General features: G+C 38.6%; 5 protein-coding genes across 6 annotated transcripts; all 5 read right to left on the bottom strand.

Moving 5' to 3' along the window:
* Positions 1 to 15,532: 15,532 nt before the first annotated feature.
* On the bottom strand, positions 15,533 to 21,010 carry LOC106921485 (rap1 GTPase-GDP dissociation stimulator 1). The gene is made up of 5 exons (XM_014993213.2): positions 20,057 to 21,010; positions 17,817 to 17,924; positions 17,020 to 17,142; positions 16,780 to 16,905; positions 15,533 to 16,431 (listed from the first exon to the last, which is right to left on the bottom strand). Exons 1-5 carry the CDS (start codon positions 20,148 to 20,150, stop codon positions 15,959 to 15,961), a joined length of 924 nt encoding a protein of 307 aa, XP_014848699.1. The 5' UTR covers positions 20,151 to 21,010; the 3' UTR covers positions 15,533 to 15,958.
* A 151-nt stretch (positions 21,011 to 21,161) lies between these two features.
* Positions 21,162 to 26,308, bottom strand: LOC106921486 (uncharacterized). The gene is made up of 5 exons (XM_014993214.2): positions 26,175 to 26,308; positions 24,497 to 25,128; positions 24,149 to 24,349; positions 23,619 to 23,748; positions 21,162 to 23,537 (listed from the first exon to the last, which is right to left on the bottom strand). The coding sequence occupies exons 2-5, from the start codon at positions 24,885 to 24,887 to the stop codon at positions 23,066 to 23,068; spliced, it is 1,194 nt and encodes a 397-aa protein (XP_014848700.1). The 5' UTR covers positions 24,888 to 25,128; positions 26,175 to 26,308; the 3' UTR covers positions 21,162 to 23,065.
* A 2,647-nt stretch (positions 26,309 to 28,955) lies between these two features.
* kif19 (kinesin family member 19) lies at positions 28,956 to 36,952 on the bottom strand. The gene is made up of 13 exons (XM_088001051.1): positions 36,381 to 36,952; positions 34,168 to 34,314; positions 33,656 to 33,778; positions 33,405 to 33,561; positions 33,112 to 33,286; positions 32,549 to 32,747; positions 32,195 to 32,465; positions 31,398 to 31,522; positions 31,136 to 31,299; positions 30,942 to 31,041; positions 30,293 to 30,416; positions 29,064 to 29,452; positions 28,956 to 28,964 (listed from the first exon to the last, which is right to left on the bottom strand). The coding sequence occupies exons 1-13, from the start codon at positions 36,768 to 36,770 to the stop codon at positions 28,956 to 28,958; spliced, it is 2,373 nt and encodes a 790-aa protein (XP_087857177.1). The 5' UTR covers positions 36,771 to 36,952.
* A 31,598-nt stretch (positions 36,953 to 68,550) lies between these two features.
* Positions 68,551 to 125,488, bottom strand: ttyh2 (tweety family member 2). Of its 2 annotated transcripts, XM_014993216.2 has the most exons (15): positions 123,536 to 125,488; positions 104,628 to 104,800; positions 98,534 to 98,645; positions 91,450 to 91,670; positions 87,447 to 87,542; positions 80,715 to 80,787; positions 77,524 to 77,593; positions 77,366 to 77,421; positions 74,323 to 74,415; positions 74,109 to 74,201; positions 73,568 to 73,710; positions 73,187 to 73,372; positions 73,012 to 73,090; positions 71,911 to 71,937; positions 68,551 to 70,417 (listed from the first exon to the last, which is right to left on the bottom strand). In XM_014993216.2, the coding sequence occupies exons 1-15, from the start codon at positions 123,662 to 123,664 to the stop codon at positions 70,337 to 70,339; spliced, it is 1,632 nt and encodes a 543-aa protein (XP_014848702.1). In that variant the 5' UTR covers positions 123,665 to 125,488; the 3' UTR covers positions 68,551 to 70,336. The 2 variants fall into 2 exon arrangements, with proteins under 2 accessions (XP_014848702.1, XP_014848703.1); XM_014993217.2 differs by lacking the exon at positions 71,911 to 71,937.
* rpl38 (ribosomal protein L38) lies at positions 84,101 to 128,756 on the bottom strand (the record flags this gene model as incomplete). Its single annotated transcript, XM_088001050.1, is given in 6 exon segments — positions 84,101 to 84,154; positions 125,495 to 125,564; positions 126,957 to 127,079; positions 127,897 to 127,957; positions 128,484 to 128,510; positions 128,706 to 128,756. Coding segments are annotated over 5 exon segments (288 nt in total), but the record flags the coding sequence as incomplete, so codon positions are not given.
* Positions 128,757 to 144,179: the final 15,423 nt, after the last annotated feature.

Here is a 144,179-nt window from a genome sequence, read left to right as displayed (position 1 = left end):
CGCAAACATCGGGAGAGTTCCAAGGTTACATCTACTGCTCATGGGGAAAAAAACCCCACCAAGTATCAACTCCTGAAAACCGCCTAAAAACATTTTTATGGTCCACAGGATGTCTGGGAAATATCCTGTGAACTGTCAAAGTAAAAGGGCAACTTTTAGAAAGTTGCCCATTTATCACGACTAACATAGCACCTCAGAAAAAGATAAGATCGTACTGAAAGTCAAACATGATGATGGTATTGTGATATTCAGAATAGTTTTCCTTCCTCAGAGCCTTGATGATTCGCTAATCAAACCATGAATTGTGCTTTTCAGTAGAAAATCCAAAAGAAGGAAGGCGTTCTTTTTTTCTAAAGTCCATTTTGATTATGCAGCACGATATTGATCCCAAACACTCAAACAATTCCCCTTGAAGTGGTTTAAAAAAAAAAAAAAAAAGGTTTTTATGGCCTAGTCAAAGTCTGGACTTGAATCTAAATGAGATTCTGGTTGTAGAGTGTTCATCCTAGAAATCCCTTGAGGGTTGTTGTATTCGAAAAAGAAGAATGTGTCAAAATTGTCACCTACTGCTAACAGTTGATAGTTTAATAGCTTTGACATATTTATATTTGGTTTCTAGATATTTTGAGCTATTTTTTTCTGACTAGAAGTAATATTAATCTTTTGAAGTGGCAAAGCCAGAGTCCTGACTTGAATCTGTGGAGAGCTCAAGTTCGGCTCAACGTTAAAGACAAATCGTCATACCAGTAGAATAGCAAGGGTTAAATTCCTATTAATGCAAATAATGTTTATAAGTTTCTTTTTGACATGGGCAGAAATAAATTTTGCCATGTAATTTTTGTAAATATCAGTATTTAAAGAATATTTAAAGAATTATATGCAGGTCAATCATTTTTTGGGGAAAAAAAAAACATTAGCTGATCAACAAAATGTTTCCCTGAAATTTTGCTGTGTCACTTTGACATCAGCTATAGAGCAGCTATAGAGCAAGCTGCTTCAGTATAGAGCAGCTTGCTAACAACAACTCTCTTCTTGTCATCCCAAACCATACCTGGCAGTAAACTGTGGCACTCTCATCATGTCATAGCAGCTAACAGAAAGAAAAGTAAACCTCCCTGTAACATAAAAGCTGCTTAACTTCACCCACCAGGGGAGCGGCAGCCCTTCTGGCTGCTGCCAAGTTGCTCGGGGTTGGAGCTGCTGACCTTCAGTAAGCTGGAATAAACATCCATAGATGCACAAGCAAAGTCACATGAGGCAGAATGACTTCGTTTTTCCCGTTTGCCATCTGAGTATTTATAGACTTTTAGCATCTGCTTGTGTTCGCTGTTGCCGCCTCGTGAAAGACTTGGAGCCACCTGACGAGAATGTCGGTCAGTCACACTCCAGCAGCGACAGACTGATAATCACTTGCCAATTAACTGGTGTGCAGGCCAAGAGAGTCTTGGGATATCAACCATCTGCAAGACCTGTGACTCCTGCCTTGACTCCTTCATTACGGAGTTGAGGAGGCAAGAGGTCAGATAACCCTGTCCTGCAAGGGTCAAGGACGCAGCGACTACAAGTTGAATGTAAAACAAGAGACAGCTATAGGCAATCTTTGATACTCCGGAAGTTGTTTTGTTTTTTCATTGAAAAAAAAGTAACGGCTTAGTGAAATGAGTTATACATGACATAATATGATCTACTCCTTACTAGGTTGTAAGATTATTGAACTTCAAGTACATAAAAACATGATATAATTCCCCAATGCCATTTTTTTCAAGTTAGTACCTGTAGAAGAGCCTTCATATTGTTCCTTTTAAGATTGCTTTGCCTTGATCGGTGGGTTTTAAATTGTGACGTTGTAATCATTCCCTTCATGTTCATTTTTGGTCTAAAAGGCCTTCCATATTCAGTTCAAATCTGTTCACGCTGATTTCAAGCTGTTCAAACAAACAGCGTGAAATCCGTTTGTTTTTATACACTTGTGCTTTTGAGTTTTAGAACCAGGTAAAGAGGAGATCATATTTATTATGTCCTGATGTCTAAAATTGATTAAATGAGAGAGGAAGTACTTTGTTTTGAGAGCGGCCAAATAATTAAGAATGTTTTAGCAATCCTCCCACCTCTTTTGGAGAAAAGGTAAGAAGAATAACTAATGGGTATATGAAAAATTGAATTGACAAAACACTCGTAACCTAAATCCATTCATAAGACAAATTAATATAGTTTTGTTTTCCCATTATTTCTAAGCGGTAAAGCCTATTCATTTGTAGTGAAAGGAAGCAAGGCTTTACAAAAAGCAAAATAAATAACTTTTAATTTTGAGGGAGGTGACAAAACTGACACAAAAGTAAAAGGAGAGCAAAAGGAAGCATATTCACCAGGCAGGTGAAAAGGAAAAGTGATGGAGAGCGGAAGAGGCTTATTAAAATGGGAGTAGCGAGGCGACGCCGATCGTTTTTATGCCAGAGTTGCCAGGGACCAATCCCCCTGTTTTGGCTGGCAGATGGGTCCTGTCTTGGCGCCGCCTGAAAGATGGCGCTCAACGCCGACACCTTCCCTGGGAACACACACAGACAGAGACAGAGACACGTACACAAACACGGCGTTCTCCTGCAATTTCACTTCTTCACTTGCCATCGCAGCCACGGTGCTGACAGATTGAGAGCAAAGACGCGGGCAGGTAATCAACTCAGACACCTGAGAGCGACCCGAGGATCCCTGCAGGTGGAAAGAACCGCTGGCTACACTGCAAGACCCCAATTAGATCTAAATAAAGGACCCATTAAAGAACCAATTAAGGAGACATTATGAAACAAGTCACTTATGTTAGGTCTTAATGAACAAAAATGACAAACGCACAGTAAATCTAACGCCTGAGCAATACGGATTTTGGACAGCACTTTAGCTGAAGAAGTTGTGATTTCGGAGCGTGTTGGTGCGCTCCGTGTTTCATCGTGAAAAGTCTTACTTAAAGGTCTGCCCATGCCCACACTGACGTTAAAAACTGAACTCCAGGCAGACTAAAATGTGTTTCGTAGACTACAGTCTGAAATCACTGAGTTGCAACTGTGATTGCTTTTTTTTTTCTTATTTTACTTCTAACGACTGATGCGGCCTCACATGCAGCTTTCCGAATCCTAGAGTGTGTATGTGAGAGTTTGAGAGAAAGACTGAGTCAGAAAGCCAGAGATGGGTGGAGACGAGTTCTTCTGTCTGGTCCATCAGGACCAATCGATACAATCCTGCAGAAATGCTGTCGCAACAGACAGAATCACTCCCACCATGCAGAGAATACACAAGCATGCAGTGAAGCTAGGTCTCTCAGTGTTTAAACCGTTGACTGTGTATTTTGATGTGGTGTGAGTTCAGTTGTCAAGTAATCATAGACATAGACAAGTTTGCCACTGTTCTTCGTGCCCAAAATAGATGGAAAAAATTCCAACCTCCCACGTTACTATACTGAATATTTTTATGTAACAAACCTTCACAGGTGTTTTGAAAACGTAAATTAAAAAATAAATAAATAAAAAATAAAGCCAGTGCTGGTATGTTGTAAACTGCATGCTGTCTGACTGTGGGCAACAATTTCTGTTTTTTTTGGAAAGACAAGGTTTTCTCCCTGGATTTCCAAATTTATCCCTCAACTAGTAATGGAAACTGATAACTTTGTTTTGTGAAGGCCAAAATTATCTAGGTGTTGGTCTCATTTGACCAGAACTTCGTCTTCCATGTTTTCTGTACGTCCAACGTAGGGTGTGGCAAAATGGCGCGCATGACGTCTTTATGTATTCTTTAAACATTGACTTTGTTTATACCACTTCTCTGTAAGCCCTGATGGGTCATTCCAACAAGTGGTCAGCGATAAAAATTTTCAATAAAAAAATAAAGAAATAAAAACCCTAAGGTCCTCGCAGTACAGATGTGTTTGCCAAGTTGACTTTATCTGCTTTGATCACTTCCGCAGGCAGTCGGTTGCCTTTTGTTCCTGCTACACAAAGTGGCATATTGGCTGACACTCAATAATAGATATCATTTTCTGTGGGTCACATTCATCTTCACCGATACCGTGTGGAGAAAAAAAATGACAGAGGATGAAAGAAGCATGTAGAGGCACATAAATGGTCAATAAGTAACAAATGGAGAGAACAACGAGGCGGAGGAACAAAACCCCAGGTCATCAGAAGAAGCAAACACTGAAGCAGGACTCAAAAAGACAACCTGGAAATGATGTAAAAACCGAAGAGATAAATCTTATCTCCAGAAGCTGGCCGGGTTCTCTGGGATGGAACAGTGAAGTAGAGGATGGTATGTGATGTGATTAAAAGAATCGCGTTGGTCCCATGAGAGCTAACAGCTATCTCTGCTCATACAGGCCTCACCCAGGACATGTTATCTCACCTTTCTCCCAGACTTAATCTCTCAAGACTGTGTTGTAGCAGCTGGCTTCAGCGTCGCTGTGCGACTGCTGGCCTGAGAGCTGCGGAAACGATACGGCGGCGGGGGACAGATGTTGAGACCAAAATGGCCGTCAGAGCCGACACACCCTGCAAACTTCACGGGAAGACAGGTCTAATTTCACACGAGTGCTCTCACCTGTGTTTGCTCGTGTTAAATACAAATATGGCCAGTCACCGAAACCCCTCAGTAGGATCATGATAGCAGACAGGAAAAACTCAGACTATTTGCAATCTACCTGCAACTGAACCACCCACTGGTTTTGAGATACATAGGGGTAGAGTTTTATTATTATTATTATTATTATTATTATTAAAATTTAATTTCAATTAATTAATTACAGATGCTGCAATTAACTCAGTTATTAAACATATATTTTAAAAAAAATCAACAGCTTTAACATTGATTCATCTGAGTTGTTCCTTGGTGTTCATGACACTGTTTATTCACCGATGTTCTCCGACAAACCACTCAGGTTTTCACATAACAGCTGAATCTACACAACCGAGTCTCTGTGTGGATTCAGCTGAATCTCTGATACCGCTGGTGCAAAAATGATCCTTTATATTTTTTTTCAAAAGTAAATCCTTTGAAAACTGTATTTACCTTCTTCCTGGAAACGACACACTGCTTTGAGTGTTGGTTTGCTATAGGAAGTCTATTTACAATTTTGTGAAGTTTGGGGTTAAAAATCTGAAAAAAATAAAAATAAAAAATTCAAGAGGTGTCAATACTTTTTAATGCCGGTCTTGATGCATTCCAGCGTCATAAAATCTACATTCTGATTCCAACCATCACACAGCACAGGATGCGCAAGCCGTTCGCTCAGCCACACAAACATCGTCATCGGTGGATGCACACGCTGCAACAAGGTCACTTTGGGCGTCAGTGTGTCCAGCGGTGTTGAATATTTGGACTAGAAACTGCGCTCGGTGCCACGTCAAACAATGCCCTGCACCAAACAGTTGTCAACAGGATTTGGTGGGTTTGCAGATATTTTTTTATTCGCTCACACATTCGCCGTCGGAAGAGCCAAGTCTGTCGGCTGAGGACAAACTGGAGAAGAGACCAGCAGCGCATCGCCTTTGTTTATCTGTTGATGCAAAAGAAAGAGCCCTTTTTCCTTTTGTTTTTTTTTTTTTTGTTTTTTGTTTTTTAATTTGGAAAGTTTAGTACTTCCTGTTGAGAATAGATATGTATAGTTCTGATAAGAATGGGAGGAGAGAATATCGGAAAGGTTACAGAAAACAAAGTGATTTTTCTTTTCTTTTTATTTAACATTGAAAACCACACCGTAACGCAACAAGTCTCGTATAGTGACAGTGTCTGCTTGATCCCTTTTGCTGACCATCAATCTCCACTGACACATTATTAACTATGATAGCTCTGCAGGGTGCGTCTTTACAGAGAACGGCTCCTTGCTTGTTTACACAAGAACACTGACAAGCGCTGAGATGCGTACAGATGTGCGGCTCCCTTGTAACTGTTGTGTTTTTCAAGTCTCATGCAGCCATCTGTCATGCTTCGATGAGGGAAATACATGTGCAGCGCCACATCTCTGTTGGACTTCCTCGATCTAAATGCGAGGAGGCCTCGAAGGGATGAGGAGGCAGAACCAAAGCTGTAAAACGTCACCGGGTTGTATAGCCTAGGGACACAAACATGACAGCTAAAAATCTGAAAATGGAAGTGCCATGGTAAGTTAAACTGAAATGAGCAAGTAAAAGACGTACATTTAAAGAAAGTGCATCACATTTTGTTTCATTAGCGCAAGAAAAACATAACTGTAGTATTCTAAGTTACCTGCTTATTCCTTTAAGTAAATGTAAACTGTAAACCGGCAAGTAGTCCAGTGTGTGATATTTGGTATTCCCCTCTTCCAAGTCATCCATATCGTCCTTATCTTTCGCATTTTTACAAATTTTCTGGCAAGTTCAGTGCCTTGTACTTTTAGACTGGAAGTCTCAATCCTTCACAGAGCGATGACCAGCTTGGGGTTACGATTCCTGCATTGGAGTTAAGTTTTCTGCGCACTTCCTCGGCACATTGTGGGAAAACCTGGAATTGGCCACAACCGTCCAACTGCCAGACAGAAAACTTCTCCATAGACCTACAGCCATGTAGATGCAGTCCAACACTTCCTCCCAATGTATGTATTTTTTGAGGGATGCAAATGGAAAATAATAATAAAAGAAATCACAACTCCTCAGACGACAACTTCTTTATGTTGTCTTTACATATTTCATTTCAAAAATTAAAAAAATATGTTCTAACGATTATAGGCCCAACCACATTCTGAGTTCTTAAATTCACTTTATAAAGCTTGGCTCTGCTAATGAGCACTTGATAAGAGGTGATTTTTTTTTTTAATTCCTACACAAGGTGTTCTCCCCATAAATTTGGCAGCGAGGGGCCGCTCTTCATTTGCAGCTTGACGGCTCCGTTTCAGAGGGGCATCCCCGTCGGCCAGCCACGATGGCTGCGGAGAGGCAGCGGAGTGACTGACGACTTGGAGACTGTCTGTCAGACAGAGTGATGGCTCGGAGACACCCGGTGACAGATCAGGCGAGACGAGGGTGAAAAACAGAGAAGGAGAAGGAGGAGGAGAAGGGAATCCTGGCAGCTTTGTCTTTCAGGCTGGGTAGGTATGGGAAATGGGGACAGCAGTAAAAAAACAAAACAAAAAACAAAAAAACTTGTACACTCAAGTGGTGAATGTGTTTTTGTTTTTTTTGAAAATCAACAGGCAACTATACTTGTTGACGGCGTTTTTCGAGATGGATGAAACACACAAATTGTGCTCCATGATGCTTCATTAAGCTTTTCATCCGTTGCAATGCTGCTCAACAACATCAGCGATGGTCTGCAGTCAGTGTGAAAGCTCTCACGCAGGGTCATAATGAACATCCTAATCAGCCAAGTAAGTAATCAGCAAGTATCTTAATTAGGTTTGAAGAGCAGTGCTTCAATCAGTCAAGCCTCAACCTGCCCCATTCTGCAGGAGAGGATGTGCGACAACAACTCTTGTAAGCATTTACACAAAGTGGCGCGAAGCAGCCATCGTCACAAAGAGATCACAAGTTTGTGGGATCTATACTTCTGTTTCAAAGCATGACACCTTTTAAATTAGTGGAAATGAGCTTCAGTGGTGTTCGTCGTTTGCTTATAACCTTGATCTCAACTACACACCAGTGGAGATTAAGTCTAATATCTTTGGAAGCTGCACAGAAACTCATGCTTGCAAACCTCATTGAATTGAGCTAATTGTGTCAAGAGAAGTAGGAGGAAAAGCAATATTATTGACAACACTGTATTACAGGTGAATGGCAAAAAGTTATATGTAAAAAGGCAATTTATTTCGGTATTTTAACTGAAATTTGACTATAACAAAGCCAGTAGTGATTTACAGAAAAAGAAATTACAGTCATTTGCTCGATTTTGTTATTGACAGATACCAGGAATGGCATATGTTAATGTGGAAGACTTAAATCTAGTCATGAAGATTACTAACTCATTGGTAAACATGTCAGATAAGATGTACTTTTTCTGTGAAAAGGAGATGAAGGTCATTACTAGCTTTAAAAAATATAGGTAAAAAAAAAAAAAAAACATCTTCACATGCCTTCTCATATCTACAGGCAACAATTGTCCTTTTTGTATTGGATGTTCCGTCTACAGTACACTTCTAGTACATGTGTAAAACCTTTGGCATCTCCTGTTGCAGACTGGCAGCCAAAGGAACGTGCACATCTATTTTATCGATTACAAAATACACTTCTTGTTGCTTTAACACCAAACCATGCTCCCAACAAGATGCGCTGCAACTCCAAATGCAAGTGTTTTTTTTTAACAATTATTACCAGCAAGCCAAACTCAGTCAAAGTGCTATCATCTAGCCACATAGAGACCAGGATTAAATACTTTGTACCATATGTTAATTCTCAAGACAAAGCTGATCCCACTTAAAAGTGAGGCCACAATATAGATTTTGTATGCCGATTGTCAATCCAATTAATTGCCTTATTACTGCTGTGTTCCAAAACTGTCTGGCTACAAGGTTGAGCCTTATCCCCAGCTAAGTTTGCACCTTGCTCTGTGGAAATCTGAATTCATTTACATATCCTCTGTAACAGAGCAGTCAATCATCCCAGTGCTAAGCAAAGTGCTCCTCAAGGGGTCAAACGTGGTTTACGCTCTGAGGGTTTGCCTCTTCTCGGCAATCCAGGACAAGGAGCAGAAGTGAGACGCATTAGGTTAAACCTATTACGGGTTCCTATTTTTTTTTTTTTTTGCTTCGTCTTTGTGTTAAAATGAATTGGCTCATTTTAACACAAAGGGTTGTTTAAAATGTTAGTATTTATGTTGTCTTAGTTTATACAAAGGACAAAGTTTGTTTGTCTTTTTTTTCCATAAAAAAGTACTCCCATATTCTGTTACTGTGTTCATTTGTCTCTCTTTCCAGGTGGAGAAATTGCAACCATTAAATTTGTGTGCTCAGGTTTTTTTTCCCTTTTCCATAAAATGTAGTACTTTGTGTTTCTGTGCTGGCAGTGTCTCATACCTCTATGGGGGTCAATAACACAGCCATTAATGCCAATAACCATCTAACGTAGTTGTTTGCCTTTTCCATAGAAAATACTGCCTCTATTAGTAATGTGTACTCTGGTTTATTAAATATCATTTCACAGGGAACTGAGTCACACTTACCTCTCCAAGCGGCTCATAAAGTCTGCATCTTGTTGCCGACTGAAAGCATTGTTAGCTCAACAGGTTGGGACACTTCCAAAAATGTTTAGGCATGAGAAAAATTCCAGTCACAAATAATGGGCTTTGTGACCCAAAACTTCTCAATGGGAACTTTGATAATATGGGTGTGTTGTCTCTTGCTTTCACACTCCATCTCTTTCACATTTAAAACTGAGAGATGAGGTAAGAAGAGTTTTGATTGGTGCTCTGTCCATCTGCATACCGCTGTCCCCTCCTCTAATTGACTTCCTGGTGTTTCCTCCCACAGTGATAATCTCCAATCAGCCATCTGCTGTGTCATCTCACCGCACCACTACTCTGCCCTTCCCTCCTCCCCCTCTACATCTCGCCCCTCCCCTCCCCTCCACCCCTGCTGGAAATGCCAATATGTTCCATTTTCTCAAAACAGCCATTTAGCAAAGTTTAAAAAAAACAAACAAAAAACAATTTGCCCTGGCCTGTCCTGCCTTACATAGTTTTTATGTCACAACATTAATGGGGAGGTGTGCTTTGTGGAAAGGCCCTCCTGTGATGGACATAATACACCAGGACAGATGGCGTCCCCTCCCTCCGACCCCACCACTGCACACACAAGCATAAGCATGCACAGACGCACGCCTGAAGCACAGCCTGAGCATTTGGTCCTGATTGTTATTGCCTGTTCCAGTACTAGCCTTATTCTGTCGCTCAGAGCAGCAAGAGCGAGCTACATCTGTGCTGCGTTCACTTGTGATCTGGCTCCGGAAATAGAATTGTATTTTAAAAAGGACATTCTGCTCAACCTTTGAATAAAAAATAAATAATAATAATAAAAAAAGTCTTTTGTGTCTGGCTTTCATTTGTTTGCATTGACATTTTGTGTCATAAGTAGGTGCGCCTTCATGTCATGGTAGGGCAACAAGTGTGAATTCTTGCAAGTCACTGTTCTACAAGACAAGCCAGTCAAGTCTTTTAAGTTCTAAACTTTTAATTTGAAATCTTAAGCATGTAATCGAATTACTTTCAAAAGCTGTACGCCAGAATAAACAGCAGAAACTACATTTTAAAAGTGTTGGAAAACGTGTGCTAATGTTGTTTTGTGCAATATTAGCTAAAACAAAGAACACCATCACGACACCATGAAGAGCAGGATCAAAATGCACAGAGGAAAAAAAAAGTGATAGAAAATGTAAACCATTTCCTCAACAAAAATAACAATAATAATAAAAAAAAACTAATAAAATTGAAGTCCAGGGATATATTCACAAGGACCAAGAAGAGACATGCTGGAGTGTAACAACATGGTTTGACAGAGTCAGACAGAGATATCAGAGATATATAATCTGGAGGATTGATTAAGGAACAATAAACAGGTGGCTGATTAGAAACTGGGTGCAGCTGTGAGGGAAGGCAATGATCTGAAATTGAGGAAGTTCAAGAAATGGCTAAACAGGCAATGTGGAAAACAAGAAACCGTAATGTGAACGGACCATCATAAGAAATTAATTAAAATTAAGATTCAAACCAAAATTGTGATGAGAACACAGAAGCAACTGTGAAGCAAGTAAATGGAAAATAGACACAATCTGATGTTTTGCTTGATGGATCATGAGAGAAAGTAGTTTTTAAAATTGTGTTCATCTTTGCAAATTACCAAGGTAACCCTAATCCTTGTCTGCATTGTTGGCTCCGTGTCTCTTGTCTTTTTCTTGACCAAACTCCACAGGGCTTTTACTCCGTGAAGAGCCAGCAGTGGCCTTTGGTGGTCGTCACTGAAATGAAATGTTTACAGATGTGTACAATGTGTACAATTCTGTGTAGAATGGATTTATTGAATATGTCAGTTTCACTTTTTTCTTTTTCCATCTTCCATGATGTTCCGATTTCTTGTGTTGCACGTGGATTTGAATAATTGTTTTTCATGCCAAAAGTTCTTGCAAGCCCATATTTATTTCTCATCTTAAAGACAAGGCAAAGACAGCACATGTCCATGTCAAGCCATCAACAACTCTAATCTTTATCTAAATGTCTGCAAATATCTTGAAGATATTTACGTTTGTATGCAGAAAAAACATTAATAAAAATGTGTTCATTATTATTACTCTGCGATCAAAAGCTATCTTTTGCAAAGAGTTCATTGTGTATTATACCAATGAAAATAAATCATACCAAGTAAACATCAGCACAAGCTTGAGACATGTTAATTAAATCACAGATATTCATTTAAATTTGGCTCCATGAACATCGAGCGCATCCCAGGCTAATGATGTGTAAATTGTAATTGTTGATGATCCAACTTTGAAACTAATTCTTCACCTCCTTTTATGACTTTTTATTATCAAATGCCCAGAAGGCCTTCCTTTTAAAATCAGTACTCGTCTCTTTATAGTGACCTAATATTGGTTTTATCATGTTGCAGTGCAGACAAAACTGGAGGAAGATTGTGAAATGCAGATTCTTTAACAGTAAAGAAAAAAAAAACTTACACTTTACACTTCAGGATGGCAAGACTTGGAATGCAGGAACGTTTATGGACATGAAAACTGGGATGTTGATGGGAGGAGCGAGTAAAGAACAATGAGAACCAATGACCTTACGCAGCAGAAGCAACAACAACAGAAAAACACAAACATAAATGACACCCAAACCTCAAAAACCAAAGGATCATAACAGATTTAATAAAAATTAAAAAAAAAAAAAAAAAAAAAAAAAAGGTAATGTATTCTGTCTGTAGTGTGGTAACAAAAAAATGACTTACGGGTTCCGTCAATGACGTGTTGGATAAAAATGCTTGCTCAGTGGCATTATGAGGCTGACTGTTGACATCACGGTTCCCTCAAAGGTTAGGACTCTTCTCAGAAGCTCTCTGGGGCACAACTGTCCTCGATAAGTTGCAAAACACGAGCAGTTGTGGATTTGTCTAAAATTTCACTTGTACGCGATAGAGAAATTGATTTGTTTACTCTAATTCTGAACCTCTAAGATGCCAATGACCTGTCACAGAGGCCCATAAGTGACACTTGGGCTTGCTACGAGGTTTGACAATGAACTGTTATTTTAAAAACAAGCCTTGAGCAAGAATCCGTCACAGTGATGGCCTCATTTAGTTAAAAATGTAGGCCTCTGCGACATGTTCTGTGATGATTTACTTTGATACATGTCTGCAAAGGCCTTTTGTGGAACTGCTACTGTTACATTTTGTTTTTTTTGTATTACTTTTCAGTAGAACTGAAATATTTTCCTTAAGAGTCCTGCAAGTTAGGAGTAGCTAAGGCTACGGTATCAAAGTGACAAAAGCTGTAATTAGAGGCTTAATGAGATTATAATGCAATAATGCGGAGTTGCTCAAAACAAAGGGATTAAAGTTTAAATGACACATTTGAAAAGACAAGCAATAAAACACTCTCCAGCCATGTTTTATGGGTTTGAGGCATAGACTACAAACTATGTCATGCATTATTAATAGGTTTAATATTAAACATAATATATGCATGCTTCCTGCATTTCCTCTCTTTAGATTAGATGTGGAGCCACTGATTAAACACTCTGAGTGTCTGGCAGGTCATGTGTTTGTGCCGGGTTTAGGGGAACAAAAATCTGTTTAATCTTTGCATCAAGGAGTCCGACTCACTTGGATAGAAATACAAAACCTTCATACTCCTCATACTGCTAATGGAACCATCTGGAGGGTAACTGTACTCCACCTTTGAAATCTTAGGTTTCATCATGAGTTCTTGATTTAAATGGAGGCTTTCCAACTGTTCAATATTTTCAGCAGAAATCTTTTAGCTCCTCGGGTGCGTGCAGCTCCCACCAGACTGCAAATTACACCTTCTTCTTCTTGCGCTTGCGTGGGCTGTAATTCCCTTTCGACAATGTTGTCGGATGCAACCTCTTTGACTACAGGCTGGTTGGACTGCATTGCAACCTTTGCTTGATTCAGGTTCTAAGATAAATCACTTCTCTAGAAACTCGGTAAAGATTTCACGTTAAGTTTGATGTCCATCTCCGAAAGAAATGTGCACCAAACAAAGTTGAAAATTTTACTGAGAACAGTTTTAAACAGTCACTGATTGCCATAGTTACCCACCATTAACTGGTTGTTTTGACGTTGGTTAACATGTTGTCAGCTTAGCTAGCCTAGGCTACTACAACTGTTCAAAACTGAGTGATAAAATAAGTTATGCTAAGTAAACCAACACAAAGTACTGCGTAATTACAAAGTGGCAGGAGGAGCTAGCATGGCTTACAATTAATTTCTCACACAAAAAAAATGAAAATTGTGGTGTAAGGCAGTGTTTTTCAACCTTTTTTGAGCCAAGGTACACTGTTTTAATTGAAAAAATCTTGAGACACACCACCAACCAAAAATGTAAACAGATACTCTGTAGTCGCCTATATTATATATAGTCATTCTTATCAAAGTGTCTTGAATAGGAATCAAATAAACACAAAAATGTATTTTTATCACATTTTACATTTCTTATTTCAAATTGCACGTTACATGTCCACTTCAAAAATACACCTGAACAGGGCCACAACAATGTGATCTTAAATTTAAAGAAGTTGTAGAAAACTTCAGTGTTTTACAAACTAATCCACAAGCATTCTTATAGCTGGAATACAGAAAATAATTCTTATTCTGAAAGAAGCAATAATATTTGGGAAAGATTTCACTGTTACAATATGAAGATTTGCATGTACAAAATGTCAATATCTGTATATTTACCCATCTAGTGTGAAACCTGTGCATATTTGGATGAAAACAGCTGATTTCCTGGCAGAAATTGAAGAAAGACAATTCTTCAATTGAGGAAGTTGAGGAAGAGCTGTTGAGCTCTTCCTCAACAGCTCTCAGTCTCTCTCTGGTTTTAGTTTTTATAGTAGCCAGGCTTGAGAAGCTCACTTCACACAGACATGTTGTGGGAAATGGACCCATGTTCTTTCCAACTACTGCTGAGCTTCACTGTCTTTTCCATCACCGTCGTCACAGTCTTGCTAGATACGGCGCTCTCACCGCTACCTGTAACATCACTAATTCTCTTGTTTTAATGTAAAATGCTCTGTACCTACTGCCATCTAGTGGTAAGAAAATTACATGATTACGCCGCTAGCCACTAATAACCATGGTTTTGTTCACACCGAGCTTAAGTGCAGCGGCTTTATTTCTCTCCTGTAGTGCCAGACCGACAGTCCTCAACTTAAAAGCTGCATCATATGAGTTTGAAAACATTTCTCCATCGTGCCTGCTGCTAGCATGTGGTTGTTCTAAATGAAAATCAACGCGTTCTTTAATTTATAATTTTGACTTCTAATGATTCACTTCCTGCTAGAGAGCCCCCTGTTGGTTGAAGAAAAATACACAGAAAAACCGCACCGGGGTACATTCCGCATGGTTCAAAATTTAGGAAAAAAGTAGCAGCTTATAGTCCGGAAAATACGGTACCATAGGTGAAATTGAATAATTTCCACGGCACACCTGACGATCACTCACGGCACACTAGTGTGCCGCGGAACAGTGGTTGAAAAACACTGGTGTAAGGTATTCAGCTACCTGTTGATTTTAGAAATCACTTAGTCAGTCAATATAAAGACCCTTTTTTTGTAATTTAATCTCAGACGAAAATCCATGTGTTCTTTGAAGCCTTCAAAGTTTTGTTGGAGAATAAAATTCTAGTATAAAATATTAATGTACTTGTCTTCAGCATATTTTTTGAAAGTCCTCATTTTTTGTTGATGATGCTGGTTTCTTTTCTAAAATGAGGCACAACAAGGACCAGCTGTATTGAAACAGCACATACACCTCTCTACCTGTAAATAATTCCACATTCTCATTTTATCTGACATCAAATATTTAACTGGTTCCCGGAGTAATAAAGTTGGGATTGATTATAGGACGCATCCCTGTGTTTGGATGCCTGAGGCGGGATGAAACCAATAAGGGAAGTAATTAGATGAAAGCAAGTGGGAGAGACTTGAAAGGCTAAAGCTTGAAATTTGTACTTGAGACATTTATTTTGTAAAGGGATTTACTATTTATCACAAGATTTCTTATGTTTGAACGGAACCAGTTAAGTACTGGATGTTGTATTAGACTGGGTCAGACATCAAAACATGCTGTCTATCAGTGGTAAATCATCAAAGTTATATGCGCGGATGCAATAGACTTTCTATCACGTCAATTTCCGGTTCATGTGTGCCATCTAGTGGTCAATTTTAATACACAACCTAGTCCCAAGAAACCTGAAAGGGCACAGACAAATCCCTATACAGCTCTGGAAAAATTGAGACCACTTAAAATGATCAGTTTCTCTGATTTTTTTTCTTTTCTTTTATTCTACGAACTACTGACATGTCTCAGAAATTCCAAGCAAAAATTTAGTATTTATTTTCAGAAAATGAGAAATGGTCAAAATAACGAAAAATAAGCAGTGGTTTCAGACCTCTAATAATGCAAAGAAAACAAGTTCATATTTATCTAGAAACAATACTAACTCAAAGAGTTCAGAAATCAATATTTGGTGGCATAACCATGAGGTCTCTCTCTCTACGTACATAACTCATGGTTCTCCCACTGGGATTTTTTTTTTTTTTTTTTACAAAATGTTGTTCCCACCCTCCATGTTTAGTTATGAAGCTCCTTTTGTTTATTTATTTTTTTTTCAAACAGTACAACAGTCAACATAGGTTTGGTGCTGCTCTCAACGGTGACTCATCCAGGGTAGGATAGATGGATGGACGGTTCAGTGTTTTATAGTCCATTTTGTAAGGCCACCATATTTACAAGCTGTCACAGGAAGGTGTGGAACACACGAGTCTTCAGACTCTTTGTCCGAGGAATGTTCCTGGTCGAGAACTTGATCACCTTGAACATATTTGAACAGCTGCCCAATCTGAAGAACGGGAACCAGTGCACAGCCCGTTTGTTCCCATGGAGATTCCAGAAGGAGGAGGAGCAACGCTGGAAGTCCTCGATGCTGACCATGTACTGGCCGGGCCCCCACTGAGAGACCCGGACTAGCGTCACAGAAGAGGCGAAGCCACAGGTGTGAGGAGACACGCCATGAAACACGCACTCCCCCGGCCTCACGGGCACTCCTCTTTCCCAGATCATACCTGCCTCCTCTGGTACTGCCATGCCGCCGAGGTTACAGAGAGCCATGAGGCAGACCTCCTCCAGAGCCTCCTTATCAGGGAAACGGAGCAAGATGGCAACAAGGCGTGGCACCGCACCTCGGCGAAGCAGCAATTCTTGCTGCTTAGCTTAGAAGGACAAAAAAAATAAAATAAAATAGCAATAATCACAATTCCCATTAATTCAACATAATGGCAAAAGTTTGTTGGTCATGAGGAAACAAAAAACTGCGGATGGATGGATGGATGTGCAGATTCACCTTTTGCTATAAACATTTCTGTTTTTTGGCATTCACTTTTACTGGCTGAATTAGGTTAAATTTGCTATAACTAAAACGTAGCATCTGAATTCATGACAAATTACATTTTGACAGCAGCTTGAAATATTGGTAGAAATGGTCTCTTGCGTTCACAAAACACTGATATAAAACTAAAACCACATAATTGTAGGTTATTTTATTATTTCACTTGACTTACAGCTGTCATAAGACATGCGTGAGATGGCTCTTGCTGCATAAATGAGCAGCTCTTCGTTTGTGCTGGTCAGAACTGACAGCAGGGCTGTAACCAAGCCTGCGTCCCCAAAACCTTTACGAACCACAGCTGAGGACACAAGAAGACTCAGTAAATAAGACTTGTGGTAAAAGCTTCAGCGCTGGAGTAACAAAGTTCAGTAATAAATAATGAAAAGTGTCTATATCTGTGTGAGTAACCTACATTCCTTGGCAAGCTCAGCCACCAGTTTTACAGTCAACAAAGTCAGAGGCCCTCTGCTTCTCAGAGACAGAGCCAGGATTGGCAGGATCCCGCTGATCACAACCTGCTCAGCAGCGCCTTTCTCTGGACGGACACACACACACACACACACACACACACACACACACACACACACACACACACACACACACACACACACACACACACACACACACACACACACACACACAAATGCATTCAGTACCATAACATCCGTGTATATGATTCAACTAATAAACATGGTAGAATAAATTCTGAAAAAGAGAATAAAAAAAATAACAATGTTTTTTTTTTTTAAAACAGAACACAAATTGATCTCTGGTTGCTGTATTCTTCTAGTCTTTAAATGACATTGACTTGAATTACATCTCTAACTGTGAGATCTACAAGGATATGGTCTCTGCATTCTGTTGCCCCCGAGCTGCAAAACATGAATACGGCTTAACTTCACCTACAGACCAGGATCTGACCTGAACTGATCCGCTCGAATGCTGTCAGTCTCTATTAGTGACCAGTGTTGTTTTGGTCTGAGTTTTACTCTTTCCATGGCAGCTAGATCTATTTGCCAGGATATTCTGTTTTGCACTTATAATGAATAATATATTTAAAACTAATTGCATTGGAGGAGTCTGCATTTTGCATTCCCTAAAAAAACAAAAAACAAAAAAACAACAGAAAAACAAACAAATAAAATAAAACACAATACAATTCCACTTACTATCTACTTGTCTGATGTAATCTCTAAAATCTCAACTTACTTTTCTCCCTAATGTTTGCCAGCACTGTGATCAAATGAGGTTTGAGTTCATCTTCAATCAGCTCCACACCTAGAACTCTGATTGCACCCAGTGCATTGTTCAAATTATCTGCAGAGACAGTGTGTAGTACAGAAATTAGGACTCATGCAAATGACCCACAAATAATAACAATAACAAATTAAAAAAAACAAGCTGAGTGGAAGCAATCATTTAAACTATCAAGGTGCTCATTGTGACACACATAGGGCAAAACACCAGAGATGCCTAAAGTGGTTTAGAAGAACACTTTTAAACACTTGCAAAGGCATCCATAACACTTAAAACTTTCCACATTTTGTAGCATTAAATTCAAAAGCTTTAATATGATTACCAGGACAGGGCCATCCATCTAAACTGACAGGCCTGAAAAGAGAGCGTTAACCACCAAACAGCCAAAATGCAGCTAAAAAGCAGAGATCCCCAGCTTAGACTGAGAACTATTAGCCAGTCTGACTTTTACAACATTAGATATATATTTTAAGGTTCAAACAGTAACAATTTGTCTTTTTTTTTATGTTTGAAAAGCACAAAGAATGAATTATCTAGGATTTGTCTTCCTGTTCATTAAATGCATCGAAACAGAAACTATCACATTTTTCATTCTAACTTAACAAAACTCATGTCCTGAGATTAATGAAGCCAGATGTCGGATTTGGATTTGAAGCATTAATGGGAATGTAACCCATCGATAGAAAATAAAGAGCTTGGAGAGCTTAATTTTAAACCAGAATGTAACCATGAGAAGGCCCATGTTTTCACTGCTTTCCTGCCCCACTTTGCTTCTGCTGATCCTAGGAGGCCAAAGTGTTCACAAGAAAAACTCTACCGGCATCAGCTGCATTTAAAATGGTATTTCTCTTTAAGGAAAAGAAAGTTTGGTTATTTTGCTGTGTGAGTGACATTTTTCATGGTTAAAATTGTGACTCCCACATGCAATGATCTGCAATCTGCTGCTTTAGAACAGTAATTTATTCTCCTGTTTGTAGACCACAATGTGTGTGTGATCTGCTCCAGAAATGCAAAGATTGGGCTAAAAGCTCCTCCATCTCAGAGATGCAGACATGAAAATCTGGCGGTACAAACACTTTACATTTCTATCATTGTTGCTGTACCTGAAAACAACTAATATTGGCAAAAACAGAGAAAAACTCCTTCGTAGTTGCTTCTTCTAGTGAGTTCTGTGTGAATTACCCAGGACGACGTGATTTAATAAAACATTAACTTGTCTTAAATCTGAAGATATAATTACATTTGCACAGCTGTGCTCAAAATGTGCAGATGCAATAGAGACACTCCGCTTTCTATTCTATATCAAAACACGAAAACAAAATAATCACAAAAGTGAGGGAAATGACATGTAGTTGTTAAAATGAAGGTATCAATTCTCTTTTATGAACTCAAACATTGACAAAGGAATTGCCTTTCCTGTGAAACAGACAACTAATGGTTTTGAGGTTTGCTCCGCCTTTGTTTTGCATGAAGTTGACCAACTTCTGATGCCTGTGAACCGGTATTCCAGCCCAGGACAATTGGACTACATCCCCGAATTCCTCTGGATTTCTTGTTTTGTTTATCTTGGCATGTCTGATGTTTTCCCATGTGTTTTCCGTTGAGGTCTGGAAATCTTGCTGGATAGGAGCCAAAGTGAACCACACTGGTGTTTAGGGGCGTAATGACAAAATGTCATTGATGACTTAAGTGTAAGACAATGGGACCTCTTCAGGTATTTTTATGTATCCAAACTGATCCATGATCTCTGGTATGCAACACATAGTGCTGAAACCAGTATGAGAAACACCCTGAACTAGAACACTTTGAGTTTAGTGTTTGGGGATAGTTGATTATTTACTGAGACTTTGCCTTGCTATTCTTCCAAACATCAGGGTGATAGTTCTCTGTTTTATTCCACATTTTGTTGATTTCGGTTTCCATTTGCAAAACAAAAACACATTTTAGACAACTATGCAGAACGGATGACCTCACTCATTTAACTCCACACTGCCGTTACTTTAAACACACCCCCATGCTCGCCTAGTAGTCACACATTAAAATGTCCAGCTGTGATCATGTGAGGCACATTATAAAGTCGTATTACATAGTATGTTACAGCCAAATACACAAGTCAGAGCTAACAACAAGACTCAACATGCAGCAAAGTGGACGTAATAAAAACATTGCATTCCAACGTGTGTTCCACTCACCGTTTGGTGTGTAGGGTTGCAGCCGGCTGGATATGTGTTTATTCCTGTGAGCCCGAGCTTGTTTATAGGAAAGTGGCACATTAGGGTGCCCCATGTTTCTCCGTCCTGCCGTCTCTGAAGTCCTGGTGACGAAACTTTCTCACACTGACATATTGTGACTGTTTGTCTGAGTTTCCTTCCACCACTATCCCTTGGAGTAATTGCTTGTTGCTTTGAGGACACTCACAAGAACCTAAGCTTAACTTTTATCTCACAGGTACACTCCATACTGTCTTCCAGTGTTTTCCAGCCCAAATATATATATATATATATATTTTTGTTGTTGTTGTTTGGTGCCTGCCCTGCCTCTTCCCTGCATGCTCCAGCTGGCTCTCTCTGTTCCCTGTCAGGATTAATACAGAGCAAATCCTCACTAAACCTGCGCTCTCATGCAGCCTCTGCGAGTGTGTGCACTGTTAAGGTATTAGCACTTGGCTGACTCTGCCGAGTTTATTCCTACCGCCCCGCAAGCTCACATAATGCCTTTCGGCTTCTAGAACATTTGAGCCAAAAACAACACGGACAGACGGGGATCCGGCATGTTTTTCTACACAGGTGGATTGTTGGGTGGAACATTTCCAGATTAGCAGTCTTTCAACTGCTCGATAAATGCTTTGATGTAATATCTCCTTGACCTCGTTCTCGAATTCGTCATCACAAGACGGTTTCTAAAATGTTCTAATTCATATTTAGTGACTTTTTTTTTCATAAGAAGAACCATTCATTATGAGTTTATGGGGAATATTTTTGCAACACTCAGAATTTTTAAATCTGCAACCTGCAGAGTCAGATTGGTGGATAGAGGGTGAATAGACAGTTGATGGATGATTGGATGACAGGCAAATTGAATGACAGATGAGCAAATGGAAGGATTGCTAGAGGAAATAGTCAGAGGTATAGATGGATCGATCACAATGGGATAGGAAAAAAAAGGTAAAATATTTTTCTGTATTTATCTATACCTGGAAAATAGTAAAAGTCCAAAGGTTGTTCAAGCATAAGCTTAGATAAAAAAAATAATAATAATAATAAAAAAAAGGTAGTTAAGATTAAAAAAAGCATGGTAGCAAATAAAGTTGTTTTTATTCAGAGCTGAAAAATGATACATAGCACCACTGAGAAACTAATAATCTAGACAATAAATAACGATGTAGAGCAAACATATAAATCTTTTTATCTCTGGCAATTTCCAAGCCAGCATACACATTCAGATGAGACGTACTAAAATCATAACATAACAGAAACATTTTACTCACTTAAACTCACCAAAGAGAAAATAACTCACTTACATGTGTGACTGCTCTGAAATTGGCTTACTGGCTTTAAATAATATGCTACTACTATGTAAAAACAGTTAAACCAAGACAACCAATCATACAACTACAGTAGGTTTTTCCAGATCCTACCTTGCATGGTTTGAATCTTTGGATTATTTACAGAACTGTGAAAGAGTGATTTCTTCTTCTTCTGTTCACTCTTTATATACCTGAATAATAAAAAAAAAAGAAATATGTGCTATTACAACCAGCTTTCCCAGAGTTTTGCACAATACCCAGAGGAAGTGACAGGTGAAGAACAAGAGTCACCAACTCTGTTTTAACTAAGACTAAACAAATTAATTTCTATCCCAAACAAAAGTTCAGTGGTTTAACTGGTCAATCAAAAAAGGTGAAAAAAAAAAAGAAATAAAAGCCCTTGATTGGCTCTGACCAGTAATCAGCTGCTCAGATACAATTCCTTCTTTTTTATTAAATGCCAATTTTTTAATCTCTAAATGCATCAACTAACAGCGTGCTAGTAAAAATCAGATAAATGTTAAAGGTCGTTTAACATTTAATAAATGTTAATAAATAGGGATGAGGCAACTTGTTTAGTTTATTTCAAATTAAAAATTTATATTTAGTTATTTCATAATCAGTGTTTAATATGTACAGTTGTTGAATGAAGACAAATTAGGTGAATTTATACTAGTGAAAGTTCTTACCCCCCCCAAAAAAAGAAAAAAAAAACTAAATCAGCAGCTCCAACCTCACAGGAAACCGTAACAGCCTGAACAATGCTTCCCTACAAACATTCATACAATCAAAGTCTAAGAGGAAAATCTCATTAATGGTACACAAAGCCAATCAGTGACTGGATCAGCCACTTATTACCGTCTTTGACGAAGCTGCTACATACCTAGTTACTAATACACAGCTTTCCACTCATGTCTCATGAGATTAACTGATCATGTAACTTTCTACTAACATTTAAGGCTGCTACACAGGTGCATCTGAAGAAGCTCAATGAAAAGTTTGCTTATTTCAGGTGGATTTTAAGTACGCATTTACGTAAATATCACAAACAATAAACTATAAAATGTAGTCTCTGAGAATTAGGTGAACGAAAAATAAAAACGACTTTAAAAACATAAGAAGTTGTGTTAAGGCCTACAAAATCATGGAGAAAAGTATCTCGCCCGACGCTTGCATGGCAGACACAAAACAAAGCCTTTGAATCCTTGTTTTCCAAGGCAGTGTCCTAATTTTCCAACACAAATAATTTTGGTTTTCAGTAATCATCAAAAATAACAGAAATAAATGTTTGAAATGCACCACTGCGTGTAAAGAGTTTTTACATAAGTGTCTATTTTTGATATGATGAAATAAATGAACTTTCCAGCGATTAATGACACACCTGTATATCTACGCTTTTTACTCAACCACTGCAAACTAACTAATCCTACTATGTCAAAATCAATCTACTCTCCAGTGATTTTCAGATATTCTACTAATAAGCAGAATAAAGCCATGGAGAAAGTTGAAAAAAATGGGAGTAATGTCTACAAGCCTCGATATGTCATCTGAAAAGAGTTTAAGTGTCATCAGGGTGTGACTGAGCACTTGGTTTTCTTCATTGGAGGTTAAGTGGCTTAGTCTAGCTGGTGTTTTGTCCTAGATCAGCAGTGTGAATTGGCGATTTCAGCAGGTGTCAAACAGTTCCAGCTGCAGTCATACCGCTGGAGACCGTTTCATAACCCACAGAGACCAGGGTGAGGACGTTACTCTGAACATTATCCGGCTTGCTCTGCTCTGCGTGGGACACGACCGCTTCGGAGATCCCAGACTCCGTCCTCATCTTCTTCCTGTTTCTGGCTCGTCCCTTGCTTTTTAAAAGGATCTTCCCCTGCTCCTTCATCCCCCCACAAATCTTGTGGGATCTCTCGTTGTCGGACGAGCGCAGTTTGCGCTGGCGCCTGCGAATGCGACGGGACGGCAGACCCGAGTCGACGGGGTCCGACGCCGCCACGCCAGACAGGATGCGGATCTGCTGATCGATGACCATGACGACCATGTCTAACGCAACGTCCAACATTCCGAGACCGAGGCCATGAGTGACGTTGTCAAACGCGCCACTGTTTACTGGGTCCTTGAAGCATTTTCTCATGTCCTCGAGATGGTTCCTGTGGGAAAGAGGCGAAGCGTTACACTGACACGACTCTCATAGTCACGCTAATTTTGATTGATCGTAAGCACATCCATACTTTGTTTCAATAATTTTGGACCAGTGTTGAACTGTGTTCATCTCAGGGATGAGTTGTTTGGCCATGTTACTGTAGTCAATGTAATCATGGGAAAAATCTTTCATATCTTCACACAGAGCTCTGGTGTCACCTGAAAACAAAAACAAACAAAAAAGTCATTTTAACATCCAACTTGTCAAATAAACTTTTTCACGTGTCACATTATAACCACAGACTTCAATCTAAATAACTGGAACTTTATGTAGCGAGTGCCAGGCGTGCATTTGCATTCAGCTTTCCTGGATCGACACGGAATAAAACCGTCTTTAGCTACAGAAACAGTTTCTCGTATTTTTGAAGTATGTCTCCACTAGCTTTTCACATCCAGAGACTGGAGTTTTTGCCCCTAAATCTTTGCAAAATTTGCTCAAGCTCACTCAGACCAGACGAAGAGCATCTCTGAACACTTCTTTTATTTATTTATTTTTTTTAGATTTGCTACATATCCTTAGTTTGTATACGCTGCTCTTTATTAAAAGTGCATCCGTCACCTTCAGTGAGTTTGGAGAAGGAGGAGGATACCGCGGTGGTTGTGCTGGGCATGAGGCCAAGGACATTCAGTGACTCCAGAAGTGTTTTCTTGCTGGCTGGGCCTCTGCTGACCCGAGTGTACGCTGCCAGAGACCGCAGGGACATCTTCTCTGGGGCCTGCAGGCGTCTTTTAATTTCATCATACGAGATGAGATATTTTCCTGAGGATGAAGTCAGACAGAATGAGGCAAATCAGCGCAGCGACGTTGGTAATTTGAAAACCAAATTTATGCAAACTGCAATACATAGATCCTGAATAAACTTAGCAAAGAGAAGGCAGACCAAAACTTTCACTGGTGGTCACTTACGAGCTTTGGATCCTTTCATGTTGGGATCCAGGAGAGAAGACACTTCTGCAAAGGGCATCTCGGCATTAGACTCAGAGTTTGTGTTTGCCGACACCTCCTGGTGTTGGGGGATCTCTTCCCCTTGGTGCTGGGCTGTAGCCTGCATCTGTGGCTGAACATGAGGCTGAGTGCTGTGCATTTCCAAATGGTTCTGATCTAACTGAGCCTGACCTTGTGCCTGCTGAGGGAGGACTAATGCATTTTCAGATAAACTTTGCATGCCCATGCCACTTTGAGATATGTTGTTGCCCTGCTCTGGGGACACCTGAAAGATGCTCATAACTGGCTTTACAACTGTGAAAACCATGTTTGCTTGGGGATCCAGACCCACCATCCTGGAAGCGGGGTCCATATTTTCACAAAAATCTTTCTTTTCAAGCAGAAGGAGTAAAATACGAGGGTATAAGTACTAGCTCAGGTTTATCTTGAAGTCCTGGATACATAATCTTACTACCGTTTTAATACTGATAATAGCTAAAGAAAAAAAGGGGGAACAGTTCTTTTTGTTTTTATCAAGAAAACACCTCTTGTTTACAATATATATTTTTATTGACACTTGGAACTACTCCTGTCACCACAGCAGAAGATTTATTCTGAAAGAGAAAATAAAACCTGATTAGAAATTGAGTTTTAAAAAAATCTGTATTAAGGAGTGGACTGAACTGATAGTCATTGTGCAAATCTAAAGTAAATGTTTAGAAAAAAATAATGACCGGATAAAGCACTGAGCATATTACATCTTTCTACCAGCTTTGCACATCGAGAAACGTAACATTTTTGCCATTTGTTCTTTGTACAATAGGTCATACTCAGTCTAGATGAAGGGTCTGTAAACATCCCTTTTCACAGATATGTATTGTTTTATAACGTAGCAGTGTTTTAAACTTCTTCACAACAATAATATTTATAAATGCATTAAACCACATATACAGTGTAGTTTGCTCATCAAAAAACATTGAAACAAGTTTTGATGTGATACATAAGGAAACGTCCATCTCAAAATGGGAAAACCTTACAAATCCACTTAATAACTTATTTAAATTAGTTTGTGACAATTTCTCTTTTTTTTATTAGTACATGTGAAACTACAGAGCTACAGGCGAAGCGTCACGACAAATAAATCGCACTTTCAGTGCCTGCCGAATAGCTCAACTCCTCAATGAACAGACCGAACAAACAAAAACTGGCGAAAACTGTATGTTTTGGGCTTAAGAATGAAATTCTCTACAAATGTTTATAGATTTTTTTTTTTCAACGTGGGTTAAACTTGAAAATAACAAACTAATAAAATCCATAGAATCGTATAATTTCGCGTTTAAAGGTAGCTTAATTGTTTTATATGACTATTTAACGTTTAAGTAAACCATAATTTAATGATTTAGCCATGCTGACTATGCAGCAAAGCTCTAAACTTTTAAGCTAACCACTCTGCAAATGTTAGTAAAACCGCCGCATTCAATGTTCCAAACAGCCATCATGGCTGCCAGCCGCTACTGTTGCTGTTTTAGTATGTTTCGGTCGCTGTCAAACGTCAAAGGAAAATGACCAACATCGGCAGAGAAAACTACGGTCCGTGTTGACTTCCAGATACGCATGCATCCTAATTTAAGTTGTGACTGATGACGATGGCGCTACTCACTGAACTGGCGTCTGTTTTTTCCCCCTAAGAGGCCACTGATCCTAGAACGGTCCGAGTTGAAGTCAGCGACATTTTCTCTTCTTCTCCACTGTTGCTTCAGCGGGTTGCAAATCAGCCATACGTGCACCATCATTCGAGACGGGAATCTAAGCTCTGATTGGTCAACTGACCGATCGATCAAGCTGTAAGCGTTTTTTATTGGACTAGAAAAACGTTGGCAGATGAGACCAGGCGGTAATTCTAAAATGCACTTTTAGACAAAAATTTAATATTTTGGAGTCATTTTGAAAACTAAATCTGCCTTTCTCATTTTTTATAAAACCTATCAGTCTTAAAAAACGGAAATTTGTTATAAGCTAATATTGCTTTCAATTTCATTTCGTGTGTGTATTTCGTTTCTATTGTTACAGGGATACATATTTCCAACAACATACCAAATGAGGCATCAGACGGAAAATTCTTAAGTTAAAATACATCGGTGTGAATGCCTTAAAATTAAACGCTGCTCTTCTAATAATGCGACTCTGCCATCTACTGGACATTTTAGAACATAGCAGTGAGATATACAAATTTACACAATTTCACTCTTATTCTTCTGAAATGTGACCAGGTTCATAGGTCTGCCTATGCTTAACTCAGCTTTGTAATCAGAAGCTTACAAAGCTGTGACATAATCATCTCGTCTTCCCAAATTGTTAAATGGCAAAACTCACATATCCATCATTCCTACAAAATACCAATTAAGCCAACAGGCAGTGGATCAAAAATACACAATTCAGTCAATTTTATTTAGGTACAAATAAAAAAATGTACAAAAAAAAAAAAAAAAAGAACAGAAAGGAACAAATATGAAAACTGTCAATATTGTAAAAGAAAAAGGCATTTGTTAAACAGTTAATTAAAAGCTGAACCAACTAATCTGGAAAACAAAGCATCTTGTGATGCCAGGGTATGCATTTACACAAACATGATATTAAATAAGGAAATATTTGGTTTAAAAAGGCAGAGACCTCAAGTGTGGGGAAAGGATGTAGAATCCACAAAATACACACATTTAGTTTTTCTCCACAAATATCAGTGCTCCAGTCTGACAAGAACAAAAATTAATAAATACATTTTACCAGTACAGCATTAGCTCAGTGCAGTAGAAGGGGGGGTGAATAAGACTGACATGACACTGTCATAAACACCTGTCATGAACATGAATAAGCCTTCATGAATATTTATGACTGTTGTCATAAAGCATCATTCGGTAAATTGTGACACTTTTAATACAAAGTTGACATTATACATGAACCAAGAAATCATTACTGATATCAATTTGTTCTAAAAGTATTACTGATTGCACTTTAAAAATTAGGTATCTTTATGTTATTAAAGGTAAAATTTAAACAGTAATGATTTCTTGGTTAATGTCAAGTTGTCATAACAAAGACATTTTGAATAATGTCAACTTTGTATTAAAAGTGTCATAATTTACCGAATGACGCTTTATGACAACAGTCATAAATATTCATGAAGGCTTATTGATGTTCATGACAGGTGTTATGTCATGTTTATGACAGTGTCATGACAGTCTTATTCAACCCCCTTCAAATAAAGTGTTACCGAGTTTACTCTGCATTGTTTTGATACATGAAGTCAGACTGTATTTACATCATTAAGCTGAGCTTAGAGTGTCTTAGATTAGTGTTTTTTGTTTCAGGTTTTCATAACAAAGACCAAAAAAAAAAAAAAAAAAAAATTATATATATATATATATATATATATATATATATATATATATATATATATAAACAAAAACAGAAACGGTCACAACAAACAACTGACTTGCGTTCACAGTGAGCTTCACATCTTCGCAACTTCACCAAAACACAAGATATTCAGCACAGCAGCGGACTAAAGTGAAGACACCGCACAGGACAGAATGGGCACTGTTAATGTACAAATCTGTGGTGTCTTCAGGTAAGTGGATCTTAGAGTGGCCTCATACATGGTGGACGCAGATGACAGCACCTGTGTTAAGACATCCAGGCTTTGTCTGCTTACTGTTTGTCCTTTTCTGTCATAGTTTCTCCACTAGTCCCTAACTCTTGGCTTTCAGGCGCAGTTGGGGTGGCTTTAAGTGCTTGTGTTGAGCTCAATGTCTGCGAGTGCGCTGGGCCCCGGTGCCTGTGGTGGTGACATAGAGAAGAGGGTGGGGCTGTCGGAGCTGAGGTCCTCTCTTCAGGTTATTAATGCTGGCTGTGGAGGACTCGGCATTTGTTCCTATGGAGACAAATGAATAAAATAAAGAGATTGAACCATAAAGAATGTCACTTTCTATCCACTAGCAAGGATAACTGGTCACCTGTATGTGTGTGATTGCTGTGGTGAGGCCTGACTTTGGCGATAGGAGGGACCCCTCTGTACTGTGGACGCACCACGGGGGCCTGGGGTTGGCCGTTAACATGAAGATGAGGGTCCGATGTGCTGTCCAGAGGACGAAACCTCTGAGCTGTGATGGCTTTGGTCTGAGGCAGCTGCATGAGAGAGAAGTGAGGAAATGTTAGGACTGAAGCAACAACTTAGATGCCAGAGCGTTGATGGTTCTCTCAGCCAAACAAACTGCCATGTGACAAGAACTGTCAACGCTGTCGTAGAACCAATGACTGGTTTTCGGTATGCAGTTCCATCATTTTGGTATTTCACTAAGTTCCAAATGTGACAATCCAAGAAGTGTGTTTTGAGAGAGTAGCTTGCACTTCATGAGAATTTCAAGTAGCCAAAATCACAGCCACTTCAAATTGGCTACGAATTTGCTCAAAATGATTTGAGACAAAGGTGGACGAAAACCTTGAAAAATATTTCACACTTCACAACATTTAATAACAAATTAAAATGACTCACTGCTTGACCAGTGACCTCAAAAGATCTTGAGCGTCTTTTCTTGCGACGGGCCTCAAAGTCCACCTCGCGAGGTGTTTGGTTCTTGTTGGCGGCGTGGTGGTTGCGAGGACGTGTCCAAGTCACGTGCAGGCCCGGTCCCTCCCCTGTGCTGCTGGACAGGTTATCATCAGACGTGGCGTGTCTCAGTTCAGGGCTCGGCTGCCTGCCGCGCCGCAAGGGTAGGCCTCTAGGGGGCCCCTCGATTAAAGAGAGGTTGCTTTTCTGCTTTTTGTGGTCTAGGGGAGAGGGGGCAGCAGGTAACCGGAGGACATCCACCTCCAGGGCTTTGGAACGTCGACGGGCTGCTTTTACCACAATGTTCTGAACCCCTTTAAGGATCTGCTGCCGTTCTGTGCAGACATGGTAAAATAAATATTTTAGCTGAGGGATAAAAGTCTGAATGATTCATATGAAGTATCTTCTGCTTGGCTTTCGTTTTAAGACGTAAAATATAATTTGTGCCGGGGAAAACGCTATTTTCTGCATTTTCACAAAGGAATTACCAAACAATGAGGACATAGTGATGCATTAACTTGTCTATTGGTTGAATGATTGCACTGCACTTTCATAATTTGTCACATTACAGCAATATACCTCAATGTTTTTTTATTTAGATTTTATGATAGAGCAACACAAAGAAATCCATGAATGCAGAGAAGAAGAGTCACCACAGCCTCACCGTGTTTTTATGGTGTCTTCAGGGTGTTAGTTTTCCGTCACCCATACCGTTTAATATCCAAGACAAAATGTGTTATTTTGGTGACCAGAGAACTTCCTTTCATACGTTTAATGGAAGCTGTCTTTCTCATCGTTTTTGCGAAATCCACAACTACTAGCTACCTAATGTCTTAATATTTGAAGTTCATTTCTGAAGGCAGATGGTTAAGTAGGTTTGTGTTGCATTCACAATCTTCACCCTCTATATGTTCTGCATGTGATGTGAAGACATTTGCTTGCTGTTTGGGGCACTAAAATAAATGAAGTGACTCATGTGGCTAATCTGTCTGTCCACACTGTTACATAAGAACAGAACAGGTAGATATTTGAGGGATTGCTGGAATAAATATGTCATGCTGTGTTTTTACAGAACACTCACTGGAAGTACTTTAATGAAGTCAAACAAACAAAAAGCTTCTCTGCAGGTATTAACATGTTCCATAATGAATACCACATCTGAAGAAGGATCTTACCATTTCGAGAAATGGTCATATCACCCCCTGCTTCGCTGCTCTCGGGTGACGAGTCCAGTTGGCTGCTGATGCTGTGGCTGAGATGGCTGTAGCTCGTGAAGCTTTCAGGAGCCAGAGGCTGCAGCTGCAGACATGAGGATCAGAGGGACTCATTGTGACCAAACATTCACTGCAGTGTTACTTTGATAATATCCGTGCCTTTCCAAAATCAAATCTTGTAGTACATTTTTACTCTGGAGATCCAAAGCTTCTTCTTAAGATTTTACAGAAAACAGAAAGAAAATCTAAAAGAGGTAAAAATCTGCGAGAGCCTAAATGAAACAGAGGGTGGTGCTGTTTAAAAAGGAAAAGAACTGGTCTGACCGCATTCACGTTTTGAATGTTCCGGAATCGATTTCTGATGTTAAACTCGCATATGATGTAGATGTAATACACAAAGATGGAAGTATATTAAGTGTTTATTTCTGTAAATTAATCTTCTTAGGAACTCTTGATGTTTATATAAATTGATACAATATGAAACTTTCTCATTTTGAACTGAATCACTGAAATACATAACATTTTTGATAATATAATTTACTGAGAGGTACCTCTCAGGATTATTACCTGAAACAAAGCAGAGTAGCTGGTGTATAGGAATTATCCTTACCTCTCTGTTGCCTTTCCCATTTATGTGTATCGGAGGAGGGGTCATTACAGCCGAGTTCTTTATCTGCTTGGCGTGAGGACTGCTTTTAAACACCCTGTCCCTGAGGTCAGAGAAAATATAAAATCAAGTCAATGAGTAAATGCACTTTTAAATACATGTTATGAGTAAAGAATAAGAAAATGATCTCCTCTTACGGCTCAGCTTCAGGGAGAATTGGGGGCAAGGTGTGTCTGCGCATTCTAGCTTGACCTCGTCTGTTCTCTGCGAACATGTCGCGTAAGCTCTCCTGGTCGGAATCTACGTCCTGTGTGTAATCGCGACCTTGACCCGGCAGAGAGATCTTTGGTAAAGATCCTTCCTGCAAATCAGAATACAGAAAACGCCTTCGTAATTTGTCCTGCCAGTTTAATTCATATCTAAGCATCTTGACTAATTGATTCGACATGACACTGTCACCTTGATGGTTTGTCTGTTGGTCACCTTGTCCAAGGCTACAGCTCTCTCCAGCTTCCTCTCATCCAGCTCCCTCATGTACACCTCATATAGTTCCTGGAGGTGCGGCGGTACAAGCAGGCTGTGCTCTAAAACATGCAGAGGGAGACATGTACAAGGGTGCTATAAGCTAGTTTTACGTACAGGCATTTAAAGCGTTGCACACTCAGTACGGATGAGTAGCAGAAACTCTCACAGGATGATTTGTGAGTGCTGAAAACGAATCTTTAACAACTAACATCCCGATAAAACTGTTTTATCAAATGTCTTCTAAAGCGGACATCCACCCAGATGGTGCAGCGGGAAGAGATTGTGTTTCGAGAAACCGAGATTATTTTCTGGCCCGAGATGAAAATTTGATTACTGGCCACTTTAAGTTGTCAAGAATAATCCTGATGGAGCTGTGTGCCTGAGGCTGAGGCTGCCTGTACCTATACAGCTGGAGGATTGATCAGGACTATGCCACTCTACCTTGAGTCAAGAAAAAATATGTTTGGATCTGGGCCCCTGTGTAGTTTTAAACATCTGGGGTTTTTCTTTCGTGTGTGTGGGTAAGTTTTTCTATTCAAGCGTATGCCATGTCGCCACTCGAGCCTTTGTGCATGAAGTCACAGGGTTGCAACTTGTAATTTCTTGTCAGGGTTAATAATCTGTGAGAAATGCACACAGCACACATGCATTTTTCAACTGACGACTGAAAAATCTTTAGACGAGTCCAACGCAAAGGTCAAACGCAGCGTAATGATTTAAAAGTAAATTACCATCTATGAATTGTCTCTGTTGCTGAATGATCTCATCACATAGGTGTCTGTGCTGCTCAAAGCGCTGAACCACAAAGTTTTTCTGCCGGATGACGTTGTCTTTGATCAGAGCGTGGGACTGCATCTCCGCGTTCTCGATCTCCAGCTCGTGGACCTTGCAGAGGAGGCCGAGGACTTCGCGTTGCTCCTCTGAGCTCACCCTGCGAGGAAGGAGCTCCTCCAGGCGCCGGCCTCGATCCCGGAGCTCCAGAAACCTCTGCTCCAGTAAACCCTTCAATCAGAGGTTTTTTTTTTTTAGTCAGTACGGGAGAACGTCAGAATGTATTCCAATCCTAACATTTTGAAGAAGCCAACCTTCTGCTTTTGAATCTTCTTCTGCTCGGCCATGAGGGTGAGCAGGTTTTCCCGAGCCACTGCTACCTCCCGGGTCTCTGTGCTGTCTGGGGGAGACTCTGGAGAATCCGAATCCTTCTCACTTTCGTCTTTATTGACACTTTCCTTCCTTCTTTCTGCGCGCCACTTTCTCCTGCGCTTACTCTGCTCCTGCTCCCAGCTAGGGCACATAATACATGTGTATATTGTTAGAAAGGTTTTTAGCGACAGCTGCAGTTACATGTTCTAAAGCTTCCAATGATTCTTTACTTTGAATAGACTTTCTAGTCAAGGAAAATCATAAGTAGATTTGCTTCACTGTTAACAGTTAATAACATGAAATAGCTACAGAGAAACACTTACTGTGCACTAATTATTTTAATTAAACCAGACCAGAGCAAGAATAAGAGTCTATTTGATTTAAACCCCCGAGCGGAGAATTGAGAATATTAACTGGAAGACAGCTGCTAAAATGTGACAATCTGGATTGTTAGATTTTAAATGACAGGTGTGCTCTGCGGTGAAACAGCAGAAATCCGACTGACTCTGCAATGGTGACGAGGTGTTTAGAGGTGTCGATCTGGATCTCCATGTTGCTGTTCTCCAGCTCGATCAGACTCTTCCTGATCTTCATCTGCTGCCGGAAAGCATCCAGAAGCTGCTCCCTCAACTCGTCCATCTCTGCTCTGCTCTGCTGGCTGGAGTGGGCTTGGACCTCCGCTGAAAGACAGTGGAAATACAAAGAGAAATAAAGGAAGAAAGAAACATGACTACAGTTTTCAACAGATGTTGAGTTATGTGACTTTTATTCGTTTAAAGTCGAGACGATCAAATTTACCCTGGACGTTTCGGATGTCAGCTCGGTCTGAGCCGACCTGCCGGCTCGCCTGCTCCGCAATCTTCTTTTTGAGCCGCTGGATTTCACAGCGGAGGTCAGAGATGATGTTTGTGTACTGAGCAATGTGGTATGACACATTTATTAGGTTCTTCTTCACCTAAAGCAAACAGTGATGGGAAACAATATGTCTGGGGAAAAAAAATCCAATCCACTTCAAGGTGAGCCTTTATTAGGGCGAAATAAAAGTTTACCCGTGTTCGAATGCTTTTGGCACGGTCAGCGTACGTCAGCGTGTTTCGAGACTCCTCGAAAGCTGAAGAGGCGGGGCTAATATGGGCTATCATCACCGTTCTGCTGTTCCCACCCAATGAGTCCTGTCATTGAAATATGAGACACATTTTTGTGAATATAACAGACAGAGTGGCTTAAACATTTTTTGTGTGTTTTATAGGTCCAGTCTTAAGATTTAATTCTACTAATTAATGCATTACTGTGAAGTAGAAGAAAAATTATACTTGGTTTTAAAAAATATTTTAACTAAAAACTTGAAAAGTGTGGAAAGCATTTGCATTCCACTCGCCAGAGTCAATCCTTGTAGAAACACAAATGCGCCGCACACTTTTCAGATTGTTAATTTGCAGCTCACAATTCGGCACCACTTTGTCTCGGTCTATCAAAGGAGCTTGTTTGAATTCTGTGCAAATGCGTGACGTCTTTTGCCAGGCACTGTATAAAGAAAGGAATCTTTTCTCAACTGCGGTACCTTCAGGAGGCGCGTCAACTTGCTGTCTCGATAGTTGACGTACTTGTTGCCATTTTTGTCACTCAGGGCGTTAATGCAGTTGCCCAAAGCCAGGAGGGAGCGATTGATGTGAGCTCCCTCTTTCAATCGCTGACCTCTATTCTGGGTCTGAAAGAGGCAGAGATCGATGGGTGAGAAAACCTCTGAACTCACAGGGGTTTTTATCACTTTGTCCCTGTGACGGGGGTCAAATGAAAGCTTTCAGTAGAAGGAGCTAGAGGGAGACTGGGAATAGCAAGCAACAAAAGGCATCCAACTAGTACCAGGGAGATTTTATTTATATGGTGAATGCGGTAGAGACGAAAAGTCAAAGAGAAGACCAAGACTGAACAATTTCACCTCCCTTCAGTGAAACACATTTTTCTTACTGAGAGAAAAATAAGGCACATACTTCATAAATACATTTGGATTTAGCCACATTTAGATCAAACAAGGATCGTATCATATTTCAAAGCCAGAAAAACAAAAGAAGTTGTTTTGGATTTTTGAAGCATATAAGTAGTCATGAAATACTTCTCTGAAACAAAACGAGCATTTTGAGTGACGTCCTCCAAAACAGGAAGGCGCTACCAAATACATTGCATCTGAAACTGCAGGGTGAGTCTGAAAAGCCCTCACTATAATCACAGAGCTTGACAGACCTTCATAACTCAAATAAACAGATGTCTGGCTGCTTATTTGTAAGGAAAGTAAAAAGGATTCAGTGAACCCCTTTCCAATAAAAATATTCTAAGCAGGAAAATGGTAATAGATCAGTGCAAGTAAAATGGTGAAAGGAACAGTCTCCGGACTAGAAATTTGGAATTAAAAGGAGAAATAACTCAAACCTGAGGGATGTGAGCACACTGTCCCAGCCTTGACTGGAATAAAGCTAACAGCCAGCCCACCGAAACATCAACAAGGCTTGTCTATGAGCTTGAAGTTTCATCTAAAAAAAAAATTTTCTTTTACAGATAAATTTGCTTTGACTTTTTTGTTTTCTCCGTTTCTGTGCAAAATGACAGAGAAGGCTTGGCCTGTTTCGTCTGGGTTCTGAATCTCCCTTCCACTGATCGCAAATGTAACATCTGCTAAGGTGTCTTTTTGGAGCCAAGTAACATGTTGTTGAGGAGAAACTAAAGGTAGATAAGCTTAGAGTGTTTGAGTGGCGTGACTGTCGGTGTTCTAGGGGAAACACTTAGTATTAAATCAGCCTGGATGACGGGCAGCAACTTTAACAATAATTTGGAGTCCTGTTTGTGGTCGAGGAAGCCTGCAGAACATACAACGAGGATCTCATGCAGGACATCGTGACCGACATCGCCTGCAGGAGGGGATCGGACTAAACGAGAGGATTTACTTCACTTTCGGGATCTAAAAGAATGAGAGATTAATTTTTTATCATAAAGTTGTTGCAAAATGTACTAGGTAATATCGGATCATGTAATTCTACATTATGGGAGTTGGCCCCTCAACTGTGATGTTGCTAAGATTGAAGGAGAAATTACAACAGCCAAGCAATAAAAAGAATAATTACTAGCTGTTACAGCTGCCCAATAAATTTGATGAAATGGACGTATTAAAGATTATGAAATGGAAGTCAGAGTTTTCCCAGTCACTGGGAAAACTCTGAAGTATGATTCACATAAGTGTAATCAAAGTTGACACTACTGATATATGCATTTAATAATCTGAGTGGTTCATGCAGCGTTTTGCAAAGACCACCAGAAAATAGTGCATAACTTTTTTCACACAATTGGTAGAATTCATGTTTTTTTTTTTCTGGAGGGAGATTAAGGAGGAAATCTGAATAATAGGAAAATAATACAACACTTTTCATATATTGTATATAAAAAATATCCAAATGTAAAAAATTATCCTTTTACTTGTGATCATTTATTACACAAATCCCAGTAAAATCCATTGACCCTTGTCGGTGTAACTTCAGAAACTTTGAAGGCTATGAGGACTTTTGCAAGGCACTGTAGTCTCCCTCATAAAATGATGTTCATCTTGAAAAGTGAAATTGCAAAATAAGCCAACGTTAAGGGGAAGCTCCGGTTTAGATGTAGAAGCGTATGCTACGCATACTACGCATGTTCAATCACATTCAAACAGTAGAAGGACCTTGAATTTTGAACTTAACGTTATCAAAAGATATCTAAATACAAGCACAAAGCGACAAATCTATCCACCTGAGCAGCTCTTTCTGAGCCGGCGAGGTCAATCATGAAAAGCCGAGCGAAGCGGACCTCCTGCAAAACGTCACGACAACGGCTCTGCTGCTTGACGGCAACCTGCAGCACAGCGTGGGAGCGAGACGACGTCTGATTAGCGGCCGTTGGCTCCTGCGTGCGCTGCTTGTTGCCCTTCATTAGCAACTCCATGATCTGAGGAGACACGAGTGAGGCTGTCAGGAGTGTTCGTAGCTTTTTAACCGTGCGATGAAACCGCACAGGGCATCCTCTCACCTCCTGGGCGTTGATGGTCGACACTTCTGTGATGCCTGCAACCTGAATCACACCCTTAGAGTCTTCTCTTAGATCCAAGAAACCTGAAGATGGGTTCAGCAGGTCTCTGATCATCTCATTGTAGATCTGTAAATGTATAGATAGAAATATAAAACATTCTTCAGACAGGATTAATCAGTTGGAATGTGTACATGTAATAAAGAATACAATAAGCATTTTTTTTTTCTGAAATTCAATTCAATAACAAAACTCAAATTAATTGCTGGTACACACAAAAATGGACTACTACTGTTATTTTTTAAGCATATGGTGTAGCTGGTTTAATACTACCATACAGAATAGTAATTTAAAAAGATTGATAATCTCAAAAATCAAACAAAAAATAATAATTATCTCTGAGGGGAATGAATCCATAACACATTCAAAGAAGTGATCAAATTCTGCATATTTATCCAGGTAGATATTTACTCCGCATCAAATTACTTACACCTGGAGCACATATTTTATAATCAAATATTTCGATAAACAAGGCCAAACTCAATAGCAAGCTGTACCAGTATTTCTGCGAACTAGTAGAAGAGGATAAAATGGTTTCTTTCTTTAATATAAATGTTTAAAATATAATCCACGTTGGTTTAAGGTTTTAATATCATTAAACAATTCCTTAGTGTCTCTCTTGAGATTAAAGGCATAGTTTGAATGGCATAAAATTAGATATTTATGATTAAGTTTGAAAAGAGAGTTTGGGAAAACGAAAACAGAGAAGAGAAGTTTTCAAGTAACGTTGGACATCTAAAGATGTGAACCAGAACATCCAGAGTTAGAGCAGAAAAGTATCATTTTTTTGTGACTCATTAAGTGAGTTAGAGAGAAAATGTAAACAAACTACCACTATTGAAAAAAAAAAAAAAAAAAAAAAAAATCTCCTGGATGGAACTATTTTTCCACTCAAGGCTCCAGACAAGAAAAAAGACAACCAATAAAACCAGAGCGACTAACAACATACTTATATATAACAATAACAACTACAAAACCACTGAAAAGGACATGGGACAAGTTAAAACAAGATGTACCAAACAATTTTTGGAAAAGTTTGTCATTAGCTGAAAGTCTTAAACATCAAATTTGAGAGGAATTAGTGATTTAATTATTATTTTTTCTCTATATAATGTATTGTATCATGTCAGGGTTTTCTTTTTTTTTTTTATCAGAATGGAGTTACTGACAAAAATCAACAGTTCAAATATATCCTGGATCCAGGTATGATATTATCACACCAGTGTAAGAACATTTTGGACAATGATAAAATAATTTAAACCTTTCAAGACACATTCAGTTGAAAGCAGAAACAAGATCCTGAAAAGTGACCACAGGATGACAGACAAAAATTTTAGGACAAACTTACTGCTAAACTCACTCTTAGCCAAAAGCATACTGTAGCAGTATGCTGTCATTCACACTGACATCTTAATATTGGCTATGTTTTTATTTTACTTCCCCAATTCTCACTTCAGATAAAGAGTAAAAGAGTTTGGGGTATAACGTGATGCTACCAGCTCTGAAAGGTGTGCTCAGTAGACAACTTAGAAGTTTAAATCGGATATCAGATATTGCATTCTGAAATAAATGAGGAAGACGTATAGGATGTATTGGTGTGTTCCTGTGCATGTGACAGAAAACGAGATCCAAACAAGAGAAGCAACAGATGTGTGCACTTTGCTCAATTCGTCCATAAAATGCCATTTAACCTCTTCGCTATGAGGCGGCGGCACTAACAGATTGCTCCCTGGAAACGGCAAACACACACGTCACACACGCAGTCGTTTGAGGATTCAAAGTTGCAAAACGAATGCAGGTCAGAAAGCTTGTTCTACATGCAGTTTCTGACATTTTGATGGAAAAGAATTTCACTCCCACCCACTCAAAGAGAAACTAAAAAGCTACGCAGCAATAAATTTGTCCCTCAGTGTTCATAATGACAGCGGCTGGCAGTGAAAACAAAAGCCGCAATTTTGGTGCCAAATGCAAAAACCCCTCCAATAGGTTGAAATTGTGCGAGACAAGTGCTTTATTTGTGCCACTTTGATTTTCAGTTGAAGGCTGACTGCTCTTAGTGTTAGACTTTGTCATTAAGGTACTTTTGCTACTCCAATTTATTCTTGACAGCCAGAGAATGGAGCAAATTCTGTTGATACTCTACAGTAAACATGGCTTCGTTATAAATCTAGTTAGTATTCCATACCTGCTTCCTCAGACAGAATCAAACAGACCTCCAGACTCTGTACGAACGGATTGAAGTGATCGAGGACAAGTAGATGATGGAGAAACAAATAAAGACGCTCCAGACATCTGAAATCTCTCGGGCTTGTCAAAAGCCTGTCTAGCAAGTCGCCAGGGTCTTTCACAAGCCTTGAAAATGACATTCACTTGTGTTCAGTCAATATCTGTTATGAAGCTCTTGGACGTATTGGGTTGGATAAGCAATCAAGACCAATTTTGTACAGACCAAACAATACATGTATAGTAACTTTTACTAAAAGAAGGCAGGGTTAAGATCAGCATTATTATGGAAATTATTTTTCATGACAAAAAGTCAAAGTGTAACAACAGGCCAAACTCAGGTTTTTGATTATGTTTAGTTCCTTAAAATGTAAAAGAATAAAGCTTTCATCCGATACATGGGAATAACCATGATGCATTTTAAATCCCACCAGTACTATTACACTGAATATAACTATTAGTAATTAAGATTTTCTAAATGCCTGACTTAATTTTAGGGTCAAGTTTGGTAATAAAGTTAAAACTTTAAAAGACAGCCCGAGATAAATTAATGACACACTTTACTCTTACCTAACTGTCAAGTTATGCTGCCTCTCAGGGCGGAACTGAACGTGCTGTTCCACAGTAAGCTTGTTACTCGATTGGACAGTGTTTTTGGTTCGGTAAGTGCAGGTTGTTGAATTATTGTGTTCAGCATTTCTTCTTGAAAACAATTGCACGCTGATTCAACTCTCAGAAGGACAGATGATGCAGTGCTTTTGCCACATCTTGACAGCGGTTTTGTATTTTTTCTTGTTATCCTTTTCACAGAGAATGCAGGTGTTCCCAAACTAAATGGGAAGGGGATAGCTCCATCTGGAGCCCGGATATTCGTTCAAGTTCTGAGGCCTGCACTTAGATATTCTCAACACTGGAAAAATACTGAATTTAGCAAAAAAAAAAAAAAAAAAAAAAGAAAGAAACATTATTTAAAGGAATCTATTGAAGAGTTTTGGATTTATCTTAATGTTTTAAATATTTGTGTCATTTGGGCAAGTCAGTTTTTATGTGTTTCTCAAAACTTCATCTAGATTCATTGAGAGACTTCTTCGTATTTCTTGGAAATCCATCTTGTACTAATCCTACAAACTGGTATTTGGAACTGCACTTAAGGGACTAGTATATAACTAATGCTTTTTTTTTGGCATTGCTTAACAAATAAAAATTGTTTAGGAAAGGTTTTGGGAAATGTTCACAACACCAAATATAGCTCTTCATTGACAGAAGAGAGAAAAAAGCAAAAGAAAAAGAAATGCAATAAACTCTTGCATTTGAAAGGGTCTTTTTATCTTCTTCAGTGCTTATGCCTGAAAATAAGAGACCACTCAGCATTGTAAAGTTATACCTCTATGACACAAATGAACCAGCTTCATTGTATCTGGTGCTGTTAAGGGAACTAAGTTGAGCTGTTCCTGCTTGTCTTTAATGAGGTGTGAAGCTGAGTCCAGCAGGAACACAGAAAAATGAGCATAATCAGTCCCCAGATTCATCCACAGCTAATTACCCACAGACAAACCGAGGCAAAAAAAGGGAGAAAAAAAAAAACTGTTCAAAGGCACAAGATGACAGAAACAGCAGTTCAGCAAAAGCAACACAAAGAGCAAAACACTTAGTGTTCATAGTTGGACATCAAGGACATTGTTTTGATCATATTTAAGCTTGTAATGATAGCAAAACATTTACAGTTTTTCATAGCATTTATATTATGTGGGTTAGAATGTGTCAAATCCCAGGACTAAATCCAAAACAGAATGTGTGATACAACTTGAAAAACGACCATTGTGCTTTCTGTCAAATTTGACTGACCTCGAGCTAATTTTCAAAGAAAGGACAAAGATTTCAGTTTGTAAATGTGAACAGCTAAAAGGCACATACCCCCATAAAATTGCAGCTGTAATTCCAGGCACATCTACTTAGCTCTCAGGGGTTCGGAACAAATGGACGTGACACTTCTCAGATTTTTATGCGTAGGTGATTTTGAAAGCTCTTCCTACTTCCCAAATATGTAGTACTTTGTGTTACTACCCAAAAACAAAAATCCTAAAACAAATATATGTAAGTTGATGGTTGTAAAATGGAAGTAATGTATCTGAACTTCCTTGCAGATAAAGGACTTACCTCTAGGTAGGACATTGAGACGCTGTACAGCATGTCATCACTAGTCTCCTCGATGGCACGAAACAAGTCATTCAGTGTGCGGACGTAGATTCCTGGCTCTTTGTCAGTGCCTAGCATGGTGTATGTCTTCCCACAACCTGGAATATAGCATGACATTTTATTTGTTAAGTGCTAAGAGCAGTTCTTCCCAACTTGTTCTTGTTCTTGAGAAGAACAAGAACAAGGGAAAAAAAGGGATTTAAGCTCAAGCAATTATTGATTAGTTTTCTCCACAATATGTATATTAAAGGGTATTATGCAGATTGTGGGCTCCAAGGAGCACAAAGAAATTAATGTTGCTTTGAAAATATCTAATAATTTTTTCCGGCACGGGAAGATTTGCAAGCTTAATGCTTAAAGGGGAGTATTATGTATTTTTCTAGACACACAGTGCCATTTTATAGCACAATCAAGTAACTACGTTAGCTTCAGTTGTATCTGATGCCTTGAAATTGGCTCATGTCTCTTTAAGACGTTAAAGTTTTTTAACTTTAAGTGAAGTTACAAGTTTACTGTTGCATATTGACTTATTTTCACTAAAAGGTTGCTATGTGAATATCTTCCCTAGCTCAACTAGTCTTTGCCAGCCTAAAAAGTCTTTGTAAGCCTTTTACTTCCACTACAGGCGAAGCATGACTCATTTTCTCATTATACCTTTGCTGAATACAAAAAAAAATAGATCTCCAAAAGGTTTCACTTCATCTTCCAGCGAGGGTGCTGACTAATTCAGGCTGATGGCATAGTGAGGGTCAGCATAATAATACATGTGCTTCGAGAATAACGGCCTGGATGTCTGGCTAGATCTTGTTGAACACACACAGACAAGAGTTAAACACAAACCTGTGGGTCCATAGGCAAACACCGTGGCATTGTAGCCTGATATGAGGCCTTCAATGAGCCCTTTGGTTGTAGCGCGGTAAACCTCTTCCTGCAAATGGGGGAGGAAACCAAGAAGAAATAATGATAGGAACAAAAACACATTAAAATGTTGCTAATTTATTTTAGCTTTACTCAGCTTCTGATTCAGGTGAACTCTCTTCTCTAACTAACCTGACTAGCCGAGAAGTCGAATGCCACGTCAAACATGTAAGTCTTCTCCCTGGAGCGGTTGGCACGCAGGATGTCATCTGGATCTTCCATAGGGTCCCTCAGAACCACCATCTAATAATAATGAGGAATGAAAAAGACTCAGTGAGTGTGGTGTCAAAGCCCACTTTGACATCTGGGTGCCTAATTATCCTTGATGGCGTGTGTCTTTGTCAGTTACACTGTAATGCTGAGCTAATGAGCAAGTTTGATCTTAATTTACTAAACTAATCATTGAAAATTATGCCACAGGAATTGTCATGGATGAATGGATGGATGACTAAAACATTTAGAATCTGATAGGGTGCATCCTATCATCTAAATGATAGATGATATCATTTAGATGATGTCATCTAAATGATGTCATATTACCTTTTTCTATATTAGTTAGACCACATTCTACACTTTCCAGACTGAATAGGAATGCTGAATAGATCTCAGTGTAAACATTAAACTTCAAAAGCACGTCTGTAGTGGAGAGTGAAAGGGCCAGTTATTTTCAATCCCCAGATGTTCTAGTGAATCGCTTTGTATATGGTGTAAATATGTAAACGTCAATGAGACTGCAATGAGACGCGGTACTTAACACAGTCATCAGCAACATCTGTCTTAATGGTTCATAACTCATTTGCTTGGAAGATTGCAAATGTGATTAGTTCCTCCAAAAGTACAAACAAGTGCATTCAATTCAATGTTGGTATTTGTTTTTTCAGTTTAATAGAGGTACTCGACAGTCTCGAAGTAAACCCCCTGAGTACAGACATCCCAAATTACTCTTTCACTAATCAAAAGTTATCTTTCTGATCACGCTGGAAGGATGTTGAATAAAAATGAAAGAACAAATAGAAGGAGAGGACTTAAGAAACAGGACAAATTGTTATTTCTGCAGTTTCCCATGATTAAAAAGGTTATGAAACCACAGTAAATGTCACATATAACCATATTTTACAGAAAGAACAGAGACATCTTATAAAACAAATAAATTGCAAATAGGCATTCCCTTTTTTTCTGATCAAATAACAAAGTTATACACATTATGACCTACAGCCTTTCAAAAACAAAAGAAAACTGAATGTCAAACAAAAGTAAAAAAAAGCATCCTTGTGTCAGACACAGCCTCGACAGCACTGGCACACAGCATGTATGCGATTATGAAGAAAATGAAATGTCAAGTTGTTCTGATTGTGCTGCTTGACAGAGCCTTTGTCTGATACGGAACCTTTTGTTTTCTCGCCTCTGAAAGCTGCGCACCAGAGAAGTACACTACATATCCAACAAATAAATAAATAAAAAGTGGTGATCAATATCTGTCAGAGTAGGTGCAAGTGAGATGGAAATATTACAGTTAATGGAAGAAACTGCCCTTCACGTGGCGTATGATGGACAACAGGGCCAATAAAAAGAAGGAAGCCTTCTGTCCTCACTTTAGATGCTGCAGAACGATGGGGCAGCTGGGACTTCACCTGGTGTGATTAGCTGGTCAGCTTTGTTCAGCAGCAGACCCTTAGAGTCCTCGGAGCCCTTCTAACACCGAAGCACACGGCCTGTTTGATATGACGACCTAACCAACGAGCAGCTCACTTTGAAGCCTCTCAATTGAAATTCAAGAGCAGACATTTCACTTCTAATAAACTGACAACAACGAATAAAGGCGGAGGGCCAAGGAAAACTCGCACAGGCTGTAATCAGTAAAAAGATGAACGGGAGAGGAGGATGTAGCACTTGAGAAAAAGAGCAAGAGGAAATGAGGAGGGACTGAAAAGACAAAGCAACATCGATTTCAACACAGAAGAAGCAAAAGAGAGAAGCGTGCAGGACTAAGTGGTGTTCTCACTATGGTTTTCTTCCTATTCCTTATGCTTGGAGCTGCAGAGATGACCGAGTTCTAACTTAATTTCACAACAAAAGTTATGAGAACAAAGAGACATTTGTTTTAAAATACAAGGTCAGAAGCTTTTTGGTCTGAGCAAAACCAATATGGTTCACAAACAACAGCATGCCTTTGATAATACTGCTGAAATTGGATAAAAATTAGAGAGTAAACATTGAAACTGACTGACCAGTGCAACGTTTCAGTACTCAACTAACCCCTCCTGTTCTCTGCTAAAAGTCTTGATTTTATGGTCTCACAATCACAATGAACCACAAATGTGTTCAGATCTCATAGAAAAATGAAAGCTTTCTGTTTCCTTGACGTCCATACAATAGGTGTATTTTTTAGTGGCTGAAAAGCAAGAGCTTATGGAGATGGGTTAGAACATTGAAAAAGGGTAAAGAAAATGAGTGTTAGTCATAATCAGTATGATTATTTCCATTTCCATCAAAAGTATCAAATTCAATATTTTCTGAAATTGTGCAGCCCTACTTCTCAATTTCAGCATATTTTGTGAAAAGTATCAGTATCCCTGAGTTTCCTTAAGGAAGCTGATGAGCATGCAACAGCATTCTTACATAACTGCAAGTGATGCAGGTATCAAATGTCCACACACTTTTGTCTATGTGGATGCTCTGGGGAAAAAAATCATGTGCTACTCAGGGTGTTGATAACACCTCTATTCCCATCTGTCACCTGTGTTTCTTGAGTTACGCTGCCTCCACAGCTCCCTCCGTGAACATGCACGTGTAACAGCTGGTGTATAGGAAGATATAAGATCTCTAATTTTCTTAAGTCCCTTGATAAAACTCTAAGGGGCTGGCTCTGATCACACTGCTTGGATGTCTGGGAATGTGCCCTGGGGATTTAAGGCCAGGAATGAACTGACCTCGCAGAAGTTTTCAACACATGCAGATGCCCTTTAAAGTACTCTGTTCAGTATTAAGAAGCTTCTGAGAAATAAAGTCAAGGGTGAAGTACAGGTCAGGACCTGGTGTTTGGAATTAACATAGAGTTAAGACATGTAAAGGACAAGGTAAGCTGTGATGATAAATTTCCTACGTCATTTGCTCATGCAGCTAAATGAAAACATGTGCTATTGGACACGGAGTAAAAACGAAGCATGTCTTCTTTAGAAATAAAGAAGACATAATGGAATAATCCATGACTAAGTGGATGACAGGAGAACATCACTTTATTCAGAGCGCAATGATCTAAAAATAAAAGCCATTTAAAAATTAAGTCACTTCAAGCAGTTGGGTGAAAAGATGACCTGATACCCTAAAGATATTTTGTTACAGATTAAAAATCCTATCCATCCTCAAACCAAAAATGAATATTGAACGTTGACAAATGCAATATTTTGACAGAGTGCTGGTATGCATTTTTTATTTATTTCCTTTGCTAAAGTCAGTGCCTGTGAGATGTAAACTGCTGTTAAGCAAATGGTACAACCAGTATGAAATTTGGGAGTAGTTTTGTAGAAGAAACTCTTTTTTGGAACTAAATAATGACTTCAACAGAGCTAAACATAACTCAAAATATATAAAAATATATATTTTCTCAAATTTTATTGCTGCCTGTTTTACTTTATAAATCAGGTAGACAAGCATTAATGGGAACAAGAACTAATTTGATAATTAAACTCACCCAGGCAGAAAACATGAATGAAGTCCACTGCTGTTGCTACTCTTTCAGGAGCAGTCACTTGTTAGCTGGTTCAGGTTTCAGATCATATTCTCTCAAAGATCAGCAAGATCAAAGCTTTATGAGACAGATGTAAACGAGAGTTTTTTCTTTTGGCTGCAAACCAGTTTTCAGTTTTTGTTGATAGCTGACAATCTTCTTTTGTTGATTTTCTTTCAATTAAACAGGTCAAGCACTGAAAAATCTAATATTTTTCCCCCACCCTATAACATGTGAAACAACATAAACTGCAATGCATATTTTTAGGGAATTGTATAATGATTGCATCTATGCAATCAAATCCTTCAAGTCCATTTTCTGTTGAATTCAAGAATTACTCCCTCAGACTAAGAACCTTGCACAATGTTTCTTTTTGATGTGCTATGTCCCCACTGCACGTAGTCAGACGTATTCAAACTGTTTTTTTTTTTTTACATGAAAAGACAAAACAGGCGAATCTATAGTCCAGATCAGAAACCCTAAAGCATTAAGAAGTGCAACAACGTAAAAAGAGAAGGGACTTCTTGACTCAAAGCCCCGTTGCACATCATGACTTTCATTTAGATGCAAGTCATGACCCCACTGAACTCTACCCCTGAAGCAAACAAAACAAAGTGGTCACTGCATGTATTTGTAAAAAAGCCACTCCTAAAATATTCATATACTTGCAAGAAGCCAAAGTCAAACAACAGCTTGCTTATGCACTGACATGAAATCAATTAGTGTGATGGAGTTTTCAAAACACCATAAAAACGCATCGGGGTGCGACGATGCACCGCAGCCATGCCTTTCATGGCTGATCAACAGCACCTGCTGGCCCGCTCATTAAAGCAGCAGGGATCACTTGGTTGGCCATCCTGCTGATTATAGCGCCGCTCTCACCCACCGCAGATCCATAATTCAAAGCCTGGATGTGGTGCGGTTTCACAAGTCACCCAGCCCTGGGTGCTTTTCTCTGACTCCCTCCAGTGTTACGTGCCAAACAGAAAGCAACAAAAGTCAGAAGATATATGAAAGATTGTAAAGGTAGAGGTTCATTACATCTCAACAAAGGCTTGAGTCACTAATAACTTGGTGGTTAGCTGCTGCCACTGGTGCTGCAATGAACAAAACAAGAGACTACATTGTACGCCTGTATTTTAGATGTGCATTTGTATTTCTTTGAGATTAACTATGAAACTGGCTGGTAACTGAAAGCTCGATTTGGCCAAGCTGAAGCTCAAAAATCTGTTCTTTTTCTGACTAAATGATATTATCAGTAGAAAAGGAACTGAATAGTAATATGGCATTGCATGGTGTATTATTTTTCTGTGCCGAAATAGTTGCATTACAGAATTTTTGTCCAATTCCATTCGGAAAAAAATCCTGTTTCCAGTACAGTCTGGGCTTTCTCCCCTTGACTGATTATCTCCGGTACATTTTTTTTTTTTACTGGGCCAATCAGCAAACAGAAGGAGAAACCAAGACCACAATAGTGTGTTTGAAACAAAAAGTGACTTGTGTCTTAAATAGCCCCTGGTGCAAAACATTCTGTTAACCCACAAGAGAGGCTGGTGAAAGTTTAATTCCGATCCCTTCAGTGAACACACCATAACTTTGGGGGGCTACCAAGTCACACTAACAACAGCACTTTTTAGCATAGATGTTCTTACTGCAAGAAGAAGTCTGAAAGGAGCTAAGTATATACCAGAAAAGCAAAACAGCAAACTTGGTCTATTCTGAAACATGCAAGATTTGTATATGTTGAAAGCACTTAGGAAATCAAAGAGCTAAGGTCAAGGTCTACATCCTACTGGGCAGACATGGGTATTTTACAGCATGACCATTTAACGTTAAATGGCAGCACTAGTTTTAACAAATGGAGGATGTTTTAAACAAAACCCGGTCTGTATCAGAGCGATAGAGCCAGTCTGTCAACGTACATGCACTGCTGTCAGGTTTTATTGTTTACATTTGTGCCTTGTCTTTATGGCTCTTTCTTTGACTGCCCATAATAAAGCTGTTGAGCATGAATGCGTCACAAAGATTAAAAGCTGTGTTTTGTCCATATGCCACATCTTAACTCTGAGGTACATCTCTCAATTATTTTTTTCTTCACCAGAGGTCACGGGCCTTTTTCGATATCCGAGTACGTAAGTACGTTATTGTCTTTTTTGCAAGTACTTACCCTGTAAGTACAGTTAAAGGTCTGTTCTTACCAAGAACACAACGACACAGTATGGAAGTTCTCCAAGTGGAACAGAGTGCATTTATGATGGATACTAATAGAAGAAAATATAGTATTTTGATAGACAGTAAATATGCATAAATAATAATTATTAATTATAAACTGTCAATATTAAGTGGAACATTTCTAAAAAATAATGGGCAAAATTTTTTAACATTGATTATAAAAAGTTTAAAGTAATTGATGGTGGTTTGCCATCTCCTATTACTTTTTCAGATTTTTGTTATCATTGAAGCAAGACTCTGCACTGAAAAATAAAAACATTTGCTCCCTTTATAAGAATATTTGCTTATAAAATATTTAAAATAATAGCAGATGACAATCTGCTTTTGAGTCATGCAGTTATTTGATTCTTTATGCCTTAGGTTTGCGGTGGACCTAAAATAAACAAAAACAAACAAGCAGGATATGGATGTAGCGACTGTCTAATCAAAAGCAAATACCGTAATTAAAAATGAATAAATAAAGGAAGATGAGGAGACAGACAGATGAAGAAGATAATGGCAGGGCATGAGGTTGAGGTTGAAGAGGATCACTGAGAGCTTAGAACTGGAACAGTACTTGGCACTCACTGAGCACCAAATAATCCATGTATTATTTCAATCCAACTGAATATGTAGAATAAAAAAAGTCTCAGTAATTTGGATGCAGTGATGCAAAAAGTAAAATACACACTCTACCTCACCTTTAACTTTTTTTTCGTATTTTGCACCACTTGAAGACACTCAGTGTCAAATGAACTGGAAGGAAAATATAGGTTTCAGATCAGAGACACTTAGGTAAGTCTTGAGACACCCTGGACTATTACTCTGTACAGCTGATTTCCTGTGTCAGCGGACAATAAAACTAAGTTTTCTTTTAATTAAAGGGTAATAAGGGTAGCACAAAAAAATAATTGCCGCCTGTAATTCTGTCAAAAATTATGGTTTATTACTTTGGGATTACTTTTTTATTAATTCTTACCAGGGACCCAAGTTAATGCGTCTGTCACTGGCTTGCATTTCATTCACAGAAGATTTGCAACCATGCTTTTAAATGGTAAATGGACTGAACTTATATAGCGCTTTAATCAATCATTTTTGACCACTCAAAGTGTTTACACTAGAGTCACATTCACCCATTGGCACTCACAAACGCTCACACATTTATACACCAATACACAGATCGGTAGGCAACTTAAGTACCTGGGCCAAGGGCACATCGACATATGGCAGGAGGAAGCTGGAATCAAACCTACAACCTTCCGATTGCAAAACAACTACTCTACCCACGGAGCCACAGTCACCCACGGTGTGTTAAGAATATGCCAAAGAACAAACAGTCAAGATCACAAAAAACCCCAAACAATCAGGTCCTAGCAGTAACCTGGCAAGCAAACCTTTTAAGCTACCCTTTCAGAAATGCAACCAAAGCTTTGGAAACTCACACTGGGCACAATTGCACTTGGTTATCTGATAGAAATGCTCAAGCCCTGCCCTCTGTGCCCTGACAATGCCACTGAATATCTTGTTTCAGAGACTTGCCAAGATTGGAGGTGTCTGTTGGACCAAAGCATACCTGATACAGTGTGCCTGATTGTAAAGTCTTGTTCTTTAGCTGAAGTGACGTACGATGTCTGGCTGTTGCGATTGAATGCCAAACTGGTGCTGTCAGACCAGGGTTGTTGTAATTCCAACTCTGACACTTGATAACAAATGTAGAGTGAGTTTTAAACTTTTGTGTAATGCAACAGGAGAATTAGAAACGAACTCTAATTCTTTGTCTAAAGACTAAGAACTAGAGGAACGCATTCTGTTCCTTTTCTTCCTACCTTCTTTGATCAGTATGCATGTGCATTACTATGTGAAACAAGAAGGATTGGTTAAAAACAGTAGGACATAACATATTTCAAGCATTAATTGTAATGCCACATAATCAGTTTCTTTTTGTTTTCTTCTTTCTTTTTGTGAGTACAAATTATACACAGGAGTTTTCAGAAATCACTCTCTTGTAGGTAAAGAGAGTGATTTTGGTAACAACAAAGTTAATCCGTAGCTTTGTTGTTACCAACTCACTTTGTGTCATTATACACAAGCATTCAGAGACTGGAAGAAAAGCTCAGTAACTGGACGCTGGAGTGTAGGTTGGTCGTAAGGTGAGAGGTGACTTCAAGGCCAGGGGCATAGAGTACCCACAAAAGACAAAGAGAGGGACTCTTGTACAGTTTCACCCCAAATGTGTTGTTATTCAAGAACAGCCTTTGCAGCAGCAAATCTTGCAGTAAGAAAAGTTTATTTAGGGTGGGGATTTTATATTTTTGACCAAGTTTAGGTCAACCTTTGATGGTTTACGAATGATTTCGTATGTGTTGGTATTGAGGAAGAGCTGCATGGACTATTTTTAGGGCACACCCAACTCGAGGAACGAGCCATGTCAGGCAGTATCAGGTCAAGAAGCATAAGTGACATGTCCTATTATCTTTAAACACCATAAAATACTGGAATTTACTATTGCATAGTTAATTACAATGGAAAAATGTTTAATATATTATTCCCTGTTATCTAGAGTACTGTTTTAAATGAAAGCAGGGTTTTTCAAAACAGTTGATTCTGATGTCATTTAATAGAAACAGATGTATATGTATCATTTTAGAGAACATAAACATAAAAACTCTGCTCTTCCACTAATACAATCATTTTGATGACCATCACTTTTTTGATTTGTGCAGTCTGACTGTCTTCTGTTTGCTATAATAGACTAAAAGGCAGAATAACACATGCTGAATCAGGTAATAATACCCTTTTCAGATGAAGGTGACAAGCTGCTCAACTATCCATTTAGTGCAGTGTCAAGTTAACATCACGCTCCTGCTCACATATAATAACTGTAATAACAAATCGGTGCTGAACAGCATGTATTTTCCAGCCTTTTAGTCCATTTTATCCCATCAGGCATAACAGAAAGGAGGATGTTAGTGTAAAACGTAAAAGGAACCATTACCAGTTTTAAGACTTTCACTGCTGTGCAACACAATGGACTTTTCAGGGGATTTAGGTTGGAACATACAGAGTTCTCTTCAAAATCCAGTGGCATAATTTAAATGTCCGAGAAATAAAAATAAAATCATTAACAAGCAGAGAATTTTGTGACAGTTGTTCTTTGTAAAATGAACCACAGTTTGATGAAATGTTCAGGTTGATTTTTATTGGGAAAAAATGCAAATCAAATCACACCGACAGTAAGGGTAAAATGAAAATTTAGGATGTAAACAAAAGTTACAATGTCTAGAAGTGCCACACACCAAACTGGGCTTTCTACATGTCAGTTGGGCACACAAAACCAAAAATTACATCTCCATTCTGGGACTAGGAGTTATTTCATGAATTAAAAAGGTTGAGAACTACTTCTATAAAAGGTAATATATTTATTTTATTGGCCAATGCATTCTCAGAGTCTGCAGTTTACTTCTACGGTAACAGCTTTTGTCCAAGATAAATAACCAGTAAATTTACTAATCTCTGTTCTATATGGTGTAAATGTCAGCGGTGTAAAACAGACGTGGCAGCCAATCACCAGGACCGAACATAAAAAAAGATATTTATGTATTTTCATCACAAACTGAATGTTTTTCAGGTTTCTCTGGAAACTTGCTGAAAAACAGCATTCCTATTGAAGCACAACTTCTCATGTTAGAACTACTAAACGGTGAATGATAAATGAGAAGCAGATTCAAAGAGCTTTCCCTCCACAGCTCTGAAACTCTGGGTTCATGGGTACTAAAACCCCTAAGCCCATTTATTTTCCAAGAATAAATAAAGAATTCAACATACTTGCTTCAAGTTACAATTTAATTTAGAGGTTATATTTGTACTGTGGCAAGAAAAAGTGTTTGCCCACTGACAGATTTTTTATTTTTCTTGATTTGTTTCACTTAAATGCAACACTTTTCAGTAATACTTGTCATCAAGTATTAAATAAACTGTAATGGGTCTTTTGTAGAAATTTTGGCCCATTCACCTTGGCAAAAACAAACGATTTGTGCAGAGCCTGACTGATTAAATGCTGCGCGTATTCATACAGAAGGCAGCCTAGGGACTCTACACTCAATGCAATTTAGAGAAAAACAGTTGTAACTTTTTCTAAAAGAAAAAATCATGACAAAACAAATGTATCAAAAATGGGATATCATTAGTTTCACAATTTTTATAGGCATACAGGCAAATGTTCTGTACTATTGGAAGAAGTTTGGCTGCACGGTGGAACAATTGGTAGCACTGTTGTCTTGCAGCAAGAAGATCCAGGGTTCGAATCCCATGGTTCTGCATGGAATTTACAAGATTTCCCTGTGCATACTGAGTGTCCAACCATGAATTTTAGGTTAACTAGTCTATAAAATTTCTCCTGGCTTTGTCTGCACACATGGTTGCTCATTCTGTGTCTTTCTACCTTTTTCTGTTTCAGACTGGCAATCTGTCCAGGATGTACCCTGCCTCTGGGCCAATGGCTGGTGGGATAAAAAGCAGGCATTGCTCAGTCCCTTTTACAAAAAGTTACAGCACTGTTCTTCTGACATGATGAAGTGCCAGAATGATGGGAATATTGGTTAAAGGAACTGAATTCACTTGAACTAGGGGGTGAGGAGGATAAAAGGATAAAAGTAACTCTTCAGGCTCCTAAAGATTAAATGGAAAAAAGAAAATCAGAACACTAATTAATATCCCACAAAAAATACTATATGTGTATAGATATTTTGTATCAATTCTTCTTCCATTTCAAGACGATGTGTTAATGAAACCTTCATACAATGATAGGAAGAAAAAAAAAACGTGTTATGATTGAGACAATCCCTTTGGATTCATGAAACAACATGTACATGCTCTTTTGTTTTTTTAGTAGAAACATTGTGCAGCAAAGAGTTGTGTGTATTTCCTTACCAAATTTCTGCCAACGCTGTTCATAATCATCATATTTTCATATGTTATTTCAAATATTGATCAAATTTAATTTCAGTTTTCACTTAAAATTTTGGGTAACACTTTATTTGAAGGGGGGTGAATAAGACTGACATGACACTGTCATAAAAACCTGTCATGAACATGAATAAGCCTTCATGAATATTTATGACTGTTGTCATAAAGCATCATTCGGTAAATTTTGACACTTTTAATACAAAGTTGACATTATTCAAAATGTCTTTGTCATGACAACTTGACATTAACCAAGAAATCATTACTGATATAAATTTGTTATAAAAGTATTAATGATTGCACTTTTCCACAGATTATTGAGAAGGGTAAAAGATTACTGACCAATATTAGCTTTCCATTTATTAAAGGTGACACACCTATGGATACCCTAAGCTTCCTGCTTAGAGGTATTAAATACCCACTCAGCTTTCACTATTGCAAATAAAAGAGACAACATGCTTTGTTTAGCTAATGACAGAATTAAATAAAACTTTCTGGGTTGTTTCCTCCTCTCCTCCCCCCTGTGGACTGGAACGCCTCAAAAGATGGCTACGGGCAAAGTATGGTGGAAATGACTCACAGCCGCTTCAGCTTGATGGCTTTCTCTGCTCAATTGTTTTGTTACATTATCTTGTGGCTGCAATAAAAATCCAGCTTCATTCATCAAAACTGCTGCTGTGACTCAAAAAGGTTTAAGTTGTATATCAGGAGTGACAACATGGCTACTCAAGCATCTATTGCCACCATAATAAGCTGCTATGCTTCGCCCTCTGACCTAGACCAAGCATTTTAAAGCAGGAAGGCCACTCAGATGGACCACATGCAAGACACACAAACAGGGACAGACGTGCCCACAGTGGCTGTTTTTCCAAAAGAGACTTAGAGGGATGTGCAGAGATCTGAGGAGCCAGGAAGAGAATGCCAAAACAAGGAGGTTGAGTACAGGACAAGAGGGAAGCAAAGATTATCTGCTTTCTGGGACAGACAGGTAAGCCGGGTCAACAAATTAACCCAGTTTTTGAAGAAAGTTGAACTAAATTTGTCAATCAAAATGCACCTCTCCCTTTCTTGTCCTTATTATAGCACAGTCTGTGAGTAAAGAGGTTAAGACTATAATGAGAACAAGGCTGTTTGTATTTTTCTTTTCCTTCTCTAATTCAGTCATAGAGAGTCTTGTAAAAACTAAAAAAAAAACACTCCACACAAAAGCTCCCCCTTCTTAGTTATACTCAGATTTCTAAAAGTGTATTGTAATCAGAACTCTACCAAGAGAGGTCCAAATAAACTGGGTAAGTAAATGGTGGTAATAAATTATGTTTACTAAGTGTAAATTTATGCAAAAACTTTGTCCATATTCCATCACAAATAAAACTGGACTGACTTAAACCCCAAAGACAATTCTCAATCATTGTCAACAGCAAGATAAGAGACACCAGCTCCAACTATGCAAGTAAGCAGAAGGCCACATCAAAAGCAATGTGGGCTTACCTAACACATCATATGAAAAAGACTCATTGGCTCCACGGTACACCGTATTCATGCAAAGGTCGTTGCAGTGTTATTAGACCTGAAAGAGGCTTAGGATGCAGTAAATCATGAAGCTCTTTCACATAAACTGAGAAAGCTAAAACAAGATCTTCAGAGACTTGGTTCCTATTTAAAAAATGTAAAGTACTGTCAGTTTTCAATATGAGACCTCCTCAATGCAGCTCAATTGTGTACCACAGAGGCCTTTTTCAAAGTCACAACTCATCTGTTGATATACTAACAAATTATATTGAAATGGTAAAGATGTCATGCTTGCAGATGAGGTCATATGCAGCTACATAAAATCCACAGCAAAATACGGAGGAGCTGAACAGGTGGAAATGGTGGAAAATGTCTGTCTTTGCATCAGAAGTGCCTCAACATGTTTCACAATCAGACACACCGTAAGTAACTTCTAATGTGTTAATCATTTAGAATAATGTCCAAAAAAATCCCAGATTTGGAAAAAGTTTGTCACTAGTAATAAAACAGTGAACCACTTTTAAAGCTTTTACTTCATAGGTTAAAAAAAAATGCCTTAACCAAATAGAAACAAAAGCACAGAGTCCTGCACAGCTAACTGTGGTCAGCCCTTCTACGTATTATTTTCTGTCTTTATTTTGTTGATGCAATTGTATGTATGGTTGTGTGTTCCACATACATTTTGAATATAATAGATTCCACTTGCACAATCAGTACAAGACACTAGATACTGTTATTGTAGAACGACTCAAATTTACAACAGTGCTTCCAAAGGAGACAAATTGCAGCACAGGCTCTGAGAAGAAGGCAATTTGAATCTCCTTTCACTGCCAGCAATGCGTTCAGACTTCCTGCAACTCTACATTGGACACAAGGCGTTTTGTGCTTCACAAAGGCAGAGAATGTGCCCTGGGTGTTATAATCAAGACTGCAAAATGTTGCACATTTTTTAAACCCTAGCTGTGACCCAGAATTGGTCTTGAACACTCTGCCTCTATGCATATGACCCTGCCTATTTCAATGGACCACATGAAGGAAGATCTTACTTAAAATCTCTGTTCTTGTTGTGATAAAGCACTTAAATCCAACACCAGACAAGAGCAGCGCTGCTTTTAAATGATGCCCCAAACACGCTGTAATAACTCACATTTTATCCTGGGAGTCCAGGTTTCACAATTAACACAGGCACACTAGCCATGTGTTGATCCCAGCCCATTCATCTGTGGTTATATTATGGCAATAATTACAACTTTCTAGCAATTTGCTGGTTGTTTGAGAATGTGTAGGCGAAAATAAAAAGTATAAAAATACTTGATTAGTCATAGTGTCATCATACAGCTGATCAGAAAAACTAAATAACTGAGCTTGGCAGAAGGGTAAATAGTGTCAAGCTAAAATATTCATAATCCTTTAACTTTTTCACTAATGTATCCCACTGGGTATAAAAGATAGATCATAACTTCAAAGTTAGTCAAAAAAAAAAAAAAAAATGCAACTCCTGAAACTATTGTTTGTAATTTGAGACAAATTGTTGGTGGACCGTCCACAGTTTCAGGTGCCTCGTTCACAGAGTTGAGGGACCAGCCTTATCTCTAAGAGCCTAAGCTTTTAGCCTCTTAACTACAACCTCTCACTTCTTCTCGTGGCATTCTATAATAAGGCAGAAAAGAAAACACTGTCTGAGACTTCAAAGTCAAAGCTAACAATGTTCTTAAGCATAAACCAATAAGAGGGTCAATTCACACTTGTTCTCAGTGTGTCAGATTCTGGCCCACTACGGTAAACTGATGTCAAGATGTTGTTTTGAAACAAATATCAAGGATTTAGTTTTTTCACTTATAATTTAAAGAAAACACAGTCTGTCTTCAGTCTTTTTAAAGTCTCATGACCAGACACGCTTATCAGTGTATTGCTACCTCAAGTTCATTGTGTCGGAGAGGTATATAAGGACAGATAAAAACAAAGCAGCATGAGTCCTTGAGGCTGTCCGGTGGGGGAAGACACAGAGAGAAAAAGAGCAGGTGGCAGAAGGCTTAACCTGAGATAAATCCCTTCATTGAGCTCATCTCCGCAGACTTAACCAGCTTTGAGTTGTCTGCTTTCTGCCAGTACAGCCAGATATGGCTACTCCCATTCAGGCAGCTAAGTCAGCCGCCAGCAACACGGCTAATCTGTCTGAGCGCAACCCGCAGGCCATATGGTCTTTGAGTGTCTACAGTCTCACAAACAACTTAATTACTACAAAACATTTTATGCTTCTAGATATATAGTTTAGGTGTAATATTTAAGTGTTTCAATCTAGATATCCATCTAAAGTATGTGATAGAGGATGGTGTAAACAGATTCAGCTTTTAGTTGTACTATAATCCCAATAAATGCTCATGTTGACGCCCCCCACCCCCCTTCCTCCATTCAGGTGAGGACAGCTTCTGTAAGCCTGTTGGTTAAAAAAGTCCTCCTGTCACAATAACAAGTCTGCATTGTAAGCTCCACTAATCCTCTGCTAAGAACGTGCCAAACTGGGCGTGATATAACACAACGGAGACCACTCAGCATGACTGTCAGTGTCAGACGCTCTTGAGAGGAACAGTTGAAAAAACCTATTTACATGCACATTCACAAAAGCATACATAGAAAATGTCTCACTACCTGGAATTAAATTAGACTAAACTTAGCTCATTTTAAGTCTGTCAGGATTGCTAGGTTATTTTTTTTTCCATTTTTTTTTAAATAGACTATTGACATACAAAATAAAAAAAAATAAAAAAAACATATGGCTTTATTAGCTTCAGATACATAAATGATTTTTAGACAATTTGATTGCGCTAACTTCATAATATCATGTCTTTTGATAAGTAAGTTAAATTGATGGCCACCTGTTTATGTTACTTAAAGCAGTACCTTAGACATAAACAGCCAGAGAAGAAATGAAAAAAAAAAAGCAAAAATATCAGAAGAATTACCGACCTCCACAAGTGGATCACCATTGGGGACAGTATGCAAACACCTGAAGGAGGCATATCTATGTGTTTAAACGATTATCCTGAAATATAAATCCCGGGAATGCCAAACCATTACACTATTCAGGAAGGGGATGGTCTCTGCCTCCCAGAGATAAACATGTCTGGGTGTGAAATGTGTGAATCGACGCCAGAACAAGACCTTGTGAAGATGCTGACTGGCTGAAGATGGTATGAGAATATCATTATTCACAAAGGTTATCTAGAAGTTGCCATTCCTCCAAAGATTTCTCCTCGGTTTTTCAAGCAATGTCTTGTCTGAAGAAACTAAAAATGTTTAGTGAGTGTTTGGCCTGAAGTCTTTAAACACCATTTCAACTGTTAAGTACGAACAGGGCAGCATCAAGTCTGTGGGCATTTAACTGCAAAGTGGACCGTTGCATTTTAAAAAGAGATGGCATCACAAGAAAAGAACATTATGCCCAAATATTGAAGCAACAACTTGAGACATCAATCAGGATGTTAAAGCTTTGTCAGAAAAGGGTCCTTTAAATGGACAATGATCCCAACCATTACACAAATGAACTACAAAGCGCTTTTAAGATAACAAACTCAATTTAGTGAAGTGACAAAGCCTTAATTGCAGTCTCATTAAACATTGTTGGAGCAGAGGAGAAAATGTGTGTGTGTGAGGAAGGTGCCCAGAAAAACCTGGTTCAGTTACACCATTCAGGAGGCCATAGCAAGAAAATACACATACATTTTATAACAAGCAAAAGTTATTTAATTTAGTAATCCTAACTGACCTAACATAGCAAAAGATTTAGTCTTGAGTTAATATCAGACAGTGAGAGATAAAAATAGCAACAAGGTTTGTTTATACATTGTATGCAAATGTCTCTTTATAATATGGACTGTGTTGTTTGGGAAGAGAATCAACCCTGCAACATGTTGCATAGGTAACAGAGGACAGCCCCTTTTTTCCCCAAGACGTGGTTGCTTGAACTAAAGACAATAACAAAGCCCTGTAATATGCGGTGAGTGGGTGGGGGCATGGCAGGGGGGGTTGTCGGCACCATGGCTACAACCCTGTTGTTATGCTCTGATCCCCTGAGTCCAAGCCTGTTATCGTGATGTCATGGCAGGCAGAAGTGGTGATGTCGTAGGTAAGAGCAGGTATAATTGAATTGCACCTAACAAACAAGTCAAATCTCAGCCAAACAGATTATCTCTTTCGAGAGTTGGTTTCCAGCCCTGTCTTAAAAATAAGAGCAAAAACTGATCATCACACCACCGCCACCCGTCCACTCCACACATGGCACTTTTACCGAAAAAGAGATATTATGTATTTTCCAGGCACATGGTACCATTTCATAGCACAATCAAGTAATTATGTTACATTCAGCTGCTATAAAAACGCTGCATAGAATAAACATAACCAAAAAAAAGTTTAGCACCTTGACATTGACTTCTGTTTCTTTAATAAGCTCCTGCTCTTTCCGACACTCCAGCTTTGTGTAAATAGGCGGCACTTTGTATTTATAAGCAACCCTTTAGGTACCCCAAATGTTTGCCACAGGAGATTCAAGAATTTCTCAGACATGCATGCAAGAGTCAAAGCAACATCCCAAGTATGTTTTTGATGAGGGAATATCATAACAACAAGATATGAAGCTCATAAAGGTGAATTTTAAATAATACATCCCCCTTTAGCCAGCAGGGAGGCATTCATAATATCAGCTTTGTATTTGGCTAAGAAAAACTGCTAATAACCAGCGCTCACAGAAATGTTTTAATGAGTGAGGAAACACCTCTGCACATTATCAGTCTAAATCTTCATTAGCATTTGCACTGCCTTCATCATCATTCCAAATGCTGCTAAAAGGTCCCCATGGGGATCTGGCTGAAGGTTAAACCTAATGGTGAACATGGGTCCTCATGGAGTCTGAACATATGGCATATTTGTCCAAGATCACAGGTAACATGCTCAGTAAGTATGCTTTGTGTTCACATACATGTCAACATCATTAAATCAGTAAAAGTCCATTTATTTCAGTATTCACAATTCCAAAAGTGAAATTATATGGATTTTTAACACACAGAGATGTTTTTAAGTTTTTTTCAGTTCATGCAAGCAAAATAAAAAAAAAAATCAGTTTCTGATAAAATCTGAATATTACAAGACTCCGTTGAAAAAAGGACTTGTAATATACAGAAATGTTATGATCCGTGTGGTCACGGGGCAGACTGCTAACTTGAGAGCTATCAAGCACACAATCATTTACACCTTTATAAGAAAGATGAGCAAGAAAGCATTGTTGTGATAGAAGCTGGAAAGTCATTTTGTCTGCTCACCATTTCACAATTTTGCATTTTTGTTAATTCTGCACCTGGCTTTTTAAACCACTAAAAAGAGCCATTTCAACCATGTTAGAGGACTTTTTGGACCCACTTTGTAATGTTACATATTAAAAGAGGATATGAATTGAAGTTTCACAGCTGTTAACAAAACAACCTTTGTTGTTTTTTTTTTTCTTTAACCAAATACTGTTTTATAATTTTTCTATTAAACATGTGCCCTTTCAAAAAAAAAACTTTAACTTGTAAAGGGAGAAATCAACCTTAAACTGTGTTGGAGGAAAAAGAAGCACACACACAGCTGTTAGAATATTCGGCTCTGGAGTCTGATATATTATTAATTTTTTATAAGAAGTTGGCTTTTATTTGTTAATATTGACTGACTTAGCTTTTTTTTGCTTCTGCTGCCCTGGTTGTTTCTGTCAGATTTTATTTTTGAAATTCTGATTCAGTATAGTGTGCAGTATTAGAAATGCTCAACAGCCTCGTCATTGCAGATATAAGTTAACCAAAGACATTCAGAGTGGTGGCACATTTAGATGTTTGTTTATGGATTTTTTTTTCCTTACGTAGCTTGAAAAGTCACTCTTACATCTGCATTAACTTACAAAACAAATGTGACATTTGAGCTTTACAAAGTTTCAAAAAGAGCTGCCTGGCTTTAGCCAGGTCCCTACAGATATCTTATCTCTGTAGGCTCAAGACGTGCAGGAGGGTTGAGGAGGAGACAAAAAAGAAGAGCTTTCTCCCACGTAAATGCCCACCAACCCCATCAGCCACACAAGCGCAAAGAGATAAGAGATAAATGATGGCCGTCTCACCTGGTCGTCCACTCTGTGGGCCACAATGGTCGCCCCCTCCTCTTGCTCAGCATCACTCAGGGGTCGAATCCTCAAGGCAACCTGTGGCAAGCAATATCAATTCAGTCATTCTTGAATTTCATTGACACAGTGAGATCCAATTTACCAGGCCGAGACCAAATAAGCAAGTAATAAACCTGAACTGTTAGGTTCCGTGTTTCTGTGTGTTTATTTTTTGAGTTTCTCTGTGTTCCTGTGAGTCTCTGTCGTGTCCTCCCCGTTGATTGCTCCCCAGGTGTGTCTCGTTCCCTTAATTACCCCGTGTGTATTTAAACCCACCTGTTGTCTGTGTTCCTCGTCGGGTCCTTGTCGTTTGTCGTAGTTTGTCACTCGCCAGTTGAACTGTAAAGTCCTGGTTTGTGCTTGCTCCCGTCGAGTCTGATGAATCAGTTGCTACCGGTACTTAGCTGTGTGCTAGTCTCTGCCGTGCTGCCTGTATGGACTGTGGAGCTTACTTTTCACCATTAAATTCATCATCATCACCATAACCTGGGTCTCAGCGGTCTCTCCTCACCACCAACACCCACACCACATGACAGAAGGACCCGACCAGACCAGTGAGGATCGCTGTTTACATCATCATGGACCCTACTCGGTGGAGAGAGTTACAGGAAACGATAGAGGACTTTAAAGAGGTTACAGCAAACTCCTCTTTCCTCTTCCGACGCCTCGGGGTAGCCGTAAGACTCCTTTGGGTGCTGGAGGGCTGGTCTCCGCACCTACGTTCGCTGGGTTTGGTGGAGTTAAAGCAGGAGGCAGAGCGGGAACAACAAACAGCGTTGGCGATCATGGCTGGCGATCCTCTGCCTCCTAAGCCGGTCTTCTACTCCACCACCCCATCTCCGGCACCTCCTGTACCAGCACCACCCCCAGAGTCCGCTGCCGGCGCGCAGCCTGTTCCCGAGCTCCCCGAGTCTGCTGCCGGCGCGCAGCCTGTTCCCGAGCTCCCCGAGTCTGCTGCCGGAGCGCAGCCGCCCGAGCTCCCCGAGTCTGCTGCCGGAGCGCAGCCGCCCGAGCTCCCCGAGTCTGCTGCCGGAGCGCAGCCGCCCGAGCTCCCCGAGTCTGCTGCCGGAGCGCAGCCGCCCGAGCTCCCCGAGTCTGCTGCCGGAGCGCAGCCGCCCGAGCTCCCCGAGTCTGCTGCCGGAGCGCAGCCGCCCGAGCTCCCCGAGTCTGCTGCCGGAGCGCAGCCGCCCGAGCTCCCCGAGTCTGCTGCCGGAGCGCAGCCGCCCGAGCTCCCCGAGTCTGCTCCCCCCGAGCTTCCAGAGTCTGCTCCCCCCGAGCTTCCAGAGTCTGCTCCCCCCGAGCTTCCAGAGTCTGCTCCCCCCGAGCTTCCAGAGTCTGCTCCCCCCGAGCTTCCAGAGTCTGCTCCCCCCGAGCTTCCAGAGTCTGCTCCCCCCGAGCTTCCAGAGTCTGCTCCCCCCGAGTTTCCAGAGTCTGCTCCGCCCGAGTTTCCAGAGTCTGCTCCGCCCGAGTTTCCAGAGTCTGCTCCGCCCGAGTTTCCAGAGTCTGCTCCGCCCGAGTTTCCAGAGTCTGCTCCGCCCGAGTTTCCAGAGTCTGCTCCGCCCGAGTTTCCAGAGTCTGCTCCGCCCGAGTTTCCTGAGTCTGCTCCGCCCGAGTTTCCTGAGTCTGCTCCGCCCGAGACCCCAGCCGGCCTTCCTGCCGGCCCGGCGGATCCGCCTCCACGTCTCGGCTTTCTGCGCCGGAGACGCCGCCCGCCGGATCCGCCTCCACGTCTCGGCTTTCTGCGCCGGAGACGCCGCCCGCCGGATCCGCCTCCACGTCTCGGCTTTCTGCGCCGGAGACGCCGCCCGCCGGATCCGCCGCCACGTCTCGGCTTTCTGCGCCGGAGACGCCGCCCGCCGGATCCGCCGCCACGTCTCGGCTTCCTGCGCCGGAGACGCCGCCCGCCGGATCCGCCGCCACGTCTCGGCTTCCTGCGCCGGAGACGCCGCCCGCCGGATCCGCCGCCACGTCTCGGCTTCCTGCGCCGGAGACGCCGCCCGCCGGATCCGCCGCCACGTCTCTGCTTCCTGCGCCGGCGGAAGAGACCGCCGGACCCGCCTCCGGGACTCCGGTTCCTGCGCCGGCGACGCCCGCCGGACCCGCCTCCCCGCCCACCCTGGTGGGTTGTTTTCGTTGTTTTGGACTGTTTTTTCTGGACTCTAGCCCTCCTGCCGTCGTTGCCTTCTCCGCCCACCCTGTTGGGTAGTTTTTTGTTGGACTGTTTTCCTATGGACTCTTGCCCTCCTTCCGTCGCCCCTCCACCCACCCTGTTGGGTTGTGTTGTGTTTATTTGGATTTTTTTTTTGTGGGCGTCTGGTATCCGCCCTTGAGGGGGGGGTACTGTTAGGTTCCGTGTTTCTGTGTGTTTATTTTTTGAGTTTCTCTGTGTTCCTGTGAGTCTCTGTCCTGTCCTCCCCGTTGATTGCTCCCCAGGTGTGTCTCGTTCCCTTAATTACCCCGTGTGTATTTAAACCCACCTGTTGTCTGTGTTCCTCGTCGGGTCCTTGTCGTTTGTCGTAGTTTGTCACTCGCCAGTTGAACTGTAAAGTCCTGGTTTGTGCTTGCTCCCGTCGAGTCTGATGAATCAGTTGCTACCGGTACTTAGCTGTGTGCTAGTCTCTGCCGTGCTGCCTGTATGGACTGTGGAGCTTACTTTTCACCATTAAATTCATCATCATCACCATAACCTGGGTCTCAGCGGTCTCTCCTCACCACCAACACCCACACCACATGACATGAACCATCATTCAAACACTATTCCTTGTTTCCAAAGGATGTTTTTGACTATAGCAAGGGTGGTTTTTCTTAGAAAAATAGACGAGGTAAAGTACAAATTTTAAATTTCACACTGAGAGTTGCAGAGAATGTAACAATAGCCCAATTTCAAATTAATAGGAAAAGCATGACAAACAACATGCAAAGGAAACTAAAGGTGGACATTTTTCAGTCCATCTAAAGAAACTTTATGAAATATTTACAGTATTTACCAGATTTTTAGGAAAATATCCTTAACAAAATACACACTAAAGTATGGTTCATAATAAATTGCTGTCGATACTTGTTTTTTTTCTTCTGTTTGTTCAAACTGTGCCAATTTACAACTAGAAACTCCAGGTATTTTGTAGTTTTTTTTGTTGTTTTTTTTTTATAATGAATTTGTTCACCTTCCTTAGATGATACTCCAGAGTCTTTTTCACATGTAGCATTTACACATGGCAAAAAAAATGCTCTTATCTGACCAGAGTACCTTCTTCCACATAGTTGCCATGGCTCCAATGTGTCTTGTGGCAAACTGCCAAATTAGCTTCATACGGCTGGCTTTTAACAATGGTTTCCTCAGGAAGCTCTTCAATAAAAGCAGTTGGTGAGTCTGCAGATCCCCCCACCAGAGCTGTAGATCCTTACAGCTCTTTTGGAGTTTCCATGAACCTTTAGGGCTGTACTTCTGCCAGTTCAGGTCAATGTTTGCAGTTGTGCAATTTTCTCTACATTATTGATGAACGTTTGAACACTGCTCCATGAGATGTTTAAATCATGGGATCAACCCAGTGGATCTCAAGTACTTTTTACCTAGGTGTATCGGAGTAAAGACCAAACGTTTTATATGTTTTTTAGTCAAAAACAGTCATTTCTATAATTCCACAATTGCATCCCACATGTTATCATCTAAAATCAAAATAAAAAATATTGACATTTCCAGTTGTAAGGTGACAAAATATGAAAACAATGAATGCACTTGCCGGTTATCTGTTATAATTAACCAACGGGCTTACACCAATTCCTAATCTGACAGATTAGGAGGTGCTGTGTTTGAGTAAGTGGATGTGGCTTAATGTGATAAGAATGTACTTTCAAATTAAACACAGCACTGTGGCTATAGATTGTGAAATATAAACACTAAATTAGGCAATTAGAATTAGTGGAGGAGATAAAATCAGACTTTTTGTCAATATGTGATCTCAGGGTAAGAAATGTGCTGCATTTGTGCAGCAAGATGTCTTATAATACTGGCAGTAAGGCTGGTATATCTCATATTGACCAAGGCACCAGATGGTCATACTATGGCTTTTTCCTCCATCAGCACATTGTGGAAGCTTTATTACATGCTGGACAAGAGAGACCAGGCAGCTGAAACAGCCACCTCAATAATTCAGGTGTGCACTGCAGAACACAGCGCAGGCAGAGCGAGTGGAAATTGAAGAAATAATAGCAACAGTGGAAGACATTGGGAGGTATAATGAGAAACAACAGGGGAAAAATAGAAAAACACACAGTGGCCACATGTACCTTACCTTCATTATGTCTGTAATGTAAATTGTTAGTTTCTGTTTTCATAGGTGGTGTTTGCTATGTTAAAAACAGCACCTCAATGTCAGTTATTGGGATTTTATGTGAGTGGCTGACTCAAAAAGGAAGAAAAATAAATAGTTTTTAAAGATTCTTGCCAATACAAATCTGAAATTGTGATGTCCATGCAACCTTCTTGACACTCACATTAAAAAAATATTTAAAAAATTGCAACAAATTGCCTTTACAGGTTACAGTCCAGATTAGCGAGAAGAACAAGGAACACATCAAGTGAGTCAGGGATAATGCTATGGAGAAGCTTAATGCAGGGTTATTATTTTTCACTTCATCAATGAGTGGCAAGTAAAATATATATATATATATTTGTATAGAAAACCATAACCAACCCCATTCGATATCATCCACAGCTATGCAGGGTACACAGTAAACATGTCTGGAGGTAGAAAAGACATGTGAAGCACTGCATGTGGATCACAACTAACAATGTTCATAACCTTGAATATATACGACGCCAACAGAAAAACATGTGTTGACAGCACATGGTCTGTGGACTCATTTTTTTTAGCAGAGTTGATTGGTAGATATATGGAGCTAAATATAAGACAATCTGGGGAGAAAACCCACAAGAGGCTGCAAAACATTTGCAACTGGGGCAGAAGTGTAAGCAGAACAACAATTCTAAACATACAGCAACAATGGAATAGTTTAGTTTAGTTTAATATGTGTTAATATAGTCCAGTCAAAGCAACATCAAAATGTTATTCTATGACAAGACTTGAACGTCTTGCAATGGTGTTTACACCCAATTTTACCTCAGAAAGGTGGAATAGAACTGAACACCATACTTTTCAGAATTTATAATACATTTTGTTTATGGTCTTAATGTAATAATAATAAAAAAAAAAGATATGGAATTCAAAAAGCATACCTACCTGTGCAATTCACCGTTTAATACAGTCAAACAAATGTCTAATGAGATGACTATTTTAAATGCATCACCCAATTTAATTATTTCAACAAAAGCTACACGAGAATTATTAAAGATGTCAATAAAACAGGAAACATTTAGGCCTAATTCGTAATACATTGCTTTTTCATATTTGTTATGAACATACTTTTTAAGCAACTTGTAAAAATAAAAACTAAGTTTAAAGACATTTTTTTAAACTTACAGTTAGCTGTTGGTCCTTTGATTCCCCCGTGTCCTTCATGTTCGCTTCGGGTCCAGGTGAGGGGAGCAGCTTTAACACCGGACGCGGCACTGGGCCATCTCGTTCTGCGGTGTGGGCACCTGCATGCCACCTTCCCCTAACACCCACAAGCACCACACGCTTAGACACTCTCTGACTAATGGCTTCTGCTTTCTAATTATGCCCAACAGTCTCTATACACTTTTTTTTTTTTTTTTACACGCGTAGCCACCAACCTAACAATGCTCGGTCGTTACTTTTTCCCCCCAAAACACGCGCTCTATCCTCCTCTGTGTTTGTTAAAGTAAGTCGACGCTCCCACTTCTTCTCCTCGTGTATGTTGGATTTCTGCGCAGCAGCTTGGAAACGCAGGAGAGAGAGAGAGAAAAAAAATCATCTCCCTCCTGTGGAAAAGAAGAATGAGTCAGGTAACGATAGCAGCACTTTCCACCTGCTTCTTTCCCCTCCTCTCCGCTGCCTGCCTTCTGCTGCTGGGTTTCTGTCTGTGCGCGTTTGTTTCTTTTGCGTACGTGCGTGTTGTCCCTGGAGACCTGCGGCGCAGGCGTTATCAAGGCAGCTACGGCTACTGTAAACAATAGTAGCACACTTCCGATTGTAAAATAAAACTGTCCGATATTTTGTCAGGTCAAAGTAAAAACAAAAAGTTCTACTTGTTCGATACATAAGCTCAAAGAACTCATAATTATAAGGTACTGAATCATAATTATAAGATAGAGAATGTGAAGGGAAAAGTACTTCTTTTTTTTATTAAAATGGTTGCAAACTCCTGCAATAGCCACAACTAAGACCTGAATCAAAAAAAAAAAAAAAGACATCTACGGTAAATAGAGCATGCCTGACAAATGGAAGTAGACTGACTGAAGAAAACAAAACAAAAAAATCTAATCTCAAGATGGACTAAAAAAAACAAGTAGTAAATTAAGTCTGGAGAGGATTTCAAAGCCATTTCTAAGGCTGTGGGACTCCAGTGAATCACTAAGTGCCATTTTCCACAAATGGAGAAAACATGAGAATGTTATTGAACTTTAAGCCTTCTAAAATTACTGTAAGGTTGCCTCAACAACAACTTATCCAGGAGGTCACACAACATCTACAGCACTGCAGGCGACATGGTGTTCATGATTCAGTAATACGTGTTACTGCTCCTGCTGTAATGGTGTTTAAATGGGCTGAACTTATACAACAATTTCTTAGTTTACTGACCTCTCAAAGAGCTTTCACTCTTGGCTTTTATTCACATACACACACAAGCGTGTTCTCGTATCATACAACACTCAGTTCAGTAGGTAACTTGGGGTTAGGTGCCTTCCCCAGGGTCACATCAGTGCACGGTGAAAGTTGGAATCAACCCACAATCTGCTGATTATACAACTCTTCACCCAAAAGTTTTGCTATAAATATCTGAAGCATGTGTAGAATAACATTCAATCAAATCAACCACATTTTATTTGTATAGCACATTTCAGCAACATAATTAAAGAAAAAATAAAAACAGCATGTGACATTGAATAAACAGTAAGAAAGAGAAAGCGATTTAAAAAAAAAAAAAAAAAAAAAAAAAGATTAAACATGATTAAAAAATACTTTTGTTACGGAATTTAAGTGCCTGTCGTCGCCGGACTCCGCCGTCCGTTTAATTAAATTATAATAATATAACTTGTTGAATTAATTTAGAATTTAATTTTTAACCAACAAGATGAAACAAAAATAGAGCCCCACCTAATGATTTTTTTTTCTTCTAACATCCAACTATTTCTGGTTTTTTATTGTGCCATGTTAAAAAGGAGGGTTCAGCAACACTTTAGCAACACTACACTGACATCTGCTGGATGGAAGAGAATACACAGTGCAGATTAGCTTCAACCTAACACAGATGGTCAGTTCAAGTAACAAATATATGACTCATGAAAAAAAGAAAAAAAATTATTTTGGACTCCTTTTAAATGAACTTTATAAAACATAAGTAACCAGTTGTTAATGTTAAATACTGAATATTCACCAGGAAAAAGCTGGAGAACAAACTCAATCAGGCAGAGAGACTGAATCGTAGCAAGGCTGCAGGTCCAGATGATGTTAGCCTCAGAGCCCCTACAGGCTGTGCGGGTCATCTGCCTGGGATCCTGCCATGCATATACAACATCAGTCAGACCCAGGAGACGTTTCCAGTACAACGAGAGACGTATTGCTTCGTTCTAGTATCTAATAAATCTCATTCATCAGTCTTCAATGACTGTAGAGTTGATGTTCTGACATCCAAGACCATGAAAGTCCAGAGGGGATTTCTGTTGGTTGACCTTATTCTTCTTAATTCTTAGATACTTTGTTTACATTGTAATGTATTGTGTTTTGTTGTTGTTTTATTCATCTAACAGCAAAACAAAGACCCATCACTCATTGTACTCAAACTGGTTTATTCAACTCACAATTAGACTTCATGTTTTGGGACACACAAAATTAAGCACCTCACTCAGTGCCTTTACAGTGTAACATGCTACAAAAAATACTATTAATCAACACTGCCTGTATTAAATTCTTACAAAAAAATTAGTCAATAAAATTGTGCTGTTTGAATGACTGAATTTAAAGGGGGAAAAAAAAACATTTATTTTTTTATTTAAATAACCATAGTCAGAACAGCACAGCTTACTTGACTATGATCTGCATTGGTTGGATTAGATATGCACAATAAAAATTAATGACCTTTTAGACCATAGAAAAAAGAGTGATCTTGTGTGATATTGCCACAAAAACTAGAAAAAATATATAAAATTGGCACACAATTTAAAGAACTCTAAATAAAAAAAAAGAATAGCATGTTATTTTACACATTATGTACAAAAGCGAAGGTCTCAAGGTAGTTTTTCGGTTTCTGGAACGTAAAGCTTGTTTGTGTAAGAATGTAAAAAAAAAATATTAATGCTCTTCACCACCATTACCTCCTGCAGTGTTGCCTTCAGTGCTGGGTTTGTGCTTCACAACTTTCAACTCCGTGGCGTATCAGGAGATAAAAACTTCAGTTTTTCCAGATTTTACTTTTTTGACTTAATCTTTAAATATCCAGATGCAAGCTGTGAGAAGTCAGACACAAGCAGAAGAATCTTCATTTGAAAAGTATCTAATCTGGTCTTTCAAGACCTTTCTGAACTTTTCGTTAGATATCAAGTGAACCAAAGAACAATTATAGAACAGGTAACGCAATGTTAAGAAAGATCTTCAAAAATGTGAAAGGGTGTCAGTCAGGACCTTGAAATACAGTGCCTAGCAAATGTCATCATACTGACTGAACTTCTTCAGATTTTGCTGCAACCAAAAGCTTCAAATGTAACTGTTAGTTTTTTATGTCAGAGATCAATACTGTGATGTCAAGAAGTGGAAGCAAATTGATACACGATTTTCGAAGTTAAAATAAGATAAAAATAAATGAAGAAAGAAAAAATAAACATAAATAAGTTTGGTGTTTTTAGCACTGCTTATTTTGATACCCCTAAATAAAACCTAACATAATCAATTGCTTTTAAAAGTCACGTACCTGCAACCGTGTGAAAAGGAAAGGAATATGGCACAACTACAAACCGATCTAGAAGAGCATCACTCCGAGTTGCAGACATCCACAGCTTAGGTTCAAGAAACTGTTAACATGTCACCTATAATTTATGAACCTCACAAAGGGGCCTTTATGAAAGAGTGGGGAGAGGAAGCCATTGTTGAAGAAAGCTGTAAGAGTCGAATCTTCTTCACAGACTAAAAACTTGCAACTATAATTGGAGGAAAAAGCTAACTCAGCGGGTTGAATGCAAGTCACACTTTACACATTTTGTATTTGCAAAAAAAAAATCCTAACAATCTTGTATCATTTTTACTCTACTTCCAAACGAGTCACAATTTGTGTTGGTTCTACTACAAAACAAAAAATCCCAACGAAGTACATTAAACCTTTTGTTTGTAGTGCAAAACGTACATGCAAAAGACCAAGTGGCATGATGACTTTTGAAAGGCACTGCAGTGAAGAACAGCACTGGTTTTTATTTTATTTTATTTTTTCTTTTGGCCTGAAACCTCACAGGTCGCCCGGCGTTCTGAACTGAAGAGACGTTGAAGTTTGCCCTCTCTGTGATGCATCCAACAGCTGCTTCCTGCTCTTTTGCGCGTTTCCTCCTCGCAGATGTCAGATGGAAGTCTAGGCTTGGAAGTCGCTTCCAAAGTGTCTGCTCTGCTCCTCGGTCATGGAGAGGTAAGTGGCCCTCATCGTAGGCGAGTACTGGGGAGGAAAGACAAACACAGACATATACAGAAATATTTTACACGAACGCTCAGAGCAGGGTGAGTCTTCAGGGAGGAACAAATAAAGAAGGAAAGAGACACGAGGAAGTGGTCCACTGAAAATCTATCTTATGCGGACACCAGCAGTGATGTTTCATAGCAATTGTATATTTGTCTCTGCTAGAGCAGAACAGAACAGAACAGAACCTTTTGTTCTTCTAGACAGAAAATAGCAACTGTTTACCAGCTGCTATCCACAACAAAGGAAACTTTATGTTCACAGAGTCAGCAGTAGATAACATTTTCAGTGGAATATTCCTTTGACTCACTCCCATTAGTTACTTCAACAAACGTAACTTCTGCTCAATGAAAGTACTTAATACATTAATTATGTTTTTCCAGGTGCTTCTCAATAAATCTGATTATCTTCAAAAAGTTAGTCAATTTCAGTAATTAATTAAAAAAATTAAAACTCATAAAGATTTATGCTATGCCTGACACAACCATGGTGACGACTGATGACTTTACAGTTGTTCGACAGTCGTTTGATTCCCCGAACAATAAGGGGAAGCCACAAACTTTAATTGCTGATGAAGTTGGCTGTTGTCAAAGTAGTGGAACTAAAAATATTAATGAAAAGTTGAGTGGGAGGAAAAAAGGTCTTTTCAGATTAAGTTAGATTTTGCATTTCATTTGGAATGCAATGCGGCAGAATTGGGAGGAAAAGCGAAGGAAGAGGCACAGAATCCAAGTCACTCGAGATACAGATTAATGCTGGTGATGATTTGTGTTGCCATCTGCTGCTGTTGGTTCACTGTGCTTTAACAACCCCAACATCAGTGCCATCGTCTACCAGGAAATATTACAACGCTTCATGCTTCCCTCTGCATGACAGGCTTTACGGAGATGCTGGTTTCCAGCTTTCCAGTAGTATTTCAATCTAAAAGTGCCAATACCTGGTTTATTAACAACAGTGTCACTGTGTGAGAAACGAGAACAAAAAAGACTTTGCATTTAGTACATTTCCTGTACAATGCAGAATCACAGTTTATAGTATGCTCATTTTTATGTTTCACAAAATATTTTTTATTAGTGTACATATTTTATTTTACATCTCTCTGTGTAATGAATCTAAACGAGTTTAAGATTTTTAATTATATCATTAAAATAAATAACCTTTTTGCCGATATACTAATTTATTGAGATGCATCTGCCTGCTTGCTCAGTTCAAGTTGCAGAGTGACTGAATCAAGACTTCATGCACTGTGGATGCTACCACCCCGCTAACACCAGGGGGAGACATAACGCTGCTCTAGGTGAAAGGAGAAGTCATCTGGAATGAGGACAAGTAGTGAGGTTTGAAAGCCATGCCAAACAGGAAAAAACTGCACAGGGAAACAAAGTGGTATGAAGTGACACAGAGGTGAAGACACTGTACAACAAAGGAAGTGGGAAGGATTTAGCCCTGAGGAGAAGTAGAAAAAGACTTACTGGATTTCTATACGGCTGAGAGTAAATCTCCAAAAGTTGATAAAAGAAAGAGGGGATACAGAAATGAAAAATACAAACACACACATATGACAAACAAACGCAGAAAAAAATATATAAAAGAAGCAGTTAGCTGAAGACGACTGCATGGCTCTGCACAGTTATAGTCATGGGGTGGGGAAATCTGAAAGCGTATTAGTTACTGGCGTTAATTAGGAAACAAATGATTAGGCAGAGAACATTGCATATTCCGTTTGATGTCTTGTTGAGAACATAATGTAAAAATGTGTATCCGTAGTATGCCTGTTGTGTGAAGATGTATTTATTTTTATAGGAAGTTGATCTAAAATGCACTTATGATTGTAGCCAAGTATACCTGGCTTCAGGATGTTTTTAAGGAGGCTGCGCCTAATGAAACTTTAATTCAAAACGTTCCTATTTTTATCCCTTTGATGTAACGGGGGAGAACTAGCCCAGCAGTGTGTGAAATAAATCGGTGAGGAGGAAAATGTTCAGAGACAAGAGTTAAAGAATTAAGTCACTGCACCACTTTCTCTTGAAAAAAGGTTCTGAGAGAGGTTAAATGGTGGTCTGTCCAAAATTAAATATTAACTATATTCACTCTCCTCCCTGTAAGTCAGTAAAACTGTGAGTTGTTGACGGCATGGAAAGGTTCGGTATCTCACCACATACAATTAACGCTGGATGTAAAAGGTCTACACACTGCAGTTAAACTAGCAGGTTGTTGGGATGCAAAATAAATAAATAAATAAATAAATAAATAAATAAATAAACTAAGATAAATAATAAATCACAGAATTTCTTTAGACCTTCAATTATCTTGTACAACTCAATTAAAAAGTAAACTAGCTAAAATAACAGCTTCTATTGCTCCAAAATTAGATTAATCTAAATAGATTTTTTTTTTTACACGTTTTAACCAGGGACAAAATAAATGCGGAGGGCTTAAATGTTACGTGAAGAAATTATTAAGTTATATGTTTTTTGTCATTTTAATGTCGTGAAAGACAATTTTACAAATAAAGTCTGAGTCAGTGAGTGATAACATTATATAAAAGACTTGGTCTCTGGGACCCAACACACCGAGGGAGGGGGGGAGCCTCGTCCAATCAGAGGCACGTTCTCGTACCGCGGGTTTCCACCAAAGAGAGCTGTCTGGTTCCTGCAAAAACAACAAGGAAAGATTGAATAAAACAACTGAGATGACTAAAGAAGTGAACTCCTTGAGACAAACAAGGCTAAATTTCCTCCCACTCACATGTATTCAGACATGGGGGGGTTGGAGACTGCCGGTGCGGGGGGGTGCAGGCTGTTCTGGCTGCCCATGCTGCTGCTATAGCTGCAGAAGCTGTGCATGTTGGCGTGGTTGGGGTTCCGAGAGCCTATCCTCCTGGCCCGTGGATTGAAAGGGTCCTCCTCGTCTATGTCATCATAATCTCGTTCTCTACGCATCAAAACAAAACAAAAAGGGAAAAACGGAGAAACAAAACCATCAGGCTTAATAATAACAGAATTTGCAACTGCTGTAAAATATCTTCTTATCTGAGCAAAAACAAACGTTCAATGCCGCAGAAATACGCACTGAACGTTCAAAGAAGGGGCATTCATGGCAGTGAGGTGAGCCTGAGAACAAACTGACCTGCTGGCGATTTGTCTCAGTGCCCTGGGAATGGCGCAAAGCATGACAGTAAAGGCACAGGCAGCAAGGATAGAGAAGAGGCAGAGATATAGCACACCCTCCACACCATCGTAGCACACCCCCACCATTGCATCCAGGTAGTCCTAAAGAGGTCAGATGGAGAGCAGGAAGATCAGCCAATGACGATCAGTTCCCCATGACCATGTCTGAATTCCCAACAGAGAAGCAATCACAGTACATGGGCTTGCTGGGAAAATATATTGTTGCATAACATAGTAATGACAAATCTTATCTTTATGGGTGTAAGCCACAGTCCTAAACCATAGTTTTTAAATAAAACGCAGACGGAAACAAAAGGAACTTTAAAAAGTTTCAGGAACATAATCAGGAAAAAAAAGAAGAAATCTTTCTTTTGTCTTTCTCTGTGCTATTCTGGATCCACATTCATCCTATGTTTTGCCACAAATCCTGTTTTGTCACTTATTTCTAAACTGGCCTACTTTGTAATACTGTGTTGCCAATTAGGCTGTGGTGGACAAACCTTGTTGAGCCCCCTGCAGTCCAGCAGAGCCGTCAGCTGGTGCAGGCTCGCCTCAGAGGAGTTGAGCAAATGCTGGATACCTAGTAAATCCCTCTGTGTGGAGAGACATTGTTGTTGAAAATGCCAACACAATTATTTGAACAAGAACAATTCTCTGATTAAAACAAAACAAAACAAAAAACAAAAAAAAAACAGATTAAGCAACAGCAGTAACCTCAGCGGTGGGAAACAGGGGCACCGCAAACTGTAGAAGACCCTGGATCTGGATCTGCATGGTGGTGAGGGATCGCTGGAAGATGGTCAGAGGCTGCAAAGGATAAAAGACATTTAACTGCAAGTGAAGAGCGTGTAAATGAGGTGTAGCACAGTCAGAGAGGCAGTCTGATTACCACAGCAGAAAGGAAAAGAGATAAGCTGCATGATCCCGTCACTATTGATTAGAATTGATAACATGTTGCACAAAGTCAAATATGTTTGCACTTCAGCAATTGCAGACACTAGCAATTTATGAGCTCATTATTTCGTGACCTCATGTGCGTTAACGTATTAAAAACGAATCATCCAAACAGGTTAAGAGCATTAACACAAACCCCAGCAGTCAAATCGAAATTAAGCTGGGAGCAATAACCTAGACAACCTAGCTTTCAGCTGCTGGTGTGGAAAAATGTACCATTCATGCTTAGCTTGAAGTATCAACTGTCTTTTTAAGTGGTGAAACCAAAACTATGTAAATTAATTTTAATTTAGCATTATTATTATTATTATTATTATTTATTTTTTTTAACAAAACACTTTTTTTTTTAAAATAAACTTTAAATTACACCAAGCAAAGCTAAGGTTAATTTTACCTACCAAAAAACACATGGCCAGAGATGCAATTGAATGGCTTTAGTCAAAGTATTTCCAATTGTTATTATGGTCCAGTCAAAGTTTGGACTTACGACTAACAACAAATTAGTGGGGCAAACTTAGAAATTGCTAATCGCCGATGTTCCTCATTCAATTTGACTACAAAACAAGAGAAAATGTGTTTTTAAGTTTTTCTTTATGTAGAAATATAAATGCAAAACACCCGTTTCCAGATTATATTTGTAAAATATTTATTAAAATCATTTAACATTTTCTCTACACTTCACCCATATGCACTACCTTGTGTAGCCTAATTGTCATAAAAATATGTATGAAAATATGGCTGTTCAGTGTAAAAATGTTTAAAATTTGGGCATGTTTGGGTGTTCTTTATAATATGGCAAATATATAAAAGTGTGCATGAGTTATGACCAATTCATGGAGCAGATTATATTGCTTCAGTTTACTACAGTAGATCGGTAAACCTTTGTGAATGAATAATTTGCTCTCTGAGCTACTGTAAGATGCCTGTGAGAAAGGCAATATGACGACCTCAACAGCAGGAATGTGGGTTTATATTTTTACCAACAGAGGGCAGAACAATCCTCCACATTAAGCACAAAACCCTACAGTGCTCATCTTTCTTCAAATACATCACCCTTACTTCTTCTTTTTTATTAATATCTAAGCATAACCATAAATTAGTGATATATTTTCTTTCTTTAAAACATTGTCTCTACAATCAGTCAAACTACACAGGAAGTCTGGAAACCCCCAGGCAGGATGCACAATGTTAAATTGAAACAGGATGCAGTCAGATGATATCCATAAATGTAATAGCTTTTGTCTGATTTTTTATTCATTTATTTTTTTTTTGCCTTTAGTTTACATCCATAAAACATGATGGTCTGTGGTTCAACTTCCCCCAGCTGAAAATTACATTTGGTGAAATGGATTTGTCTTTATTTTAGGTGATATGAAACTGATCTGAGAAAAAAAAAACAGGATGATGAAAGTTTAGAGATGGAGGGAGGAAACATAAAATAAAATAAAATAAAATAAAATAAAATAAAAAAGAAGGATATGAGCACAGGAGTGATGCCCAAAGCAAAGACGTATCAGGACGGATAGATTCATGGAGCAATTCTGACTGGGGTTACAAAAAAGGGGAATAAAAACAAAACAAATCAGGGAATGTTTGTGTTATGGCCAATCCGCTGCCAGCTTGCTTATGAGCTCCATGCGTGGTTGCGATCTGTGTGGCAGCGAAGAGAGCTTGTTTACCAGGTGTGCAACGCTCGTCTGCCCTCTACTGCTACTCTGAGGGGCACGTCAAGAGCCAGATAATAAGCTCTGAGCTACGTTGGGCCAGATTTTGCAGAAATAGGCTTGGGAAGTTAAGTGATATGCCCTGGAATCATGACTCGGCTCCGTCAAATTGTTTCATCAAGTAAGCAATTTCATACTCATTTTAGGCACAAGAGAAACACAAGAGAAAAAAGAAAGAGGGACAATCTAGGAGAAAGAGATGGATGTCTTGCGATTGTGAGCTGAGGTCAGGATGTGATTCAGGCAGACAGGACGGAACGGGGGGAAAAAAAAGAGGCTGACAAAGATGAGGCTTGAGGGGCAGGGAAACGAAGTCCGAAGAGAGCGGCGAACTAAAAGAACAAAACTGAATGAGTATGTACATTTTACTTTAATAGAACTGTCATTGTTGTTTGCGTGTAGCAAGTGCTTGTGGTGTAATGAATTGCTTTTAATGGACATTTTTGTCTACTGCCATGAAAAAGTGCCTCTCTACGGGTTTCTTGTAGCTTTATTTCCACATTTATATGTTTTTCTAATTACAGAAAACTGCTTGTAAATGATGAATTAATTAATTTATTCAAACCAATCTTGAGTTATGTGACAGAGGAACCGTCCCCTCAACCACACAACAGCCTATGTCACACTAACTTTAAATGTCTCTGAGGGATAATTTATCTCCATGCTCTTGGTGTACTTTTGCAGGTCAGCCTTTCGGAGTCCATCTCTGTTCTATGTTTTCTGATTTATGGTTAATGGTACTCAAAAGTCTTAGGGTTTGTAATTGTTTATAGATTGACAGATATCAGGGACTTTGTTTCTCATCTGCTTTTCAGTTCTTTTTCTACTTTTTCAGATCTTTTAGCCTGGTTTATTTTCTCTGGCAGGTTCTGTTTAAGTTATTACTTAATTATACAAGTCTGGGTGTAATCAGACTCAGGAAATTGGCTATAAACGTTCAACCAATGAATCTCCAGTCTGAGGTGGAAAACATTTAGCTGCCATTGTTCCTAGGAGGAGGTGTCCCAACAAATTTTCTCTAGAAAAAAACCCCCAAAACACCTTTTTTTCCCACAGACTCCACAAGGCATATTTCCTACCTGCTGGAAAGGGTTGGAAAGAGTCTGGTTGCAGTAAATATAGTAATGGACGATATCTGTAGAAAACATTAACATTTGTTATCCTGGTAAACACAACTCAATTATAATTAAAATTTTCACTATATTATTATTATTAATTTATTTATATGGAGCCTGACCTGCAGTGATGATCCCCTTTGTCTGACCCATGACGTACTTGTCGGGTGACACACAGAAATCGCTTGTGCCCTACAAAAGGAGGACGAAAACAAACAAAGACATGTTTGACAGATGTGAACAGCAAACAAAACCACAAATTTAAAGCAAGTAATTATTTTTTGTGTTGATTTGCTAACACATAGTGATTTTTTTTTTTTTTGAAAAACCACCACAAGAATAAAGCAATGTTGTTGAATACTAGGCAATCTACCTGACACCAACAAGAAAATAATCATGCTACAGTTCACACTGCAACATCTTGACAGCACCATTTTTTAGTTCTGTCAGTCACGACAACTATTACTACGCAGAGTGCGAAACAAGAAACCTGCACTGGCAAAAATAATAAAAGTGATGAGCGGCAGTCTCATCTCAACTCTGCTATCTGAATGCTAAATGTCCCAAGGGCTCAGGACAAACATGCTGCGAATAGCTTAACCTTCTCTGGGGGTTATACTAATGAGCCCCAAACACTCAGATGAGATAAAGCAAGCTGAATCTCTGAAAGAAAAAAAAAAAAAACGCAGCCCATTTGCTGGAACCAAGGGATACCAAGGAGCTTTCCAACAGCGGGGCAAGAGTGTGAGAATTCCCAAGAAGACAAACGGGAAACTCTGAGAATGCAAAGTTCTGTCTGCACACAGCCTATAATAAGACATTCTCTAAAGGGGTTTATTCCTTGTGCATACATTTATAATCCTTTCAAGCAATAATCCAACTGTAGACTACACAAGGCCTACGATCTGAATATCCCCAAACCAGTTATGCATGCATCTGTCAGTAGGTGATACGGAAATGTGTGTCAAACAGCATGCGACCACCCGCAAAGATCCTCAGAAATGCAAACGAAGGCAGAGTCTCCACAATGAACACAGCAGGATTTTACTTCTCCTCAATGTAGAGGAGGTGGTGTGGGATAATCAAAGCGAAGCAACAAAAGTCATTCTTATTTGAGTGACAGAAGACTCAAATAAATGCATGATAGATGGGAGAGTGTAAAAATTCGGCTTGCTTTTGGTTAGATGCGCCTCAGATGTGCATGCTATTGTTTTAAAGGTGGGAAAGAAGAATGATTTCCTCAACAGAAGCAGGTTTCACTGTTCGTTTTATAAGTGTAAGACAATCTGAAATGCACAGTTTGAGGTATTTGAAGCATTATTTTTGCCTATGGTATGGTCAGTCAGCAGGAGATAGGCATATAAGAAATTAAGAAATTTCACTTTGTATAAAACACAGATGCAAAGACAAGTTGTCTGATGACCATCATTTTCAGGTTTTTAGATCGATCAGTCCTGATGAATAGCTGATTGATCAGAAATGAAAAATCTGATCTTTCTACTATCAATACTAAGTGCCAACTCATTACACTGACCGTAACAATCTTGTGCTTCTTACCGCTGAATACATCATTCAGTTTTAGTCATTATTTACCATCCTTATTTTTTAAAGCATCATTCTCATGGTAATACCTCCATTTTTTCCTCTGTATTTTTGTGCTCCGTTTCATTTGCTTTGCTGTGTTTTAATGTTACATTTGCAGTCTGGCCTTCTTTGTTCAACTCTAGGTTGTTCTCTAGGTCTTATGAAACTAAAAGTTTGGTCATGCATTTGAATTCAACCCCCTGAGTCAATATATATTAATAGCACTAACTTTCACAGCGACTACAGCTGCAAGTTTTTCTGGGTATGTCTCTCCCAGCTTTGCACATCTGGAGAGTTAAACTACTGCCCATTCTTCTAGAATCTAAATTACCTCAAGCTCTGTGAGATTGGAAGGAGTGCACCTGTGACCCTCACTTTTAAGGCCTTGTCACACATTCTCAATTGGACTCAGTCAGCACCTCTAATCATTCCTGAACGATTCTGGCTGAGTGGAAAACTATCCTTCTGAAAGAGCCGACTGTTACCAAAGAATGAGCTTTTAGTGACAAAGGAGTTGAGTCAGCATTAACATTTAGTTGGGTGGTAGAGCAGAGCCTGATAATTTTACAAAAGCATTCATAACCCATAGCTGTGTGTGAACATGTAATCGTTTCGGTGGATTTGACATCAGCAGATTAAAGCACCGTCATTTTTTAAAAATAGCCATGCCAAAGTTCTGCGTTGTTTTGTTTAAAAGGCTCAGCTGCTTAAATGTTTTCTAATTGCTGCTGGCTAGTCTGAAGGAGCTGAGTGGGAGTCGCTCGGATGCTTGGAAACTGCAGCTACAGGAGGAGCCACGCCTCAAAGGCAGCTCAAGGTCCACCCAGACGTTTTTCACAGATGACTGGTTGCCATGGGAGATTGAAGGATTTCACAAACATACATGAAAAGAAGCAACACTCCATGTATGTTTTTGATAAAGCAATAACAATGTAACATGATGTAAACATCAAAAATGTCAATTTTACATAATACGGCTTTTAAATCAGCTTGTTCATACTAGTGTGATGATGCTGATAGACTGTCTGTTAGGGCCTTTGTTCTTTTATCGCTCTATATTTAGCAAAGTGGAGTTTTATGAAAGGCCTTAAAACAAATTGATGCCACAAAAAGACAACTGTGATCACTAGACTCGGAGACTGATCAATGAAGAGGCACTCTTCAGCAGGGATGTGTGTGTGTCTTCGTTGCTTTGAGAGGCATTTTAAAAGATAAAAATAGAGGTTGTTGGGGTTGCAGACTGGCAATTAAACAGCTTAAGCATAAGATACATGGATGATGCTAATACTACAAATAGTAGATGCTGTATGTTTAAGCAAGAAATTGTACATAAGTCAACAGTTTAAGAAATAACAAAAACAAAGACATTTTTTGTCATATTTTGTTAGACAATTTTCTTTACATTGAAACAGATTTGTATGTGGAAATAAATAAGTGGTAAAAACTTAAAAGCAAAATACAGAATCAAGCAAGAAACAAGCAAGGAAATATTGAATTGAAATTGTAAAACATAGTACATGAATAAATTAATCAGCATAAAAAAAACACATGGGTAAAAGATGAATACATAAATTAAAAGAATCCAAATTGTTAAATTTACACACCTAAACACTAAAGGGCAGATGCAAATAAATAACTCCATTCATTATGCTTGTCCTTGGTGTCAGAAGTAATGACCAGTTCATTGTACAGCTTGTGAGTCAGAGAGGAAGGAAGTGAATCATCTTACCACAGCAGCAGCAAGGTCAGCGCCCAGAGAAGTCCAGCTCAGGATCAGTGTCAGCACGCCAAACACCATCATCCTGCAGGGTCACAGAGCAGCAGCATGACGCGGCGGAACGCCACAGATGAACCGATGTTTATGTTAAATCAAAGGCGGATGAGCCAACAACCGAGTGGCTCTTTTAACGTGTATTTCCATATGCAGTATGCTCAATTCTGACCATCCCGTCTTAGTTTACACCACAGAGGAATCTACAGCTGTGATTTAAACTAGCATTTTTAACAATAACGAGGGGTGAACTGAGATTTTTCAACATCTTATCAATAATATGGTAACTCATTAGGTCACGGTAACTTTTAAATTCATAGTAACCATTGTAGGTCCAGTTCCGTGTTAGTCTCTAGTGAATAGTTTTGTTGAAAACCACCACTCTAACTTTGTTAGGCTGCTAGACTCCTGCGTAGTGGAGGTGATTTGATGAAACAAACATGTTAATGAAATGCAATCTTGGTCTTTTTTTCTAGCAAAGCAGCAGCAAATCATTCATTTTGGTGAGGGTTAAATCTCAAACAAATTCTTTACCAAGTCATGCTTCCTCAAATTTAGGAGATAACACTGTCATGATGCAGACAGATCCAGTTGAATATTACAAAAAATAGACAAACTAGATTAGTACAGCTATTCTACTGAATGAGTATAGAAAGTATTGCTGTTAAAGCAGCAAATGCATTGACTCTACTAGATCAATGAGGGTGTGATGTGGTATGTAGAACCAAGATGTTGGTTACACAACCTTTTTGTTCTGTATGCGCTCTACATGGATTATACTTGTTTTTTTTCTATGCTTAATTGAACTGAGGTCTGGGAAGTTTTGATGTCAAGTCAACTCCAATGATTGGTCGTCTACTGTATGCTGTACAGTATTCTGATTTATTATGTCAGAAGACATCTAACAACTCATTTAACAGGTAATAGTGACTAACTTTAAGTTTATTATCGCCATTCTCCATTCGATAGTAATAGTTTGGGCCATGAAGAAAAGAAAAGAAGTGAGAAAATTATCCTGCACATTGGAAAACACATCGGAGTCCACATCAATGTCTCTGAAGTTGTAACTGCAGCATCACTAAGCTGTCAGTAGTCCTTCTCCGTTCTGTTGACCTGCGTCTGATTATGGCCCTGCAAGTGGATGGGACTTTCGTCACCTGTGCGGATGCTCAAATTTTGTTTCATTTCAGTGAACTGAAACCCTGATGATATTTCCAAACAACTGAATTTATTCTTTCTTGTAAGTGAGGAAAAGTCAGCTGACTGAAATTCACAACTATGTATGTTCCACAGAGCTGGAGATTAAAATATAAATGAATGAATAAATAAATAAATAAATAAATAAATAAATAAATAAATACATTTAAAAATCACAGCACTTTATCTAGCATTTCACAAAAAGATATTTAAATTATTGATTTGTTTTAATGCTTTTTGCAAATTATTTCACGGGGTGCCGATAAATCTGTGTGGTGCCGCTACCAAGACATCCTAAATTTACATAAAATGGTTATTTTGTTGCATCAACTAAAAGATCAGCAGTGCACAAAAATTACTGCAGCTTTGTTTTCAAAAGTTCTAGGCACAAATGACCAGGATTCACTAATATAACCACAAACGTTTGACTTTACAGAAGCATGCGACCGGCTTTGAACAAGTGTTATACTGAATGACTGGGTGGACGAGAGGGAAAATGTCCTCCGATTGCCCTTCCAGTGCCAGCAGGTCGAGTTCTGGCCGAGCGAGGGAGCGATGCTATGTAACTGGTAGTCAAACAGCTTCTCTGACTTCAACAGAAAAGCATTAAATGGGGTATAAACTTCAAGCAAAGCGGATTCAGTGAAATAGTCACAGAGGCCCACGGAGCAAGGCAATGGCGGATGCACACCAGTCACTATGAATTAAATCACATTAGAAAATAGGTTTTCCTCTCTCCTAAAAAGAAAAATAAACACTTTACAACTGTTTGTACCGGAAAATGAATAAACCTTTATCATTAATGAATAAATAGTTATTTCGGTCTGATATTAACGGGGTGAATTAAGAACAAAGTAACCTTCAAAGCAGAAACACAGGACTATGGAAGGCCATTATCACATGTAATTAGACCACGCTCTGATCTCCAATTACATTTTTTTTCATTATTATTTTACTACTCTAATAACAAGGAATTAGTATTGGAATTAAATTAGAGATCACTACAAACTTATACCTGAGGTAGCTTCTTATTTTTTATTTAATTATTCCAAGTCAAACAGAGCCCCAAAGCAGTCCACATATTTTTCTTCATAAAAACTTCTCAATAGATATCCAAAAAAGGCACTTTTAGATATTTATAATCACAGTGTTGCTTGTAACCCCCTCCTCATACTGATGACAGAAATTGCTATTCAGCGAGTCGTGAAATAAATAGTTGATACCCCTAAATAAAATGTCTCATTCTACTTCTCCTTTTGTCTTGTTCTACATAAACTTATATTTAAGAACTCTAGAGATGCTTTTAATTTTTGGTATATAAAAAAAAAAACTGCTGAGAAGCATTAATTGGGTTGTAGAGGTCTGAAAAGTCTGTTTACGCTGGTGGTAATCATGTTTTTACGAGTTAATTCTGTTTGGTAAGAAAGTACTTTTAGACTCCTCAACCTCCCCGGCAAAGCTCACGCTAGACTCTAGATGCTAGAAAGGAAACCCATTCCAGATGTTGAGCCTCTTGTTCTACCACAGCATCACCATCCATGACTCTGAAGATACTTGATCGATACGACTTACAGCAACACTTAATTTCCCGTTGAGATAAAAAAAAAAAAGTATCATTAAACTGAACTGAATTGAAGTTTTGAAATGAGCTTCTACTGATTTTCCTGAGGAAAAGAAAGAGAAGCTCAGTCATCTGTAAGGGAACCTGCACTAAAGCTCAACATGAAATTTTGGTTCGGGCATCTGAGCAGAAAGCCTCTAGGGGACTTTCCTATGGATGTTTTCCAGGCACATTCCACTGAGAGGAAACCCTGGGGCAGACCCAAAAGTTGCTGGAAGGACATATTTTCCTTCTGACCTGGGAATATCTTGGGGTCTCCCTGAATGAGCTACAGTGTCGCTTGGGAGAGGAATGTCACAGTTTCTTAAGCTGCAATCCCTGTGAAGATGGAATGGGATTGGCATCTTATGCTTTTAATATTACATAAACCAATAGGTATTTTAAGCATCTAAAATCTGCTTTTGGGTGAGAAAAACTTAAAATCTTTAAATGTGCTTAAAGGTTGATGTCTTGGTGTACTTTGATTAACCAATATTCCAAAGATGCATGGCATCTTTCTCGTTCTTTGTCCTTCTGAGCACCATCTCAAAACCTGTGACCTAATTTTTTTTTTTTTTTTTTTTTTTTTTTTTTTTTTTTGCTGTTAGAACACAGCTAAACCTTTGGGTGACTCGTTGAATATTAAAGAACTGCCGTTCCTCCGTTCTGCACTTAGACACACAAGTTAGAAAAGGTCATTATTATTGTATACAATAGGCACAGAAGTTCAAAATCACATCTCTGTGAAGCATCACGGACATGCACTGGTTGAAGTGACAACTGGAAAGGATGAAAAATGCAAGCACATGCATGAGAGGCAAAAATAAAAAATATGAAACTTTTGAAACATAAATGGACCTTTATTTTAGAGACAACATGCATAGGCCATTCCAGTGGGGGAAAAAATAAAATAAAAAATAAAAATATGTTATATATATATATATATATAATTTTTTCTTTATTTTTTTTTTCATTTTTTATTTTTTCCTCTGGAATAGCCTATGCATGTTGTTTCTAAAATAAAAGTACATTTATGTTTCAAAAGTTGCATTTTTTTTTTAACATCACCAATTCCAAATGTTTGAATATTTAAAGTTTTGGCAAAATGAAGAATATCGTAGCTTTCATGTAGCTAAAAGAACAGTTTTTTTTCTTAACAGTTGTGGTTTGAACATGTTCTCCTTTCCAAAATGGCAATCATAAAGACTACAAAGTACAGAGCATTTTCTTTCACAAATGCATACACAACCCTAAGTAACCACACCTAAATAAATAAATAAATAAATAAATAAATAAATAAATAAATAAAAATTGCAATTTACAACACAGTATTAAGGTTTCCTGGCAAATGTTGGCTTAGTAGCATAGAAGCTCAAACCTTTCAACCAAAACTTCAGCTGGATGGCTAGTAACTTAATGAAAAAGTAACTCTGGACATTTTCTCCATCAGTTTAACCCTTTAAAGCTGTGGAGAAGTTCAACTTAGGACTAAATTCGAAAAAAATAAAAAAAATCCTAAACTTTGGATCTGCACTTACAGTGCAATGAAAAATAAGTGTTTTCAGCACATATTCAGCAGATCCTTTCTTTAGAAGCATCTTGATAAGCGCAATTTGTGTTTGGCTTTACAAGTACTATAGTTTATACTAAACAAAGAGGTTTTAATAGACATTCAGGACTAAAAGGGTGAGTCACAGGAACAGAGAGATGGACTTAAAATGGTCTGTCTGCTTTGCTTTAGTTCTTGTTGCTTTTAATCAAACTTATAAAGTGCAAGATGGCTCACGGAATGGACACTCAAGTTTACTGACACAGCGCTCGCTTCCCCTGTAAAGCTGTTTATTACTCTTCCCGAAGAGCCTTCCTGCATGTCGTTGATCATAACCGGTCTCACGATTTTCTTCTGTTCAGGGATGCACTTTCGATCCATAAAGTTCCGGTTATAAAATGGGTAAGATATAATTTTACCAACAGGTTTCTTATGCGCTCACATGTTGACATGTCAGTTTTATGTTGCCGCTTAATCATCACTACACGCCTCCTAGAACAGAACCTTAAAAAAAAAAAAGATAAAGTTTACAGCAAAGTTTATGGTTGTCCCTCCCTGTTTCACATGTGAGTTTAAAGTCTTGTCAAAGCTGTTATTCTCTATGTCCCAGCAACACCCAGTCAGGCGGTTCAAAGCACCACAAGGAGCTGGTAGACCTCTAGAGTGTAATTTGCCTCCAACCACTTCCACTCCCCTGGAGGAGAGCCTCCGCCGGGACGGCAGGCACTCTTGACACTAACTCGCCTCGTGTTTGTGTTGGGGTTAAAGGGTAAAGTGGGAGGAGGGGATAGGGGTCTTTGTGGTTAGCAGGGCAAGTTTACTTCAGCCCACTTTGACTAAAAAAAAGACAGAGGAACAGTCAGCCAAATCACTTTAGACCACAATGGATTTACTGTCTTCTTGAAAACGCCTCCTTGACAACAGAATGAACAATAGACGCCAAGAATGAAAATTAAACTTGATATCTAGCGTATAATTCCAGTCAGGGTCAGCCTTAACATGCACAGAGAAGCAATGTGTGTCAGAAATCTATTTGTTTTCCTGTCACTTCTACATGATCAAATCCATTAAATATTCATGCGAAAAACATTTTAAAAGACCAAGCTAAATAATTAATCGTCTACCATATGACACTCCAAACATCTGCCATGTTTGCTCGTGTTGGACATTTTCTAATTCACGTCTAAAGCAGCTCAAGTGTTTAAGGGGAATAACAATTCTCAGGAAGTTGTATTGTAGATAGCATCTAATGGCCCAGCTCCCCATCTCCTCACAGCTCTCCGGCTCAATTTGTAGAGCAAAAGCCACTGAGACGGCAGCACTCTGTGATAGTACAGCCTCCTGCTGGCAGCACTGAAAGGCAAACGGTCAAATAAGACGGGGCAAGCTGAGCCGTGTTTGTACATGGATATGATCCAGGGCTTAGCTGCCTTGTACACAGAATATTTCCCATGGGAAGATATGGAAACCCCACACCCGCTCCTGTGATCTGCCCCAGTTTAAAATGAATCACTGCAAACCTCTTTTTATCTCTTCTTCCTCTGCTGCATATTATATGTAATTAAGCAACTTTATCACAATAGGATTGTGTTTAACTACTACAAAAGATAAGTTTCTTTCTGCCTTTCCTTCTTTCTTTCCATCTAGAGATGCACTGAATGGATATCCTTTCCGAGATCCAGCTACATTAAATGCATTTTCATTAGATTTTTTTTTTTTTCTGCACCACACACTACGTTATAAACATGCAAACTCAATGCAGAAAGACCTGACTGCAATCTGAACCCAGGCCCTTGTTGCTGCGAGGCCACAGTGCTAACAGCTCTGCAGCCCAGCAGCCCTCAGGTCTTATTTCAGTTTTTATAGGAAAAACTCTTTTCAAATCATCATTTGTGAAAAAGGAAATGCCCCATAAAGACAACAACTGTTTCGGTATGTTGACCATCGACTCCCTCAACATAAAACAACAGTAGTTCTCAATCAGGTTGACTTTTTACCGATTATGAAATGTACGTTATTATTTAATGTAGCTAAATATAACTGTAGAATCTAATATCTGTAATAAATTGTTTTCAAAGAAGTTAACTTTGCGTACTGACATTCTAAGATTCCAGCAAGTTAAATTTGCATATCAATTACAGCTGAGAACAATTTTCCCTTTTATTTTTTATTTATTTCTGTTTAACTAGTTAGCTAGTCTCACATTTTGCTATGTAGCTTATATGGTGAACTTTTCATACTGTCCTACTGATTGTGCTTTATTAAAACAGAGAACAATACGCATGACCAAAGCAAAAAGACGAACCATGTAAAAGTAGCAGTTTCACAGTGCATGTAGACTTACGTGGTGAGTAGCCAGCGGGACTGCTTGGCCAGGCCCAGACAGGCTAGCAGGCAGATGACCAGGTCCAGGATGAGGAGCAACAGGTAGGTTAGCCATCTTGAGACACAAGCGGAAGAACAAAAATTAAACTGCTGCCAGTGAATGGATGTCAGTAGGAATATACAATGGGAATTTCTTACAGAGACACTCCAGGTCTTTAAAGGTTATCGTTTCGCCATCCCAAAAAAAAACTATTGTGGTGTGTGTGGCTCAAAATAAAAGCACATTTACAAGAAATAGAGAGTTAAAATGCTAAAACAATGAACAGTAGCCTCTCCTTGAAATGCAAGCCGTTGGCGCTTATCGGTGCTTTGCAGATATACTTGATTTTGCCCTCTGTAGACCACATTGTGTTAAACCTGACTGCGTTAAAACTGCTCTACGAATAAAGTTTGATTGATTGATTGTCTATTATCAATCAATCAATAGGGACATATTAAGGGAATCTATGTTCACAAAGGACATCTATAGTATGCATAACTATTTAACAATGACAGCATTAAAAAAAGTTAGCATAGGTATTCAAAGTTGTTAGAATCAGGATTGTGAATAACAAAACAATAACCTTGTGAAACATAAGGAGAGATAAATAGCCGGTTTTAATAAATATGTGGAATAATAATAAAGTCAGTAAGGTGAATAGGTGGAACTACAAATAAATGGGATAAAATACAACAACCACCTCAAGTTTAACTTTCAGTCATTTCAGGTTGCCATAAAAAGAGCAGCAGAAACAGTTATTTGAGCAAATGGATGTCAATTCTTCTTGAGCAGATGTAGAAACCAAAATGTTTTCAAACCACGCAGTTACCCAAGTCTGATTAAACTTTCAAACACAATCTCCCAGAATAATTACAAAGATACAAAAGAAAGTCTAAACTGGGGGAAAAAAACCCTGACATTTTCTATTGAGTCTGTTAGATAATAAGATGTGGAAGATAAAACAAAGAGGGCATGTGATGTGAATGTGAACATTCACATTAATTGACACGTATAACATAGAGGGGGTCTGTGAACCAGCTTTGTTCTAGTAAAAACCATCTGTTCTGTGAATAGTAATCAAGTTGCAGATGAACACAACAGAATCTGTCCAGCTGGTTAATTATGAATCCCTTTGAATCCATATGGCTGAATGTTCTGATGAAAAAAAAAAACACTTTTCACTCCTACACTAAGATCTATCAATCTCTCCTACCTGTCAGCAGCTGTTGTCTATTTATTCCCACCAGGGTTTATTTTGCACCACTGATCCTTCTTCAGCACTGTGTTGATATTCTCTTCCATTTTTGACTTACTTCCCACCACCCCGCATTCTCATTACTCAACAAAACCTCAGATTTCCTCATGTACGTCTTTTTTTTGTTTATTCCTCCCCCTCTCTGTTTAATCTTTTGCCTCATCTCCATGTTTTCCCAGCCTCCCCTTTCTTTCTCAGCCTTTCATTTCTCCCTCACCTCCACCTTTCCACTGCTTTGCCCTTGTCTAATCTTTTCCTTCACTGACAGCGTGAAGCATGAGAAGCTGATGCATCGACATGGGAGGCACTGCGGTGCCACCGTGTTTGCCTCTGTCATCCTTAATCCAATTAGTCAGACTGGGGAAAGCGCAGATACACGAGGGGGTGGAGAGAGTTCATGTAAGCATCACAAAAAAGTGTTTTCTAAGGAACTTTTGGTTAGAGGGAGGAAAATGTGAAAGCTTTATTACAAAAGGTTGCAAACAAAAAAGTTTTGTCCTGTTACAACCAAAATGTTTATGCATTTTCAAGGGTTTTTATTGATAGGTAGCCCTAAATACGTAGAATCCAGTCCAGCCAAATGCCTTAAGGCAGTGGTCTCAAACTGCAATCCTCAATCCTGGAACTTTTAGATGTTTGTCTGGTCCTGGACACTTGAATTAAATGGCTAAACTGCCTCAAGAGCATCCACTCAGGTTCTACAGAGTTCTGCTAATGAGCTAATACTGGAGCCAGGTTTGCTGAAGCAGAGTGAAATCTAAAAGTTGCAAGACACCGGCCCTTGAGGACTGGAGTTTGAGACCATTCTTTAAATGTGTAGCGCAAGGAAAGACAAACTCCCGCAGGTTGCACAAAGTATTGATTCAGGAGGGCTTAACATAAATGAAAACCATACTTTAAGATCTTTATTTGCATCAACCCCCTTTCACTTTATCAATCAATCAATCAAATTTTATTTGTATAGCACATTCCAGCAGCAAGGCATTTCAAAGTGCTTCACATAATTAAAATAAAAACAGCATGTGACATTGAAAAAAACAGTGAGAAAGACATATTGATAGGTAGCCTTATGAATGTGACCAGCTTTACATTGGTCCAACATATAAAGTCCCAATAAAATACATAAAAGTTTATGATTGTAACATCATAAAACGTGATGACAGCCGTGTCGAGGACTAAGGCCTCCTCATGTGGGTTGTGCTCATCCCCTGCACCACCACCTATATGTGATTCTTAAGTTCTGGCAGTATTCAAGCCTGGATGCAATTAGTTAGGATGCCTTTTTTTTTAACCTGAAAAAAAAAATCATTTTAAAACTGCTTTTTAAATTTACTCAAACTTTTGTAATTTGATATTAGATGGTCTAAAATGTGTAAGTGTGACAAAAAGCAATACAAGATATGTGCAAGGGTCTGAGTAATAATGAACTATTGTAAGATAGTCACTTTCTATGATGGGGTTCAAATATTCTGAAAACTGAAAAAACAAAAAGAAAACAAATTGACATTTATGTTACTATTGGTTCATTTTTGGAATTTATTGAGCCTTTTTTTTAAGGCTGAATGACTCATAGGAGTTAAGTGCACTTACACAGATAAACAATATTTTTGACAGCTTCAAGAAATGCGCTGATATTCAGTGAAAAATTGCAAAAAACCCTAAAATAAAAATAAATAAATAAAAATAAAAAAAATGTTGAAAGGTGTTCGGAAATCCTGAAAAAAAGATCTCAACAAAGAGTGTTTTTCTTAGTTTTTAGTTAATATTTTTGACTGATGTCAGAATGGCCAATAATCTCAAATAATTAAAAGAGTTCCACACATTGCACTTGGTAAGTTAGTTTCCATGTTAGAGCCACTTTTTAAATAAGTGGGTGATGCAGCCATGTAAAATCATGTATTATGCAATGCAAAGTGATATATCCGGGTCGTGGCATGCTGGATTTCACTCCCAACCCATAAATTAGGTATATCATTTGTGTGGTTGAATTGCTCAGGGACTGCATCTATAAAAATAACCTTGATATCATATGGTGGAGCATATTTGCTTCTCTAAGAACCAAAGGACTATATCTAGATTTAATGTTCATAAACACGTAATGCTCCATTCCTGGTCTGCGGGGAGTTTGACTCATGCTTGGAAGTCTCCTCACATAAATTCCTCACAGCTCACCTAGCATGTACATCAGAGTATGAAGATGCAGCTCACTCCCTGGACACAAATAGCTGCATCCTGAAACCGTTCTGTAATGGGCCTGCATTTTCAAAATGCATGCTCAACTTTTGCCCTCTGCATAAATTTGCCTATACAACAACTTTGTGCAATATTCATGGATAGAGTCAGAATTTTAAATCTGAAGGAAGATGCACTTTCTCTCAGGTGTGAAAAGGTGACATTTTATCATATATATAGCGCCTTGCCATGATAAACATAAACAGGGTTTTCACATTTTATCTTAGAACCAGCAAATGTTAATGTATCTCATCAGGATTTTATGTGATAAAGCAACACAAAGCAAAGAAGAACTGAAAAGCAAGTGTTGAAAATCACGAAGCACTCTCCCTCCAGTTTACAATTATTCCACTGCTTAGTTTTAGTAAATTGCATAAGGTTCCAAGAAAATACCCAAATGCAGAAAATGTCGCGGGGTATGAAAACAATTGCAAGCCACTGTAACACCCTCCACCACCCAATGAGTCAGACATGTATGTTTGGCTTCGTCTTCACCTGTAGTACTCTATATTTGCAGTCTGATCGGCGACGGTCGCCAGGTCCACTTTGGCCTCGTCCCAGTCGGGCAGCCCCAGCAGCTGTTTGATCACGTTGTCCGCCATCTGCTGCATGAACTGAAGGGTCTGCACGTAGTCACCCCTTGTGGCAAAGATCTCATCCAGCCTTGCTAGGTGCTGGTGGAGGCCAGTCCTCATGTTGCCCATTGTGCCTGTCACCTAGAGAGAAAAGGAGCAAAAAAATAAATAAATAAAAACTGCTGAACAAAATAGATTATTTAGGAAGATTGAATCCTAAACCATAAAAACTCAAAGCTCTAATAGTTTTATTTCTTGCTCTTACTGAACTGATCTGCTGTTCATTGTTCCCTTGCAGAGAGGACAAATGTCTAAATATAGATTTTTCTGTTGCTTGTAGCAGTGCACTCAGCCACCCGATGAATAGCTGCTCCTGTGGGGTCATTTCCTAGTTACACATGGAAGACCCTTCAGGATAAAACTATGTGTTTGAGCAGGGCTTTTTTTTTTTTTTTTTTTTTCCAGGCCACTGTGATGCCTCAGAGCGTATTTTTAATTTAAATCGCCGCAATAAAAATTAACATCAAAATAAATAGCTATTAATGTGCTCTTTGGCATATGTACGCTTCTGCAAAATTTTACAGCATCTCAGAGAACATCAAATGGAAACATAATTTTACCACATCTAATGTATTTTTAAGCTGTGGGAAACATTTCTTGAAGTTTATAAGAGATGCTGGGGGCGCAAGCTGTCATTTATTATTGACTACTTCCTTCAGCCTGGGAAATATTGAAAAAGGATAAAGGCCGAGTGATCTTAAAAATGAGATGGTTCTGTGTTAAAAGTGTGGACGAGACCGAAGGGAAGGCACAGTGTGGGAGAGATGCAACACCAAGCGTAGGCGTCAAATTTAAATAAACACCTTTTAGAGAGTTTAGAGGTGAAATAGTGGTTTTGATGTTTTTGCAATCAAACAAACATTTAAAAAAAATAAATTATTGTTACAAAGCCATTTGTTTTGTTTATTTATTTAAGCCCATAATCGTACAGCATCTGATTAATTCGATGAGGTGAAAGTATGATCTTCTACATCATCTGACAACAAAAGCTCAGGCATTTAATGTGATGAATTACACTATTGTAATCCGTTGCCAAGGACATCATTATCCCACATATGGGTGTAAACATATTCTCTGCGAACGCTACCCATCAATTTGGTATTTAATTGCTATACGTTTTTGCTCAGGGGGAGAAGCTGCTTGTAGAGAAATAGCAGTCACTGAGACATCCTGCTATTTGATAATTAAAAAGGGTAATGCATGCCCCCATTCAGCTCGAGGTGCCAACATATATTGTTTTTGTGTTTGTCGGGTACATTGTTTGCTGGAGCTGAAACGAGGACAGGTTGGTCGGAAGTAATTAACTGGGTTTGTCTTCGACATAAACCACGCTTTATAAAAACAAAAACAAAAAGAAAAACTGAAGCTTAAAATAAAGAGGAAGGAAACGAGCTGGCTGGCTTCACAAATACTTATTGGTGAATGTCATTTTAAGAGACCAAAAGAACAATGTCAGAGATGTTTGGTCAGGGGTGAAGAAGATCACAGCCTTCAAGTGAAAGGAGGATCAGATACGTGGGATTCTGGACAGAGCTCATGAACTGAACACAGTCTTTCACAGTTTAGTTCAGGAACAAGCTAATCGCCCTCCTCTCCCGCTGCCCCCAACGAAACAGACGTCCCACCCTCCTCTGACCCTCAGCTTTCCTGTCAAACATCAGATGTTTCATCTTCCACCTCAGACTTATCTGCTTTGACAAATTGATCTTCAATGCAACCAGGAAATGTTGTTGCTCCCTTCGCCTCCCCTTCCAACTTTTCTGGATCTATAAGTGAGGTGAAGAGGCAACAGGGGAGACTGAACCTTGAACAAGGCTCCAGGTCCAGACGGTGTCAGTCCCAGGGTCCTGAAGGCCTGTGAGATTCTGCAGCACCTCCTCAACCTTAGCTTGACCCAAGAGAAGGTTCCATTTTTGTGGAGGGCATCCTGCCTTGTTCTGATATCAAGAAAACTCACCCTTTGAGTTTTCTTACGTGATCTTCTTATATCCGTGATCTTTCAGCAAGATCACGGATACAAAAAGTTGACGTGTTTTTTCCGCAGGATATCTGGGGTCTCAAGAGGGTGAGAAGCTCGGTCACGCCCCACTGAGAGGAAGCCTAGAGAAAGCCACAGGACATGTTGGAGGGACTATGTTTCTCAGCTGGCCTGGGAATGCCTTAGCATTCCCCCAGAGGAGCGAGCCCAAGTGGCCCCACAACCCAAACCCAAATATTCTTTTCCTTTCGGCTTTTTCCCTTTAGGGGTTGCCACAGTGAGTCTCCACGTAACCCTATGGAGATATAAACCCAACTCCAAATGAACCAGATGAATGGATGGATGAAGAAAATTTGCTCAAATAAAACACAGACTGATGGCTTTGCCACTGTGACAGTGTCTAATTCTTCCCTCCATGTAGGCTAATGTTAAGCCAAGATGTGATGCACTTCAACAGGAAATCAATTTTTGTATCAAACATTTATTTTTCTGCTTCCATTTCATCCTTTGACCACTGAACGAATAAATAACAAGACAATCCAAAGTGCAGCTGCTATATTCAAGGTTGTAGTGTTTTGTAGTTTATTTGATCATTCCCAGATACTTTTCCCCCTGCAGATCGGGGAGATGAAAATTGCAGATGCAGAAATGTAGGAATGTATCTGATCCTTGCTGCTTGTGTGAGAATGAGAATTTTTATCTGAAACCCTTAGGGAACTAGCCAATCCGACTAATCTCTACTCTCTGTCTGGGTCTAATCCTCACTGTGTAAGTGATGTGCACCGATCTTAAAGATAGGATTCTTAGCCACATTTTTTATCTCACTCTGAGGTTTATAGGCCACAGAGAAGTCCTCTTTTCCTGTCATATTTTCTACGCAAACAGTTTAGTTTAAGGCTTTTTTTTTTTTTTTTTTACTTGAGGATGCTCATTTGCCAAAGGGAGAAAAAGACCAAGGTGACAAAACTTGGATAAATGACACATTACCTCAGGCTGGGGGGAAAAAAAAAGTGTATTTCAACATTATGAATTCTGATATTGGCTTAAGGTCATTTGAGAAAGATGGATAAATGGGTTTTATTTAAAGTTTTGCTTTTCACATGGAGTCATTGTCTCACATTTATTCCTATTTTGTTCCCTAATATGTGATAAAACGTTGTTTTGTGTAAAAACCATACCTTAAGAATGTACTTCCTTTGACATAAATCTGATAGGCAAATGTGGACACAAAGGATTTTTCGACACCATGTATAAGGCTAAAATCACATTTGTACATAAGGTCAAATGTTGGACAAACTAATGAACAAACTCTTGTTACTAAAGCCAAAGAAAAGACATGATAAAGTGTAACGAGCAATACAATTCAATGAGACATTTGAACTGAAACTAGATTTTTAAAAATATTTCTTTTTCCTCTCAGCGTCACCGAATCTGAAATTGAGAAGCAGCTTGATGCTTCTCTTCAGCTTTAATTTATTGTGTTGGCTTTACTGCCAAGCTTCCTCGTTTAATAGTGAATGTGGGAGTTGGAGCATGAAATGGAACATGGGTTGGAAGTGCTCGGGCAGCTTAGTCCCATATGAAGATGGACCAGTCTCAATGGCTTGCAGTGCATCTTTCTAAAAATCTCTGTTTCTATTTTTGCCCGAAACTTAACGGCGAGAGAGTTTTAGAAGTTGTTTCTCAATTAGCATAACAGGTGGTTAGGGCTTGTTGAGGAAAAACTAATATGTTTAAAGTCAATTGCTTTTTTAGTTTTCCCAAGTGACATTTCTGTGTAAAACAAATTATCAGAATTTGTTGTACGTGATTTATGAGCTTCATAACACCATTGCCCACTGTAAAACAATTTTCTTACACCATTTCATGTAATAACACATAGTTCATAAATGCACATCTATCATATATTGTGCATTTCTGCAGAAGACACTGGGACACATTTATAAAAATATATATATATATTTGGGTGTCCATACATCTTAGGTGTGTTTAATGAAACAATGTATCCACTGAACAGAATCGGGTATTAAAAATAAACATCTGGAAACAATTATTTTAAATCCATCCCACTATTTATGTACTTAAACTACACAAAATAGAAAGAGGATGCAGTTACACTTATTGAAAATAAGGTCAGGCAAAAATATGAGCGGCTCGGTTTAGCTTTACTCTCGGTTTTGAACATAGGCATGTCCAAGATGACCCTCAGCTTAGAAAAAAGGCTTAGATTCACTAGTTCGGAATTCTGTTTTATCAAGATCTATTTATATGGAACATACAGAAAGCAAAGCCTCTCCTGATCATGATCCCTCCTTTTACTCAAAGCTGAAAACCCAATATTTTTAAACCAAAATATTTAACCCAAATATTTTTTTTTTTTTAGTCCTGAATTCAAAAAGAGGAGTTATCCTCCCACTATGGGTCACACATAAAAAAGCTGCACCTTGTGGTACAGTTCATTTAGCTAGAGTCAAGGTGGTGACATAAGCAGGAAAAATACATTGCAGGCTGAGCCGTATATCAAAGCCAAGGCTGTAGGTAATTATAGCGGGCCTCCAGTTAGCACCTTGAAAATGCAGTTTCACCCTCTTCTCTATACTGATTGGCTCTGTCTTTACTTTGTTAATGGTCGATCGTCCACAATGGACAAGGGAAAGTTTGATCTATTGAGCAAGACATGTCTTTTAACTCTAACAAATATATATACTCTATTTTATGCAATTGCTAAAAAAACAAAAAACAAACAAACAGTGTGAAGTAATGCACATTCAGAATTGTGCAGAAGGCGAACATCTAGTTCGTGTTTGCATTCCGGCTAAATGCTGAGTGAATGACCCAGACGTCAACCCGGTCCACTGGGCGATTACTTACACCCATCTTCGAACAAAAGAGTTATTATGAACTCCTTTAATGTCACATCAATCCTGTAACAGTGAATAGAAAGCATCCTGACTTTTTCCAGATCTAACGTTCCTGTTTAAGATGATGTAAGCCGGGGATTTCTTTAAATCACACTCTCAGCTAGACACATGATAAGCATATATTCCAGACCGTAACTAATCGCCGTCTCAACTCAAACAGTCAACAGTCTTTCTTCCTTATTTTGTCCTTCTCTGAGCGAACTCTCTTCTAAACTCTCTTGGAGTTGGGCTAAAAGGCATTTGTGTGGGCCAGAAAGGAGTTTGGAACTCATTGTCGAAAGATTTCAATACCGATTTCAGTTCCCGACTCTGCCAATCAGGCATCCCAGCATTGCTTCTTGTTCTTCCAAATCAAAGGGCTTTGTCTCCTGGGATCATGGTTGATTAGGTGGGGGGAGACCGGGAGCTGTGTGCGGCACACTGGGCTCTTTGTCCGGCTCAAGAATTAGACTCCTTAACAGTCTATAGCTGCATGCAACAAACTCACTCATGCACACACACACTGCACTAAGCTCTTATGTGTGCAAGTGAAAAATAAAGGCCTCCGTGGCCTTTAATGTGTTTGCACAAGTTCACAAATCCCAAATAGTCTATGTGGTAATGATTATCGTGTCTCGCTTAAGTGGCACTGAGGATAAAATGGGGGAAGAGTCTAGAAATTTCAATGGCGATATTCACTATCAATGGATGCAATTTGGAGATGCAAAGAGATCCATGCCTCTGTCTAATGCAAGCTTAGGATGCAGTCATATGAAAAAAAAATATAAAAATAAGTGGGGTAAATCAGTGGCTTCTCCTAGTTAATGCCCATAAAGTGGGAACTAATCCCAAAGGCCTCAGCTCAACTTGTCGAACATGTTTTCAGTTTTAATTTTTTATGAATAGTCAGGAAGATGGGGATGAAACTCTAATAAAAATCTCAGTTCACTTTCCCTCACCAGTGCAGTTAAATGTCCTAACATGACACAAAATAGCTACAAAGTAAGAGTGCTGTGGACTCTTCACTCTCGCTGCAAAGTGTTTACTACCAAGGCCGCTTTGAGTCGTAGCACTGAGTAGCTCTCACAGAAGCACATTAATCTCCATTAACACAGATGGAGACTTAATCCCTGCTCTTCGACAGCCAGAGGGCCCAGGGTCAATGCCTGGGAAGACACTTTTGCAGAATAGTTGCTGGTAATAGACTACCAAAAGAAGGAAAGCACGATTAAAGTTACTTTCCCTCACCCACTAAGCAGAATAATTAGCAAAAGTTTTCAGACCCTCAATGCAAACTTCTATTTGTTTTCAATAGAAGTTGAAATCAAGAAGAAATCAATTAGACACTGATTTCTCTGTGACAAATCAGTGTCTAATTCTTAGGTGGATAAAAAGAAATACATGGTTCTGTGTATGCATGTGTGTACCAACTGTAGAATGCATTGTGATCCCAAAGTATTTGGACTGGATTCATTTAATTAACATTAAAAAAAAAAAATCATACTTCCTATTTATGTTTTTACCACATGATACTTTATTCTCCAGACAATAGAAGACAGTTCTAAGCTCAGAAGACCTTATATTACAAATATAGATTTTAGCCATATTTTGTGGGAAAATATTTCTTAGTCAAAAGCTGATTCGACTGTGATAGGAAATTTTGAAGCTGTAACCTTCATTTAGACATCTGAGTGATGGCTGGGTAAAAATAGCATCATGTGCGCACAAGACAAACAGGAGTGAGTGCAACGCTTTGTTTTCCACTGAGGCTACAGTGGCCGGAGGAGAGCTTTTTGTGTGTTGACAGGCTGTCAATTTTCGCACAGTAGATCAAAGCTATAAAAAAAAAAACACCAGAAAACACTTAAATACATAGTAAGTCGAGTCTTTTGAGATTTCATCCTTGCTCAGGCGTTTGTACTGAAAGTGTGTCTGAGCGATTCAAAACTACCTCCACTGCAGTTTAAAACTACTCAAGCGTTTTCTGTCTATTCTGGCTCCGTTGTGAGGCAATTTAAGCTATTTGTTGTGTGGCATCAGTACAAGCGATTCGGTGTCGAACTTACCAGGCTGTCTACACCACCCAGGGTGTGGTTAGCATTGTACAGGGAGTAGGTCAGCTGATAAACGCCGTCATTGGTCTCACTGTTGCCATAGAAACCCACACCCACAGAGATGCTGCAGTGAAAAGAGGGGAAGGACAGGTAAGTCTTTGATGAGTTAATGAGTTGAGCAGAATTCTACAGTTGCTGATGTCTTTCTATATCCACAGGGCTGTTGCCTTAAAGTCAGAAGGTCATGGTTACAATTCCTGGTCTGGGGTCTTCTGCAAGGACTTTGATGTCCAGTTACCATGCATGTTATGTTAACTGGCCTGTCTAAATTCCCTTGGGTGTATGTGTGGGTGTGTGCAATACCTGAACAGAGCACAGATATTGCCCAGTGATGGACCTTAAGAATATTTTTTATTTGTTCTACCAACAAAAATCTACTCATTTACTGACAGCTTTCAAGAAAATATCATACAAATGTTAACCATTATGTAATGCATTTCATTTAAGACCTACAGAAATGTGAATGCTGTTAACAATACCCTCTAATCCCAAAATGACACAATTTGTTTGCATGATTTTAAACCACGTCAGCAGGCGCAACAATCCATAGATTGGATTTGTTCAGCTGGAGCGCAGGAAAAGATAATTCTTAGTGGGGAAAAAAAAACAAACAAAGAAGACACTCCCAGGGCTTTGAAATTCTTTTATGTGTGACAGAGGTTTTGGATCTACTATCTTACCTTGACACAAACAGAACTCATCTTGTAGAAATCCATAATTGTCCCAAGTGGGAACATGCTCCAGATAGAGGCCAAGATTGGGTCAGGTCAGCACTAAAGGGAGAACCTTAGGTAAGCCTTCTGAACACTTAGACTCGGTGTAAAAATCACCTGAAACCACTGATCCTGCAGAATTGATAATAATGGTACTGGAAGCTACTTTTGGATTAAGCAGAAAGACAGCAGCTATTTTCTTAATTACTGTGGCAGACACATTGTCTCATTAACTGACCTCCTGCAGACAAACCACCCAATTTGAAGGTTTTGTCCAAACTATTAGGGAAGTAAGTAGGAAAAACAGCAAACCGACAAAGCGCAGATTGTAGGGATTACTGACACACACCGAGTTGATCTTACTGCAACCAACTTGTGATTTTTATATTCTAAAATAATCCTATTCACTACGACAAACGCACGGTCAGTGCTTTGAGGTGTGGACTTTACTAATGATAATCATAAAAAAAATATATATTAATGGACGATCTTGTCATGTAAAGGTTTAGAACATTTAAGAGAGCTTTGTAAAAGTCTGTTAAATTCCAGCACAAGCTCACTAGATCACACAGATCAGGTGATCACTGGAGCCCAACAGCAGTCATGGAGTGGTGGAGAGCACGAAAAGATACATGAAAAGCAGGCCTTTTGCATTAAATATTACTTTATGAACTCTTCCGCAGTTAAAACATCAATACACCGATGTTTCAAAATGAAAATATTAGTTTTTTTTTTGCATTATTTGAAAATGTTTAAATATAGATTAGAATAGAATAGAATGTACTTTATAGATCCTCAAGGGAAAATTGCTTATCTGTTGACAAGCTGCTCCATCCAAGGTGTTCACTATGAGTAAATACTTGAGGTGCAAGCGATTGTAGTTTTCTGGCCGATAGTTTGAATATGAAATGCTGCTGAGTCATGCAAGAAATGTAAACAACAACAAATATAGCGTTTATCTTCTGCCAACAATAAACACTATTGCAACTGAACATGAAAATCAGACCCACCAAGTGAAGCTCACACAACATTATGCATTTTATGTGTAATTTTATGACAGGAAATGACAGGAAAATGCACTGAAGTCTGTACTACAATGTGATAAAGCACTTTAGCAAGGCACACTACAGGCCTCTCTCTGACCTTGTCAACTGTCAGCCAAACTCATGCAGTAGCACGAGGAGTTAGGGGTGTGTGAGGCGCCAAAGGACACATTGTGAGTACTTAGGGTTTTTTCTTTTAACTATAAAAGAACAAATGTGAAAGCTGCATTTGGACGAGTCTTCAATGTAATCAGTCTTCAAATGTGCCATTGAAGGATGTGGCTATTGTAGTGTGACATACTTTTGTAACTGAATGGGAAATAAAATACCAGTAATTGTTTATATTTACGAAAGGTAAAATTTCAGAGGTGAACAGATACTGATATCCAGATACCGTTTATCTCAACATATCATTGGAAAATAGCTGCCAAGAAGTAAATAAAGGCTAAAAAGAGAGGAACCATCTGGACTAACAGGATTTGCATGAAGACAATTTCTGTCAAGCTTGGTGTCCAGTACAATTGGCAGCAACATCCATCAGGGGCTGCCTCTAATTGAGAGAGTTGGGATTTCGATGAAGGACTGTCGAGTCCCAACATCCTTGGTCTCAGACTTTAATTACTGTAATTTGTAAAATGAAGTCTTGCCAAGAAAACGCCTTTTAAATAACAATAAATAGTAATCGAAGTTTCTAACTGTAAAAGAAGAGCGAGGGCAACTTTTTATAGCCACATTGTGTAATAGTTGTGAAACAGATAAAGATTTCTAACCGAGACCAGATTTAAAACATTTTACTGATGCAACCTCAATCACGAGGTTGTTCACTGGTTCTTGATACCAACAAGCGGCGATTGGATTCAAACATCAACACTCTTTCAGTAAAATCCTCAAAAATCCTCCGTCTGCGGAGAGGACATGGTGATTAAGGTGGAGACCTCTGCGGTTTTTAATAATGATTGCACAACACAAGGTCCCTCAACCAAGACAGATGCGGCGTTCCCGTTTTAATCAAGTTATCGAGATCTGCATCAGATTCCAGAGGGTTCGTTTTTAATTAAGCTGACAATGTGATCAATCAAATTCAGGTTTGGAGGTGCAGAGACATGCATTCATTTTCACTACAAGACAAACGCGCCAAAGAAACTATCCTAAATCCCCTGAGGAAAAGCAATATGCCCATTTGAAAAAGAGCTACAAGGAATCGTTGCTTAAATGTGGAGCTTATCTCGGCCCTACAGAGCTTCACAGTGAGCTTTGCCTCTTTGTTTTAGCTACCCCACCTTGGTTTAATGTTTTGGCCTGTTGTTTCATTGTCTATTTATTTTAGCTGCCTTCGACTGTGGTTTTTCATAAAAAGTGCTTAAATTCTTCAGCAAGACATCTGGCACCCAGGAAGGGAAAGATGCTACAAAGCAGTAGAGGATGTGTTGTTTATACCTTTTTTCCCATGAGCATTATCATCAATAACTTTGATCAGTAGAGGTTAAATTTAACCATGGTAGGCAATATTACCCAATCAGGCGAGTTCTGACGTACAATGGATTTGATCAATTTTCAGATTTTTATAAGTGATTTTCTTTGTTTTTTCAAAACCATGTATTAATTTTCTTGAAATTCCCAAAATGCACCATTTTCTTTAGTTCTGTAATATAAAATCCCAAAGAACGACATTAAAGTGTTCTGTAGTAATACAAGAACACAGGAAAACATTCATAGTTTGACAAACAACCCGGTTCTTTCAACACAATCTGACAACAAGGGGCAATGAATTAAAACTACAAGTCAATAACATGCATTTTGGCTCCAAGCAACTTATTTTGTCCTGATTTACTCTGGGGTTTGATTTTACTCTTCTTATTTAGATTTTTAGAATACGCATCTCTGAATAGTAGGAGAGTGACACATTTAGGAAACTTTAAGTAACAAACAGAAATAAATGAAATGCACATGTTGAAAGCTTGTTTACTTGGCATGAGCTGCAGCCACTATGAAATTGTTAAAGGCAGAAATCACTGAAAAATAAAATGTTATCACTAAAGTAAGTGTATTAATAGTGTTTTTATACAAATATATATCAAACAATTATGTCTGGGTGGTCTGGATTCTTCATATTCAGTTTGCAAGATATTAAAGAGCATTTTTTTAATACAAACATTTAACTTTACATCGGTAAATATGTAAACCAAAAACGGCGTAATTACCCAGTGTTTTTCTCTTTAGCCAGCACTGATGAGAGTTTTAGTATATTTTGCACAGCCACAAACCACTGTGTTCGTCAATGAGCTTAAAACCCCACAGTGCTCGTAATTCTTGGGTTTTAATTTAATATCTCCAACCAGCTGATGAGCGTGGCTGTCACATGGTTCAGTCCTGGTAATAAATTCAATTATCTACTTTGAGCACTCCCATCTTACCAACAGAGCCGGTCTGCTGATGCTGGTGCTGCATCAGTCCGCGTGTTCCTGAAACTTTATTATCAGCATCAAGGGTAACCTAAACACTAATCTATGCTGCAAATATGAGAACAAAAATCTGAAGTTGGATCCAGTGACCTACTCCACAACGATGTTGGCCATCCTGATTTCCTTTTACTTGCTGGGGAAAGTCCAGCTGAGCTATTAGCTGTTTTCACTAAGCCCACAGTTTTGATTTTAAATGTCATTTTTCCTTTGAAGTGGAAAATCATCATAATTAACATAAAGCCTTTCAAGCATTCATCTCCGTGTAATTAATCAGTATAATGTGTTTCACTCAGTGGCAAAGTTCCTAAAATAAATGGGCTTTTTAATAACATTCTAATTTATTGAACGGGTCTGTATGCATGCGTGTGTACCTGCATCGCATTATGTGCATTAGGGCTTATGCTGGTCAGATGTTTTTAGGTGCTGCATTCGTGTAGGTCAGAAAGTGACCGTCAGGTGAGTGGTGCAGTGTTGTTGTTTCTAAGTGCCTTGTGTATAGCGCGCATGTGGAATGGACTTGCAAAGGGGTCAGGTGCATTGTGCTGGTTTAGGGCGCCATGGCGATGATGCACGTTGGGGACGTGGTTGTGTTCGCGTGGGTCAGGTGCGGTGATGGTTTTTGTTCGAATCCTCTGAAAACATCCCGCAGGCATCCCTGGGCTTACACAAACACACACACTTCCTCAGTCTCTCTTTCGTCGCCGCTCACAATAACACCGTTGTCTCGCTTGTACTATCCTCTTCATCGCATGGAAATACAGCATTTCGAAACCCGCATCAGTGTTCAAACCGTGTGAAAGGATAGCGGCTTATATTTGGGGAAATTGTGGTGTTTGGAAGAATAAGTATTATTCTGAACCATTTTCATTTTTCGTCCCTATCCAGATCTTGAAAGTAGTTTAAATCTCATATTTTTTTCAGACAAGATTATCCCTGGTTTCTACAGGATAGATGCATTGAACTTATTGAAATATTTCACTGGCAGCTTAGAGAGACTAAAAAGAAGCCATTACCAGTGTCCATCCATGCATGACAAAGAAAGAATAGTTTATTGTTGTCTTTATGTTTGCATATGAAATGCGTGTTACTCTTATTGTGTTATGCTCTACACAATATCTTTAAAAAAAACCTCAAAGCCTTTTCCTAGACATATTTTACTTGTAGCCTGCACTATTTATTCCATATAATTTAGGAAATAGGTGAAGATTGTCGTTTTGCTGGATGGAAAGTACAAACGTCCACATCCCCACACTACAAACAATAGATCAGATTCTTCCACAACTTTTATTAAAATAAATGGTGAGCAAGCTTGTGGGATGTGCTTCATGCCAAGGAATCACAAGGTTTGATAAAAGACGAATGGAGCCACACTGGAGCCCTGATACCGGAGTCTGTTAATCTATAAATGCCATGAAACACAAACACATTCTCCCACTCTTTTGTGTATTCTGTGTGACCTTTTTAAAACCAAGTCCTATGAAAATGTTCAAAGAGTAAGGGTTATCAGAGAAATGTTATCTCTCCATTTCTTACAGTTCAAAGAGAACTTGCAGAGGCAGATCAAAGACTGAATTCATCAAAAGGAAAAAAAAAGAAAAAGGATGCTGACTGCCTTATTGTAGACCTAAATTTTGAGTTTTTGCACAATTAAAAACTGAAAATTAATCATGAGAATAAAGCAAATAAACTGACATAAATAGAAAAACTAGAAATAATAAATTAACGGTGTTTCAGTAAAGCTCACACACAGTGTTTCTTGATGGTGGAGCAAAAGTTCCTGGTGACTGACAGGCAATCGAGAAATGCAAACACACTCAGATTTTCTCACCATGTGATAAGACCTGCAGTCACAGCTGACCAGGTGACGCAGCAGGAATTGGGCTTCTTGGTCTCCTCTTCTTCATCCTTGCGACAGCAGCACAGGAAGCTCAGGTAGACGGCCAAACACAGGAGGTTAAGGCCGAGTCCTGCCGCTGCCACACAGCCCAGGAAAATGAGGGACTATAGGGGACAGAAGAGGAGGAGATTGTTTGCTTTACAATCAAAGGTAAACAGAGAGAGAGAGTCGTTATGCAATTCAGGGAACCTTTCATGTATTTATTTGAGCAATTTTCCCCAGAGAAATCATACTTTTTGTATGAAATGTCATGATGGACCAACATTACACAGCCATCATATGTACTTATTGCTCACAAAGTCCCAAATATGCATCTAGATATTTCTATACTTAGAGTATTTATGTCTGATATGAAGCTTACAATGTTTTAGGCGTCAAAAAAGAAGTTTAGCAAAACAGTTCAGTCGTTAATTGTTCTTTAGAAGTTAAAATGGTAAATTTGTTTGTTTGTATAGAACAGCAAGTCATCCGCCGACTAAAATACAAACAAAACTTCACCCTTTTACTTAAAAAATAATTTTAGTTTCGAGAAGAGCATATGAGGATTAAAAAAAGAAGAGGTGAATTCAAGATCATACTTTAGCAAATAGCACTGTGCTGTTCAACAGCCTAAAAAAAAAAGAAAAAAAGAAAAAAGGTTAACACTGTTTATTTGAACCAATGCTCTAGGGCTTCAAATGAAACTCTATCTCTCTTCCGAGTTGCTGTCATTATTTAACAATAAACCACATGAAAGCAATAAATTGTGATTATGTCAGTGGCAGTGCTGGCGACAAAGCCACAAGCATTCTGGTTGCCTGTCTCCAGCTGGAAAACAGAAGCCTCCCCTTACTTTGGCTTCTCTCCTCATGTCACCATAAACCCCCATCCCACCTTCTGCGAAACAGTGTAACGACAAAAATAGCAACAAGACTGTAACAGCCTCAAACGAATTCACCATCCATCTGTGAGCAGATGGGCTTCTTCAGGCTCAGGCTTCTTTATTATTATTTTTTTTTTTTACGCTTCCTCTTCCGTTTTAGCTCGTCTGAAATCCTTGTGATGCTGAGCCATCTGCTCTTTGTCTGTGATGTCATGTCTCCTGCATCCCAAGTGGTGTGATTAGAACGCATGAATAAAAAGAGTCTGCCGGATTATTTCAGATTCTGCGAAGTGGCAGGTAAACCAGCCCCCAAGCCACACTTAGAAATGCCCTCTAAATGCTAAACCCCAAACAGCACGGAAATTAGCGAATTAGCTTGAGACGAAGCTGAATAGAGCAAAAGGGACGCAACATTATGAAATTCTGTATTTACGAGAGGTTTACGCTCCAGTTCAGGTCCTGAACTGAACAACGCCAGGACAGTAAAACATACGCGCAACGTTGTGTTTTTGGTCTCACTTTTACACGACGACATAATTTTGACCAGACAGTAAAAGCAAAGCTCTGATTAACAGGCTCCAGAGTGAAACATTTTAGAAACGCAATGCAGATCACGCCTAAATAAATGCACAACGAACTCAAGTTCAGGCTGGGTTTTTTTCACCCAAACACAACACAACAACGGCAAACCTCGGTGTTCTTTCTATCTGTGCTTCTGTGCCTCTTCAGATTTGTTTTAGCGCGTTAAAGCAAATTATGTTCATTGTGGAACATTTATGCTGCTAAAATGCGTGGATTACATGCGTCAGATCACATGGGCACCTCTGTACAAGCTCATAGCCTGGTAAAAACCATCCTATGCTATTTGCTTCGTACAGAGAGACTGGGCTCTCAGCTACTGAGAAACAATTGCTTCCTGGAGGTGTGGACTCTGTCAAAGTTTTGAATTTTATCCAGTTGCTAACATTTGCAAAGCGAGAAGTACCAAGTGGAACGAGACGGCCGTTAATCTTAATCCAATATTTTGAAAGTGTGGCCAGCATGGACTGAATGGCTTTGTTCACTTCACCTGCTTCCATTGTTAAAACTACAGGCAGACTGTAAAAGATAAGAAAGCAGAAAAATCAATGTCATCGTTCACAACTTCTCCTTCTGGTTGCTCATTAATCTGGTAGAAAATATATCAGAGAGAAACAGAGAATCAGGGTTAAGAGGAGAAAGCCCAGACTGTGTTGGAAGCAAGAATTTTTTCGAGCAGAGTTGCACGAAGGCAATAGCCAGGCAAGTAAGCTTGCAAAGTTTCATCTCCTCCTTTAGGCTTGATCACCTCCTTTAGGCTTGATCACCTCCTTTAGGCTTGATCACCTCCTTTAGACTCAACATAATTTCATTTTCATCTTCACACGGAACGTTCTCTTTCCACATTTCCGTAAACACATTTTTCTGGGATACACAACCGAAAACGCTTTTGGAAATGTTCTGTAAACAGGGTGTCAGGTAGCTGTCCTGTGGCTATATCTTTAATATGGTAATAAAGGAAAAAAGTGGAGATGACTTTTCTGATCAACTTTTAGTGTTGCTAGTTGATTCTTTAGTAGCTTAGAGAATAAAGGGTTTGGAAGATTTTAACAGTTTCCATGCACCATGCAGAATCCCATAAAAAAACAAAAAACAACACTATACAAATTACCTTCAGTTGGGTCCCTTTTTTAAGCAGATAGAGAGTGAATGAAGTACTATTCTCAGACAGAGAGGCGGATGACACAGTCTACCAAGGTGAGAGAGAAAAAAAACCCAAAGCTCCTTGTCTCATCATCTGTCTGGGTCTGGATTCGGCTTGGAATGATGAAAGATTAAAGTTTTGAATGACGAAATTTGAAAGCCTAACCTGAGTGTGAGCGAAATGAGCACAGCAAAGTGAGAAAAAGATTTCGGTCTCATGTGGATAATATGATTTTCAGGGAGAGGGAGTTGGGTCGCAGACACTCAGATTATTTGAATAGGGAGAAGAAGTAGGTGGGAGGCTGAAAGGTGTCCCTGGTTTTATTACATGCAGGTCTCACATTGAGGAGGAATGACGAGTGAAATGGTGAATTACCCCTGTTTATTTCTATTAGGCACAATGTGACTGGCTTGTTTAAATTACCTTGCTTTTTGCTCATGATTTGTCTGCAGCCACACAGTGCAAAGAGCAGAGGGCAACTGAATAGGAATAAATCTGGCGTCTCATATTTGAGACTCCAGATTAGAAATATAAAGCAAAAGATAAACCAAAAGCCCTGTTTATGAGTCATGGGTCTTTTTGTCCTGTGAAGTTTGGAGATATAAATCAATTCAAAATCTGTTGGATACTACAATTAACAAGAGTTCTGAAAAAAAAAAAAAAAACTCAACCAAGTCCCTCTTATTCCCTCTAAAGGAGTTATAAAAACACAAAAACATATATTTTTCTCGTCACTCTGCTCTTTTTTTCTCTGTAGTCCAGAGTTAAAATAATAGCTTCTGAATTATGGAGAGCCCATTCAGGATGCACATAGTGACTACACATGGTCAAACACATGCACTTACTCACAAAAGCACCGGAAAATACAAATGTGTTTTCATAGCTTCCAACCAGTACTCCATCGTTCCATTAAGCACAAAAAAACAACAAAAAAACCCACCATTTATCTTTTACAGAGCAGAGAGCAAACGAGGATCCTGCACAATCTCAAAAGTTTTGGAAAAGTAGGGAATTCTGATAAACACAGGATAAGATTCGAAAGATTTGGTTTATAAAGAGAACACATTTGTATTTGCTAGTGCTATTCTCTTTTCCATCGTCTAAATGTTGCATCCATCCATGATTTTGACACAAATATGGAAACATCCAACAATAAACATTAGAATTTGCTCACAAAAAAGGTAACACATGAATAGAGACCTTTGGTAATTTGAGATAGGAAAAAGTAAGGAATCCGTTTATGAAAATTAAAAATTTGCATTAATTTCCTCTATGGTCAGATGAAGCTTGCAGGTCAGACCACTAACTGCTACCTCAGGTTGGATTGAGCAGTGTCCCATTGAAGCCTTAGACATCGTCACCTCCGCCTTTATTGTTTACGCCGTTAATTTAAGAGGCTCCACTCTACTGTCCTTTTCCTCTTTGTTTCCTCTTTGCAGTCTCAGCAGACAAGGGGGAGGAGGGGCTGGGGTATGCAAAAGGCTGGAGGCAACAACACAGGAAAGACAGGAAGGAAGACCTAGCCGAGCGGTTTCTGAGATCTGGGCAGCTTCAGTAGAAGGGACAGATGAGCACAAAGGCGGTGGTGACATAATTACTGGGGGAGGGATTATGTGTGTAACTCAAGCTAAAAACGAGGTTGAATGGTGAGGCAGAAGATAGAACGAAGGAAAGAAAAAGACAGCGGTGCAAGTTAGACAAAGACACGGCAGGGTGTATGGGGGATGTGTATTTATGATGCAAAGGGACGTAGCTAAATCATCCAAATAGCTACCTCGAACACACTGATTCTTCTAGTGCTTGGCCCATTTTCTCTATCATCTCAATCCTGTTGTAGAGACTTTGCCCGGAGGATGAAACGTTGCATAATACTACAATTTTCTTAAAATACTGAGGAAAATCGTGCTGAAAACATGAAATTAAAAGCACATGACAGGACATGGCCACCATGTTACCTTACCCAATTCTGACTAACAGACTCGATTTAAAAAATAGCACTTGATGTATAGTTATCAAAAGTTTCTTTTTTTTTTTTAATCCATCCTTTACTAACTCATGTGGCCGCTGCATGGCCTTTATTTGGCATTGGTGGACGTTTCCAACTCAACTGAGTAATTGAAATGGAAACAAATTGAAAAATGGTTTCCAAAACCCACAGATCTGAAGTGCCCCATCCTTTAAGATGCTTTCCTTCATTAAAATATTCAGAAGTCTCCCAATTAGTGAACCAAGTCGACTCTTTATAAAAATAGAAAGAGAATAGCAAAACTTCAAACCTACCAGTGCATGGCTGCCCATATAAACATCCAGGCCAGCAGAGAACTAATCAAAGAAGTCAATTATGGATAAGAAGCAGTTCAGTTGGGACAATATGTTGTTGTCTGATCAACAACATGTTGATCAGACAAGGATTAGTCATACGCTTCACGAATCTTGACTCAACGGAAGAGTGGTTTTTGGCATTATTATGTCAGGAAGCACTCAAAATAACTGTATTTATATACCAAAAACATATGGGGACATCATATTTTGTTTTCAGCAGGAACAAAGAAGTTGATCAGAGTTGATGTGAGGGATCCAACTGCACGACGCAGTTCTCAGCCCTTTTTTGAATAATTCTGAAGATCATGTGTCCTTCTGCTTCCACTTCACAACTATGTATTTTGTGGTGTTTTGTCACATAGGACCAAAGTAAAAAATAAAATGGAAAAAGCTCAAATAATGTTAAGTTTTTTGAAAGGAAAATGAGGGGGGGGGGGGAATCGATATCAAAAATATGTGAGTTTAGTATGATTTGTTAAAATAGCTGTTATTAGAAGCAGAACAGAAGCTAGTCGCTGACACTGGGCTGTCTCTCAAAGTGCATGGAAAATCAGTGCTTGTATGAACTGATGTGTGTGAAGCGAAACCAACTAGTGTGCAAAATACTCTGAACAAAGGGGGGAAAAAACTAGAAAAAAAAACATACAAACTAACACACAGACACACTCACACCAACGAGACAAAAGCTGAGGCATAAATGAGGCAACACTGACCCGGGTCAGGAAAGAACCCAGAGGACATTTATAATCCCCAAAGGCACATCAGAGGTATGATGAAAGCCAGAGGGAGAGTGATGGCACAGATGGGACGGTGAGATAAATGGAGAGCGATCCTATAATGGCCTAATACAATGACATCTTTAAAATATGGCAAACACTAACGCATTCATAGACACGCATCCGAAGCGCTCCACCGAGAGAGCATCTATTTTCTCCTAAAGTACCAGAACCACCAAGAATTACTGAAACAGCCTACATGCATATGCTAAAAGAGAAATCCGGGTAACGATAAAGCAGAAATTAAAGTAATTCATTCCTTTATATCTATTCATCTGACATTTATTTAATGTAATATTTATTTCATATTTATTTTTTTATATTTGTATTGTAGTTTCTATCTTGATGTTTTCAACTTGACAATTAAACCAGTTAGGCACTTAAGAACAAAGCTAAGTGGTAAATTTGCACTAGCATCTGCACATCTTCTGTACAGACATTTTAACATTAAATTAAAGAAGGATGTGAATCCAGAGGACGAATAAAACATCTAAGAGGATTCAACAAAAAAGGAAACAATATTTTCTCTGGAATTATGACTGACGTTAAAGCAGGCTACCACTTAAATCACGTAACATCATAAATTCAGCTTTGGGAACGAGTGAAACTAGCCAAGTTAAAAGAAAATCTCCCAGTTTTATCGTTTTTGAGTGTTCAACTCGAATTGAAAAGTGTAGGATTTCTATCTTCCTTTCTTATAGAAAATACTCTGGTCCCACTCCTTGTGTTCAGTTGCGCCCCTTTCCAGGATTAGGTTATGAGCAGGGCTATTGCTGCCACTGATACTGTGTTCCCTTTGTTTTTCTCTTTACCGGTGATTCCTCTCTTATACACAGACACACATCAGATACACAGATGAAATGTCACCGCTGCATCCAACATGAATAATGCATGACCTTTTGCAGCAGAGAAAAGCTAATTGTATTACGCTACAATGATCCAAGAAAATTAACAGAGGATTAAACAATTCAGCACATAAAGGAAGACATTAGTGTTGCTTCACACAAATATTACTTTACAGATGCAATTTACCATGAATGGAAGTCATGGGGAAGGGAGTCACTATGTGTGACTCGCTAACCAGCCCCTCCCCTCACAAAAAAAACAAAAAAACAAAAAAAAAACTGGTTATCAAGAAGCTATGATGAGTTTTAAAGGTTTTGTGACATGAGTGTTCTTTATTAACAATAATCAGACAGGGAATAGGCAAAAAGATAAAAGGAGAACACATTCAGGAAGGTTGAGAATCAAACCATCGCAGGCTCCATCAAGACCTAAACGCCTTTGTATCATTGGTGCATGCTGTTCTGCTACCCCATGTACTGCCCTGAAAACACAATGCTTTTTTTAGTTGGATTTTTCTTTTTTTCTCCCACTCAGATGTAATCTGTATTATTTATAGAAGTCCAGAACATGACTTGCAGGTACATCTGATATCAGTAAATTGGAATATGCATTCTAATGAGACTCATCTGTGAGATGATAATTACCTTCTGGAAAAAAGCTTTAAGCTGGCATTAAGCATACTTTTCATTAAGCAAACAATTCAATGCCATGATCTTTGGGTGCTTTGATTTTCATTAGTTTTTTTTTTTTTTTTTGATCCTCTTCTTGTTGTTTACGTTTGGACGAGCTCGCCGTATTTAGCTCACTTATCTGTGCTCGTTATAATTATTTGGTCTCGATCCATTTCTTTGTGTATTGTTTCTTATTTTAAACTTGAGCTTTCTTTTCTGTGCATTTCGGTTTGCTCTCTTATGTTAGTGTTAGTCTTTTTTCCCTTGGTTTGTTGTTCTATTTTTTGTCAAGTTCTGTTCCCTCTGTATTAATTAGTCTCTTTCCCTCAGTCTCTCTTATTCAGTTTGCTCCTTCCTCAGCTGTTTCACATACCCTGATGACCTGAATCGAGTGCCATCCTCCACTCTTCCTCCAGTACATAAGCTCACTAATTTTTATTTGCTCTTTACCAGTTCCTCCTGTTACTCTCCACATGCTCCGTATTCCGTTCTCCTCATTCAAGTCCTGTAAGTTTTCTGTGTTCATTCATAAAACCTCCTCAAAGTTCGATCTCAGTTTCTGCATTTTGGTCCAGCTACTGACCTAAAATACATGGGAAGAAAAACATTTTCATTAGCCGGGAGCAGAAACCTCATAATTATTATTAATAAAGATTTTAAAACATCAGCCCATGTGATTTAGCTACATAAAGTACCATATGCAATGTCATTAATAAGTTAGCAGGGAACGGTCACAGTACTACTGTGGTGTTATTTCACTGCATAAACTTGGAACTGGTTATGATTAAATATCAAACTGGGGTTCTGTATCATCAAAGCCTGATTCTTCAATTACTCTGACTATTAAGACAAAAACTCCTGATTAGGACATGCCTCAAAATTAAATCAGTATAAAAAGTGTGAATCATTACTGGTCAAGAAAACAGTTGTGTTCATTTTATGGATTAAGTATTTTATTTTTTTCTGTGGCACTCTTATTATTCAATAACAGAGAATGTGAGGATGGACTAAGACATAATCTTCTGGTTACCCTTAAGACTTAGAAAAATGCAAAATTCAGTGCCGAGTAGAATATGAGCAGCTCCAAGACAAGTTATTGTGCCTCATTGTCGATTCCAGAAAGCAACCAGGGAATGCATTACTCAGGGGTGAGATATGAAAGTCAGAAGAACCTGGACTGGCTTTATAAAAGGACTGTGAATTTAGTGGAGAAATATTTTAAAATGCTTCATATCTGTGCATTACAGACTAAAAGCTTGACCTCAATAAGTGTTGTTTTTTTTTTTTTTTTTTGATGAAGACTGCATCGCTATGCCACTGTGAAGAGTAGAAAAATCAATTGGTGACTGAAATTGGCCAATTTTACTTAAATGGTCGAAAACAAAAAAATGCAACTTTTTTTTCAAAATCAGTGAACAAGCCAACCTAAAAATAACAGAAGAAAACATTCTTCGGAGTAAGTTGTAAAAGGAAAGAATCGAATGGATTAATGTAACTATGGGGAGTCAGTAAATAAGAGGAAGCTGAATATTTTAAAGCAAAGTTCCTCTGTTTCACTCTTTTGACAATACCATGTCTATCATGGAACTTGCTGGAAAAAGAAATGCTGGCATTTAAAAGTCTATTCACAGAGTTAATGCTAACCACTCTAATCAGGCTAATCAATAGTAGAATATACTACAGATGATTAAAAATGTCATCTCTGTAATCATGTTTATTTTTACAGTTAAATTGTGTTTAATCACATATATGTGTAATACACCCTTTCTGTTTTGGCTCACGCACAATATGATCTAGGCTCTAGTTATGATCTAAATACATAATTACTGATCAGAGAAAGGTTTCTTAAGGCTCATATACAGCTACAAGAAGAAAATATGAAAATAAAGAATTTAACAACCTAGCATATCTGAGAATGAACAGCTTTTAAATCTCTAATATTATGCTGAACACAGACGCTGATTATTTTTTTTAATGATTTGGCAGAAAATATATTTTTTGTGATGTGGGGAACCTCTACATTTTGAACAATGCAAAAAAATAAAGCTGGTAAGCTATAAAATGTACTCCTAGGAACTAAATAACATGCTGTAATTGTTTTTGTATGAACAGACCATTGATTACTTTTAACAAAGGAGAGAGACAGTTCTTTCTGAAAAAAAAGTTTTACTTTTCTATAATCATTTCATAGATGAGGGTTAACTTATTTAGTAGGGGGGGAAGTACATGGCATGCCCAGGTGGGCCCCATATGGGGAAAAGGGGGGCAGACCAGATGGGTCCCATATGGGTTTGCCCATGTAGGGCCCACGTAGGCTGTGGTCCTACATGGGCAAACCCATGTGGGGCCACCGTGGAACCTGCGGACAAACCCATATGGGACCCATATGTCTGCCCACCTTTCCCCCATATGGGGCCCACCTGGGCAATGCTGGCAGTTATGTATAGTTCTCAAAGAGAAATTAAAGTATTTTAAAATCTCAATTGAAAGATCAGAAGTTAGCCAAAATCTCTCATCAGCACATCTCTACAAAAAACTGAGTGGATGGAAAATGTTTTCGGTGTCAAGCTGATGCAGTAAATGCCTAATGCTAAGCCTCTATTGAGAACCAATTTTAAATACACGACACAGAAACATAATTAATAAACAGTGAGTGTACATCCATGTGTTGCTGTACATCTCCATTGCAGGAGTAAGTTGTCTATGCGGGGAAGTCCAAAAACTTAAAGATGTGCTAAATGGAAACTAAGTGACACAAAATGTCTTCCCCCAACAGCAGGTTGCAGACAGCTGTGCGTAGGTGGGAAGGTCTCCAGGCGTTTTATGCATAAATATCGTGTGTGCGTGTGACTGTGTGTAGCTGGAATGGACAGTGACATTTCTTCAACATGAAGGGGGTTAAATGGGTGTCAGGTCAGTTACTGAGTGAAGACGACATGGAGGAATGAGGCAACCCCACCTTAAATGTCAGAGTCAGTGGGCTGCAGAAACTTTCATTTCGCTCTGTGAGGAATACGTCCCCGTAAGGTTTCACAAACATTCTTCGTTCTTTAATGCCATGCAGTCGCAAAAAGTTTGTATGATCAACTTCCCTCCACAGGCTCTGGCTTAATTAAGATTTCTGATGGCTTTTTCAAATAATACTCTCAAGGCAACCTCTTCTGCCTACAGTTCAACAAAACCACCTGTGCCGACTGTTTTGCTTCCCCACTTTTGGTCACACTGCTGCACTTGATTGAACGCCCCAGGGACCGGGACCCTTTCCAGAATAGTGCACTCCACTGGGCCGGCACACAGAAGACGCTATGAAGACTTCCTTTGAATTTGTCGCACAATCTTGGGGGTGAATGGACGCCAGGTCATTGAAAAACCAGCATAACACAAAGTTCCAGGAATGGCCAAGTCGTAACAGGGGTGGATGGAAACAAATTCAAACAGACAGTTTTGTTGGGAGTTTAACAGTCGTGTTAAATGGCCATTACCCGACATGCTAGGGCTTTCGTTTCTGTCACTGATTTAAAACATTATCTTCTTTAACAAGTGGATGACAGCTCAGACCTTAAAATACAGAAGAGGCTGGAGCCCGGTACTCTCCTTTGAATACTTTTAAATTAATAAGCTATACTTTTGGCCAATATAAGAAAAACCTGCCATTTTATTTTCTGATGTCCTGATGCAGCATTTATCCTTACTACGTCTAACAAAATGTTTATGCATTCCTTAGTAATGCAGATTTCATTCCATGAGACTTCAAGCTTGAAACCCACCACTGTATTCAACACTTAACCAGGCACCTCATTAGGTAAACCTATTCAATTGCTTGTGAATGTAAATGGTGACTCACCCTTTCCCACAGGAGCTTCTCAAGGATGAGAACCAGCAAAAGGAATAATTGGGATTCACATGACTTTGAATGTGGCGTTGTTTTTGTGCCAAACAAACCGGGTATTTAGATTTTAGGGTCAGAAGTTGATGTAAAAAAAAAAAAAATGTGGATCCATCCTGTTTAGTGCAAATGGTTCATGCAGGTGTCGGTGGTTTGTTTGTTGGGGATATTTTCTTGACACACTTTCTCTTTTTCTTTTTTCAGAGCTTTATCTAGAACGAGATTTTAGAATCTGAACAGCTTCAAGCTAATTCAGAGGAACATCAACACTTTGTCAGCTAGCAAGCAAAATGTGCTGAAGACAGGCGCCAAGAACTTACAATGTGACTAAAGTGATGCATTTAAAAAAAAAAGGACTGAAATGGAATCTCATAAGTCAACTAAAAATGGATATCATATCAGAACAGCAGTTTTAAAGGTGAATATTTACACAGTTTTGCAAGTCACACTTTAAAACCCATGGCCAAGTCTGCCCCGTGATTAATGGAAGACTACATTGCTTGAGTTGCTCTTGCATAATTGCTCTCTGTAACATTGAACGAGAGTCTCAAAGAAACATCTGGAGCACAAGTTTAAAAAGGTTGTTTTCTGAAAAAAACAGTGAAACACTGATTTGGCTGTGAGTTGCAAAAAAAAGTAAGCTGTTTATTAGAAGGTTGGCAAATTAAGTAATCTTCTTGCAGGCTTTAGGTTGTGTCCTTTTTGCATTATTGTAAATATATTGTTACTCAAAGTTGGAACTAGGGAATAAGAATCCAATCCTCTATACGGTAAGAAACATAATGAACTACTTTTTAGATTGGCTCTTCTTGCTTGCTTTGTTTAATTAAATCCATTGGACAGGTAATGCTGCAGAAACGTCTGTTAGTCAATTGTAGTCAGAATTCAGTCACACCGTTGAAGCTGTGCATGGCTGTTTGCAACCTGTCCAGGGTGTATCCCACCTCTAGCCCAATGACCACTGGAGATAGGCACCAGCACCCCCACATGCCTGCACTGCTAAGCGGATATGTTTGTTCTAGACAGCAATAGTCTAGAACAAACAGTCACCTTAGGTTTAAAGTAAAAGAATGGCTTGGTATGACAGATGCAGTGTGATGTTAGGCGGTGAAATATATATAACAAACTAAACAGCAAGAGAGTTACTTAACCACTTTACCTTATGAAGGTATTATTTTCAATTTCTTCAAATATAACTGCAATTTCTTTTTTTTTTATTATTCCAAAAAACCTTGTTGACCCTTGCCCCCTTTCTGCTTCTCCTTGAAGGCCATGCTTACTTTGACATTTCAGGAGTGCCACAAAGCCCATTAATTTGCTTTCCTTGACACCCTCCCTATCGCTGAAGCCCGAGACCGTTCCCTCAGGGAAGTCAAGGGGTCATGATTCTGATGCTACACCCCCACAACAAAGGAAACCCAACCCCCCCAGTTTCCACAGAAGAGCATATTTCATTGTTGTTTACACTGGACGGGAATGTGATTGCTTGAATCCACTTGTCCTAATTTGTGAAGCTTTGAGAAATGGGTGAATGTTGTTGATCTGACCTGCTTTCATTTCTAAATGACCTGAGCCATTACAAAGCACCAAACAAGTTAAATGAAAATCCCCCATTATTGTTGACAATCAAACAATGGAAGTGGTGTTAACATTGACCGACTGAATGTTGTCAGATCAGCATGAGGGTTGCACAATCCTTTATTAGTACTTAGCTATCCAATCTAGCCAACCGCGGTGCTAGCTGGCTTCAAGTACTATCGAGACAGATAGGAGTTAATGACCTTCTGGAAAGCCAGGGGGAAAACCATGAATGCGTTCTGTATGCATGTATGACTGGAACAGGAAGCAGAGAAAGAAACAAAAAAAGAAAAAATCTGATCTGGAGAAGCTCAGCAGAAGTGAATCACTGATTTAACAAAGAGCTACATAGTCATCAATGCATGCAGAGGGAGGCTGGGGTGGGACAAGGAGCATGGGAATCAGAAGTGACAGATTTAAGATTGATTTTCTTGTGGAGAAGGCTATAAGAGTTGGTAAATTTCCAATGCAATTAGGGAGGCTCTGATAGCTGAAAAGATAATAGATTTTTAGCTGTTGGCACAAATAATTTTCCATTTGCCGTCACAAGCTCAAGAAAAATACCCCCAATCGGATGGTTAGCGCATTTAGTTGCTAAATCAAAACATAATCTTGAGGATTACATTTTGTCGATAAAGATAATGATTTAAAATAATAACTTAAAAGAAAATACCCTCTAAATTCATGCCTGTTTTCTTATACCCTACAATGGCTCTGATGAAACCATTGAAATTGGCAGAGGAAGGAAAGGGTGAAGGGAGTGATGATCTGGACATAAAAAACACGAAAGTGAAGGAAAAAGGACAAAAGGTCTTGAATCCAGACTGTCTGGATGCACTCAACTGGGCTGCTTTCTTCAGAAAATTGCTGCAGAAAAATCTCATGAGGTAGAACAATCAAGTAAAGAGAGTGTAAAGAGATTATATTTTGATTTAGCAACTAAATGCGCTAATAGTACTTTATGTCTGTGGGGTTTTCACTTATTCCACATCCTTATCAGCTGTATTAACTAAAACAAGAGAGACATTTTCTGTAGAGACATGTCAGAGGTGAACATTACACAATTCAAAATTGCCATGTTACATCCACAAACCACAATCCTTTGTATTCACACAAAATTGCAGGAAACTAATTTTATATACAATCCTGAGGGACCCATCAGCAGTTCTTAAAAGTTTTATGTACCCACTTCATTTCTTTCTCCTAGACTCCAAATTTTAGCTAAACGTTATGATCACGGATTGTGTTTGTTTTACAAAGTACTAGAATGCTGCAAAGGAGACTCATGATAGAATGGCTGTGTTGGCCGTCGTCATTAGCAAGAAGTTCATGTCAGATTCACAAAGCAGGAAGTGGAGAGAAAAAAAGAGAAGTCAGATGGACACAGACCTTCTGACCTACACATGCTGTCTGCCTCAACACACTCACAATAAATCCAGAGTAAACTAGGCCTCTGTCCTATTATGGACAAACTTTTTTTTTCCAGTTTCTGTCCTCTTTCTTTATTTTTGGACAAGCTTTTTTCAGTTTTTGTCCTCTATCTATTCTCAAGGCTTCAGCACTAGGAGTGATGGAGCAGAAACATACATTTCTTGTCTGACTGATCTGGTGGAGAAGGACTGAAAGAAACATGGTATTTTCACCAAACAATTACCACCAGGGAACAGGATTTAGGTTTTCCTTAAGTAATCAAGCTTACAACATGGAGAACAATAAGTAATCCCTTAACACTGCAGTTCCTGTGTGATGGTATGAGAGTGGTTTGGTTACAAAGCTGCTTTTTATTCAGACGTGGCTTTTTATTCAGAGGTCAGCAGGATGAAATTCCCCCACATATATAACTACTAGATAAAAAGGGAATACCCTGATTATTGTCAGCAGACATAAATTAGAGGACATTTTCAGGCAGATGTTACTGACATCATTGACTGAAACCAGCTACCACACACACGCACACACACACACACACACACACACACACACACAGAAATTCAAACAAAGAACAGTAGAGGACCCCAACCTCTGAAATTCCTTCAAATTTCATGGAGAGAAGCCAAGACAGGAATTTTTTGCCAACGTTACAATTGGCCAATTACAATTCCTCTGACAGAGCATGTGTCCTGGATTGTAGCCATCAACCAAGTTTCTCAATACGATCCGCAGAGGCAGCCAAACAAACCTCCACTCAGCAGTTTTTGTACAATAGAATGAGCTCAACATTAGACGAGTCAGTTGAGGCTCACATGTGGCTCCATTACACTGAATTCTTTACCAATAAACAATGCAGAAACTCATCTGGGCTACAGTCAGTCACCTCAGGGAAAAACGGAAGAGTGCTATGAACACCATAAAAACAAGATACAAGTCAGATCATGAAAACAAAACAGCTTGACATGTATGGCAGAGGAATGTTTAGTGATCAAACAACAGAGAAAAGGTCTTAACTGTGGGGCAGAAGGTATTTATGCATGGGTTTCAGCATTTTTTGCAAATAACGATCTGGAAGCTATGACATGTGTTTGTATTCAGTTCCAACTGAGTAAATACTTTGCAGTACAACCTTTTGTTTCACTTACAGCTATACGTGTTACAGAGTTTGTCTCTATTACCTCTTTGCAAAAAGCTGAAACTAAATCACATTTAAAGAGCAGCTCATATGTCCGCTGATCCCCTGTGAGCTGTGGGTTTTTAACTTTACTGAAATTTATATGAACCTCAGCTTTCTATTTAGCACTATTGCAAAATTACAAGCCGATCTCTAACCTTCCATTCATCAGCAAAGTGTTATAAAAAAATATGTGTTTTAAATAGCTTTCCAACAGTGATAAACCGCTTTGATGTCTTTTGGTCTGGTTTCTGTGCTCACCAGAGTACATAGACTGCCCTTGTCAAAGTGTTCAATGACAATCACATAAATACAGACTGTGAAAGAACCACAATGTCGCTTCTGCATGACATTTTAGCACGGCATTCGACACTTTCGCCCATGATATATTATTGAAGCGACTGGGGCTCCATTTATTTAACATCTACATGCTCCTGCTAGCTCAGATTGTTACGACTATTAAGATAAGTTACCATGCAGGTGGAACACAGCGCTAGACTACAATGTCACCAGGTGAATATGAACACATTAAAATTCTGAGCAGATGCATAGAAGAAAACTGTGAGGACGTGCAATAGCTTCCTTCACCTGAACAGAAAGAAATTGTGTACAGTGATGGACAAAAGACCTGAACTTTCAGAGGCACATAAAGACAATAACAAAGTCAGCCTTCTGTCACCTTATGAACATTTCAAGTTAAAGGACTAATGTCCCAGCAAGATCTAGAGAAACTCATCCATAAGTTTGTCTTCAGTCAAACTGATCACTGCAACAGTGTCTTCACAGGTCAGTCAGTGGCAGCTGATCCAGAGCGGTGCTACTTGTGTTCTCACGAAAACTAGGAATGTAGAGTACATTATGCCAGTTTTAAAGTCCGTACACTGGCTCCCTGTGATTCAGAGAATAGACTTTGAAAGTTGCCTTTGAACTGCAACGTCACAGACCGTAGAGTGCCTCTCAACCTGTAATGGTTTTCTTTTGTTTTGCCACTGCAATATTGTTTTGTCTCATTTGCTTTTTTTTTTATTTTTATTTTTGTTTTAATCATAAAAAAGCACTTTGGATTGCCCCTTTTTCTGAAAATGTGCCATGCACACATAAATTGCCTTGCTCTAAAATTTCAGGTTAACCCTAAGGAGGTTGAAAGCTGAAACTACAGTTACGATGTAGATGAGTAAATGGATACATTAATCCAGATTGTTTTGATGGGAAGGAAAGTGAAATAGATTTTGAAAAGACAATAGTTGGGGGCTTCCCACCAAGTGACTGACTGCACTCGGATGGCATATTTTTTTTCACAAAGAAGAAGTAATTTTCACCTGCTGAGAAAAACCATCCTTCCCACCTACACCCCATGGCCATGAGTGCACGTCTCAGAGGATCCGAGAATTGAAACTAGCAGCAAGAGAAGATAAAAAAAAAACAAAAAAAAAACATGTTTCCTTTCTCTGTCTCATTCTGCAACTTTCCAAACACCAAAAGAGACAAAAATCCAATTTGAATGAGCTTTTAAACAGAATATAAATCATTGCAATTCCTAATAAGACAGAATAAGTATTAGGTTCTTTACTGTACAGCGCCTGAAATTTCCATTTTATTTTAGGTATAGATTTTGTTGAATAAGTAAGAAGTATATATTGCTCAAAAGTAAATGTCTACTTTACAAATCCCATGCAGTCTGTCCTACCCTTACTCAACACAGGGTTGTGACTCCATGAAAAGAATTTGAGTTTTATAGTAAATTTTTATTTATTTTTTTAATCCAAGACATAATGTCCAACGCTGAGTTAAGAGTAAGAGATTAACTGCAGCGTGTGATACTGGAATATGTCCAATAAAGGCTTGCTTTGAACTGACCATCAACAAACAATTTATTTCCAGGCTGGTGGAGTCAGCCTGGGTTGTCTTCTATTCAAGACCATAGTTCATACATTATAAACAGAAACTAGAAGAATGACCAGTAGGGTTTCCAATTCACCTCACTCGACTCTGAAAGTTATGATTATAACATGTTGTTTATTAAAGCAAACTCACTTCCTGAATGACAAAGTCCTCTTTCACTCTACTTTTCGGTCTAGTGCAACATGTAAGGCGCATATTTATTTCCCACATCACAAAAGGCTTAGCAGTATTCACCTTAGATCACCAGCGACTAAATATAAGCAGTCTGTTCTGCATTGATAGTGTCAGAACATGTGGGTTTAGGAAGCTGATGAGTAAGGAGTCGATTTCCTGTGGCTTTGTCATGCAGACTATGATTAAGTTGGTGCAGTTTATTTTTTTGATTCCTGTGAAAATACATTTTGATAGAAAATGTGGAACCTTGAACCTATCTGAAAAAAAAAGAACATGTCTGAACATCGGAAGGGCCACAAAACCCGAGTTCTGGAGAGCCAACGTTCTGCAGAAATCAACTTAAATGTCACTTATTCTCAGGGGGATGAAAGTACTCACACTAAAGGAAGCTGGGCTGTAACCTTAAGAAAATTAAAGAGCGATATATTTAAATATTCAGAGGACTAAAAAATTTCATGGTTTAAGCTTCAGTCATCCAAAAATCAATCCCAGTCCACATAAAGGGTGTGTGAAATATTCCTACTACAGCATGTGGAGATGGGAATCAGTTTAACTCCCATGGCAGCATTTCCCACAAGTATGGCTTAATGCTCTTTAGTGGTGAAATGCCATAAGAAGGTCTTTAAGAGAGATCACAAAGCTTGCAGCTCATAATTTATGACTAGGTTTTAGGTCTATATCACAAAATAAATGATTCACTCTCTTTGATGATTTCCTCAGGTGAATACTAGTATATCAGAGACTTTGTGGGGAATTTTACAGTTATTAATGGTAAGTTTAATCTATACTTGCATTCTCAAAAAGGAACATTAGGGAGCTACAGGAGCGCAATAGGATTCTCATTCAAACTGGTTCAATGAATCATCAAATTATCAGGTGGGAGAATTTGTCCACATGGCAACTGTTAATTGATTACTCCATAAACAACCAAATAGCTACAAGAAATGTTGTTTGCATTTTTGCAATAAGTTATGGGACCCAGCAAAGATGAAACAGTCATCTGGACAGAGTAAGACAAAGTAGTAATATCATGTCATGGGAACACTGCAGTTTAACAGGGACAAACAAGCTGGGCAGGGTTAAAACTGAAGGCTTTAAAACAAAGCCACTTCATGTGTTAAAATGGTCCAATCAAAGTTCAGACCTTAATCAGGTTGAAAATCTGATGTAAGACTTGAAAATTATGGTTTACAGGCACTGGATGGAAATGTCACAACTTTCAGACTGACAACCAGGTATCAATTGCTTTCCATTTTAAAATTAGACACTCTTTTGTCTTAGACTGTCACGTTAAATACCTGTAAAACACTAAGGAGTTTGTGATTAACCATTGTGAAAAAGTTAGAGGTAAGAAAAATCTGTAAATTTTTCTGTACCAAATGACAATCTCCTATAAACTCAAGAGTTGTGTACCCCACTCACTGCGTAATCCCAAGCATATGCCCACAACCGATATTTTGAGTCCCACTTGTATCTCATCTTTGCTCTACTGACCTGCTGGTAGTTCTCATCTTCCGGCTGGAAGCTCTTATCAATGGGCTGAAATCTAAGGTTGATGTGGGGGAAATTGTGAAGCCAGTAAGTCCACCAGGGCGCAATGTAATCCACTCGAGTCAAAGACATCCCTGACCGGACTGGGAATAAAAAAAAAAAAAAAAAAAAAAAAAAAAAAAAAAAAAAAGTTGGGCTGCAGCCTGGATGATTAGCCTCTCTCTCAATCCTTGAAGCGGGCGGTCTGGTCTGCAGCCCCGAGATCTTAATCAAGTCTCACATGAAACAAAGACAACGGTATAAGCATGCTCAGTTTAACCAGCACCTCCAGCCTAAAGAGAGGGGAATAAAGAAAACATGGGCTAAAATACAAATCCAGCTCAGGCGGCAGAGGGGACGTAAACTAAAGCCCGGGGAGGATTTTTTAAAAAATGTTCCTTTCAAAAGAATCCAGTCACTCTGCACTCATGTCTCCGTGTCCGAGGATCTTCACACACTATCCGACCGACAGCTGCTCCAAACAGCACTGTCAGCAACGGGAGCGCGCACTGATAGTGAGGGACAAGAAGCGACACGGGAGCGCGCTGACCTCAGTCTCTGCATGAGGAGTTGACCTGATCTCTAGAAAACAACTATATATTAAACCCCCGGCTAAACGGTTATCAGACTATCATGGATTTGTTTTGTGCCATTATACGGTCGCTTTATTTGTTTATGTGGATTTAGTAGCTACACTGCCATCTAGCGGTGAATTGAGATACAAGGAGAGGCGCCTCCGGAAAGCTATGGCAAAGGGGTCCAGATGGGGTGTCTTCAGTTTCGTGGTGGTACACCAAAACAAATATAAAATATTTTTTCAATTTATTGCTATCCTGCTGAGCCAGAAGTAAATGGATTAAAAAGTGACATGGAATAAAGATAATTAAAATTAACTCATTCATTTTGTTAGCCTTCATTTTGGGGTAGAATCATAAAGACAGAAGTTTACTAAATACTTGGTCAGGGAAGATTTGGTAAACTTTGGGGTGGTGTGGCATGGTGGCAGGAATCAGAAATCCATGATTTTCCAATGTTATTGTTCAGATACCAAAAATTGGCAGTTTATGAAAATCAAGTGTAGAAAAAGACTGAATGGATTAACTTCTCTAAAGTTGTGCAATGTTTACACGGAAAAAAAACAAAAAAAAAAAAACAAGCTGCTATTGGAACCCCAAAAACCAGACTAACTATACATCAGGAAATAGACTTTTTACTGAAATGTTCAACAGAAATGTTGTTTTATAGCAATTGTTCTTGGTTTGTGCATCACCTCTGACTGACAACACATGATGCACATTTTAGTGCTTCGATATTTGTAAAGGTATCAAGACCCCATCAAGAGTCAATATCAACACAACAAATTAGTTCCACCACATCATCCCACAGTTTAAAGTTCTTCTAAAAAGGCGCAAAGAAAAGGGCCAGAGAATATCTCTTTTGACTGTAAGGAACATTTATCCTAAAGACCCTGTTGCCATGCACCAGCTTGCTGAAAAAGTGAACAGTGCTTCACATAAGCTGCTTGGAAGCATCAAGCTGCAAAAACCTGTTTCACATAGGGGTCTACTCTTTTTTTTTTTTTTTTTTTTGGTTGAGTCTTAATCAAAATGTAAAACTCAAATTCAGCAGCAGTAATAAATGTATCATCTCAGACCATGGTGCACTTTGAGATAAATTTGTAAATAGTGTGATTTTAGTTAAAATCTGAAAACAATAAGGATGTCTTTTACATACATCTTGCACCTTCTTTTAAGGAATATCAACATTTAAATGCACATATTTACTGTACAAGTCTAAAAAAAACACCAATAGGAAAATTTTGAAAATGTTTACAACTCAACACTAATCTTGTTAGCATGACCGTGACTGGAAATATTTAACATAAAAGTATGGTAGAAAAGTTTAAAAAACACACAAAGTAACTTTTTTTTTTCAATTTTTATTACAATTATCTGTACATCTTGGATTTACTTCAGCTCCTTGACAGCCAGACCTGTAAAAAAAAAAAAAGAAAAGAGGTTAGAAAATATTTAACTATAGATCATGTCAAGATGGCGGCTAATTTCCCCAGTAGAAAATGAGATTTTGTTTGTCTGGATAAAATAAGGTTCTGCTAGGGCTTCTGATGAATACTTAACTGGGATTTCAAATAAGGATTACAAAATATAACCCTATTAAAACCCGATTAATCCAACATATTGGTTTACACATGTGAATCTTTCATGTACTTTCTATCTTCAGGAAAGACCTTGGGTATAATTTGAATTGAATTGCAGACCTCAAATCTCTTCAAGGTGATGATTGGAAAACTTTTTTTTAAATGAAAACATTAAATGTTTAATTTTTATCTGTTGTAAGCACAGTAAGAACCTGCAAGAAATCTGCACTTTCATAGATTTATTTTTAATCCACATATTTTTGCACTCTTAAACCCACTATTTAGTAGTTTGGTAAAAGACTTCCAAACTCAAACTGTATAGAATCTTCCAGTCTTCTTCCATAAATCAAGTTTTTGTACTAGTGGATGACAAAAACATTACAGCTCACTAAATATTTAATCCAGGCATTCCTTTGTAATTGAAAACATTGAAAACAATGACTGATTCTTGATGTATGGCTCTGTTTAAAATCCAATACTAAAATCAACGTCAAAGTTTTGTCATTTTTGGAATGTAAATGTCAAAAGGACAACAATAAATAATAATAATGATTAAAAAAAAAATACTATTTTTACGACAAAAATGGTATTCCTTAAAATAATTAACGTTAGTCCCAGAGGTTATTCAGATTTGCTTTTATTCTGAAAATTTTGGTTGTTTTGCTTTGACTTTTAGCTGACTCAAATTACAGGGTTCCACAGAATTATATTGTAACATGTCTACTGCACCAGTTACCCCAATTGAATTTGTCACTACTTTTACGACACCGAACCACTAACACAAGATAAAGCATTTTTAGTTAAACAAAAAAAAAAAAAAAAAAAAAAAAAAACTTGTCCACAACACACTAACTTGACTTAATCAGGTACAAATTGTGCCACAGTTAGTTTGGGATATTTTCCTGCCCAGTGAAAAAAATGAGTTTTTCCATAAACTCAATGAATTTTTGTTTGTGTTCTGAAACTCATTACTTAGTTGGGTATTAAGATAATTTGTAAGAAAGCACATATGTTTATTTCTTGAATTGTTTCTCAACAAGCTGGTGGGGAAAAAACGTTTGACTGAACACGTCCTCTTTCAAGAAGTCAGTTACATTTTTCCAAAGCTCTCCACAAATCTCTTGACAAATAAATCGCAACACTGCCAGAGTTCATTTTTTTATTCTAACTGGGATTTCTTTGTGAAAAGAAAAGGACATGCTGCCAAATACCTTCATTATTACTGACCTGGGGGCAGGGACTGTTTGAGCTTCTCTGCCTTCTCCTTATCTGTGATGACCAATGTGTACAGGTATCTGCTGCAGCGCACCTTGAACTTCACGTTGTCCTTGTTCTTCTTGATCTTTACGGCTGAGCGGCATAAATGGAAATACTTTTCAATTAATCTTGCAGTTGAAGTTGCAAAAAGGTCTTGTGAACTTGATATTCAAGGTTTCAATCCTTAATCCTTTACCAGATTCATTACATGCTACTGGCTCTCACCAAAAGGTGAAATGCTTGGAATGTTTTAGAAATACAAACCTGGAAATTATTATTTGATAAACTATAAAATAAGAAAAAAGAAAAAAAAAAAGATCCAAATATCAGTTTTGGCCCAAAACCTTTGAGTCAGCTATATAAAGCTGGAAAAGAATTTCATTTTTCAGCAACACAAGAACAGTAATATATACAAATAATCAAAAGAATGCAAACTTGTGCAGCCGAGTGATTAACGGAATGGCGTTTTGCTAATCATAACTTTCTCTCAGCACTTTTACATTAGAGCCATATTCAAACATGCATGTACAGACAACCTGACCAAAAGGCAACAGACATGTTTTTGGGATGCTGCAGAAACCCACTTTTCAATAAGAGGCATTTTTAGTGACAGAATGACAAGGCAGCAGATCTGATCAAAAATATTCAATAAATTTATTTCACTTGCTACATTTTTGGGTTGGAGTAAATGTCTGTGTCTCTTGATTCAATGAAGAGGCTGCATCAGTGATGACATACATTTTTACAAATAAAGCTAAAGGCAGCAGCAACAGGGAACATCTTGTCTTGACATTTAGCTTGCAGTCTTGCATTCCTTAAATTATAACATGGAACTATTGCAGTGTTCTTGTCATACAAAAACATAACAATAAGCTCGATTTGCTGCATGTTGCTGGCAGTGTTAACTTACACTTAGCGTCCTTCCTCCTGGCTGTCAGCAGGAAATCTTTGATTTCTTCGATCTTGCGAGGCTACAAACAAATGGTGCAAAGTAATTAGCAACAACAAAACATCTGGAAGCACCGACTCGAACTGACTGAGTTCATTTGTAAGTGGACCGGTGGAACTGACGTTTCTGTTTAAATCCAAAACCCAGCACTTGGTCCATCCTTTATTCTTGCAAGTTTGTGAAATGCATCACCGACACTTCAGACTGTGATGTTTGGACTTCTTGCTGCGTTCAAATAGCATCTTTAACTGATGTTTTTAGCTTTGACTAGACCTCTAACTTGTAGCTACTAAATAAATATTATAATTAACATCAATACTAAGCGCTTAAACGCGCTAAAACGTGACTAAAATGCTGCACGGCCCATAGGTGGATCCAAGAGCTACGCTTTGCTAATGCTAACTTCCAATGCTAATGTCATATACGCCCAAATAATTTTCTCACCAAACCAAAATTTAAGAATTCAAAGAACCCATAGGTGACAAAATATAGCTAACAACCTTATAAGCAATGCTATTTATGCGTTTAAATAGGATAAATATCCTCACCATGTTGCCGTGTGAGCGGACTGAAGCCTGTGGAAGGAAAGATAAATCCAACAATCAGATTACAGAGAAAAATAGCCTTAAAAATAAAATGTGTAAACCACAATTATAATAAAAGGCTATATAATTAAATTCCGTAAGTTATAAATTGGAGGGTATGCTTGAAAAAGAGGATGGATGAAGATTTATTTGGTAAATTTGTCCGTGTGTGAACGTAAAACTCACTCAGTCAGCCAGTGAGGGGACGAAAAGGGGCGGGACTTCCGGTTCAACAATGTTTTATATCTTCATACGGCAAGCGCCAGACACCAAAAATATTCAAAAGCGAACTAACAATTTCGTTGTATAGTTTCTGTTAACAATAAAAAGCACAGTATTTTATTCTTACTCTAGCTGACTACCACGGCACAACAAACTACAGCATTTCTGTTGAGCACTTTATTTATTTATTTACTCAAAAAATTTAAGTGACAATTTGTGTTTTCTTTGTCCACAAACCTGAAAAAGGCGAACGTAGAGCTCAAACACCATTTCAATCAATAAGTTTCAAACGGAAATGAGAGATTAATTAACATAAACTTCTCTTTTGTGACAGATTGTTACTATGCAAAAACTAAAGCATTGTTTTAAAATATCACCCTGAAGAGTCAATATTTTCAATTATTAAACTAGTGCAATTCCATTTATAGATTTTTTTAGCAAGGCACTCCTCATACAGCAATCATCTGGAAATTTATGCTGATTTTTGTATATGTAAAGAATGTAGTTCATAAGGTCATTTTAAGAAAGGTAGTGTTACTTTATTCTTCATTCCATCCATTACTTTTCAATTCTTTGAACAGAAACACAGGACAGAGCCTAGCAATAGTATTTCCTTATGTGTATTTCCTTACACTTATCTGTAATTTAATCTCAACAAAAAAAAAGCAGCTCCAGAAGTTCATTAAAGAACAAACATCATCATAAAGTCAAAACACAGTGACCAAGTCAGGGGTAAAGCGGTGGGAAAAAAATTACAGCAGAGTTCAGGGTTTAAATTTAACATCAAGAACAAATTTATAGAACACATTCCATGCTGTCAATATTTAACTAGTAAAATATAGCCACTTGTAAAACTTTAAGTAGATGTCATGATTCAACTGTTTGTTTTATCAATAGTCTGATTTATCCGTCTCGCACATCAAATGTGAAGGCATTCTGGCCCACTTTTCTCACCACTTTGTTTGATTCCACTTAACTTTGCAGACATTTGTTTCCATGCTGATGTAGACTTACTGATCAATTGAAAAAAATATTGTGCTGTTAGTTAGTTAAAACTTTATTTCACCAGGCAAAACATTACGAGCAATTTCTCATTTAGAAGATGTTGGTGACGAGGCAGTCTGGGCCAACCTTCAGTTGCCAAACTTGACTTGACTCTTTAATGTCTTCGAACACAGTAATATTTTGTTAAAAATGCCACTGCATTAGTTGATTTTTTTTCCTCTTCTAGTTTCTATAGAAGCTGCAACGATGTACACTAGTTTTGTCCCCAGTTTTCTTGCAATAGCAAGAAAAAGTTCAAGAATTACTTTTAAAAACAGTTTCATATTACAGCATTTTATGTATACCTATTTTAATAGGTGTTAAAATAGTCTTTCCAGACTAATCTTGCAGTAGCAAGAGAACCACAACAACACTAAAGTTTGCAGTGAAGTCACCGTCAAGATTAAAAAATGATCGAACGTGTACATGAAAGTTTTTTCTGTGATTTATAATTTGAATTGTATTTTTTTAAGATAACGATGAACAGCAAATCAGCTTTTGGAGGGAGAGAGAGAGAGAGAGAGAGAAAAAAAGTCCAACATATACCTCCTACACTGAGCACATTATCACAGTTTTGTTGACTTATGAGTTCAATTACACCTTCCAGTCCAAATAGATAAATCTAAATGCTGCTCGAGTAAAAAGCCTTTGGGTATATACATTTTCACTCTGAGGGTACTCTCATTTATTATCTCCAGAAACTGAAAGGAAAAAGTGCATTTCTCTAGCAGTATGGTGTAGTTAATGAGCCAGTTCTGCGATATTGTCTGGTAAGCTCAATGGAGCTAAATTTATTATATTGTGTCGTGTTTAGGGGGATGTTTGGCTTTATAATTTTGTGCACATAGATTTCATTTTAGAGGATTTTTGTGACTCGGAAGATAGCAATATAATAAAGAGACACATTGCTGTTTGTCCCTGTTCTGTTTTTCTTTTCAGTCAGTTTTTTTTATGATGTTTAACACTCAAAGTACATGGAATTTGAGAAACATGTCTGATACCATTTAGGCCCAGTTAGACTCATCCCAGGTGTTCTAATTAATGGATACTTAGTGCTTGTCTGTCAGTGCTCGCAGACCAAACCTCTCTGTGCTCGTCCTCCTGGACATGTTTTGCTCAAGATTTTAAAATTTCACGTTTCGTGTCAGTTAAGGCTGAGGATGAGGCAACTCTTTCACATTCACTTTGTGCTGTGTGAATCTCAACTACCTTACAATTTATTAGCATACAAAGCTTCTTTTCATTTCAGTCTCATAACTTGTCAGTTAAAGGAATCTGGAGAATGAATTAGATGGACAAATGGATCAACAGAAAAAGTTTTGAGAACTGTAAAGGGAAGGGATGCCTCTGAGGTGGATCAATGCTACACCATAAGCTCTTTTCTGTAAGAATTAAAGGGAAATAGGGGTGCTGCTTGGTGTAGAGGCAGAGCAAGTCCCCTGTATATCAGGCTTGTCCTCAATGCAGCTGTCCTGTGTTTGATTCCCAACTATGAACACATACATTTCACATTGTTAATAGTTTTAATTGTATAAATACTGCTAAATAACTGTGAATATCTGGCGACCTGGCCTATACCCCACCTCTTGTCCATTAACTGCTGGCTCCAGCTGGACAGATGAATGGTATTAAGTGTACAATATATTTTCAATCATAAAGTATGCATTGTGATCAGATCGATTTTTACAGAATATGATTAAAAATATCACTTACACTATTTATTTATGAACATCTGCATGTTTCCTTTATGTCCTCCTACTGGGATTTGCGTTATGCACCTTTGTTGAAGCCCAAGCTGACCTGAAATGTTCGTCTTGTTGCAGTTCTTATTTTCATACAGTAGAGGGCAGCAAAATGCCGCCAATTTGGCAACTCATTCTCACTTGCAACGTTGGGAGACGCTGTGTGCAAAGGAATCAGAGCTATCGGTATCATTATCCGTTGTGAAAGCAGGGTGTTCGCAGAGCTGATTTCTTTTTTGGGTGCTCACAGGAATGCCTTGGATTTTGCATGTTCAATAACCATTATACAATTTAGCACCAGACTCTGTCAAAGTCAGTCAGGCAACTAAAGATTTACAGAGGAATGTACATTTCTTCTACTTTATTTTAAATTCCCTACTAAAGTAAACTTTCTGTTGCCTGCTAACGTGTGTAATTTCACATTACACTCTCACCTCTGAAGAGAGCTGGATTCAATGAGCGCTGCCCCAGGCAGCGTTGATTCATTTATGCAGCTTCAGACTGTTGGTGAATTCATACAGCCCCAAAATCTCATTTGAGGTCCTCTTTTTTTTTTTTTTTGGGGGGGGGGGAACACACCTGGTGTTAAAATAGTTCCCTAAAACCATGATTCCCTTTTTCGTATGAAAGAAGTAATTGGAATAAAAATGCGTCGCCTCGGGCTGAAGGATGATCGTACTTTGTAGCTGTGCTCGGCCTTATTAAAAAGGCACACAGGGAACAAAAATCATGTTAACTTGGGGATCCTTTTTGAGTTTTAGTGGATGCACGAAGTGAAGTTGATGGAATTTCAGTAGCTATCTGAGATCTAATGATTAATTCAGGAGGTGGCCCAATTATTATTCATTGTTTTATCCATCATATGGGTGAGAATTGTTCAAAGATCACTTAAAATGTCTTACCTTTCCATCTTTATTTCAATTTATCTTAAATCCACATTTAACATCAATTAACAGAAATAGAGAATAGGAGTTGGTGTTTTTTTTTTTTTTTTCATTTAAGGCATATAGAAAAGTTGTTGTTCACTGCAAAAAACCTCTTACTGTGATAACGAGTAATAAAATTAATGTGAGATTTGTGTAATTGAAGCCATGTCTAAGTTCCATTAGAAAAGCAATAGGAGAGTACTTCAAATTCCTCAACGCTGCTTTGCTTACCCTTATCTCTCCCTGGTTATTGAGCAGATTGATCAGTCAAATATTGATTCCTTTTTCAGCTCCCTTATCAGAGGCAAACCTCAAGTACATGTGCGGATGAGGGGAGATTATTAGAAAGACTGCAAGTTTACACTGACTGAATGTCAATTGCGAACGTACTCGGATTTGTCGGTGTGGCCAAGCAAACTGTTGAGGAAATTTACTGTGAGGTTCCCGTTTAGCACATTCAAAGACTTGTGCAGAGCCGCAAACGGCTTGTCTGAGAAATCAGAGGTGTTTTTTGTCACAACTCCCCCACTGGTCAGACCTGCTCAATCAGAAAACAAGAACACTGAAGGGAGAAAAACTGAGGAGAAAGAAGAGCTTTCCAGACATGCAAATGTTGCCTTTAAAACATTCCACCTCTGTGGCTGAGATTTGTGGCGTAACTGTGAATAGTAATTGTCAATTTTGCATTGTGCTTTTGTTGTCTGACATGCTACTGCCAACAAAAACTCATTGTATTTCCTTGGCATACAAATGGCAATAAATGTCTATCCTCCTATTTATCTAATTACCTTTAATGGACCGCATTCAGGAGGATTTCAGCTCGGAAAGATGAAGAGAAACTGCTACGGGAGAGTCAAGCCAACTTATTCTGAGCAGAGCTTATGTTTGTTCTCTTTAACTCGTCACTATTGTCTCTTTTCTTCTGCTCGAGAAAGGGATATGTTCAGTCGCCACCATGTGTATGCATTTAGTGCAGCAGCAACACACACATAAATATGTCTCATGCAAAAATGAAGACAATTTTGTATTAATATAATGAAAAGTGAAAATGAAAATAATGGAACATAATTGAATTTAAAACTGCTTGAATCAGTCCCTAAACATGTCTACCTGATATTCCCCGAACCAAGATTGCTCTGAGTGCTATTTACTGCAGGGTGGATACTCAGTACTCATTAAAGCTCCAGACACTATGACACCTGTTCTACGCTGGCCATGCTCTCATTTGTTCTACTTGCTGTCCCCAGGTGTTTCTTTCACCTTCCCCACCAATCTCAGCCTAAAGGCTTCTGGACAGGACCATCCATCCCGTATTCTCTGACTTTGTGACAGTTAATCTCTGTGCCATAGAATGAAGATCTACTGAAGGCTTCGGAGCAGCAACAGAGGGCTTCATAAGAGACAAAAAGTTAAGGAAGAAAGAAAGAAAGACTTTTTGGAGTACAGGAAAGATAACTTCATGGATACGTTTTTTTTTTGTTTTGTTTTTGTTTTTAAGTGCGTCTTAATGCGATTAATGAAAACCCCACATTTTGAGATGCTGCTACAAAACGAGACAGCAAATGAATGCAGAAATGTAAAATTTCATTTAGTGTTTCTAAAACCAAAAAATCCTGTCATTGCAGAAGTCATATTTGATCAATCTACTCTTCTAAAAGGAAGAAAGGTGAGAAAAAAACAAAAAATGAAGCAATAAAATACTCACAAAAAGGAAGCTGACTTTTATATCCCTATATTCTTTTGTTTTTTTAAAAAGTTTCTTAAAGTTTATACATTTTTGTAAAAAAGTTTAGTTTTTGTTAATAAAATATAACAAACATAAAGAAAAACCAAGATAAAAACACATGCCAAATAAGTTAAAATTTATTTAAATATTGCCGTTCAAAATAGGAAGTTGAATTGGTTAACAATTAGCATATCATATTCTCTAACTCATCCATTTTAAGTAGACATACTGTAAACCTTCCACTCTGAACAGAAGTTCACAATCAGGAGCTATTCGATATCTATCTAGCTATATATATAAAGGCAGAATTTATTGCAGTAGAAAAAAAATTACTAATTTTGCAATTCATTTTGGTGCATTAATAACAATCTGGTCCATCTCTTACTTAGAGTAACACTTCCATTAGGGAGTTCAGTTCTTATTTAAGTCTGTCTCTCCACAGTAAATCATTCTGGTTCATCATGTCCTCTGGACCACGTCATAGTGCTGTCCTCACTTGTCATTTGGGGCCTGCATAGTCATCAGTTTCAACCTGCTCTTTTACAATCAGCACGTACTTCCCATCACACACAGACAAGTGTGTATTCCCACCCATACTAGGACTGTGCATTGACTTCCACTCACTATAGTAACTGCATTTATGCCTAACCTAGACATGTTCCCTAGCTGTAACCATGACTGGTTTATTCCTATCTCTAATCTTAACCAAAACCTAATTCACACCATACCTCTGGACCTAACTCCTAGCCATAAACAAGGTGGTCCATCGTGTTATGATTGGAGTTTGGTCCATAAACATTAGTAAATATGCCAGTAATGGTTCTAAATAGGATAGCTATACTGAGGACATTGTGTTGACTTCTATTCATTTTAGAAACTGCATTTATGTCTAAGCCTGGGCTTTGGGCCCCATAAGGAGCAGTGTGTCATCACAAAGTAGTGTTTTTTAGAAAAAGGGGCCTTACTAGGTGAGAAATGTTAACACACACACACGCACACACACGCCCCCCCCCACACACACACACACACACACACACACACACACGCGCACACACACACACACACACATATATATACCTGGCAGCAAGCAGTGGCAATGCCAGCATGTCTGCCGTCTCTCATCCCCTCGCCCTTATTGCTCTTGCCTGAACTACTCGGCACACACAGTGTAAGCCTTGGCGAGCAGCAGGTCCTGATAAGCCAGTTATTATTTCCTGGCCTCTGTTGGCTCAGCGTGGGCCATGTGCATGTACTCATCTCTTCATACAAATTCAACCCACAGGTAGAGTCATTAAGACCATAATTGCACCTAATTGGAAACTGATCTTACATTTGCACCCTAAAACCATTGTTCAGCTTTTCTTTGGATGTGTGGTTGTGCAAAGTGCTAATTAGTAGTCAGTGTTTCACCTGCCTTAGATAGAAATTAAGCAACGTATTAGCCTGGAGAAGCTATTTTGTGTATTTTTTTGGGGAAAAACACCCAAGTCAATGATGAGAAAAACATTTTAAGATAAGAAAAAAAAGTGTCAAGCAGTCGCCAATTCTGTGTTGGTCATCTATGCTCTTCATTTTTAGCTTTAGATGTTTAGGGCACAATAACGGCACACATAGAGAGCGTGCTCAGTGTTTTGCCAACTGCCATTAATGTGGAAGCTAATGGTGGAGCATATCTTATGGTTTTGAAGTTGCTGGCAGGCCGCAGCCAGCAGATTATCAGCTTAATTCTAATTTTGGTCCACCATGAATGTTATTTTTCCTCCCGCTTGCCCGTATCAGAATGCATTGATACCTGAACGCATCAATAACGTTCAGGGCGGATGAAAGAGACCAAGTCGTTCAAATTCAGGTCACATTTGGAAAGATCAGATATTGGATATCCACAAATGCATTATTTTTATAATTATTATGGTTTAGGTTCTGCTTTTAGGGAGAGATGAAGATGCTTATTTAAAAAAAACAAACTTGCAGAGATGTTGTTTTTTGTTGGTTTCTGTCTGATTCTTCACGCATCACTTTGCTATAAATTCATCACTAGATACTCTTAAATCAAAACTGCAGTCTAAAAGAGAAAAACAAGACAGAATTTGTCATTAAAAAGTTGTCATTTATCTCTCAGATATTTCAGATGAACTGATTGGACACCAAAGATATCAATAACCAAAAAAAAAAAAACATTTTTAAAAATAAAATTATTCTCTAACTCATCCATTTTAAGTAGACATACTGTAAACCTTCCACTCTGAACAGAAGTTCACAATCAGGAGCTATTCAAGATCAAAAGTTTATTTGATTTAATAACTGTCAAATGTCAAATAAGCTTCGAGCAAGCCTGAATAATTAAATGGATAAGGGGATTAGATCTGGAATATCTAATTATAGTACATAACTTTAATCTAAACGTAAATGTTACCACACTGAAACTACCCCCCCAATGCCCGCCCATGCCGCTGGGCCTGGTCTGCAGCAGTAAAAATCAAAGTTGATCAAAAGATATTCCACCTAATACATCTCAAGTAGTTATATATTTTTCAGCAGACTTTAGGACAATGTGCTGATTCTTTCCTGTAGGAGTTTAATGAAGAGGAAACCAACTAAAACTTCCTTGGCAACCACTAAATGATAAATAAAATGTTATATTGCCATGAACTGTGACAATAGAACTGTGAATATGTTGTCATAATAAGAAAAACCACTCAGGACTAGGAAGAAGATTTTGAGGAGTTTGTTTGTTCTCAAGCTGTTCAGACTGTAGATGGCTGGGATGTGTGTGGTTTCACTGCAACTTGCTAAGTGAGAAATAAAAGTTTGTCTATAAAGAGGGGGTGAGGGAGGCTAATGTACATATACATTTAAAACAATACATTGTAGAATTGTCTCATTTTTTTAAATTGTTCCACGTTTTTCTTTCTTTTTTTCAGGGGACAGACAGTCAAATAGGACCGATTCCATTAGGCTACTAAGGAATATCCCATGTCTGCATGATGTCTGTATCTTACTCACTGCTTTTATTACCATTGGCTCATTAGCTCTTCTAATGGATGTACCTTCCAGCTGTTCTTTGCTACTGGTAATTAGATGATGATCTGTGCCCAAAAAAATATTAATATGAATTCTGAGGGCAATGGGAGTTGTTACAGAATGAGATAAGGCCATCTTCAAACACCCCGATTAAACTATAAAATAGCTAGAGGCAAGGGTGTAGGAACGAGTCTGTCATTGGGGGGGACGCATATCGGAAACCTGACAGATCAGTAAATAGCTTGAGCAGAAATGTCAAACAATTATGCCATCAACACATCAGTAACGCGTTACTCTAATCTGACCCTTGTTTCAGTAACAAGTATTCTAACACGTTGCTATTTACAATCCAATAATCAGATTAAAGTTATGCAGTATAATGACTGTCATTCCAGGATGAACACTCACTTTAGCATTTGCCTCACAACTAGCAAGCTAAATACTCTGGTAGCACAGAGCTGACCAGATTCTGATGTATCTTATTGGTCAAAATGCATTGATATAAATTGACTGGCAATTGAACAGGTTCTACTTATTTCTAAAACCAAAGTAGAAAACAGCTCATAAAATAAGACACAACAGTTTTAAACCCAATACAGCAGTTTGACCAACAAAAATAAAATCTAAAAAAACAAGTTTTGTTCTTCTTTAACATCTCTCTACATCAGTGCAACAGTTTGATCTACAAAATAAACAAAACTTATACTTTTCACGTCTAACAGACACCTGAGCTCCTCACTGTTAACTCAGTCTCACTTTCCAGCACTGCATTCAGTAACTTACCAAAGATCCATGAAAAACACTGAGGCAAAAAGACTAAATGTTTTTTTTTTCTCCTGTCATTTTCAGCCGCAAACATTTAACTAAAATATCTACAGATATGTGTTTCTGTCTCTGCCTCCCTTTGACTCTCTGCAGCCTGATGTTCCTGCATGGATTCATGGATTTACAACAGACACTACAGTGATGTACAGTGTCAGAATGTGAACTAAATATAAAAAGTATGTGTTTATCATACAGAATGAGAATTTAACTTAATTTTCAGATGTATACATTATTATACATCTCAACTCTATTAACTGTGTAGCAAAAATTTTCACTAATTTATTTTTAAACCTCTCCTCAAGCACTTTTCTTATTGTCTTCTAACCATTAACCTTATGGTGTGGAAATAATGAAAAAATATTGAAACGTTGAAAGAAATCAACCTGACATCAGTCTCCTCCTGTTCTCCTTTCTGGTTCTATTATAATTAATATAATTTTTATATCTTCACACCCTGAAACGCCAACTGGCTCTCTTATGTCTTCCCTGACCTGCTCCTCTCATAATAAAATAGTTTATTTAAAAATTAAAAACAGTTAATACATATTTCAATAAACTAAATGAAGACCTCACCAGAGCTTCTTCCCCTTTCTTCAACATTATTCTAGCACTGCTGTTCTCCTAAATATATAATATAATATAATATAATATAATATAATATATAAACACATGTTAAGTGGTCGAGTATGATCAGGTGTTGCTCAGTTTGCTGCTGTTTCAGTCTAAATCATTGTGACTAGACTAGCTAACTGTTAAAGTTAGTGGTAAAATTTTGGACATGTGACTATTCCAGAATTTAAACAGCTAAACCAAAAAGATTTAGTTCTATATATGAAAGTAAACTGACAATAAACGAGCGATATTCATGGCAACATTCCTGACAGATCGTTTACCTCCTTCAAACGGAGTTTCTGACTCCGTCTGCTGCTGCCTTTACTCTGAGCCGTTCAGAGGGGGGAGGGGCAGGAAGCGCTCTGCTGAATGCGCTGTTATCCGCCTTCAAAATAAAAGCACGCGAGTGGAAGATTTTAAAATTCTTCGCAACTGCAGTGAAATTATTGGGGGGGACGAATGTGGCTCTCTCCAATATTGGGGGGGACATGTCCCCCGCGTCCCCCCCGCTTCCTACGCCCATGGCTAGAGGGCACTTTGGGAAGATGGGGCTCAAAATCTATGTTCAAATGCCAAAATCACTTCAGCAGCACGGTACCTTTTGTGCCTCCGTTACTGTTGCATTTCTACTGCTATATGGTGGTATTTTGAAATCTCTCACTTTCCACCTACTCCTGTTGCATCTCTGAATATTCATCGAATCTCTCCACCGCTATATTGATATAGTGAGTTGAGATATTTATAATCTCAAAATGGGTCTATTTATCCTTTCTGCAACTGTGCTGCACTGACTGTGGGCATGTAAACACATTTCTTTTTTTTTTTTTTTTTTTGTGAAACGTCTGAGAAAGGGAGTCTAAAAATATACCACTACAGTAATTTCTGACAACTTCACATGTGCATATTTCTTGCATTTATAACCAGCCTTATTATAAAGTACAAAGAAATCACTGTTTCTTTTTTCATGTTTCTTGTACATGTATTATACGGTAAATACATAGAACCTGTAAGAAATTACATAATTTTCTCCACCAATCCATATAAGGTGCAAACACCATGTGTTAATAATGCCATCTGCACCAGAGATAATTCATTAGAAAAAACAAAAATAAAAATCCCTCAGATATATTTACGTCCTATAATATTTTGATGTGCTCTCCCTGCATGAAACAGTCACCATGTTGATTTAATTACTCTCTCCCACTAAGCACTTCACTAAGCAATATTTCTCATCCTGTTCGTTATTAAACACTAACTGATATTCATACCCATTGAAAATGTTTACATTTTGTCACATTACAATGCTGAGATTTTATGTAGTAAATATTTCAAAAGGGTATTTTGCATCAGACCCACTCCAGTAGAATTTAACTGGAGGGCAATGGGGGCAGTAAATGGGCTTTTAATTTAATATAAATGCATAAGCAAACATTTAGATTTCAAATAAAACCCATGTTATGTGTCAATACAAAAAATAAATAATAACAATGACATAAACTTTGAATAAAATGGTTGCGAAAAATAAAATAAAACGGTTGCAAAAAACTAAATCCAATGTTTCCAATCTCTGAAGTCTGTTTCTTTAAATGCAAAACTAATCTACTCAAGCAACAGTAGCAATAGTTCCTATATTACTAAAACAACAGTACAATGTACAGTGCAGTAAAACTAGCCCTACAAAATGTTTTCCCCAAAAACGTTACTCAAGTCAATGTAACCAGTACCACCCATCTCCAAACACAGATAGCAACAACATGAGGAGCCTAATTAGAGCATGTGTTTCCTCTGCTGTCTATGGCTTGTGGTAAAGTGCAATACTTTTTTTTATGGCTTTCATTCAACCTTCTTCTTCTTTTTTCCCCCACACTTTTAAAAATCCCAGATTGGTAAAGTGAATGTCAAATAATTGTTCTGTGAAGAATTTTGCCCGTCTGACCTGTGATTCCCTGCAACTCTTCCAGAGTTACCACCTGGCATTCTTCTTCTTGCTCTCCTTGTCTTTGCCTATGTCTTCAAATTCTGATAAATTACCATTTACTTAGAAGTCACTGAATGAAAGTGCTGTACCAAAAACCGAAGGCAGGATTTGTCTACACCAACGCATTCTACAGTCAAATATGAGGCCATCTTTCCAACAACTGAAGCTAGGTCCAAACAATGATGCAAAACACAGCAGCTAATCTACAGCACAATAGCCAAAAAAGGAAATGAATCAAGCTGCTTTAACTGGCCATTCAAAATCCAAACATGACTGAAATATTGGGGGGTGGGGGGCATTGAGTGAGCTCTGCAGAAGCAGATGACTGCAACAGTCAAAGAACGATAATAAGATCAAAGGACAAAAATTCAATGATTCAATTCATCCCTCTATTGTGTAGTCCCACAAACAAGTCAATCCCGATATACAAATAATGAAGTTAACTGAATAAATCACCTGAATGAGCAAACTAAAGATTTTAGTATAACCTTTTCTTTAAAAAAAAAAATTCTCATCATTTCAGCTCACCACCACAGAAAAAAAAAAATAAATCAATAAAAATTTTATTCAGCAGTTCCTTAAAAACTGTGCTCTAAAATCTAGTTTTGTGCACCTGGAGATCACAAATTTAAAAACCTAGAGTTAAATTTTAGCTGGCGAATTCCACGAAGGTCACGGACACATTAAAACCTTTCGCAGGGCCTTCTTTAAAGTGCAAAACAGCAATAACAATAATTTTGTCCCGGAGAGGAATGGAGCTGTGTAAAAATAGCTGCTCGGGTAGAGATCAAAGAGAATATTAATGAAAAGAAATATTAAGGGTCTCTGAGGGAAAATTAGGTCATTTCGTACCAACATGTTTCACGGAATCTGATGGGAAAAAGCAGCCCCCAAATGTTGCTTTTAATTTTTCAGTGCTTTAGTTCCAAAATAGAAAAAAATTATTACTAATGTCTTCTTGATGTTTAAGTTCACAGAAAATCTCATTTATTATGACAGTGATGCTGAGAAATTGTTTTATCCATCAAAGGAAGGTATTTCTTTTTCTGCAAGAACTTAAATATTCTAACAAGACTGTCCATAAACATGAACATGAGCATTACGTTCTGCCTCTCTGCCTCATACGGACTAGTTTGAATTGATGGCTGGAGCTGCAGCCTGTGCCTGTGATTAGTCCAGGCGTGAGACCCCTGATTGGACATCATTTGTCAGTCAGTGGCAAAGAAGCCAGTTAATGATTCGCTGATACCCATCCAGTGCTGCACAGTGGTTATGAATTTAGAAGAAATTGAACAAAATCGTTTTCTCGCACGTTAATCAAACTTATTTATACAGTATATTCAGCCGAGGCCCTTCTCTGCTAACTTTTCTCTTTGCGCAACACTTTTTGTTTTTATATTTTGATTTGATTTTATATATTCACACATAGATTTTAGGTTGGGCTGGGCAGTGGCACATTTAGTCGCCTGAAAGACCGACGTCTTTTTACATGGAGTTTAGATGTTCTTCCTGTGCATGCGTGGGTTCTTTGCCAGGTAGCACAATTTCAGACGTTTGGGTCTTAATGTTATTATGTTATCCAGTTTTATAGGGAAAAAAAAGCTTCCATGCCTCCATGAATGCTGTTAGAGTCATTTTGAAAACTTAGCCATCTTAATGGCAATAAGTTGAAGAGGCTCTTTATACCAGTGGCCCCTGAACTTAAGAACCCCACTGGGTATCTTGAAATAGTTTGTGTAAGATCAATGTCAATATACTTTACATACATACATATTTGTGTTTTACCATCATAAAGATACAAGTAGATAAAAAAACAGTACATTGACGAATAATGTGGTTTGTTTCGTGTCTACACTTATGTTTGTCTGACTACTGGCTTTTACACTCAGCCTGTAGTCAGGGTCACAAGTCTCTTCCACTGTTAAGTTGTGTATTGAAAATATGTTTCTTTTATTTTTATTATTGTGTGCATGGGCCAATCTCAGCTAGGCTTATATTTGACATTGGAATATATTGATTCACATAAGAGTTTAAAGTAAACTAAATAGCTAAAAGGTTCCCTGATCCTACAAACTTCAGTAAATTTAAAATATAGCCCAGATTTTACAGGTAAAAATCACAAAGTTCTTAACAGAGAGAGCATTGGTAGCAAAAAAAGGAAACTTTAGATCGAAGCATAGTTAAAAAAGACAACAAAAGATACATTTACATTAATTTACGCAGACAATTAGCAAATACACAATATTATTTCAAAAGATTCTTAACAAAAGCACATTTAAATGGGAATCTCCTGCACAACAATCACAAACCATCACCCATCCGCCACTATTGTTGATGGTTGGTGTGAGAGATTGTTTCCACTGCAGAATATTCTTTCTCTCTGCTAAATGATGTTCTTAATTTTTGGGTTGAACTGGCCGTAAAGTCCCAGTAATAATTACTTCATGAAAACAATTGCTCTTCTTGTTCTAAATTTCCATTGTGATAGCACACAGAGCATAATTTAGATCAGGAAACTGTGACCAGCTGTTTATCAATTAATTATTTGCATTAATTTAGCAGTAATTGGCAACTGCTGTCCTTCTTATATCCTATGGAAGCAGAAAGGTTGCACATGCCTTTTTTCCTCTGACTGCAGTGGGATGTCTGGAAGCCCCTTCCCCCAGAGTAGTCGTGTAGCACAAATAGAACAACGACTTATCATGGTGCAAAAGTAACCAAAAAAAGTTGGACAGATGCTGTAAAACTGTTTATGCCATTCACCCACACCCGTTGAGCCGAACTCACTCTTTAAAGGCACTGGGGCAAGTGCAAGCCTGCTGGATGAATTATGGATGATCTTACAGGGCAAACACTGGGCCGTAAAGCTGGTAGACTTGTGTAGCATTGCGAACTCCATAAAAATTAACTTCCTGAACTAATTCCAGATTGTCCTTCGTAAGCCAAACTTAAGGCCACAGTCTTCATAGTGTGTTGAAGTTGGGTTTTAAAAGTCTTTTTGGAATCTTGCTATCACATGTTTGCTTTTATCCTCATTCTCAGGGTGTTTACGAAAGATTCTCTGTAAAAGTCGACAGAATTAAAACCTGTGCTAGGTGCAGGAGAAGCTGTGTAATACGTTAAAGGATATTTGTTTGCCTCTGTCCCTTAACAATGTCATATGAAATACGTTAAGGTGATGCAAAGTGGGTTGTTCAATTTCTTTGCAAAAACCAGCAATGCTAGTTGAACAGTTCATTTCAATAGCATTCACAACCCTTACTTGTTCTTCTTCTTTTTTTTTTCCAAGTTAAATCTGATTTGGATGCACATGCTCTCTGTAGGTTGCCTTGTCACCCTTTGAAATGCATCCAATCACTGTGTTGATACTTTCACTGAGATTCTTGACTGCCTTAAGCTCACAGTTTATTTTTCATGCTTCTTTTGTTGTTCATGTTAATCATCAAATTGAACAAAATGATGGTATGTGCTGTAAAAACCTGCTGCAAGTTTCAAGTAGCGTCATGACTTTTGGGTTCCTCCGACATTTTATATTTTATGCCAATGTCATTTTGTTGCTGTGTC

Source organism: Poecilia mexicana, unplaced genomic scaffold (genome assembly GCF_051168715.1).
Source record: "Poecilia mexicana isolate PSO_F unplaced genomic scaffold, ASM5116871v1 scaffold_19, whole genome shotgun sequence".
In the NCBI taxonomy this organism is placed as follows: domain Eukaryota; kingdom Metazoa; phylum Chordata; class Actinopteri; order Cyprinodontiformes; family Poeciliidae; genus Poecilia; species Poecilia mexicana.
Note: the sequence above shows the minus strand (reverse complement) of the source record. Positions and strands in the feature narration are given on the sequence as shown.

Coding starts and splice junctions, on each gene's coding strand:
- LOC106921486 (XM_014993214.2), bottom strand. CDS start 24,887: ATGGACCCCGCTTCCAGGATGGTGGGTCTGGATCCCCAAGCAAACATG. Junction 24,350..24,496: donor CATGAAAGGATCCAAAGCTC/GTAAGTGACCAC, acceptor CTTCATCCTCAG/GAAAATATCTCATCTCGTAT. Junction 23,538..23,618: donor TCCAAAATTATTGAAACAAA/GTATGGATGTGC, acceptor TCTTTCCCACAG/GAACCATCTCGAGGACATGA.
- ttyh2 (XM_014993216.2), bottom strand. CDS start 123,664: ATGTCTTTGACTCGAGTGGATTACATTGCGCCCTGGTGGACTTACTGG. Junction 91,671..98,533: donor TGGGTGGTGTAGACAGCCTG/GTAAGTTCGACA, acceptor TTTTCTCTCTAG/GTGACAGGCACAATGGGCAA. Junction 77,594..80,714: donor CTGACCTTGCTGCTGCTGTG/GTAAGATGATTC, acceptor CTCCTTTTGTAG/GGCACAAGCGATTTCTGTGT.
- kif19 (XM_088001051.1), bottom strand. CDS start 36,770: ATGATCAGAGACCTGCTGAACCCATCTTCAGGTTTCTTGGATCTAAGA. Junction 33,287..33,404: donor TGACATCCGAAACGTCCAGG/GTAAATTTGATC, acceptor ACTGTCTTTCAG/CGGAGGTCCAAGCCCACTCC. Junction 32,748..33,111: donor CACCTCGTCACCATTGCAGA/GTCAGTCGGATT, acceptor TATGTGCCCTAG/CTGGGAGCAGGAGCAGAGTA.
- LOC106921485 (XM_014993213.2), bottom strand. CDS start 20,150: ATGGGGCACCCTAATGTGCCACTTTCCTATAAACAAGCTCGGGCTCAC. Junction 17,143..17,816: donor GGCAAACATTAGGGAGAAAA/GTAAGTTGAGAT, acceptor GTGTCCGTCCAG/AGAAAGGCGCTGCTGAGCAG. Junction 16,906..17,019: donor GGCTGAGCTTGCCAAGGAAT/GTAGGTTACTCA, acceptor TTGTGTCCTCAG/CTGTGGTTCGTAAAGGTTTT.